This window comes from Chamaea fasciata, unplaced genomic scaffold (genome assembly GCF_029207755.1).
Source record: "Chamaea fasciata isolate MVZ Bird 193981 ecotype frontalis unplaced genomic scaffold, bChaFas1.0.hap1 SCAF_3, whole genome shotgun sequence".
Lineage (NCBI taxonomy): Eukaryota > Metazoa > Chordata > Aves > Passeriformes > Sylviidae > Chamaea > Chamaea fasciata.
Genome location: NW_027094088.1, coordinates 5,725,487 through 5,869,665, shown reverse-complemented (window position 1 = coordinate 5,869,665; position 144,179 = coordinate 5,725,487). Strand labels below are relative to the sequence as shown.

Genomic DNA, 144,179 nt, shown 5'->3' with positions numbered 1-144,179 from the left:
CTCGCCAAGCCTTAGTCAGTGACAGCTGCAGTGTAAGTTATCTCTGAGCACATGCACAGACTCGATCTCCTGTCTCCCTTCTTAATCTTCAGGGGGTCTTTAATTCATAATGTATGGGACAGCAGACTAATGAACGCTATCAGAAAAACAGGCAACTGCTTCCTTTTCAATTCGTGGAAGAGTAATATCTGTGTAGGCATCATTTTCTTACTTGGGGTTTTTTTTTCCCCCCATACTGCTGCTTCTAAATAAACACGCAGCTCACAACAGAAATGCACCATCTTTAAATTGAATCTACCGAGTAATAACCCACCTTAAGAGAGGTGATTTTTATTTGCAGAAATGAAGTTAAATGAAAGCTAAGGCCACCTGTCTGAATAGAGTACCTGAGCCCATTTTACCTGTGGACAGATTTGGTCCTGCCTTTACTACAGACCTCAAAGCTGTATTTACTAGTTTGCCTGCAAAGCGAATTCATCTTGCAGCTACACTCATTGCTATCTAATCAAAATTAATGAAAGCAAATACAATTACCTCAGGGCTCCAACAACGGAAGGGCATACTCTTCGCCCTTTTCCACTTTTTAATTTTGCACCTACTAATATTTATTAAAGATAAACAGAACTCTTGTCAGCAGAAGCAGTTTTCTTATGTGATTAGGAAAAAGGAGGGATCTAAGATAAGCAGACCTGAATCAATAAAACTGAAAGGTTACTGAAAGCATACGTGCTCCTGGTTTTGAAAACTAAGTCAAAATTTATTTTAGCCAGTCCATCTCACTTGGTGTCTCCTTTCTTTGGAGATTATTACTAAAAGGAGTCACTTCACTGTCCTATGTTCTTTTATTCTACTCAGCCATGTTCCTTATAGGAAACTGTGAACAGCTGAGGGCAGAATATGGGGGAGAATGATCAAACCGCGTGTGGTGATCAAGGGCTGGGGAAACAGTTCTTTGGCAAGGAAAAAGCAAAGCCAGAGAACGCTTTTGCAGGGCTCATCCTCTCCCTGGCTTACACAGAATTGGAACTCCAAAAGTCTGTATTATTATTGGGAAGTCGTAATAACCTGACTGAAGCCAATTTGAAGCTTTCTCTGGAGAAAAATTCCCTCCCTGCTCTAGTGAAACCTTCTGTGCTGTAAAGGCTGTCAGAGGAAGGAGCTTGGCCCTGTTGGATAAGTGATGCATCACAAACTCTGGTAATACGGAAAAGTTTACAAAGGGAAAACCAGAGTGAGAAGACTTTGAGGGCTGCTCATCTAAACAGCAAATACTTGTGCTTTGATTCCCTTTGCATCGCTTGCCTGAAAACAAGTCTAACTGAAAAATATCTAAAATAATGATCAGATGTATAAGGTTTGGGTGGTGGTTTGGTTTTTTTCCTTTTGGGGCTTTTTATTTTCTCCTGTATTTCCAGATTTTCAAGGTGCAGCAAACTTGTGGATGATGATGAATTGCGGTTTTATTTGTGTAGCTAAACTGGCAACTCTCTAGGACTAATTCCGTTCCTCTGAAATTGAGAACTTGAGCTGGGTAAAGTTGCAGTGTGATCCTACAGAGCTCTTTGACCAAAGATATTTGACCAAATTGATGAGATATTACTGGGGCATTTCCCCCATTTATGATGCTTTTATTTGGTTATTAACTAATGTCTCATTTTGAGTGATTCAATCTAACTTTTATTGGCAAGTATTATAATGCAGTTGATAGATTGGGAAGCACTTCATGGTAAAGATAATTACATTCTGTTAGAGTAGTTCTGATTCTCTTAGATATTTTGCATTTCTTGGTACAGGTATATTTTGACTCCTATCGGCATCTTCTATTTTATTGCTGTTCTGCCTCGCTTTTTTTTCATTTCATGTATTTGTTCTGCTCAACAATTTAGTTTTATGTCTGTAGTGTTGCCACTGGTTCCCAGATTTACTATTTTATCCCTTGATGTATCAGCATACTTACTTTCCTGGAAGGATTTCAGCTTCACTCCTTAGTGTATCAGGGAAAAATCACTGTGAAAGAATGACATTTTAGTGAAACTTGTCCAGTCTATCCATACCAAGTAGAATAACAAGAATTCAACCATCTATTCTGCTCCCTTTAGCTTCAAAACCAGTTCACCTTCTTTTTCTTAAATATGCTCAGCTTGCATACACAAGCTGTTGAATGATGGGATCTAGAGCACAGATTAGTCTCCCACTGTCATTAATCGCAGATTCCTGTTCCAGGTCAATTAAAAATTCCTTCTAATAGCTGCTAGATAAACACAGAGCTAGAATGAGGACAATAAATGGGATCCCTAATTGTATCTGACACTGGTCATTGCAGACCAGAGTCTATAGAAGAGGATTTTTGAACAAGTCTCTCTCCAGAGGCTGAGCTGCTCTCAGCCTGTCCACTGATCCCTTGCTGATCTCCGTATTATTCCTGCAGCTCAGTCCGTGTTTCAGCAGTTGTGAGGGGAACAATCTCTGTTGGCTCCATAAACAATCCAAACCAAGGAAGAAGCACAGAACCAAATGTAACCTTGGAAAGAGATATAAATAATGAACAACTACATTGTGGGTAAACAAGTATGGATCTTCTTCCTTTTAACGTTTGTGTTAATAATCTCTAATGGCAGCAGAGCCCATATGAATAGATTATAAACTCCAGATGAAATATAATGACTTGACATTAAGAATTAATTTTTCTTTCTGAAAAGATAGTAAGCTTCAAGATGCTTGATGAAATTCAGATAATATAAGTTATATAAGTTTGGGTCCTGTCACAACCTTAAAGTGTTGCTACCTCTATTCACATTCTTCCTTTCCTGCATTCCTCACCTGACTTTCCTCAAAAAAAAAGTTTTTGTGGAAATATACTTGTAGGTTTTAATTTAGTCACCCAGCTGAAAGCTGGAAGAAAAAAAAATTTGTTCTATCTCAAAATTCACAGTGCTTTGTGTTTTTAAGAGAACTAGAAACTTAACAGGAGAGTTTCTATCTATTTGAGGGTGACTAAAGCCAATTTATCTAAAAAACAGCCACTGAAATTTTAAATTATAAGAATTTAAATGATATATTTCAAAATATTGCAAGTCATAATACAAAAAAAATGGGGGTTTGTTACTTTTTTTAAACTTTCCTACTCATGTCAAGTAGAAATAGCAAGGTGCTTTAGATTCCCCAAAACTTTCTCCCCCTGTATTAAGAAATCCCAAACCATTATTCCCATTTTTTAAAAGATCACTTTTTTTTTTTTCCACATTCTTACTGTTATCCATTGCCACAGCTGGTTCACTGTGCTATTTGTAGGTTACAAGTAACTGAGGTTTGTGGGTTTGGGAACTTTGGCAAGTGAGATTGAGCTTGTTGGGTGTTCTTTCTCCTTTTCTTTGTTTTCAGTTGAGCATTTTTAATGGTTTATCCAAATGCAGTGCTCAGAAAAGTAATGGATCATCAGTTGATGCTGGAAAATTGAAATGAGTTGTTCCAGTATCTTTGTGTACCTCTGGTAGGGCACTCACAGGCTGACCTATGAAAACTTTTTCTTCTACCCTGACCTTTTCCAAACAGATGATGTTGGCACACTCATAAATAGCAAACTGTGCAGATGGGCTTGGTTTTTCTTGAATAGACTGAGAGCAACAAGTCTAGTGAGTGGTACCTTGAATTTTGATTTGAAACTGAATCCCCAGGAGTGGGAAAGTTATTTGACTGCTTCAAGCCCACTGAAATGCCAGCTTCCTCAAGAAGACTAATTTGATGGAGGAAAAAAAAAATCAAGAGCCTGCTATTATAGCTTGAAGATTGAACTGAGACAGGCCCTTTCATCTGTAGCTGGCTAGGTTTCTTTCACGTTTGAATTTCACTGCTTGAAAATGCTGGATTAGCCCATCTGTTCACATTTAATTTTCCCTTTCTGCTGGGACTTGAGTTGGTCTTCTTGTGTATCACTCAGGCACGTTTCCAAAGTGCCTACATGTAAAGTATTCATTGCTTTCTCCTGAAACAGTAAAAATGATGCCTGCTCTCCTTAGCTAACAACAGCCTCCCAGGATCCTCTGTAGAACAGGGAACATCTGTCCCTGGAATGTGTGCAGGCTTCATCTGTGCAATGCCTTTAGTGGTGTTAAATGATTTTCTTTTTCTTTCCCAAAGAATTTGCTGTCAACTCTTTGCTGGGCAGTGTTGCTACCCCAAATTTTCTTAGTTGCACTGAAAATATTCTCACTTTGTGTAATATTTCCTTTAAACGAAGAGCAATAAGGATAATCAACTGGAGCTTGTGTGCACCTTACATCAGGAGAAATTTTAAGCAGCTTACAGAGGATTGGATGAACCATAAAAATCCCCAAACCAACCGACCAACAACAATATAAAACCCAAACCAACCAACCAAACGAAAACAAACAAACCAACCAAAACCCCCCAAGCATTTTACAAGGATGATTTACATTATTTTAAATTCATACTTACAAGATTCAATATCTCGCTGAGTGTTTATTTGAAATTCTCTTAATCTGTTCACCCATAAGAAATTTCCCTTAATGTTTATTTTAGGACTGAGATATTTAACAGTTCAATGATCTGAGGTTGTCTCACCATGTCATGTGATTGTAGCTGTTAATTTTCCAGCAAAGTATGGTCTATATGAGGAACATGAGAACATAGTGTGAGAGTCATTTTACTTCATTTTTGCAACCCCAGAGTCAGGAGCTAGTTTAAACTGATTTACACAGAGGTAAAGACTCCTGGAGAATGATGCCCTCCACTCTGTTATAGGATAAAATCCCTTCTGGAAGTGCTCACCTCTGTAAATGTAGGAAAAAGGGTCCTTAGAAGATCAGGTTGTGCTGGACCATGAGCATAATCAAACACAATAAAACTGAATCCTTTTCTCCCTTAACACCCATAATAAGCTTTCAAGTCAAGTGTTAAAACTAAGTTTCTTCATCTAGCTGCTGTCACAGTCATTATAGAAAATGGAAGTTTTGGCCAGGATGTTTTTTTTATTGCAAGTTAAATACACCCTGATTCTCTGCACAGCAATTAGAGCAGGCACCTAGAGGTTGGCTTCAGCCTTTTTCTCAAGTTAAAGTCAACTTCTACCACCTTGCCAAGAAAAAAGTCAAGAGCTTGTCATGCATGTAAACAAAAATGAACATTTTAAATACCTGGAGTCTAAAAGTCTTACTTATATAGCACTCCTTATTTTTACAATGAATAGTTCGATATTTTGCAAAACAATACAAGAAACCAATAGAAACCCAGAAGAAATATTTCACCAAAAGAGGGGCTCTGTTAGCTTCAGCTACATGAGTTGTAACAGAGTTTAAAATGAGTATGTAAGGACTAGCTCTGCTCCTGGAACCTGTTTCAAACTGTGGGTTAAGAAGTCACTGCTGCTGGGACATAACCCTGTCAGGCATTGAACTTTTCCAGCTGCCACTTCAAAGTTTCTTCTGTGGTCATGATATTCTTCATGGTGATGGCCAAGACATTTCAGCAACAACCTGTTTTGCAGTACTTGGAAAGAGCACAGGTTTGGTGGCAGAAAGACACAGCACGAACTAAAGCACAGGCTAACACTTGATAGCATTAAAAAGGAGAAATCAAACTACCTGAATAGCTCAATTACCCATGAGATTGCTGCTGACTAAATGTTGCTCTCCACTGTTTTGATGCTTCTGCTTGACAAGAGCTGTAAGTCCCCAAAGTCACATGTGTCACAAGCAGGTGTCATGCAACAGATGACACATGCTCTGTACGGCTTAGTGCTCTCAAAGAGGTATGAGAACGTATGGATGTGAAGAATACCTGAGTGTTCAAATGTTATAGGTGTGCAAATTGGCTGATGAACCCATCAGCTCACTGCTTCCAGAGAGAGCAATCAGAATTTGTGCACACGTACACCCTGAAAACCAACAGGCAAGTACATAATTTCTTTAGCCTCATATGCTGATAACTCCTAATTTCTTTTATATTTCATATTCCATCTTCCCTGTGTTCTGCACTCCCTACAAAATTCAGCCTAATGCTTCTTCTAGCCAGAAAATGGGTATTTGGCAGAGATTGCAGAAAAGCAGTCTGGCAATTGCATAATTATTTAAATTATCAAATAGCTCCAATTCCTGTCATTATTATGGGCTCTTTCTTTCAGTGGGAGGGAACATGAACCTATCCCTTTCCTTGCAAACTCTGCCTCTCCTGGAGAGTAGCATTTATTCCACAAAGCTTATGTTTGGCTACACAGCACAGTGGAAATTCACATACCTAGAAACAAGTTATTCTTTCCACTACCTGCCTCTCTGTGCTGGTTAACGATGGTGCTGCTGGATTTATGGAAGTGGAATTTAATGGCTGTGAAGACTGTTGCTGTGTGAGGTGCAACAACAGATCCTCAGGTCCAGTGCCTCTTCCCACTTCCTGAGTGACTTGGGCTGATTCTTACGGTGACCCAGTCAAGTAGCACCAGCAGCTGTCTGGGCTGTTTTTCCTCAAAGCTGCTTCTGGCTGAACCCCTAAACCTTTCAGATCCTCAGCTGAATTCTCAGGTCCTAGCTTGGCTTAAAGGGATGCCTCAGTTGTGGAATAAGAGCTGCTCCTTCCCCGTATTTGCAGCCTATGGATTCCTCTCCTTCAGCAGGGTGTGCCTCTGGTCCTCCACCAGCTGCAGTGTGTCCAGCACAGCCTACTTGCAGGCAAGGACTCCTAACATTTTAGTTGGAATTCTGCCCCACTGCTGTCTGCCTTGCTGGACTGGCTCAGTGTCTCGTGTGGCAACTGCTGAACTGCTTTGCATCGCCACCTGGTATAGGGAGAGAGAGAAAAGCAGTGTCCGTTGCCTTGGGCAGGGAGCTGTGAGCTGCAGCACCTAAGCTCAGCAGCAGCAGAGAGCTTGGAGGAGGGAGGGGGCAGGAATGAGAACCTCAGGCTTAAGATAAGATGTCTCCACTCAAATGACACTGCTGAGGTGTCCAGGCCACATTTTGTCACAGTCTTGCCTTGTCTTCCTTGGCTGCTTCCAGCCTGCTTTCAGAACTTGGTTTGACCTGATCCCTTTGGTCTTAGAGTATTTAGCCACATGCTTCTCTAGGGATCCATAGGTTCTCTGTGGATAACTCTGTACCCTCTGTCACCTGCATGCCTTATGTCCACTCTCCCCAGGAGCAAATAGGCAGCTTCAGTAAGCCAGAACTGACACACATTTGACCAGCAGTTCTTCCACATTTCAGGACAAGCGTGGATCGAGAACTGTGTGTATGTCTACTCTGGCACAGAGTTGTCCTGCTATCACATTTGCTTCCATGACAGTGTGACAAGGCATGAATGTTGTTCACTAGGGTAACAAACAAAGCCTGGGTACTCTGTTCACTTAAATAACTGTACCTTTAACTGATCCATGAAAATTTTCACCAGCTCGTATCTTATTGCATCCTGGATATCAATATAATACCAATTCCTGTGACTGGGATTTATCTACCTCAACACTACTCTGTTCCTGGTAATTAGAATGACCCCTTGTCAGAGCAAATGCTCTTTTCCGACTGCTTTTTTTCTGTGCTCGGGCAGATTCTGGAAGCCTGGGGACTGTCATCCAGGTTTCCAGAGCTGTGCTGTCAGGAGGCTCTGTGGTGTGCAGCCTCCTGTACAGCCTGACTGCATCCTGGCACTGAACCAAGACCTTCCAGAGCTGACAGTCATAGTAGAAGATGATGTATTATACCTACTAATTTCTGGATTACTGCACAGCAGTTTACCTATTTAAATTTTCCTATAGGATTGGGAGCTGACGTGGATTTCAAACAGCTGCTCCCAACCATTGACACTTTCAGAAGATAATAAACCTAGCTGCAAATTGACCATTGAATAGCAGGAGGGGGGAAAAAAATTAAAAATAAAAATCATCTGTCATTCTTGCACAGAAGGAAGCCCAGCATCCTCTGCCTTTAGTGTGAAGTAACAGAAGTTTGGTTTCCTCCCTTTTTCTAGTGAGTTTGAATTTCTAAACTTCTCATGGGAGTCATAAATTGTAAATTGAATTTGAACTTCTTAACGCCAGATCTCCAAATTACGTGAAGCAGAGAAGAAATCTTTAGGCATAGAAAATTTCTCTTTCCCGGCACAAAGCGCTATTGAATAAGTTACGAATAGGATGTAGAAAAATTCTGCTTTTAAAACCAGACAAATACTTACTATCTGGGCTTTAGCTGCATCTTGCTTCCCAATTCCATTGCCATGGACAAAATAGGTCATTAGGTTTCTTTCTGCATTTTTTTCATCTTTCTGCTTTTTTACTCTTTTTATTTACATGACATTATACAAAGATGTTTGTGCCTTTTCTTCTCTGTAAAACACTGAGGAGAGATGGAATTTTTTTGTACCTTTTTATATATTTTGAATAGGCCTTATCCTGCTCATATAAATTGCAAAACTGTTTTGTTGTAGCTTCTGACAACCTCATTAGTTTGTTACCAGAGGCAATTCATTACAAACCTCACAAGAAAAACAGTCCAAATATCCCTGTGTTGGTGCACCACTGAGAGCCAAAGTAAATGGGAAGAAACTAATCTCCTTGGTTTTTGGGTTTGGTTGGTTTCTTGTTTTTTGTTGTTTTTTTTTTTTTTTTTTTCAGGAATTAATGAGATCATGCAAAAGGTTATATAAGAATTTGAAGAACACATGCATCTTCTGTTCATCCTAGTCCTATGTGTTAATTTTAGCTGAATCAGTCCATCCGGTCCTTGAAGACTGCAGGATCTTGTGGCCTGTGAGAACAATATTTCACTGCACTTGCAAATTTTCTTTGTGAATTCTTTTCTTTCTGAGGAAAAAAAATGAAGCAAAGGCCTGAGCTATGTCTTTTAACAGTGCTGCTGTTTTAAAAGCCCGTTCTTGAAGAGAAGCCTTGTTGGCAGGATGAATGGGAGTTTAGAAAACAAGCATGTGCTAATCAAACAGGAGTGTGAGGTGGAAAACTGCCTATTTTTACCAGAAATTGTAAGCAAAACATCGAGTTAGGATTTAGCAGAATCTTTGCTGAAGGATAAAGTCCTTACTGCTGTGCTAACGTGTTTGCATCCCAGTTCGTGGTCTGACACATTTTCTGACAATCTAGCCTAATACTTGCAGTGTGTTTGCAGGGACATGAGGGAGAAGGTTACAAAAACAAATTTTATCCTTCTAAAGGTTACGTGCCCAAGGCAGTCTCTCCATCACTGCAGAAAGATGCTCCAAATTCCCTCAGCACAGGTTCTGTACAGAAAAATGCAGGACAAGCATCTCCTTCCCTCTCTTCTCTCTCCCTTCCACCTGCCCTGGGACAATGGATGAAGCTTAAAGAGATTAACCTTCTTAGTCTAAAGCAGAGCATGGTAAACAGTTCCCAGAACATTAAAGTGACAGAATTTGGAAAAAAACCCATGAAATCTTCATAAATAATCATGAAAAAGGGGAACTGATAAGAAAGGCTTCATGCTTGTGACTCTGAAGGCTGCCTTCAGCCCTAATGGGAAAGATAATTTGCAGAAGCTAATTTTCTGGGTCTATTTCCAAAAAAACCCATAAGGGCACCGATTCATTTTGCTGGTGATCTGTCAAAGCACAGAGTGGAGTGAAATCATTACTTTATTTCATGTAGGCCATCAAATAGTTTTCTCCACATTAATTCTCAGCCACCAGTGATGCTGGTTATATCTGAATTACTGACCTGGAAAAGCTCTGAAAGTTGCTGCCAATTCCCCAGAGCCATCCAGATTCCCAGTGAGAGACAATCGTATGGGAGACCAATTAAAATAGCATCTGTGAATTAAATAAATCTATAAAAAGCATCTATTTTTTTCTCTGCAATGTGCATGGAAATTAGCAGAGTATTTTTAAATAAATGCCTGATGAACAAATAAGCCTCTCTGGGGAGGAGGGGAGTAGATAAATTTCCTCCTGTATAAGCTTGGAATAATGAAAGACTAAATTATTAATTGTTGATGGTTCCACTTGGTATAATTTGAGATATTTGTGGTTAAGATTAATTTCAACTTTTTTACCTAGTCAAAAATTAAAAATCAAAATAATCTGAATGTCTTAAGAACTAAACTGACTTTTTAAAATGCCCCTGTTAAATGCTTTTGGTATAATTTTTGCATTTTCCAGTTCAGTTTGGAGACTCCAAATTCTGTATCTTTTGAGGAACAAAAATTCCTGTTTCCCCCCACAGCACTAGAGATCTTGTCATTACTTCCAGTTAAAAGAATGATGAATGATGTCATTACTGTTTGATAGTAATTTAGGATGGACTAACCTGCAGTACTAAATCAAAATTGTCCAGACACCTTTGGATATATTGATTATTTCTTTTTCTTGTGGTGATGCCTTTTGATTGTTCCTGAGACTATGAGAAGTTTCCTATTTTTCATGTAGACTCATAAATCCATGGGTTTGATAATTTAGCGTAATTTTGCTGCTGCTGTATTTTATCGTCACTAGCCTTGGGTTTCACAGATTTGATGAACAGCTATCCAGAGGTAAGTTTTAAGTAGTTTCTGCCCAAAACTGATTGGCACAGGAAACGAGGGAGCTTTGACAGGAAGACTAAGCCTGTTTGTACTCCAATTTGTTTTCAAACTAAGCATTTCAAACTATTTGTTTTTATATATTTAAGTGATGCAATTAGACTTTATATCTTGTAGCTCATATCAGTAATAACGCAAGAGCAACAAATGCTCAAATCAAAGAATAAGCTTTGAGTGTTCTGATGCAGAACTCCAGGCATGGAAATGGACAGTTTGTAGTCATTAGCAAGGCAGTTGGTGAACACAGGTGTTTCTGAAGCTCCTGCCTCTCTGTAGTTATTTGTCTTGCAACAGGCATTTGCCAATAAATCCATTTTGATGGTGATCCTCACGGCCTCTAATTTTTTTTCCCCTGCTCTCTTGCCATTTTCCAAAGATGCTTGGCCACTGCTTGCCAAGAGAGAACAACGCCCTGCAATATGGTCATGTGTGTTGTTCACCTGGAGCTGAGGCCCAGGTAGGTCTGTAGCAGATTGTCCTGCTGCTTTTGGGGACCTCCAGAGCCTGCAGGTTTGCTAGAAGTTTGTCAGTGAACAGATTTGCCACCCACAAAAGTACAGGCTGCTTCATGCATGTCAGGTTACTTCATGTCAGATTTTTTGCTAGACAAGATGAAGGATAAATTAATAGGTTTACCTTGAAAACATAGCTTTGCAAATGTGGAGAACGTTATTTTTTAAAACAACGTGCATGTTTGTTCAGTGTTAGATTGCAGCTGCTCTAGACATTCTTGTGCTTTAAGCAGATAACTGCACTCTACAAACTTGAAAAGTTCTAAGACATGGCAAAGGCAACCTGTCCATTTTCAAGCCATTATTTAATTAACTCTTCTTCCCCCTTATTAGATACTGGCTCTTGGAGTATTGTTCATCAGAAAATACCATTCAATCTTATAGATAAGAACCATACTTAGACCATAATGTGGCCATTAATCTCCTAATGCTTATCCTTTTGGCAAAATGTAACTTTATCTCTGTTCTTTGCTGTCACATCCCAGTCTCTTTGCTTCCATCAAGCTCTTTATGGCACTCTCCAACAAGTTCTTAACTTTAACAGGCACTGAGTCTTTTTTCATGCATCAGAGCCCAAAAACTTGGCACCTGTTTAGGTAGGGAACTGCAGTCTTGGAAAGCTTTGCTCAAGTGGAGCACACTGAGCTGCTTTACAGCCTGGCACTGTTGTGGTGCTCTCCAAAGGTGTGTGTTGCACTCCTAAGGCTGGCAGTGCAGACAGGGAACTGCTGTGTTGCTCTCATGGACCTGCCTGTGCAGGCTTGTCACTTTGTGTGTGACAAATCACATCTCTCTCATTCCATCTACCTTGAACGGAATGATCCATGAAAAGCACAGAAATTTTTATGCCTTCCTGGCAGAAGGTTACAGTACTCCTGATGCAGTTGGGGTTCAACACAGAAGCAAAATTTGCTTTCTTGCCCTAATCCACTACAACACGGTGTCTGCAGTGAGTTCTGGATCAGGCTCTGTACTGTTGTCCTTGTGTTTTTGTACATAGAGAATACTAGTATCACCTTCTTGGTTATTCTTATTTTTTTCCACAAGTTGCAGAGAACTGGAAATGTTCAGTGCTTGCTACCAATCAGCAACATGTTTAACCAGTCTCTCTTCGAACAGATTGTATCTCTGGAGTTTATTTGCTTTTTGCAGACATATTCTCAATAATTGCAAGATCTTAGCTACCATTTGAGAAAGAGGAAAAAAAAGAAACACATTTTGATTACAGCTATTGATCTTATACTTTAATCTTTGCTGCACAGATACAGATATGCCTTGCATACACCTTGACAGACACTGAGGATTTATGGAGCTTGAAAGAATTGACCCTAAATTTAAGCTCTTAGTATTTTTTCCCTCCTCATTTAGGGTTTACTTTATAATCTAATGGATAGACTAAAACTACCTCCCCTCAAACTAGTTCTTAAGAGCACATGTACAGAAATGGACCTATCACCCTATTTACTTGGGGTGAAATCATATTAACAATAATACTTCATAAGCAAGAGCATATTCTGTGCATAGGTCATGTGCTAGTGCCCTGAATGAAAGGTAATTTTTTTTGTCCCAAGTCTCAGAGCAAATTAAAGCTTGTCCATGCTGACTGGTTTTTGACTGATAGGAAGCTTATGATCTGTGACTCCCCCACCAATAATTAGGTATTTTTACAGTATTTCTGAAAGAGATTTTCATAAAGGATTATATATTCTGTAGGGGTTTACAGATTATCCTGCAGTACTGCTTGTTACTCCTGACACTTGCTCCACCACATTATCTGCTTCTGCAGAGGGAAGGAGAAAACACCTTGTTTTGTGGAGAGCAGTGAGCAAGCTATGGGTGGCCAGGAAGAGGGGAAATTTCCTGAATAGACAGTCTTTGTGAATAATCAACCCTCCATCTGTCCTTCACCCTTTCTGCCAGTGGACCTGCTGCTGTTCTCAAAGATCCGTTTGTCTGGTTCTGACTGTTTGCAATAGATGTGATGTTTCACAGCTGGCCACGGAGAGCAGTGGGTTTCTGACCGGAATACTCTCTTGGCTGCTTCTTCATGGTTGCTTGGACTTAGACAAAGCAGTCTTAAAGGACACCTGATTCCCAACTGCTCCAAATCTTGACACATACTTGAACGTTTCCTAGAGGCATCTGAAGGTTTCCATGTTAAAGGGAAGTTGTCGTACATGCTCATACCTGCGTCTGTACAGCAACATTGGAAATTTTCCTTGTTCTCCTGTGCCAACCCGGCCCTGCAACAACCTTTGGATGTCATGAATGAGGTGTAAGTGGCAAGAGTAAGATAAACCCTTGGTTACCATGATAGCAAATACATTAGGAGAGCCTGAATAGAATCACCAGTTCTGTGACATCTTCCCATTCTGGCTTCCCCTTTTGAGTGCGCTTTGCACACCATCCATTGCTGTTCACTCACAGCATTATTTTCAGCTTACCCAGGTTAAGGGAAACTCTGTCCCCTCCCTCCATTCTGTGAGGCTGTAAGGACACTACGTTGCTTATGCTTTTGCACTAGATCAGTCTTGAGTGGTTTTTTTTTACAATAGGTACAGGGCTGTACAGATTTCATCTCTAAAAACCCCACTGAAACTCCTATATTCTGCAAAGGAAGGGAATAATCTGAACTAACCCCTGCCAGAAAAAATGCAAAACAGCCCAAAATGAGTGGAGGCTACGGCTAATACTTCTTTGCTGTTCCAATCATCTGACCAGCATTTCCAAATTTGCATTCTTAATCTGTGATTACCTTGGACGTGGATTTGGAGTAGACACTAATCAAGCACAAACCCATTGTATGTGACTTGCTGGGCTGGAGCTCTGTTGCTTTCCCTAATAGTCAGCACTGTGCTTCCAGTAGGCAGCACCAATTATTGTCTGATAGACAGTATAATACACTTAGCTATTGATTTTCATAAGGCAGGAAGGATACCACTTGCATTTGGATGTATTAAGAGTGCACAGACTTACAGAAATTCAGTGCCAAACAGAAGCCAGACTAAGCACAAAATGTGGCTTGGCCCCTTACTTTAAGGGACTGTTCTGAGGTGGTTTCATGGCAGCTGCTATTTATCATTGTGTTGATCAGAATTAGGTCTCTTATACTGGAGCCATTTATTTGTAAAACCATCAGCAAGACTTCGAGACACTTCTTTATTTCTTTCCTTACTTGGACCATGAAACTTTCCTTTAGAAGGACTGCTGCATGGACTAGAGTCCTCAGATGCATGTTCTGGAGTTTTAGTAAGTATTTTTGTATGTTAGTAGTTCTCTCAGGTAGTGGCCATCCTGTGTAGGAGAAAATCAAGGGTGCTCCTGATAGGAATGAGAATTGTCCCTTTGAGAAAGGGGAAGGACACTCCCTGGTATGGAGGTTCCCAAAGAGGCATGAGAACTTCTGCCCTGTGGTGTCACAGCAGGATTCAGGATTACTCCAATTCCCATTCAACTGATGAGAAATGCATGAACACAGGTACTCATTAATAAGGTGACTCCTCCAAACTGGCATTAGCATTCCAGCGCAACTCTCCTCGTGCTTGGTGTTTATTAGCTTTATCTCCTCTTGCTTGAATAGTTCTCTTGGAAATGCATTCACTCTTTTACAGCTTTCTTGGGGGAAGTGACATTATTACAGAACCTTTTGCATGTTTTAGGAATTTAAATAAATGGGACTGGTATGAATGAACTTTCCAGTTTAGCAGAAGACATCTTAGTGTGGATTTTCAGTTCTCATTAGTTGATCCAGCAAGGGAGTTTGTTTCCACATCACCTGTGTTGCACACTGTAGCCCAGCCATAGCTGGAAAAGTCCTTTTTATGTACAGAAGTAGTTAAGATGTGCATATGTTGTTAGACATCCATGGGGCTTGATTAATTAATTTCCATACTATCTGCCATCTCTCATTCCAGAAATAAATTTCACAATATCAGCTGAAGGATCCCAAAATAACAGAAGAAATGCTGGAAAATAGAGATAAGGAGAATCTTTCACTCACAAAACTTGTGCTGTGACAAGTAGACTGTTGTGAGAAATGTGTGTGCCAATTAAGTATTGGTAGAATGTTATACTGCCCAAAGAAAAATGGTTTTAATTAGCATTATTCTCCAGTATTTTTTGAAAAGGGCATATTTGAATATTCCAAAAGATCCATACAGTTAAGTGCCTAGAGCCCTGACATGTTTAGAACTGATACTACACTCACATACTATTTAATCTCTTTCATTTTAAGTTATCATTGAGGGATGTCATGCTTGTAAAGCCAGCAAAGTACATGTCAGCTGTGGCCTGCGGGGTGGAGAGAAAAAAATTTATCTATTTCATAGAAGTATGTGTGTGTATATATGTGTGTGTGCATATATATATACATTTCATATATACGTGTATGTGTTCATATAAAAATATGTGTATTTTTTATTATTGTCACTGATAGGGACACGAAAGAACCACACTCAGGTTCAGAGGTGAGCAGAGAAAGAGGAAGTTTATTATCATTTGCGATTTAAATAGGATTTGGAGTTTGGTCAAGGATTGGTAGATGAGAGGAACACCTTTCTGACCCTAGTGGTCAGTTTGCCAGTCTATCACAGACTGGAATGAAAACAATCTACTTGTTCATGTTACATTCGTGAGAGACTTCACTAGAAATATGTAAACAGTCATTAGAAGGCTAAAGAATCAGGGCGACATATTATTATGTGGAAAAAATACATAAAATATTTAGCAGGAAGAAAAGGAAGCTGACAGCCACCCTCACAGATGTGGTGAGAATAAAAGGTATTAATATTGTTTGCCAGAGGCTGGGGTTACAACAGTGGGTGCAGATATCTTAGTAGAACTTGGAAAATTCCAGATTTAATGCTATTGTTCCTGTCTAAATTGTTGGAAGATATAGGTTTGTATGCTAATTACATTTTTATCTTTGTCATTCTGTAATAGTTTGGAAAATTCCAATCAGTGATAGCTTTTCTCAATTTTTCAACATCTGTTTTTTTAATTAAATCCCTGCATGATTTATAGTTCATTCCTCATCAGCTTGTCCTCCAAACTGTTGTCAAAACCACTTAATTTGTTGTTCTGTCTAAATAACTAAAAGGGAAGGCAAAAAGACATAAAGCTTTCTTAATATTGTTTGATATGAACAGATTTTAACACAAAACATTGCTACCAAATCAACAAACACAGGCAGAATTGTCTCTTTGCTTCTGATGGCTCTACATCTCAAACCCTGTGGTTTTTCTTCTAAGCACTGTACCATGTAGGCTTAATTTCCTCGTGCAACCCGAAACATTACCCTAAAAAATATTAAAGTATTTCTTGCAAGATCATGTTTGAGTCATCCTGTTGGTCATCAGATGCCCCGACACCCAGTCTGGTTCTTTCCATTTCTTCTTCTCCAAACCTTTGTGACTGGTTTGAGTAGCAAAGGTATCTTTTCCAGGACACAGCAGAGGTAGATGTCCGTGCTCCAAAATCACAAAAGTTTTTGTAACAAAAGTGTGCAACTAGCTAGAGTTGAATATATATATGAGTTTGAATATATATATGAGTATACAGAGAAATGTCTTGCTTTGAAACACGGAGGCATTTCATCTCTTTGCCTTCTTTAATAGAAATGCCGTGTCTCAGCAAGATAATTTTTGTGTTTGTTTGTTTAGCTTCTGCCTGTTGCCAGGGATTTTTTTCAATACCCATTATGTTTGTGTTGAGATTGTATAATATTTCTTTTCGCATTAGGCTGTTCAATTATGGCAGGCACACAACGGCAGTACAGGAAAACAATAAAGAGATTTTTACAATGTGGGTAAAATATATGAAAAGAAACACTATTTTTCTTTTTAGCAGCCTTTTATTAAGCCAGAAGTTTCCTCCAGGGGACAGACAAAAGAGATCCTCACAGTCTATTGCAATGCGTATTAGCTGGTTTGGTTCATCTTTCATTTTGAACTGGCTGTGGATACAAATTGAAACCTTTCCAAACAGCCTGGAATCTTTCAAGCCTCCCAAGACCTGAGCATCCATCTGCAGCTAATTTTGCAGATGATTCATCTCTTGTCTTCAAAGATGATATGGGTGCAAATTATAATCGCACTAAGCCATCCCAAACTTTTGAGATTTCAGCTGAATACAAATATGCATCTGTTTTCTTTACAACAGACTGAACCAAAACTTTAACACTTTTAATCCCCTGAGCTCTTAGTATACTGGTGCTCTATAGTTGCGAAGAGCAGCCCAGTCATTTCCGTGTTTTCCATGACTCTTGGTGTCCGTACTGAGTGCCAAGTTCATCACAATCACAAATTGTCCACGGGTAGAGCATTTGAATTGCATGTTCTAATGCAAAAGAGCATTTCAACAGATGCCCAGATTACAGCCAGAACTGCATCACAGCCTGGCTGAATAATACTGAGCCTACTCTGTGTGCTAGATGGTAAATCTTTGTCTTGCGTTGGGGAGCAGCTGGCTGTTCCACTGGAGCCAGAGAAAGTTCCTTTCCTACGAGGAGAAGAAAAAAAGGTGTTTGCAGCTTGGTCTGCAGTACACTGCCCTTCCTGACCCCGCCTAACCCCACCTTTCTACCACCTTTCCAGTTTCCCCTTTAGTATTTAGTGTCCCTGCTGCCCCTGTCTCACCTGTGCTCTCAGACATTGGCTAGGCAGAAATATCAGAACTATGCTTATGCAGTTTTAATGCCAACTTTAGGGTCTGGGTCTGAACTTCTGAGCAGAGTGAATCTCCACTGATTTTCTTCATTGTCAACAGTACCTGATCAGACCTTTTAAAATGTTACTTTGGTTTCCATCTTAACTTATGCCACCTTCCTGGGTCAACACTATCACACACCACAGAAGGTCTGAACTCTTACCTCTTCCTTTCATTGTCGCTTCTTGCAGGTGCTTTTCTCTGCTTTGGAGCTGCTCTTCCCCACAAGCTGTGTTATCTGCTTCCTTGATGTCTGCTTTTGCATTCTATGTACTAAAGTCACAAAAAGCAGTGAGGGATCCAAGCTGGGCTGGGATGTGCAGTGTGAAACAGCTGGTGCTGAGGTTGCTCTGTCTCAAAGGATGTGTTGCACTGGAGTTAAATATTGTTTTTTCTGATGATGGCATGACTCTGAACTGTCCACTGCTGTTACCTGGAATGTATTGGACATTTTCTCAGGCATCATCTTCCAGTCCAGTACATCCCAAAGGGATGCGCTTCGTGCACTTTGAGAAAATGCTCTGTTGGGGAGGTGAATTAAAAGATGTAAGGACAATTGGGAGGTTATTTTCAAAACAGTACCCAGATCCCAACCGACAGCGTTAGAGGACTGACTCAGAAATCCCCAGAAATGAAGGTGTGTGCAGGCTGGCATGTATCTTTTAAAAACCCACAGAAATAAGAAAGTACATATCTGCTCTGCTAATTCCTGTCCTGTGATGACCTCACAGGGTGGGATTGTCTGGTCTGTGCAGGACACTTGGTCCTTTTAAATATGACAGTCTCTTTCTGCCCCAAGGCTAGAAAGTACATGAATTTCTAGGTTGTTGGAGTGGTTTTTGTTTTGTTGGGGTATTTTTCCACCCTCCTTCTGAGCTTTTCAGCTGCTGAAGATTTCCTTCACTTCAGTGCTGCAGACAGCAAGATCCCCTTTAGGAGTCATCAGAGAGTTTCTGGTCCCATTAATCAGGGATAGAGGCTCCATATCAAACTGCCCTGCTGGTTTTGTTACCGTATCAATAGCAAGATCTCGGGCCATTTAAGCAGTCAGGTTGTTGCTTTGTCGTGTTGCAGCTGTTTAACTGTTGCCTCCCATCTTGAGTCAGCCATTTTTACACCAGGTTGTTCATTTAGAGTAAATCATCAGAAAGTGGTTGGGACAGAACAGATCTGCATGGAAACTACAGGATCTGGGTTTGAAATTAACCTTTTATGTACAATCAGCCCCAAAACTGGCGTGCTGGTAATATCTCAGCTTTAGCACCTCGTTGTCAGCTTCAAATGATCCAAAGATCTTCGAGTTTCAATTGTATTTGTGTGAACTTTTGTTTTCATATATGCAGAAATATGTATGCTCTATACCTTAAGCATAAGTTAGAGTGTGGCAAAATTATTGTTTCTTTTTTTAAAATATCACACAGAAACTACAGGAAAATACTGATTTCACATATCTTTGTAGTTCTTTATAGTTTACAGCCAGAATGCACTAGCATGTAACAGCGAAATCAGAATGCAGAACAGAGACATTTTGTATTAACTTGTAGATTAAATTGGTTGCATAGCAAATGTATTGCTAAGCTCTACATCTGTTTGTGTTTCTGCAGTACAGTATAAGTTCTTAATTCACTCTGCCTCTGAGGAATGCCTTGTTCTACAGGAAAAATGGAGCACTGGCTAGTTAGTCTTGAATCTGCTGTTGAGATTATTGACTTAAGGGAGGAGACAAAGGAAAGAAGAGGGATCAAGGTGCTTTGGAAAGGAACAGAAAGGAGAAATAGGGGGCAGAAGTTACTGGTCTATTGATCACTGCAGTTTGTCCTGTATTCTCAGTTATCTCAATTTCTACAGGTCTTGCCGGGTGAGGGGCTCTGTTCTGAGTGCATCTGTGTGTGCCCGGGGGTCTCATGGCCAGCAAGTGGAGTTGGAACACAGAACAGGGGCTCATGTGCCTGCAATGCCAGCAAAAGGAGTAACTGTGTGCGCATCTGTGTGTGATTGCTAGTGAGCGTAAAACTGGCTTGCCAGTGAGTAGTTCAGGAGGCCTGTGAGCTGAGTATCGAGCTGGGTATCAAGGCAACTGAGTCTGGAACAGATACCAGTGAGACCAGGGAGTCTGCAGATTGGCTCTGGTAGGGTCCCAGAAGCCCACAACTAGGGAAATCATAAGATCCATAAGCTGGGAGTGGGGGGTCAGCTTAGGGGGATCTGTTTGCATGTTAGTGTCTCTAACATGTCTCTAAGCAAACAGAGGTGAAAGGATCCAGGGCAAAATACTGGAAAGGCTTGAGTGCCTGAGGCCAGTCACTGGAGGAATATCTAATGTGCATGGAAGAATGTTTGTGGGCCAGCAGCTGCAGTGGGGCTGCTGGGCCTGAGGTGCTGCGGCTGGGGAGAACAAGGATTGGGGGCAGGCTGGTGGATAGACTGTCTGAGGCCAGTTACTTAGTGTGTAGATACATGTGTTAATATGTGTGTGTGTATTTTCCATCAAAAGACTTTTATCCTGTTCAACCAGAGAGGAAATCAAGAGGAAGCTGTTGCTGTTTGTGTGAGTGCTTGGTGTTTCTGTCTGCAGTGAGCTGTATAGCTGGCCATGTGTCTACACATCTATTGGCCATATGCCTGTGTTTTATGGGCAACTATTAGGGATAGACACTCAGCCTCACTACTAATGGAGCCTGGGAACATGGAGTGCATCAGCCTTGCCTCTATCTGGCTACTGCATTTGACAACTCCTAACATGTTTGTCACAAACTCTATGAATGCTAAAAAGCAATAAGGTGTTCAATATACATTTTTCTATTGTGACTGCTGAGAAATAACAGTAGGTCTTCACAAAAAAAAAATAAAAAAAAAATTGCATAAATTGCTTCAGACCTCCTGCAGCAATAATTTGCTGAACTGTTTGGTGATCACTGAAAGGCTAAGCCAGAGAACAATATTCTGTTTTGTACAGACGAGAACAGACTGGATTTTTTTTCATGTGTCATAACATCCATTCTGTAACAGGCTGGAAAAATCTGCTGGAAAAAGAATTCTGATGAGGAAGAAAAGTTAGTGGGCTGAAAAAATGTTACTGAACAAACACACACTCCATTTCGAAGCAAGTTCTTGTGCAGATGATATACTGCCCTCAATTGGTACACTTAACTTCTGCTGACAGAAGTCCTGCTGCAGCTTGCTTATAAAACACAGTGACAGAAGGCTCAGAACAGTCTTCCATGTTAACCCTAGTGAGTATGTGATGAAACCCCACCAAATCAGCATGATGTCATTTGTTCTGCATTGTCTATTCATTTGTACCTTGGTTCACACAGAGCTTATTTGAGGGAAACGCTTCCAAACCTCTTACAAAAATCTAGGCAGCAGCTCTTGAAATATGGCTGTGAAAGTACTTCACAGGGCTCCATTCCATTCACTGGCTTAGTTTGTGATCTTGTTGCTTGGTTCCCTTTTGAATAAAAAGAAAAAATAATAACGTTTCCAAACCACCACAAGGTTTAGTCACTCAAAAAAATACAGCATTGCTGTTAAAAGATAAACACCTCACAGGGCTCACTTCAGGACTCATTACCTTGACATCTTCTAGACAAGCAGCTGAAACCTATGAGATGAGCTGCTGTTTATGCCAGATCTGAAGCCCCTCCTCCCTGCTGTCAGTCTGATCAAGCATAAGTAATGTTGCATCACGTGTCTTCTGCAGGGGGTGAGGGGTCAGTAAATTGGCTCTTCTTGCACTGGAATACATTTGGTTATGATCTGTTTCGAGCCTTACTCATTTTTGGGAATGGGCCAAGAGTAGCTCTAGGTTAGGGAATAATTTTCTGACAGACTGGCTGTCAGAATAATCTGTAATTTTGTTTTTCTTGGCCTGGCTCTGGTGTCTCAGCAGCTACTGTCAAGACCAGCCTTAGGTAGACAAATCACTGCTGTTGTGCCATTGAAACCATTTCAAGTAACACCACTATTACACCCACAGCCTCCAAATGATGATACTGACTGTCAGCAGGGAGGAGGGTGGCTGAGGAGGCAATTTGCATTTAGGAGCATTTGGTTGCTGCTTTATAGGAGAGTCCATTCATTCCTATACAGACCCAGGCTCCTCTGAATTCTAAATTCAATATGTTCACATGGAAATGTTCGGTTAGGAAGATTTCAATGGTCAGATAACAGCAGCTGCGTTTCTCTTCCACATTTCCAGTGTGTTCTCTCATTTGACATTTCTCATAATTTTTTTTTTTCACTCATTCAAATCAGATCTAGAACTAAGGGCAATCCCCACCTTTCACAACCTCAAATCCCAGTGTAACCTCCTTACTCCCACTGTCTCAAAGTGAGAAAATTTACTCTATGGATATAGCAGAGCGTTACTCCAGATATCCCAATCATTCCCAACATGAGAGCTTCTGGCAGATGAACCCAAGAGCTCATCATGTTGGAAACTAACTGGTTGCCTGCAATCACGCAGGAAAGAGATTTCAGCGGGAAGAGATCATGATTTAATTTGGTGGGAACAACTGAACTTCCAGAGGGGCAAGAACTGCAGTTCCCCTGGCCCATCAGCCTTGGAGGGAGATAACAAGGTTCCCCTCTTGGTAGTTTTTTTAATGCATACAGCAAGATGTACAGCAATGGAGAAAACAACTTTGAATTACTGCCTTAAGAAAGACAGATTATGCATCCACATTACACCCCTAATAATTTTACATTGTATGAAATTGGCAGGTTTATATCACTATTGTGTTTTCTTCTCTTACTGAGAAAACATCGATGTTGTGATCAGCCAGTGGTGGTTAGTTCACTGTGGAAAACTGATTCTTAACATTTCAGCAAATTGTTGTTAAAGTCTACAACTTTTTACTTTTTTCTTTCTCTTGGCTTGATATTAGCCTTTCAGGTAAAATCTTGTTCTGATCTGAGGACAGCAATCAGTAATGATGTATAAGCTGGTGTGCACGTAATCTTTCCATTTTGCAGCATAGGTCTGCTGTCTTTTCAGTTTGTTTTCTCATCTGACATTTCTTAGAAATGTCTCTTTCTCTCATCTAAATCCCGTCTGGAGCTATTATATGATAGACAGATTACAGTGTTCGTGGGTTCCCATTCTGAACCAAGCTACAGATGAAAAATAGATCTTGCCTGATCTCGAGATTTGGTGGAAATGTAACTATTTCCAACTGTCTCAAGCCACAACTTTTCCTCATTTTAAATGTCTTCCCTATCCAGTTTATACTTTCCCACACTATTTGTCTCAAAAACACAAGGAAGAAAGTGACAATAACCATGAAAATTGTATGGCATTCAGGTGGGCTGGCGCAGGTACCTGCACTGCAGGGCTGTGAATGACAACTCCCAGCTGGCCCCCTCAGCAATTTACTGCTGTGATGCTCTGCACTCATATCGTGTTACATTCCCAAATCTCTAGCTGGACCTTGCAGCTTTCATTCTCTTCTTCTGTTGTCCAGAAGCGCGTGTTGTTTTTATTTTTGCAGTAGTAGTATTTAATAATCCCCAGCAGGGTATAGAGCTGTGTTGCTTGGCACAGCACACAGAAACAATGTCTGCCCCTGAAACCCAACAGTCCAGGATTATGAGCAGCATATACCAGAGAAGAAAAGTAGTTGATCTAAATAAAAAATTTTAAGTGTCTCTTCAGTCATTATCACGGTAGAAATCAAAGGCCAATGTTTTACCTTATCACGTGACTTCTACTGATCTTTGTTAACCAATAATAGTGGCAGAAATCAGGTTATGGAACCCAGGAACAGTTTCTTAATAGTGTGACGCTGACTGTAAGGTGACCGGATCAGTCTTGGCAGCTCTTGGATGCAGCTCTCTCCCCCACGACCTGCCATGGGGAAACCTGTTGCCCACATCTCCCATTCTTTGGCTGGGCTGGAACTGCATCAGATGCAGTAATTACCACAATTAATGAAGCAGGTGGTGATCAAGACTCATAGTAAAGTTGCTTTGTGCCATGCCAGCATTAACACAGATTTAAAACCCCTTATCTGTGGGTAGAAGTCTGTAAGTGTCTGAGAAGACTACTGTTAAGAGAAATTATAAATATTATTCTTCTCAAATTGAGGAAAATGAACATACTTAAATCTAGTACTTGCTAAATAATAGCTGGTCTAATAGGATAGTTTCACCATAACACAAACACCCTGAGCAGTGTCAGCCCAGAAAAGCAGGGAAATGCATGAGCTGGGAGAAGTGCTCAGTTCCTCATTCCCAGCATGGGCTCTCCAAAAAGGCATCGGGGGGGTGTTCATGGTCAGTGCAGGAAAGTTTGCCCAGATATCACTTGAGATCCAACTGCATTGTGCCAAAGAATATTTGCTTGAGGTGTCCCTTCAGACTGTGGGGTTTTTTATTATTAATATTACTGCAACATCTGCAGGCCTGGCTGTGCTGGGAATTGTAGCAACAAGGGTGATGGCTCTTACCCTTCTAGTCTGCTGTCAGAGACAAGGTAGAGCACACAGCCAGGAGAAAACAAAAGCCTGGGGATGAGGTGGGATGGAGAAGTAAAAATTAGGCATTTGACTATGCAGTACTTGGCTGTTTATTTGCTAAGCTTTAATAGTTTTAATACATCAACATATATGTAATGTTTTGAAGGCGTAGGAAAGAAAGGAAATTCTCTCAACTGCTGTATCTCTGAACTTCTGGAAATGTTTCAGAACTGTAAAGATTTTGTAGTGATTGATCAGTTTTGCCTGATTTTTTCCACCTGTGCTCTCTGATAGGCATTTGTTGAATGATTTTTATGATGACGCTTGTATAATTCAGCTCAGCCATATTTTGAGGCTGTTATTAATCTGATCTGAAAAAAAAAAAAAAAAGAAAAGAAAAAAAGAGCAATATTGCTCACTTCCAAAATTAATTTAAAGCTTTCTGAATGCCCGGATCACAAATGTTCCATATCTAATTACCCAATGCCCTCTTTCAGCGTGTCATTGTATTACTTTTTTCCTCTTTTTAATATTATGGAAATGTAAAATAACTTGACCTTGAATAGATACCTTGTGGGGATTCCTTTAATATATGCAGTGAATTAGATGAATGCCCGTTGATAGCTAAAAGAATTTTAGCTCTTCTATTTCATAACAGGGCTTTGCTCTTCAGAAGCAGCAAAGTTTCTGGTGCTCATCCATTACATTTTTATTAATTTGTTATATGTCAAATGAATAAGTGATCTCTCTTACTTCTGCTGATTAAAAAGTTCTATTAGGAACATAGATGATAAATATATATGATGTGATATGAACTGAGCTATAAATCCAAGATGTAGACATAATGTAATAAACCCACCTTTTCTTCAACACCATACTCCATTTTTCTAATGTGTAGACACCTATTGTCAGCTTAATTATTGTAAGGTAAGATCAACCTTAATTAATCAAAGGAGAGTAAGACTGTCGTAATAGCTAATTTTTGAAAAGACAGGGAATAGATGTATCAACATCTATTAATAGATGTAGATGGGGTTAATCCTTCGTTGACACAAAGAGGGATAACTTGCTGTCTTCATCTCAGAAATAAATATTGTGTTGGCTGCCAGATGCACTGAGCAGAAAGCTGATTTAATGACTGGTGTCCTAGGGAGGAAGAGGAGAGGGATGCACCCTAAGATTTCAGAAAAAATGAGCAGATGTCGAGCTTATTGCCAATTTTTTGAGTTGTCTAATTCCTCTGTAAAATAACTCTAAAATCATAAGCCAAGCCCAGCCACCATGTTAATCAGTTCAAGTAGTCAAGCAGCATCAGGGCATTTGAAGAAATCCAAAGCTTGCTTTTAAACAGCTCAAGTTTTGTTTGAAGTGTGGTGTTTGGGTTATGGGGGTTTTTTTTCTTTAATGGATTCAGACCAAATTGATCCAGGGTCTGTTTCCTGTGAGTGAGCACTTTTAGGAAGTCATTAATTAAGCTACAAGCTGAGTTCCATTCCTCCCTATACAGGCACATTGGCTGCTGCTGTGGTTTTTGTGAGATCCACGGGGATCTGAGGTCTTGCACCCCACGCATTTGAAGCTCCTGCTTATTCCCATATGGATTCTCCACTTGAGGAGAAGCAGGATCCGGAAACTATGGCAAGCCTTGGAACAGAAGAGCAGTGGTGGGTCCTTTACCTGCTTGATTTGAGAGCCTGGACAAAGGAAAAGCCAATTCTGCAAAGGGCCCCAGCACTGACTCTGCTCACACCTCATTAGCTCCCGTCTGGGACATCAGGTAGGACTGGCAGTGTCACCTTTGTGTCCCCCCCTCACTCAAGTGTAGTGTGCTATATAAAGACTTTGGAAATGATATTCCACACCTAGAAACAAATCAGTTTAAAATCCAGGACTGGTGGAAAAGATCTAACTTTCCCTTTTTCAGAGTGTGTGTATGTATATTTGGGGGAAAGGGATAAGGAGAAGAGGTGAGTAAATTTAGACCCGAATGTGGTGGGGATTTTTGGGTTTCAGGTATTCATATGTTGGTGGTGCAGCCCCCATTTAGTGTCACCACAAATCTGGCTGATTCTCTTTTCCTCAGTGTGGAGCTTGATTTATTTTATTTATTATTTTCTCACACAGCTTTAGTGTAGTGTTTTTGTGGCAATTATGCAAATTATATGTCACACCACCACATATTTTCCACATCATTTGATTTGACCTTTAAAACTAATAAGAGAATTATCATTTTTATGGGTAATTTGTGTTTCATGGTACGAGACAGCAGGACAGGGACTGATGGGAAGAACATCAGAATGTAGGAGTCATGTTTCAGGGTAGTACTGGAGGGCCATAAGTAGGTATCCAGTATACAACTCCGGCTGCTGTGAGCTCCTAAAGAGTAAATTAGAAGATACATTGTGGAACAAACTTCCCAGAGGGGAGTTTTCTTTCCAATAACCTTCGGTGACCTCTGGGCTAGCCATTGTTCGTTTGGCTCACAATTGTTTCTAATACATGCATTGATATCTTGTATAATCTACATATGGATGTGAATGTATATTTCAGGTAATGTAATACAGGATATTATTCTTTCCGTACAAATGTTGATAGGTTATATCTCATGATACACGTGCATGTCTAATCCCACTTAATCACACCAAACCTCTTGCTTTATTTTCCTCAGTTAATCAATTCTTCTGGTTAAACATACACTGTATAATTTTTCAGTTATTTTTGATGCTGCTATAGTCAACTTTTCTATGCATCCACCTGCTAAATTACTTTGAAAGGCAAAATGCTAAAAGCAAACATAATTATCTATATATTGTCTTCCCCAAGACATACAGAACAAGCCTGGTTGCTAATAGGTTCATTAACAGCACTGTAATACTCTTCTTTCAGCCTCCTTCTCCCTCAGAAAGACCTCTGGAAAGTTCAAAGTGTCAAGAAAATTGTTGCAGAACTGTGATAAGACATGACATTCAAGCAGTGAAGACTTCCATAACTCTGGCTAAATGCCTTATTAATCTATCGTGTCAGGTAAGATTTTCTGTGTGTTTAGGATGATGCCTGGCAGGAGCGTAGGATCTTCTGTGTGGGCAGTGGTTTGGGGAAAGGGAGGCACAGTATTCTTCTTCGGGCAGAAAATTAGTATTTCAAATGCACCCAGCTGTAATGGGAAGTACCTGCATACAAAGCCTAGGGATGTGATGGCAGGGTTCCCAAATGGAATAATGTACACCAGTATTTTGACGACACTTACCACTTCCCAGCTTCCCTCATGACTAGCTTTTATATGATATTTTCTCCTCCTATTGTTGGATTAGTCATCAACAATTTTGTTGCATTCTGTTCCTTTTTTGCTCTTTCCCTGTTCTTCAGTTTCTCTCTAGATTTCTTTCTAACAGATGTTTGCTTGTACCGCCACATTTTGGGTGGGTGGTTCTGTGTCCCACCACAGCAGAGCCATGTGGGACTTCAAGTACTTCAACATGAGGTTCTGCTCTAAGCTTATCATGAAATCAGTGAAAATCAACCTTACAGTGTTAGTTATGGATCAGAAATCAAACTAAAGTAAAAAATCACATGGCATTTTTGGCATAACCTGATTAATTCTGCAGTTACATAAGACCTGTGAGTGTCCTGTAAATACTCTTCTCACCTTGAAAAGAAGATTGCACCTGTTCCTCCTCATCTTGCAATGCATTTGGTTCTTTTCCCACCTTCTGCTTCTTTCCTCATCTGAGCATGCTTCTTCCTTTTCCTTGACACAGCATATCTTCAGGCTTTTCTTCACATAAGAAATGTAACAAAAAATATGAAAACCATCTGACTTGAACATGGAGGTACCCGAAAACTTCATGCCAAATTCTAGTTTTTTCAAGACAAATTACAAAAAATGCTAAAATCTTAGTAACTATAGCAGCACAAACACCACCACTACAATATGCCGCAACAGATTGTTCATATGTCACTATTTTTCTAAAGTTCCTTGGCAAACGTTTCCATCAGTAAACAAGTCAAGGGAAAGAATTGTAAAATGGCCAGCAAAACCCCTCATATCTTCTCTAGGTAGTGAAATAAAATTCTGCTACTTATCACTATTATTCTGTTCCTCAGCCCCTCTTCTTTCACCTGTGCTGACAGACTACAGTTGTCTTCATTCCTGCCTTCCCAATGAGGCTTTTGCCTGTCATGCCACCATCCTCTTTACACTGCAAGTTTATCAAGGCAATGTCATGTCTAAATGTTGGGTCACATTCTCACCTGGGGAAAAAATGTACACAGATCCATTAACTTTGTCAGAAAAAATGACAAATTACATGAGCTGCTGAGCTAGCACTGCATGTTGTGTGCAGCATGGCAAGCATCACTGGAACTGAAAAAAACATTAATAGTGCCAGTTCACTAACACTTAGAATGATGATTCGTATTTTTTCTATTATCTATTTTTTTTTCTTGCTGCTTAATGTGCCGGTATCATCAGAATTTTTTGTGAAATGATGTGCCTGGGGCATAGGCCAATTTATGCTGCATCTTAATGATGGGCAAATGCTAAAGGTTTGGGAGTTCTTAATTGATTATTACTGGAATAATCTCATGAGGCTGAAAAATATGTATTTCTACCATTCTAGTACATATGGCATCTGTAAAACTGGAATTGGAATAATGGTGAGTTGACGGAAAAAGTAATCTGATTTACCAACATTTGAAAATGTCCTCCTGGGTTAGAAATGGAGGGAGTTTTGCCTGACTTTTACAGCTACCTGTAATTTGAATGTTCCTTAAAGTTATATAAAATCACGGCAAATTGCACTGTAACATTGTCTCTTCGTGTATTGAAATAACCTGGAAAACTTATATTCACTGAAACCAGTAGAAGCTTTGTCATGAGCTTTGAAAAGAATGAATTTAACTTCCAAGTCTTAATGGTTTCACTTAGCACATGAAAAGATGTTCTGGCTGTGCTTTGACTTTGGCATTGGCTGGAGTCCCAAGTGGCAGGGATGGGTAAAAAAAGTAGTATAAGAAAAAGAAATATTTCATCAAACACCCAATCTGATTTTAAAAACCCCAAGGATAAATGTCTAAATCTATCTTTCACTAATGAAAGGAAAAGGAGATATAACTGGCCACAGGTGTAAAATATTGTGAATATATCAATAACATGTATCTTTAATAGTGGAAAAAATATAATTTTTTAAAATATCAAGAGTTTGAGGGTCATACAGAACAAAGGAAGGAGGGATTTTTTTTTTCTGTGCATCTGAGAAAATGAGAAAAGTCCAAGATACTTAGCTATGTTTAATCAAAATGTAAAAGCAAGACTTTGGACAGGGACTGGAGCACAACAGCCTCTTTCTGGCCTCCTCAGTCCTGAATTCTCCTTTCATGCACCTTCTTGGCATGGGGCAGTGAGTGCCTGTGGAGCTGACTGCCAGGTGAGGAAAGCTTTTAAGTTTAGGAGGGTTGCATCCCTTTCCCTCCCCATCCCAAAGTGGGAATGATTTAGCGTTCCATTTCTCAGGAGGTGGTGTGATGGATACACTGCAGTGTTAAAGAAATGGGCAGTTGTTGAGAAACAGATCTTCCTGTAAAGCTCAGCTTTAGTTTGTAAAGGGAGCGGGGAACTGGACATTCTCATAAGCCATGATGTCTATCAAGTTGCGTGCTAAAACAACATGTATTTATTTCCCTTCTCTAAAAGAAATGCTCTTTACTCCAGAGTTCACTTCAGCAGGATTAAAAGAATGAGGAGGTTCTGTTGTTCCCACTTGGCTGGCCACAGTGTTTTATCATAGCAGTAGCATAAGCAAAAGAAATCATTAAGTCCAAGTCCTCCGATCCCTTTTTAGCAATTTAACACATTCATCATTTGCTTTTGTGCCACCCATCCTTGACTTAGCAAGCATGATGGACTGCACAGCCAGGCCTTTTTATCAGAGCTTTTGGAAAGCTGCATCCATACATCACCTTCCGTGTTTTATTTCTCCAAGTGCCCTTTCCCAGTGCTCTTTCCTCTCCATGCAGCATCTCAGAAGCTGTGGTAGGTGAGCTGAACTGTGGGTTGCTTAACTGCTGTCATGACCTGAGACTCCTGCCCTCACTACCCTGAGTTAATTATGGCAACAGGACTTTAATCCTAACTTTTCTTCAAGAAGCCTACACACTCGCACATAATTCACATAAGGAAATAGTGTTGAATAGCCTGGATTGCCCTCTTTTCAACATTTATTCCTGAATAACAAAGCAGTGAGTTCCCAACAGGCTTAAAAAGGCAAGAGTACAATACCAGCTCATGTGTGACCTTCCTGTTGATTTATTCTTATGAGCCAACAGGTGCCTCATGCAGAGTTCAAACTAATAAATGTTGAAAGACAAAACTAACAACCTTACAGTGAAACGTTGTCAGGGACACTTCTAATCCTCTCTGTTTTTATAGCAGTGAAAAGATGAGAGGGGGAAAGAATAGAAAAAAGGGGGGGACAGGAGACAAAGAAGAAAAGCCTGAAAGAGTTAGTGCCCCAGAGAGCTGCATAATGATTAACAATTCTTTTTTCAAATGGTAAGTGATTCCTTCTCAGTCCTGGATGACAATAGAATCATAACTTCGTCAAAATTACTTTGAATAGCCTCATTAATGGCACACAGTCTTGGTTTGTCCCCACCTCAATGTCTGATAATATTTTCATACCTGCTATTGAATGTGTGTTTAGTTTTGTACTTCTCATTTGTACAGTGCATTCATACATATCAGATCATCTTCTTTTGTTCTTGGATGTTCAACAATTCAGTAAGATGTTAGCAATAAAAGGGGGGCAAAAAGGGAGGAGGATAAGATGAAAGTTTCTTTTCAGTTAAGGCTAACTAAATAATGGAAAGGTAAAGTGTATTATATCACCTGTAGAAAGCAGCCCAGTTCATCCAGTTCTAGCTGCAGAGAATGTTTAGAAAGCACAGGTCTTAAATATGATTTATTGAAGTACAGTACTGTTTTCATTTCATAGACTAGAGGCATTTTCTTCTAAAATAGCTGATTAACAGAAGAAGCTCCCTTAAGAACAGCTGCACAGAGTATTCCTGTCAAGCCTCTACCTTGTATAAATATTTTTAATTAATAGATGCCTTCATCAAATACAAGAAAAAATTAAGCACTAATGCTCACCAGAGGCCCTGCTATTAGAGTGATTATTTTAGATTTAGTTTCATTTGCAGATGTCATGAATTTATTTTAATAGATCGCTAATTTAGTTTTATCTATTTCTTGTTCAGTTTTTGTAGATATTAGCAGGCTGTGCTTCCTTCAAAGCACACCAGCTTTCCCCTCCCTCTTCCTCCAGGCTCTGTGCTCTCCACAGTGCATCTGTGTTTAAATTAGCTGGACCACTGCAGGCTGAGATAGCGATTAATCTGCACATCTGCCACAAGAGAGAAGTTAACAGCCTAGCTGAGGGACTCAAAGCAAAAACCAGCATTACCACTGCAAAGTCATCTGTTCTGTTTGGCAAAGCAGTAGTTGTGTCACACAGGAGCAGGCTGCCCTTGAAGTATCTTCTGTTGGAGTGAGTGGCAGTGGCATTGTTGTGCAGTACATAAACCTCCTTTTGTCAGCTCACAGTAACCACAGAATTGACTTGTAAGACATTTGTGCTTGGGGAGAGGGAGATGAGCAATGTCCTGCCTGTAACAAAGAAAACATCAGTGCCCGGCAGAGAGCAGAGATACCAGAGCTGGTTTCTTGGAAAACTACAGCAGCGTGTGCAAAGTTCTCTGCTGTCACAGCTCAGCTGCTTCTGCTTCATAGGTGTTTAAATTGGGGGTGTCTGTGCAAATGGACAGGATGAGGTGGCTCCCATGTGCAACAGCCGCCCTGTTCCCAGGAGCTCAAACAAACCCTTTGCTTGGTGTCAGTCTCAGCAGTGTTAGGCTTGTGTGCTCTTGCACACAAGAGCACTTCATTGCTATGAACAGGCTAAGAAAGTTGTGTGAAGACCTCAGAGCAGCCTTTGAGTATCTGAAGGGGATCTCCAAATAAGCCAGAGAGGGATTCCACAGGAACTGTAGTGATGGGATGAGGAGAAATGGGTCCAGACTGAAAAGGGAGCTATAGATTAGCTTTGCAGGAGGAATTCTTTACTGTAAGGGTGTTGAGACACTGGGACAGTTTTTCAGTCTCAAAGGTTAGGTTGGAGGGAGCTCTGAGCCAGCTGGTCTAGTGGAAAGTGTCTCTGCTCTCATGGCAAGGGATTGGAACTAGATGACCTTTAAGGTCCCTTCCAACTTAAACCACTCTGTGATTCTATGTTTCTACAAATATGGTGTTCAGGATAGTAAGAGATGGAGATAAATCTTCTTTACCCCTTTTAGACTAAGACAAGAAGTGAAGGAATAGGAAGTTTCTCTGCCTTGGTTTTGATCTGACAACTCAGATACAGAGGGATGGCATGGCCTTTGGGGTTTTTCCACTCACACAGGAACTTCAAGAAAGAGCTATGAGATGAATCTAGACCATCTTTATCCTAATTCTTTGTTGTTTTCTTACATACAAGTGGTATTTCCTAAAGGGCAGTGCCAATGTCTGGTCAGCTGTGCTCCATGGTAGTCAATATATACTTTATCACTGACTTTAGAACCAGCAGAGCACACAGTCAACTATAACAAGACAAGAAACTGCTGATTTATATTGATTGAGTGAATAAGCTTCTCCAGCAGTGTGTCTCAGTTTCTAGCTGTGGATATCTCTGGATTTAATTTTAATCAGATCTCTTCTAAAAGGGATTAAAGGATTAATGTGGTGGGTACCATGGAGCTTCTTGTTTCTTCTGGAAACATTTTTGTTTTACTTCTGTGAGGATAATTTTGAGTCTTACCACTCTTAGACTGAATGTGCACCAGCACCTGTTAGATTTGTTTTTCTTTGTCAGTTTGCTGTCTCAGTCAGGAAACTGAGAATGTCCATTCATAAACTTTTCCAGTAAGTGGCTGCATGGAGACAGGTATTCATAATTGTTTTTAAAGACATGCTATTACTAAGCACATTATATTAAAAGAAGACAAATATTAATGAAAAAGAATAAGGAAACTATTGTCTCCAACCTCAAGATGATGCTGGAATTTTTTCCTGTCATGTGTGCATTTTTTTTTTCCCTCCATACATTTTTCTCACTTTTTTTTTTTAGTGTATGAAAGGTCTTGGGTTTTTTTTAATAACAGTATCATCTCATGAAGTATGACTTGCTTAAGGATCTTTTTATGAACATACTCCATTTAGAAAAACAGGATGTTTTTTCCAGCTGTGTTGTTACTTCTCCAGGTGGTTCCTCTAGAATAAGTATTTTCCTCTCCTGAAGAGTATGAAAGCAGAGACCCAGAATGGTTCCCCTGTTTAAAGCAGGCTAAGTGTTTTATGAGATGAACCTAACTTGGTGTAGATAAGTGTGATCTTCCTGCACCTCTAAATTACTTCTTTCCTATGACAGCTGTAATTATCTCTTTCACACAGCCTCTCTTATACACAGTTTCTCTAACAGCCTATGCAGTCTTCATCCATTTAGGTATTGCTGAAGACCTACTGGATTGTGGGCACCATGAGAATCTTCCAAGACCATTTTTTATCTAAGAACAAGATTCCTGTGTTTTGCCAGTTAATCTCAAATATCCAGGCATAAGCACATGTGGAGAAAAATCTATTCGTAGCAATCTGATCTTAACACTCCTAAAATGAGCATAGGGATAAGTGTGCAGACATGAAGTCAAAGCATAGTCACCCCTTTTGTGTCTTTTAAGTCAGCTCCAGTGACATTAGGATGTCGATGCAGCTAAATCACGATGATCAAGGAATGCAGTCTGTGCATCCCCTACATCAGAAACTGTGAACAATTTCCTAATAGGAAACCTTATTCCTGGGCAGGGCTGTGAGTGACTGCAGAAACTCAAGAGCTCTGGGTGTGAAGAGCACTGTCTTAAAGACTCTGCCATAGGGTGAGATGTTCAGTCCATATCTAGAAATGCAGTGCTAGTCTGCTCACTTGCAGGCCAGCAGGTCTCACTAGCTTTGACTCAGAAACATAAAAGTTACAATATTTTGAAGCAGTAGGGAATTTGCTAAAAGGGATGGGGACTCCAGGGAAGAATCTCAAATTCTAGTTAAAGTGATGTGAAAGCGAACTGAAGTAAACAAGAAAAGGTTTGACAGCTCCATTATGAATGCATTATCTGTAAATATGAAATACAGCCTGCTTAGTAGAAGCTGTGGATAATGTCCATGAAGGCTGGAATGAAAAGGTATTAATATTGATAGGGGTCTTGGTAACATTCCACAGTGCCCTATCCAATACACATACAGCGAAGACCTGCACGATGTTCCTTTACTGCCAATGCCACGAGCTATTTTTGGCTGCTAAGGATTTGAAGTTTCATCTAGATGCCAAGGCAACCTTGAAGTATGTTAAGGAGACCTGGCTGTGGTTGTTCCTCTGTGGGTGATAACTCAGCTGCTGAGGAGACACTGTCAATCTCTCTGTCAGCCACACACAGAGATGAGTGTCCATGAAGCAGTTGTGCAGCTTCAGCAGAACCCAGCAATCTGGCCAATTCCCAGCATCCTGGCTACGGAAAACTCTTCTGTTTAAATAAATAACATCCTACGAAAAAGAGCACATTGTATGCAAGATAATCTGTCTGCTGTATGCCAGATAATGAGACCATGGATTCTAAGGGTTGCTGAGAGTCTGATAAGAACTTGGTTCTCTGCAGAGATGATGTTGGTGTTTGTTTGGTGAGTCCCCACTGTGTAAACCATAAAATTTGCCTTAGACTGCGAGCTGTGTCAAGTACTAGGCCAGGAACAATTTACCTGTGGTTGTTCACTTCACAGATATACTGCTTTTTAATACATTCTGCTGTCATATAAATATGGTCTACATATTTTTCCAGAAAAAACAAACAAACAAACAAACAAATAAATCCTGGTCATTGTTTTCATTTTAATGCCACACAAAAATACTTGCCCTTTGATTACTGCAGTTTATAAACCTGCTGTGCAGTATATACTTTCAAAAAATACACCAGAGTAAAGACAAGATTGTGTTCATTTGCCGAAGAAATGTGAGCTTCTTATTCACTCTCCTGTGTCCAGGCGTTGTTGTGGGATGAAGTGTCCAGGTGAATGGAACCAAAAAGACCCCAGGAGTATGGTGACTGTAATCAGTGTCACATCCCTGATTTTCTGCCTGTTCTTGTTCACCAGCATGTGCTTGTATTCATCATCCTCACCGGTTTTGGCACCTTTGGGAAGTTGGACTCAGGTGAGACTCCACACAAAGGCATTCTACAAAGTCATCGTCTGTCTCTTCCTCTGATCCTGATCTCATGCTCATCTTTGACCTCTGCCATGTCAAAAAAGAACCCTTCCCAAGACTGAGGGGAAAGGAAGATGAGGATTTGATACCATGTGAGCTCTCCTCAGGGTAAGTAACTGTCGAATTTGTTTTTTTCTGTCAAGACAGAAAATAAACCTTTTTGCTTTACTGTCATTGCTGTCTTTCCCCTGGAAGTCCAGTTTTGTAAGCCTAGCAACTGCATACTGAGAAATGGTGTGTTAAGGGAAGTAAGGAACAGCAGAAAATGTATTTGATAAGATGAACTTTTCCTTTCTCTTTTGACATTAGCAGTGGTGTTTTGCCAAGCGTATTTGTTTAGAATGATTACCTGGGCAACTTTGAGCTATAAATTCCTTTCAACACCTGTTCAGAGGAGTTAATAATTTATTTGATGTGTTGGTTGTACGACAGCATTTCTGTTCTCTTAATGGCTGAGCCATAAACATTTTTATCAGGATTCTAGATTTTATCCTAGAATGGTGAATTTGAGACTATTTTTCTATGCAGATTGGGAATTTCATTCTGAAAGCAGTGATTTAGTGTAAATCTTTAAGTCCATTATAGACCAGAAGTGTTCAAAGTTATTCTTGATGAACTACAGAACTTTTTTTTTCATTTTCTTCTGCTCCTGAACTGATCAGGTTTTCTATGAACGTGTTAATTGCTAAAAAATTCTAATTTTGTCCACTTAAGAAAAAAAGGAATTGTTAAAAAGGCTTTTTATGAATCCCCCGCTTCTAGTTCTTTAAGAATCTGGAGATGTTTTTCAGGCATTTGATTTGTCTGCTTAGTCAAGTCTTCTGTTTCTACACTATGATTAGATAATTTAGTCTTAAAATGGGAAAATCACCAGAAAGATCTAACCCATAATGACTTGCAATATTACTTTTCAACATGAATAATTATTCACTGACTATTTGCCAAGTATTTAGGATTCACAAACATCTTCAGGGCAAAAAAAACATTTGTCATGCAGATACGCATATGCAGTTGTTAATAAGAAGCCACAAATAAAACTGAAAGAGCTGACAGTGCTTATGACAAAATTATTCACTAGTTTGTGTGCTATTCAGCCAGACCTGCCTAGGCTTTATAAATAACTGCTGCCTTAGAGATTCTGAAGGCCAGGCAGAACTGCTGGGTCATTTTTCTGATTTCCTAGGTACTATTGATCAGGGATTCTTCCCCAGTTGTGCTGGATGATGATTATATCCATGCGCATTTATTGGTTTAATTCTGCTGAATACAGATAGACTGAAAAGGTTTAAATAAAATTAAGAAAAATAATCTGGCATAGTAATTGATGAGGCCTGAATACAAATAGACGGAAAAGGTTTAAATGAAATTTAGAAAAAAATCCTGGCATAGTAACTGATGAGGCCTAATAAGAAAAAGGAAATGTTTAGTACAGCAGTCACATATTTAAACAGTGCAGCACTCAAGTCACAGTTAACATTTTCTCCATGCACAAGGTAGAATGGTTTACAGACTTCCTTATTCCTTCTTCTTGCAAAATGGTGTGGAATCCTGACGGGAAAGAGATTCCAGAGAACAGTGACAGTTGTTTCTCTGCAGCAGAAGTGGTTGTTCATGGAAAGAAATGCAAGACAGCCATCTGTCGGCTTGTGCAGAAACCTGTTTGGTTCCCAGCCCCAGGGCAGGCTGCCTGCAGCCCCGGCAGGAGCGAGCACAGGGCTCCCTGCCAGGCCAGGTGGGGTTTGTGCACAGGTTAAACTCAGGCTGGGCACCAGCCCACTCAGAGGGAAATGTGTGCCTGTGAAAAGGGCTCCCGGCAGTGCTGCCGACACCTGGGACACAGGCAGGGCTCAGCCACCAGCACCTTCCTGCTTGGACACAGCATTTCTGCATCTTTTCCCGAGGAGCAGCTCTGTGCTGCAGGACTGTGGGGCCAGGTGCTGTCAGAGGTGATGGATTCAGCACCGATGCACTGCCCGGGGAGGGCAAATCCACAGCTGATCAGTCTCTTCGTGTGTGCCAGTGGAGTACAGGAGACTGGCTCGTCCCTGGGCGTGTGTGACACCTTCAGGGCCACACTGTAAAGAACGTACAAGTGATGATAATCATTTCTCTTTAAATACTTGGGGTTAGGGTAAAGTTTGAATCGGGTATCTTGGATCTTGATGTTTTGTAGGCTGTTGGCTTTCATTAAAAAGCTTTTCCATCATACAGATCAGGAAAAGAAGGAGGCAATAATTGAGTCTTTGATTGTCCCAGATCTCCTGACACAGATTTATGATTTGATAAACGAGACTGATCATGTGTCATTGCCATTTGTGCTGAGGGAATGACCAGCACATCTTCTTTCCCATCGGAGATACTCTCCCGGGCTTCTACTTTGAACTGGGACTATTTTGAACTAGTCCAGGATCTGGGACCGTTAAGGTAGGTTCAATTCCCAAGAAAAAAGAGGTAACTTCACTCTGCTGTCTGTCTCCAGATTTTTTATTAGAGAAAAACAAAACAGTGGATACACTGGCTCTCCCTCTTACCACAGTGTAATGATTGAGCAGGTTCTCTCTCTCTCAAGGAACAGTAACACCAAGGAGAGCTCTTGACATGGGGCTGTGTGTTTGGGCAGGGATTTTGTGAGCCTCTCACATATTGTTGCTGTCACTGGCCAATACAGCTGCATGCTGGTACTCAGGATGAAGCTCCAAAGCACAGCAATTTCAGTGGAAATGTTATCAGTGTTCTCATCTGGCACAAACTGAAATTTTCTCCCTGGCTTGGACGGTTTTTTTTGGTTTTTTTTTTTTAAATTATGAATTCTCCAGTCCCTAGCAGAGGTTTAAAATTATTCTTTGATGTGACAACACGCCCTTAATGCACAGAAATGTTAGAAATGTTCTCAATATGTACAGGAGGTAAATCTTGTGGTCTGAGTCCAGACTCAGTGGACAATTCACTTGGAAAAGCATTGCAGTCTATGTGTATGCAACTATTGCAATAGGAATATTCCTCATCCCACTTGCTAATAGAGTCCTCTGACCTGAGCACAAGGCCCCTGAAAGAATGGAAGAAAAAGCTTCTACACTTTCAGGGGAGACGCCTGACGGATTGTCTGCTGGATTGGAGAAGCTGGCCTTTCTGCTAGGTAAGGTTTTACTCTTGCTTCATCAGAAAATTGTGACCAAAAAAAAAAAAAAAAAAAAAAAAAAAAAGGCCTAGACTGCTTCTGGTTTGGTTATATTTAATAGGAAGTTCATGGCTTTGCCTCAATTTTCATCTATAAAATCTGGATTTTTCCCTTTAACTTAACAGACCTGCTTTTGAAATTGCTGACTGCAGCTCGCTGGGGGTATTCCCTTCCAGAAGCTTCTGGGGAAGGACTGACCCTGAATGCCAGAGGAAGGCAAAACTTTTATCCTGCATAAATCACTTCATTCTCAGTGCAGTCTGGAGTGGGATGTGGGAGCTGATATATTGGTTTGTGTTGATGGCAAGGGAAAGGTAAGACAGCTTTGACAGACATGGTCATGGGGGCTTTATGTTCACCGAAAGCTGAAGAAAAACTCTTAGAAATTTTGGAACAAAACCAATCCAGTTTCATTAATGGAATGGAAAGGTTTTCTAGGAATTCTGAATATGTTTGATTCTGTTAAGAGCCTTCTCCAGGCTTTGCTTTTGACTCCAAGACCAAGAGAAGAAGGTGGTTTTACCTTTGTTGCTCAAGACAGATGAGCTTGTTAGAGCAAGCTAACAAGTGTGGGTTATGTCACTACAAATACAGAAGGGGAAGGTGACACTTCAGGTGCTTGCCTCTGGCCAGGTATGTGAGGCCAGTGCTGTATTCCTATCCAGGCACAGCCTTTCTGCTCATCTTACAATAAATTAAACTGACTACTAGTCACTAGGGCTGAAGCAGCTTTTTTTTTTTTTGCCTTTCTTTTACCTCAGGGTAACTAATACACCTTTGTTTCCCTGTGGTAAAGCAGAGTGAAAGCAAGACACTTCAGTGTAGAAGATCAGTGCTCTGCATCTGCCTCAAGTTGACATAGCTCTCAGTGAAACTGAACTGTACTGACATTGCTGCTTTTTTGTTGGTTTTGTTTTTAAAAAGAAACAAACAAGCAACAAAAAGAAGCCCCCTACAAGCTTGCGTGTGCTAATTACCCCGGCTAAACACAGCAATGAATGCATTGTTTTAGCTGCAGAATTCCTAATTTATGCTGGTATGGAGGTCCCAAGGCTGATAGTAGAATTTCTGTCTTGGAAGTAATCAATCTCCTCCCATAGGCAAACAGTGTTTCTTCATTTCCTGGGAGTTACTCACATTTCAGTTTGATTCACTCATCTGCCATTCTGCTCTTCTCCTTCCCAGATGTACCTGCTCAGATTTAGTCACTTTTCAAGTGCATGCCCAGCTGTCAGCTTCATTTCACTGTCACCTGCTCTGCTCTGAAGCAGATGGGATTAACTTAGGACCAGCATTTGGTAGCTCTGCACAATTCATCCTTCCACCTCACAGTGGCAGCCTGAGATTTGCTGGTTTCCTGCACTTAAATAGACAAACTCCATTTCCCATCATTCTGATTTGTTTCTCTTCTCTGAATTAATAGGTGAGGATTTTAATCCTATTCCTCTGCCACTCAGCTTCTTCATTTCACTGCACAAAGGAAAAACAGCTGTAGGTCAATGTAAAAAAATTATTTCTTCATTCCCACAGAATTTCCTGATTATACTCCTAAAGAAGTGATACTGGGTTATTTTAGATACTTTCTAGCACACAGTCTCACTCTTGAAAGTTGCTTCCCATAAGGCTCCTTAAAAGGAGGAGCACAGGGTAAAGCTCTAGAAATCCTCAGAGTTTGCCTCAGGGACAAACACAAGGGAAAAATCTTGTCAGAATAAAGTTCCTTCTCCCTTGCCCCCCAGCCTTTTTGGTGGCCCAGGTGGGTCCATGCCAATAATCACAAGGTAGGTTCTACCATGCTGGGAGGGATTTAAGTACAAATGTTTCTCCTGACATAGCAACGGAATCTTCTCTAGTGTGTTGTGAACCCAGCAGCCATGGAAATTGGGACAGTAATTTTTTTCATGCTCATGTGTTTTTGTTTTCTGCCTTATGAAAGAAGAAATATTTATAAAGCAGAAATATTTATATTATTTCTAAATAATATTTATTTTTTTATAATATTTCTTCTGTTGTGTTTGTCTACTGTGATCTGAAAATGTTGGGCTTTTTTAATTTTTTTTTAATTGGTGCATTGCAAGAAGCTGCATTTCTAGCTAAGAAATCAACTGGGATAACACTGCTGTTCCTAGTGGGAGAGGGAAGCAGGTGAAAAACAGCAGGCAGCTTGGGACAGGCACGTGTGTGCCTTCTGCATCCCTGCAGAGCTCCAGCTGGAGGGAAAAGTACCAGGGCCAGGTGTCTGTTGTGGATCTACTCTATGTCTATCCACCTTTTTTAGGAAATTGGAGGGCTTTTGCGGTGATGACAGGTCCTAAGCACAACCTGTACATATTCAAGCAGCAGGATCTGTGGGGAATTGAGAGCACAAGTTCCTCCTGGCTGCCCCTGGCTGCCTGCTTCCATCCTGGCACTGAAGTGTCCCCTGGGAAGGGCCTTGCTGCTGCCCTGATCTGGGCTTGCTTTGGGAAACCAGACCATCCCCATCCCACCATGGATAGCTTACTGAATTAATCGAAGAGTGCAGGATCTTTGCCAAATTGATTCCTCTTTGCAGCTGATAATGGCTGTCAGCAGAATAGCAAGGAAATTGGAGTGGTCAGGTAGTTTTAGGAATGTTAGGAAGGACAGCACCCTGCTTTCCCAGAGTGGCTCAACACCTGCCTGCCCAAGGGAAGGTTGGGAATGAGTTCCTCACTGTGCCTGTGCATGGCTTTTGCTTTGGTTTTATTCAACTGTCTGGATGTCAACGTGGGACTTTCCTCACGTGCCAGCCTTCTCCCTCCTCCCAGGACCAGGTCATGGAGGTGGGATTGAGGAGAGAGTGGAGCCAGCTGGGGCTGATCCATCCCAGCAGAGCTGTACCGGCCATTCTCTGCACGGGGATCTTGTTCTTGGCATTCCTGCCACCTTCTTTACAGGAAGGGTGTGTGTTGGGGTGAAACTCCTACAAACAATTCCTGGGTAATTTTTTAAAAAATCCAACTGTTCTCCAACGTCCCTCCCTCCACTCATCCTTCCTCAGGCTGAAGGTTGTAGGTCAGACTGGTGCTGGAGGCAGTGTTCACTGGTTTCACTGGGAAAGGTGACAGCCCAGTCCTGTCACTCAGGGCACTTGCTCTTTGAGTAGCGTGGCTGCAGCAATGCTCAGCACTGCAATGGAGCACGGCCAAAGGGAGGAAAGGAGAGTGCAGTGTTGCAGCATGTGCTGGAGCAGCCCAGTCCCCAGAGCAGCAGTCGGGCTGGAAGTTTCCAAAAGTGGGGCTTTGTTCCAGCTGTGCAGGCTGGCAGCAGGACTATCCCACAGCAGAACGCGTCAGCAATTAGCAATGGCATCTGGCCAAGAATTCATTTGAATGCACTCCAGCAGTCCCATCTTAGCTGCTTTACTTCTTCCCACTGCAGCAAGGGCTGCAACGGCCTCTCTTGCAGGGAAATGTCCACACTGGCCTGCAGTTTTACCCTGTCACTGCTGGGACAGCTAGAGGAATTGGAAAAGAAAGGCCTCATCAAATCACGCTCTAGTAAATTAAGAGCTAGCCTGGCATCTCTTCCAAGTAGTTCAGCAATTTGTAAGTTCCCATGCAAAAACAAGCTTGGCATGAAAGGTAGCTTAACACAACCTGTTCTTGGGTTTTAAAAGAAGTGCATCTGTGGAAACAAGATCTGTTCCAGAAGAAGCCCTAAAGGAAGAATGTAAACAACCTGAATCTTAGCAGCACACCCAGATCACATTCTGAGCAAAAAATGGACTAAGAAAACTCCCAGTCAATGGGTGCTGCACACGAGGTCTGTGAAAACTGTCGAAAAGAAGTGATGTGAATAAAGAATGGGCTTTTCCCGCATGAAGAAAACGGAGTCTCCGCTCCCTTATTCCAACATCTGATGAGCCGAGGCGCCGGCCGAGCCTGCGGCAGAAAAGGAGGCCGAGCCGAGCCGGGACCGGGAGACTGAACACACGAAGCCGAGAACGAACGAAGAGCCCGCAGCGAAAGGAAATTCAAGCAGCGAATCCACAAAGCAGCGAAATGCTCCGGCTTTGGGACGGCCCCAAAGACACAAAGACAAAGAAGCGGCGGCGGAGCGGGAGCCGAGCGGGGAGAGCCCGGGGCCGCGGGCGGCACGGAACAAAGCACAGAAACAAAGACAGAAACAGAGATACAAACAGGCACAGAAACAAACGGAGCTCCCGAGGGTCGGGGCACGGACCGGAAAATGCGCTGCGGCCACTGAGCGGGGGGAGACCCCCAAAGTGCCGCCCACAGAACATAAAGATCCGCGCCGCGCAGTAGGAATTTCCTCTCCGCGCCGCGTAGTATGCAAATTAGGCAATGCGTAGTATGCAAATCACGCGGCGCGTAGTATGCAAATTAGGCAATGCGTAGTATGCAAATCACGTGGCGCGTAGTATGCAAATTAGGCAATGCGTAGTATGCAAATCACGCGGCGCGTAGTATGCAAATTACTAAATGCGTGCTATGCAAATTAAACGCCCCGCCGCATGGAAATTACGCGCCGCGTGGTATGCAGATGTGGAGGGGCCGGTCCCGCCGCGCGGGTGGCCGCGGCAGCTCCGCGGGGATGAGTTTTATCCTGCAGAAAGCCCCGAGCCCCCGGCACCGCTCGGTTCGCAGCTCAGTGCGGGACGTGCCAGCTCTGCAGGCGGCGGGACCACAGCTGACGCTTCCAATGCCGTTCCCTCCGGGCTCTGCGCGGGCTTTCCAACAGCCCCGGCGGCTCTCCGGGGCCGGAGGGGAAAGCCACAAGCGTTTTGTGCCTTTTTAACATTTTCTGGATTGGTTTTCGGTGTTTCTCCTCATTTTGCTACAGGCGGCCTTTAGCGGTTTTTTTTTTTGTGTCGCTTTTTCCTCTCCGCTTTCCTCCCGCGGGTGTTCGGGGCAGGCGGGGATGCAGCAGCCCCGGCCGGGCCGGCTCCGCTCGGCTCCCACCGCCCCCGCTGCCCGGGCAGTGCTGAGTGAAGGATCTCATCCCTGCGGCTGTGAGCACAACACGGCGGCGTTTGTTGTTCCCTTTCCCCCGCAGGGGCCGGAGTTTTCTTTCTCTTTCCCTGTCCATCTCCTTTCTCCCTGCGGGCAGCACAGCCCCGCTGCTCCGGCGCGGAGTGGTTTCTAACTACCTCTTTTTAATAAAGCTTTACGTACTGTGCTTGTATGCCTTGACAACGTGTTGATATAGGTTTTTTAAGTTAATTTTGTTTTCTGACTGAACTCTAATTCTATTACAGTTTTACGGTTGCCGGAGAGATAAAGGCTGTGAATGCAGTCCCTTATTGCCTGTCAAAGATTTCAACATTGTCCGATTTCTCTAACAAGAATGTTAACAGATGAAATTACACAAAATACAATCGTGAGGAGCTACACAGCCGTCTGCCAAATTACGGGCTGTTAAGTCAGGAGAAACAGTTGTACTTAAATCCCTCCCAGCATGGTAGAACCTACCTTGTGATTATTGGCATGGACCCACCTGGGCCACAAAAAAGGTTGGGGGGCAAGGGAGAAGCAACTTTATTCTGACAAGATTGTTCCCTTGAGGCAAACTCTGAGGATTTCTAGAACTTTACCCTGTGCTCCTCCTTTTAAGGAGCCTTATGGGAAGCAACTTTCAAGAGTGAGACTGTGTGCTAGAAAGTATCTAAAATAACCCAGTATCACTTCTTTAGGAGTATAATCCGGAAATTCTGGTTGCAGTGGGAATGGAGAAAATAATTATTTTTTTTACATTGCTCTACAGCTGTTTTTCCTTTGTGCAGTGAAATGAAGAAGCTGAGTGGCAGAGGAATAGGGTTAAAATCCTCACCTATTAATTCAGAGAAGAGAAACAAATTAGAATGATGGGAAATGGAATTTGTCTATTTAAGTGCAGGAAACCAGCAAATCTCAGGCTGCCACTGTGAGGTGGAAGGATGAATTGTGCAGAGCTACCAAATGCTGGTCCTAAGTTAATCCCATCTGCTTCAGAGCAGAGCAGGTGACAGTGAAATGAAGCTGACAGCTGGGCAAGCTCTTGAAAAGTGACTAAACCTGAGCAGGTACATCTGGGAAGGAGAAGAGCAGAATGGCAGATGAGTGAATCAAACTGAAATGTGAGTAACTCCCAGGAAATGAAGCAACACTGCTTGCCTATGGGAGGAGATTGATTACTTCCAAGACAGAAATTCTACTATCAGCCTTGGGACCTCCATACCAGCATAAATTAGGAATTCTGCAGCTAAAACAATGCATTCATTGCTGTGTTTAGCCGGGGTAATTAGCACACACAAGCTTGTAGGGGGCTTCTTTTTGTTGCTTGTTTGTTTCTTTTTAAAAACAAAACCAACAAAAAAGCAGCAATGTCAGTACAGTTCAGTTTCACTGAGAGCTATGTCAACTTTAGGCAGATGCAGAGCACTGATCTTCTACACTGAAGTGTCTTGCTTTCACTCTGCTTTACCACAGGGAAACAAAGGTGTATTAGTTACCCTGAGGTAAAAGAAAGGCAAAAAAAAAAAAAGCTGCTTCAGCCCTAGTGACTAGTAGTCAGTTTAATTTATTGTAAGATGAGCAGAAAGGCTGTGCCTGGATAGGAACACAGCACTGGCCTCACATACCTGGCCAGAGGCAAGCACCTGAAGTGTCACCTTCCCCTTCTGTATTTGTAGTGACATAACCCACACTTGTTAGCTTGCTCTAACAAGCTCATCTGTCTTGAGCAACAAAGGTAAAACCACCTTCTTCTCTTGGTCTTGGAGTCAAAAGCAAAGCCTGGAGAAGGCTCTTAACAGAATCAAACATATTCAGAATTCCTAGAAAACCATTCCATTCCATTAATGAAACTGGATTGGTTTTGTTCCAAAATTTCTAAGAGTTTTTCTTCAGCTTTCGGTGAACATAAAGCCCCCATGACCATGTCTGTCAAAGCTGTCTTACCTTTCCCTTGCCATCAACACAAACCAATATATCAGCTCCCACATCCCACTCCAGACTGCACTGAGAATGAAGTGATTTATGCAGGATAAAAGTTTTGCCTTCCTCTGGCATTCAGGGTCAGTCCTTCCCCAGAAGCTTCTGGAAGGGAATACCCCCAGAGGGCTGCAGTCAGCAATTTCAAAAGCAGGTCTGTTAAGTTAAAGGGAAAAATCCAGATTTTATAGATGAAAATGGAGGCAAAGCCATGAACTTCCTATTAAATATAACCAAACCAGAAGCAGTCTAGGCCTTTTTTTTTTTTTTTTTTGGTTCACAATTTTCTGATGAAGCAAGAGTAAAACCTTACCTAGCAGAAAGGCCAGCTTCTCCAATCCAGCAGACAATCCGTCAGGCGTCTCCCCTGAAAGTGTAAAAGCTTTTTCTTCCATTCTTTCAGGGGCCTTGTGCTCAGGTCAGAGGACTCTATTAGCAAGTGGGATGAGGAATATTCCTATTGCAATAGTTGCATACACATAGACTGCAATGCTTTTCCAAGTGAATTGTCCACTGAGTCTGGACTCAGACCACAAGATTTACCTCCTGTACATATTGAGAACATTTCTAACATTTCTGTGCATTAAGGGCATGTTGTCACATCAAAGAATAATTTTAAACCTCTGCTAGGGACTGGAGAATTCATAATTTAAAAAAAAAAAAAAACAAAAAAGGTCCAAGCCAGGGAGAAAATTTCAGTTTGTGCCAGATGAGAACACTGATAACATTTCCATTGAAATTGCTGTGCTTTGGAGCTTCATCCTGAGTACCAGCATGCAGCTGTATTGGCCAATGACAGCAACAATATGTGAGAGGCTCACAAAATCCCTGCCCAAACACACAGCCCCATGTCAAGAGCTCTCCTTGGTGTTACTGTTCCTTGAGAGAGAGAGAACCTGCTCAATCATTACACTGTGGTAAGAGGGAGAGCCAGTGTATCCACTGTTTTGTTTTTCTCTAATAAAAAATCTGGAGACAGACAGCAGAGTGAAGTTACCTCTTTTTTCTTGGGAATTGAACCTACCTTAACGGTCCCAGATCCTGGACTAGTTCAAAATAGTCCCAGTTCAAAGTAGAAGCCCGGGAGAGTATCTCCGATGGGAAAGAAGATGTGCTGGTCATTCCCTCAGCACAAATGGCAATGACACATGATCAGTCTCGTTTATCAAATCATAAATCTGTGTCAGGAGATCTGGGACAATCAAAGACTCAATTATTGCCTCCTTCTTTTCCTGATCTGTATGATGGAAAAGCTTTTTAATGAAAGCCAACAGCCTACAAAACATCAAGATCCAAGATACCCGATTCAAACTTTACCCTAACCCCAAGTATTTAAAGAGAAATGATTATCATCACTTGTACGTTCTTTACAGTGTGGCCCTGAAGGTGTCACACAAGCCCAGGGACGAGCCAGTCTCCTGTACTCCACTGGCACACACGAAGAGACTGATCAGCTGTGGATTTGCCCTCCCCGGGCAGTGCATCGGTGCTGAATCCATCACCTCTGACAGCACCTGGCCCCACAGTCCTGCAGCACAGAGCTGCTCCTCGGGAAAAGATGCAGAAATGCTGTGTCCAAGCAGGAAGGTGCTGGTGGCTGAGCCCTGCCTGTGTCCCAGGTGTCGGCAGCACTGCCGGGAGCCCTTTTCACAGGCACACATTTCCCTCTGAGTGGGCTGGTGCCCAGCCTGAGTTTAACCTGTGCACAAACCCCACCTGGCCTGGCAGGGAGCCCTGTGCTCGCTCCTGCCGGGGCTGCAGGCAGCCTGCCCTGGGGCTGGGAACCAAACAGGTTTCTGCACAAGCCGACAGATGGCTGTCTTGCATTTCTTTCCATGAACAACCACTTCTGCTGCAGAGAAACAACTGTCGCTGTTCTCTGGAATCTCTTTCCCGTCAGGATTCCACACCATTTTGCAAGAAGAAGGAATAAGAAAGTCTGTAAACCATTCTACCTTGTGCATGGAGAAAATGTTAACTGTGACTTGAGTGCTGCACTGTTTAAATATGTGACTGCTGTACTAAACATTCCCTTTTTCTTATTAGGCCTCATCAGTTACCTTGCCAGGATTTTTTTCTAAATTTCATTTAAACCTTTTCCGTCTATTTGTATTCAGGTCTCATCAATTACTATGCCAGATTATTTTTCTTAATTTTATTTAAACCTTTTCAATCTATCTGTATTCAGCAGAATTAAACCAATAAATGCGCATGGATATAATCATCATCCAGCACAACTGGGGAAGAATCCCTGATCAATAGTACCTAGGAAATCAGAAAAATGACCCAGCAGTTCTGCCTGGCCTTCAGAATCTCTAAGGCAGCAGTTATTTATAAAGCCTAGGCAGGTTTGGCTGAATAGCACACAAACTAGTGAATAATTTTGTCATAAGCACTGTCAGCTCTTTCAGTTTTATTTGTGGCTTCTTATTAACAACTGCATATGCGTATCTGCATGACAAATGTTTTTTTGCCCTGAAGATGTTTGTGAATCCTAAATACTTGGCAAATAGTCAGTGAAGAATTATTCATGTTGAAAAGTAATATTGCAAGTCATTATGGGTTAGATCTTTCTGGTGATTTTCCCATTTTAAGACTAAATTATCTAATCATAGTGTAGAAACAGAAGACTTGATTGAGCAGACAAATCAAATGCCTGATAAAAATTACCAGATTCTTAAAGACCTAGTAGCAGGGGATTCATTTAAAGCAGTCTCTTAAACCTTTCCCCAGCCTGCTGGGGGTGATGCTCACCTGTCCTGCACAGACTTGCAGCAGTACCACAGCCAGGCCCCAGGGGAAAAGGGATGAGCTGAATCTCTGCACCATCACCCAGGTGCAGACCCTGCAGCAGCACTGCTTTGGCCACGGTGAATGGAGGGCCTGTGTAGAGGCTGGGCTGGGGGATCCAGCCAGGACCCCAGGGTTGTGGCCTGGTCCAAGGGGCTGAGGTGGTACCAGGAGTATCCCGTGGGTGAGCATAAGCAAGGAACCAGCTCAGGCAGTGGAAAGCCCAGCAGAGCCTTTACTGCTCAGGATTTTGTTTTTGCCTATCTCAGTCCTGACTCATGAGTCACCTCTGTTCCATTTTTAGCAGATCAAAAGAAGAGAAGGAAACCTTATGCAAAGAAACTGTAATGATGCAGTAACTCCATGGCATCAGCTGTTGCTTGCCAGCACAGTGCATAGCAGGTGAGGAGAGGAGCTGCTCTAGGTAAGAGACTGTTTCCCATGTCTGTTAGCTGCAGTGAGAGTGCTGGAGCTGAAGGACATGCCCTGCTCTCAGAGCAAGTTGTAGCTGATCACTTGATGGCTTGAAATCCTAGCAGCATTGAAAAAGCTGGACAGGACCTCTATCCTGTGTGGAAAAGGTTGCTTTGAACTCCACTGCAAGCTGCTACATGGAGCTGCAGTAGCTGCAATAGCTGCCTCCCCAGCTAAGAGATGAAGGGCTGGATAGTGGACTGACACCTGTCTAAAAGTACTCTAAGGCTCAACTTGCCCAAATGTTCTCCAATTATATTAAATATGCTTTGTTTGAATAGGGGTTTGTTTCAAAGAGAGCTGTAGAGACTGGGAAATAGTAACATTTGTTTCCAATTCTTTACTGAGGTCTGACAAGCTTACCGTGCATAATATTAGAGATTACATGGAATATAAAAACAAACAAATATCACAGGAAAGAAACTTTAGTTTTCTGATATCTTGCCAGGAGAGTTGGAAGACTCCAATCCTAAACTTGAGGGGGTTTAATGAAAATCTTTTGTGACTGAAACTGTGTTGAATAGGACCTGCTGCTCTGGGAAACCTCCAATTGATTTTATTTTCTGGTCTATGTACCAGCTTTGAACTGAACTCTTGGAGTTAGTTGTAGCTCCTGAAACATGGCAGTGTTTCTGGAACACCAGGCTGTGTTCCTAAAGCTTCTGTAACAAATGCAGGGTGTTTCAGACGTATGCACTGAACCTTTAATACAAATAACTTCAAGTAAGAAATAACATTTTGTCTTGTTGTCAAAATGATAAATAAAAATATAAGCTTCAAAAAACACCTCTCTCAGAACTCATGGATTTCAAAAAATTTTCAGGATAATTTTATAAAGTTGCCCTACCTGCATTTGGCAACAATTTCCAGAGTGAATTTCTCAATTCTCATTCCCCTTTTCAGTCTCTTATCTGACACTTGGTGCCTCTTCAGACCTCCATTGATTTCAGTGAGGCATGAAATTGAGAAAGAATTGAAGTTCAGTCTGCTTAAAACAGAATTCCAACTATTTGTGCCAAGCTGTGGTGAGAGCAAAACTCTCAACAGTCAAAAGAAATTCTCCACAAGTGAAAACAGGAAAAAACTGACAGAAATCTGAAAAAATCCGACAAAGCTTTTGAAAGTTTGAATGTTTACACTTAAGTAGGTAAAGTGAACAATATTTTGGTTTCTTCCATCTGTTTGATAGTGTAGGGTAAAAATAACTAATGTCAATCATGGTAAAGTATCATGAGACAACTGAATGAAAAATATGAAGTTTTTATAAGGCAACCCAGCTACCACCTCTTGACCTTAACTGGCAACACACAGGTTTTGGAGTTTTGTTTGGGATTTTTTCTCTCTCAGCCTGTACTTCTCTAAGAGGTAGGATGAACAAAACTGAAATGGTGAATAACAAAACTAGGCAGTGACAAGACGAAAGAAGTCTCCAGAGCGCCCATGCATGGAGTCACATTTAACACAAAAAACTAATTCTGTGGCATGTCTTGAAACGATTTGTTCACTGGCAATGGGGAAGGCAAATAATTTATTGTATCATGTCACTAAGTTTAGTAACGCTAATAAAAAGGTTTTGAAGCATAACTACTACTTGCATGAGCAGGGCTATTGACCTCACTGGGTCTAATTCAATGAAGTGCTTCATTGAATGAGTAAGAATTGCAAAACAGAGCCACTTGTTAGATTAAAAAATTGGGTATTTTGCAATGCTACTATTTTTTCTTTCCCAACTGAGTACATTACAAGTTCTCATCTGGGCCTGCATAAATCTCATGCTTCTGGAATCACTGAAAAATTACATTACAAGAGCAATAAGCAATAATTTTTATCGTTTGTGTGAAATCACTTCATAATTTCCTGCTCAGAGACTGACATTTACATCATCATTAAACGCAGGTTAAAACTGTTTTGTTCAGTTTTATTAGTAATAATAATGATAATAATAATGAGATTTGGCTGCCTGGTTAAGTATCAGTTGTTTTAATGTTCCAGATGTTTTTAGTGGAGAATGACTGGTCTGAATCGACGTGGTCATGACACAGGGGAGGAACAGATGGCACAGAGCTGCCCCTGCTCCATTCATCATGTCCAGTGGAAACAGGGAAAATACCACACTGGTTCTCAGCAAATTACAGAGCTCAGCAAACAAATCAGCCTGACTGGCAGAGGTCTTGGAAAAGTAAACTGAAATGTGCCTTGCACGGCTCTGGAGGTTGCATGGTTCTGGATCACATCACTGCTGAAAAGAGGTCAGTAGAGAAACGTCCCAGGAAAGAGATTCTGCCTCTGCCTTTCGCTTGTAAAATGTTTTTTTTAGACTTTGGCTTGGCTGTGTAGTCCTGTTGGCATCACTGGGTCTAGCTATCTAAGCTTTTTTATTTAAGGAGTAAGAATTGCAGATTCAACTTTCTGAGAAATTTCCAGATAAGAGTGTAGTAATGGCATCAGCCTTGGAATAGCAAGAAGATAGAGCAGAAGGCACACTGGGCTCTCTCGTGCTTGCTGCTGGACTTTTGCAGCAGCCTCTTGGTTGCTATATGGTTATTCTTTTTGTCTCAGTGAGATTTTTTTGAATTAATGTTGGCTTTGTCTGATTATGACATTCTAGTCCGATTTATTTTATTTTTGTATCAGAGGATAAGGACAGAACTGTATCAATTGTGCAATTTATGAAGCCTTAATCCTTTCAAGGAGAAAGAAGTCGCAGGTGCTACAAATGTCCCCAGGTTAGGTACAGATCCCTAACTGGATTTGTGTATCATATGTCAATGAGATATTTGTATCAGACAGAAAATCCTTGCAATTTCTTGATGCTATAAGTACTCAAAGCTTATTGACATCCAGATGCAGTCAGAAAACTGGTTCTGGTAATATTGCCTAAGAAACCAGGCTTGACAGCACCTTTAAATGCTTAAGGCTTTCAAGCATTGTCTTGTCATCTTACTGTGCCCCGTGAAGAACAAGGAGGTGCAGAGGTGTCAAATGGGAACTGTGCCAGCCCCAGGGCTCTGCAGAGGCTGTGTGGACCTGCCAGGCACGGAGCAGCCCTGCCTGTTGTACCATGCCCTGCCCTGTTGCAACACTGGTTGCATGTGTCCACCTGTGCCGTGGCTCTGAGTTGCTCTAGATTATTCCCTGATCAATATCAAACCCTTTTGTGGATCCTTCAAGTTGTGCAAGGGCAGTTGAGGGGATCTTTCAGTGTTGGTGTGCACTTTTATTCCCAGGTGCAGTGGCAAAACCCTTACCCCCACGTATGTGTTGCTGGGTAGGGTGTAAAGAAGCAAACACAGGCATGGGGTTCTTCCATGTAAGGATTTAGGAAATTTAGTCTACAGCTGGTGCTGGGGAAATGTGGATGACTCAAAAGGCACCCTGGGGGCGACTGACCAGCTGATGGCTGGTACTTGCTCTTGCTTTGTTGTTATGGTGTCTCCCTATCTGTTCATGAAGTCATCTCCATATCCAAGGCAGGAATTGCCTCCAACATCCAGGTGTCCACACACATCAAATATAAATTTAAGTCATCTATGGTGCGCAGATTTTATGAGATGGATTTCTGTTGTAAGGGAAATGATTGTGAGAACGAAAAAGGTGTTTTTACTGTGTACTCCATTACTAGCATGCTCTGCTGCCAATTTAAACACTATTAGACTCTTGGATTTTAACAGAGGAATAGACTTGGGTTCCCAGGTTTTTTCAGCTCTTATTTGACATCGGTGTTTGTCCACTCAAAACAAGCATAAAGCTACCTGGTGTCTTTGTTTAGACCCCTATTGTTTCATGTAGTATGTAAATGCGAATCTGTCATGAACTGAAATTGTCAAGGACTTGCAATTAGATTGCAAGACCATTTCACAACTCTGCTGTAAGTAACTGTACCCTGGGATGAGCAGGAATCCTACGAAATCCTTCTGGCTTAGGACATGACAGTTTTCTGGGATGAGCTCTCATGCTTTCTTGCAACATTTTTTTTTGTTGTTTTGTTTTATTGGTTGGTAATCCAGTACTGCTATTATAAATGGGGACACTGTGAGTCCAGTATTGTTATTTTAAATGGGGACATTGGGAGCACTACAATGACACTACATGTCTGACTGGGCCAAAGGTCTAATGGAAGGTTAGAGTGTTTTGTCCTCATTTCTTGGGTGTATCAGCAGAGTTCAGCCTTTTAACCTGTCCTATGTAACAACGGAATTTTTTACCAGAAAAGTGATTATCTTCAAACACTGAGAGACTACTGAGACAGAGCCCTACCCCTCTCTGTTCTGTCTGCTCTGTTGTTAAACCTTGGCTAATTAACTGTGTATATTTTACTTCAGTTTTGCACCATACTCCTCAGCAATTTGTCTCAGAACATTTAAAAAGGACTTAAACACTTTTATCCTGATTTCGATGTGAGTTAGCAAAACCCCAATGGTGTTAACAGGATGATGACAAACAAGGAATAAAACCTAGAATCTGGGGATCCATAACCTAGAACATGGGAATTCGTTGATGGTTTTCCTCCAGATTTATAGTAATTGTAGTCATGTCTTGCAAACTTTACTACAATTTTTGTAGAACATGGTGTGTGGTCTGCTGGTGATCTTAGAAATTCACCATCTTTGTGCCAAAGTATGAAGCGTGACCAGTACCCAAACCACTAAAGAGAAGTGCACCTACAATCTTAGTAGGATTGGTGTTCCCTGCAGTTAAATACACACAGTTCTTGTACAGTCAGCACAGCAAATGTTTTCCTCCCACTTCCCAGAATGATAAAAATAGGGTATTGCTAGTGGTGGTTTTGGTGTTGCAAAGCAGACAATTCCTCCAGTCCTCCCTCCAGTGTCCAGGCAGCACAGATCCTCGTACCTCTGAGTAACAGATTTAGGTGCAGATAATAGGTAACATGATTGATATGTATACAGAAGCCTGAGTAATAGGTGAGATGGCTTTGAGTAAGACAGAGTTCTGAAGGGCACAATTATTTTTGGGTTGGTTTTTTTTTCTGGTTTGATTTGTTTTTTTGTTGTTGTTGGGATTTTGCCTTTTTTTTTTGTTGCCTTTTTTTGTTGTTTGGTTTGGGGTTTTGTGGGGTTTTTATTTGTTTGTTTAGGTTTTGGGGGGAGTTTCTTGGGGGCTTGTCATTGGAGGGGGGGGGGGTTTGTTGTTTTTTGGGGTTTTTTTACTACAGGAAAAATACCACGTTCTGTTTACAGATAATTTTTGTGTATTTGGCTGGACTCATCCCTTCTATAAATCTTTTGCTCTGAACAGGATCAAGGCAGGAATTTTAGCCAGCTTCTAGTGGAATTGTTTTTGTTAGCACTGGCTTTTAGGTCATAGTTAACAGGTATCTCAATGGGCAGCTCTTCTCTGAGTTCTTTTCTTTAATTGCTCATTTAAACTCATATTTAAATGTGGTATTTTTAAAAATTCTATTTGCTTGTTATCTTAAATATTGTAGATATTGAAAATTAAAATTACCATAACGCATTTGCTGTTTTATTCATGTAAGAGCACTGGTATTTCATGGGTCTTGAAATAGATAAGTATAGACCTAGAGCCTGGAACTAGCAACAGAATTTGCATTATCTGAACTGTTGTCTTAACTGGAGATTCCTCTTCCCTCGTGAACTTAACTGGGGGGGGAGAAAAAGACACAGATGATATGTTAATTTTATTGCTTTATGCCTTGAAAGGTGCTGAGCCTGTCGGGAAGAGCACCTGGCAGAGGTGCTAGCTGGGACACGCCGCTGCTGAGGGGAACAGCTCTGCTCTGGTAAGTGCCCTTGTCTTTATCACAACAGGGGGAAGATGGTCAGTAACCAACGGAGCAGGTGGCACGTTTTACAGGTGTTTGATTTGCTGTGACAATCAAGGACACAATTCCCAAAGGAAGAAAGCTCCTTGATGAGAGGGGGCTACCAGGTGAGAACAGAATTCTTGCATCACCTTGTTCCATTTATCAGCAGCCCTTAGGGGGTAGGTGGGCAGGGGCTATTATCAACCATTCTTCCTGCAGGCTTATCTTCATCTCAATCTCCTTTTCTCATTGCAAATATGAACTCTTAGCCACTTAAGACCAACAATTTTTTTTTGCCACTATAACTGACATTATGTTGTTCTCAGTTCATTTGTTACTGAGCTATACTTACAGCTGCCTTAATAAAACCTAAACTAGACTGATTCAAACAGAAATGGGGTATTCTTGCCTAGGAAAAGCACCAAAAAGATAAAAACTTAAAAATTCTGATTTCTGATGGTGAGTCTTGTGAAACTGTGAAACAAAACATTTTGGTGTTTTACTGCTTCTGTGTCATTTCAGTCAGTTAAGGGGTTATTTTCTTCACTCAAAATACTAGTGTCTTATTAATTCAAGCTTAGATCACTCTTAAGCAGGACCCAAAAGTTTTCTACTACACTGAAGATAGCTCACTTTGTAAATTACTTCAAAGAAGAAAATACATTTTAGCAATTTAATATGTGTCTAAGATGAGTTCTCAAAACAAACACAGTATGTCCCCCTGTGTATTTTCACAGTGGTTTATTTATCATTTCATCTGCTATATTCCACATACTCAAGTTTTAGGCTGCGCTTTCTGTATATAACTTACACTTCATTGCCGGGATGGCATAGCAGTTTTTTTCTAATTAAAAAACTTCAATTTTTTTTACTCTCCCAGCCTTTCATCCTAACTGTTTTTCAAAAGTGAAATTATAATACAGCTTTCCTTTAATCTGTCTCCACACTAATTTCAATTATTTGGGGAGGAAGGGAATCTATTTAATGCTACCAAGAGATGCTTCTGCTTTTACATTTTGTCATTAAAATCTGAAGCACGAGAATTTGATTCAGCAATGACCATATATGCATTTTCACAATTAAAAACGTTTTTTCTTAGAAGAAAGGATGTATATTAGCTGTCCTTAGTAGTTTCACATGTGATTAAGGCCTGGCCTGTTTTAAACCTAAATTAATCAGCTTTAGAAAACTCCATTTCTCATTCATTGTAGCAGCATGCCATTTATCCTACTACTGGCCAAACCGAGTTTAAAGGGACAGTTCACTCTAGTGAATATTTGTGCACATGTCCGTAGGACCCAGCTCTAGATAATTTGCCATTTTATTGAACACTAAAATGTTTTCCATTTCTTTGCAGGTATAATGTTGTCTGTCATGCTACTCACATAAGAAGAGATTAAAAGAAATTTTTAAAGGTGTTTCTGCTTTACTCAGGGCAATACTACTTGTTTTCAGCTAATATACTCTTAGCAAAATGAGCCATGTAATTATACAGATTACTCTGTTAAAATTTACAAAACATTTTGGCAGTTTATATGGAGTGACATCACTCCACATTGAGGGTAATTCGCAGAAAAGAGGCAAGGTTTCTCCCTGGGAGGTATTTAAGAGGTAATATATCTTTAAGTGTCTCCGCCTCTGAGTCCACCCACTTCTTGATAGCTGCAGCAGTCTTGTTGACTCACAGAAGCCGTGTTCATGCAAGAGACAGCAATGAGCAGTATTTTCCAGAGATTTTAAGAGCACACCTCCTGCTATGTATTTCGCATTCTAGCTTGCTGGGGCTGAAGCTGTATGAAAGAAAGTTTTACGTTTTGAAGATATTGCAAAAGATAGTTCCTCCTCTCATCCTGGAAAATCCTGACAGACCAGTTGGATACCTTTCAGGCCTTAACCAAGAACTTTATCTTCTCATCCCACTGTCTTTTTTACAGTAGAAAGACCTGAGACACCCTTAAGAACTGAGAATCTGACTATTTTAAACAGATGGCTAATCCCAGTGCTGTCTGCAATGGACATCTACATCACCAGCATCATCATCATCAGAAACAGAATAACCTCTTAAAAAGTGGACTATCTAAGAAAAATGGAATCACTAAAGGAATGAAGGTAAGGTTTAATTGTTTACCCTAATTGCCTCAATATTGAAAACAGATAGATAGTTGCAGCATTACTTATTAAGCTATTTTTATGGTCGTCTTAGTGTCCATTGAACAGCTTATATGGATTAGGCTTGTGTGTTAAGTTTTGTAGTCATGGGACCTAACGCTGCTTTTGTCTCTCCTAAACTGCAGAGAGAGTTGGGAATGCTCATGCTAATGCTGTTGATCCCACGGACTGACTTTGCCTCTAGTTCATATGAAACACAACAAACACATGTAGTAACTTCCTTCCAAAGCTTAACTGGTGGTGGAGTTGACTTTGCAATGTATTAATCACTAGTGGAAAGCTGTTTTGTCAGCTTCAAGTGTGTCCGGAGTAATTTTTGAAGTGTGATTTGTTGCTGTACAAGTGTAACAACAAAAATACGTAGGCAGGGAAAGCTGCCTTTTCTTGATGTTTACATTTCTGCAGGGTTGGCTTAGCTGATCCCAGGGCTTTCCTGATGCCTGCTCTCCCGCCTTGTGCTGCTTAAAATCCAAGTCAGTTTACTTCCTATTTTCTCAGGCTGTTCTCTTTGAAGCAGCGCTTCTCACATTGGTGACTATTTTGTAGAACTGTTGGCATGTAACATCCTGAAGAATCAATAACAAATCTAAAAGTATACTTTGACCAAAAAAGCCCAAATCTTACAGGTTGTCTCTCCGTGATACCTGTTCTGACTGGGAGGTCACTGTCTGTCTCACAGTGTCCTGATTCTGGATCTTGATGTGATCATTAGGAGAAAGTCTTGTAGTGACTAAAAGAGGGCTGGCTTTACAGCACGGTGTGGTGGTGGCAGGGGGGATGGAAAAGGTGCTTGTGGAGCCTGTGCCCTCACCTGACCACCCCTGCTGAAAGCCGTAGACAAGGGCTGGTGTGAGGGCTCCGCTGTTGTTTTACAGATAAACTGCTATCTTTTATCTTTCTCTAAATGGGGCGCTCACACGCCTTAGCGCTCTAATGAGGGCACGCCCAGTGTCATGCTTAATGGTTGTCTGGCTTTAGGTGTCTCCCCTGGTATGAGAGTTTCCCAATCCCTGGCTTGTGTTGGATGAGGAAAGCAAAAAATCTTGTGCAATGATTGAAAAAAGGCCTTTCTTGGATTCGCTTCCAGAAACCTAATTCAGTGTCCTGTTATATATCACATACACCTCCTCGTCATTTTGTACGTTAGCTATTTGCCACAATGGTGTCCTAAATATTTGCTTTCCACTTGTGACAGATTTCAAGGACTAAGCTTTGCCATTCAGTTACTGTTAACCTGCTGCAAATGCATGATTTTGAAATCTCAGGAGGGCATTAATTAGGATTTCTTCCTTAATCAAAAAGGGTAGTAAACAGCTAGAGAAGCAATTATTAATATTACTGAGGATGAGAAAAAAAAATTGGCCTGAAAGGGGTGGCAAAGAAATAAAGGAAATATTAGTGGATGCATCTTGAAGTCTTACAAGCACAAGGAGAGGGTGTTTTACCCTGCTGTGTGACACCTGACAGTAGCACTGAGCCATTTGTAAATACCATCCATGGCTGAGGGAAGTGGTGAGGAAGTGAAGACTTAGAAAGTTCAGGAGGCTTATCAAAGGCAGATTTGGTAAGTCCGGGTCGAGCACTGTGCTCCGAATTACATTCCATTTCCCCTTTCTTCCTGCTCCGAACACAGATTGGGAAAGAAGGAAACAATAACAGACAAGAGTCCTGAATGAACCAGGAATCTCATTCCTGGTAGGAATCTCCCCATTCCTGTCTGGTCTGTTTCCCCGCCCCAGCTGCCTCACCCTGTTCAGTGCTTATGCTTGATGCTATTTTACAGGAGCAGATCCTGTGCCTTCCTCCCCGCGCTGTTTACGAGCCTCTCTGCTGGAGGTGTGCGGCTCCACACGGTCCTCCGTGCTCTTGTGCCACTCCTAGCCGGGGTGCGCTTCCCACTTCCCGGCCTGGAGTCTGAGAAGCAGGGAATATGGCAGCTTGGGGCACAAGGAAGCCTCTACAAGACTCCCAGGTGTCTCTAAATTCCGGTCATTCTTCCTCTTTTGCTCTTTAGCCACCTTGCCCCTAACACTCTGACACACACAATTGCGTACTTCACTGCCCATGCAGTAAATTAATTGACCATTAAACACCTTATGTAGCAGAAATATAGTGCTGATATATTCAGGGGATGTGACTGGTGATGGTGGTTTTAGACTTGGGATAGTTCCAAAACTTTTGGGCTTAGTTACAGCTGTGCTACTTTGAAAGGAGGGGAAGGAGGGAGAGATGCTGTGGTTTGAGAGAGGCAGCTAGGGCAGAGACTTCAGCGGGAGAGTGGCACAGTGAAGGCTTCTAAGCCTATAGCAATAGTTTTGCACAACTGATTGACTGGAACATCAGGCTTTGCAGAAATCAGCTCCATAAACCCATTTGTTCCAAGGGAGCCCCCAGGAAGCACTGTCTTCAGGAAGTGATGGCTTTGGAAACATTGCTTTTGTAAACACTTGCTCAAGAACAGTGTGTTTTGCATCTTAATGATGTAAGAACATTTTGTGTGTCTGTGCGTGCTTGACAGAAATAGAGAAGCAATTCTGATACCACAAAACCCCCCGGGTTTCTAAAGAAAGGATTTTGTTTAATGGGTTGGGAAAGGTAATTAGGGATGATCAAATGAGGGGGAGCAAGGAGACTCTCTTTGCTTCTAGCAATCTGTGGCATACCAAGGACAGAAAGGAGGTAGCTGTGTGATAAAGAAGAGAAGTTGTTGATTTTGGGAGAGTACTGGAGTACTTTGGGGTGGGACTGCTTGTTCTGATAGCTTCTGTGATTATTTTAAGTCTGATTCACTCAGTTCTAGCTGATAGCACAGACTCTCCATGTATTAATGGGCATCAGGCTTAACCATGTCCCCACAGCCATGCCGCATCCTGGTATTCTTTGGAAGCTGGGCCACAGTAAAACCTTAACTTTGGGAGGTAGGTGGTGGACCATATCTTCCACTTTGTTAGGGCTTTTAACAGAGGCAGATGCCTCTGTGTTCTCACAGAATCCATAGTCTGGACTTGCCTTTACCCAAAACACAATTCAGTAGCTAACCTATTTATTTATGTAACTGTATCGGCCAGGAGAAGGTATTTCCTAGTGATGGGTTTTTTGCTGTTATATTGCTGTTGATTGGATACCAATAATTGGGGACATTGGATTTTTAAAACAAATCGTCTTTGTCTAGTGGAAACATTTTTTGCCTATAAAACACATGCCACAGTTCCATTTCTTCGATGGATTCTTTCCTTGGATGCCTTAGCCTCCAAGACATTATAAAGCTATTTGCAAACTCATTATTTTTGTGTTCTGCACGAAGAATGACAGGGCTTGGAAGAAACGTGTAGTCAACAAGACAATAGGCTTTTCCAGGGATTTCAAGCTCCTGTGTGAAAGTGAAAAAGAGCCTGGGATTAGATTCAGCACAGTAACTTGTGCTTCACTTACCTAATGGCTCAAAAACGTGATAGTCTCTAACATTTGGGGCCTCTACAATTCAGAAGCTGTTCATGTTTAACCTCTGCCCTGTGACATCTGAACCTCCTCCTAGCTGTTCTACTTAGCTATTTAGTTCGGTATTCCAGCGTCCATGCTCTTGGCACCCTAGATTTTTCCCTCTCTTTTCTGCTCTACAATGTCATTTATTGCCTAATGAGGATCTTAAAGAAAACATTGATTGTTCAGAAAGAGAATCATGAAAGGAATATGCCATGCAACTGTTCTCATGGCAGTAACTTGTATGTTGTAAAGGCCTCTTGTAATTTCCTTGCTCTCTCGTCACAAATACAGACAGCACTTCAAGTGTTTTTGCAAACCTGGTATAAATGGGGCATTTTAGATGCATGCCGAATATATGTGTTAAAGAGTCTGGTAGGAAAAATGTAAACTAATTCCCACAATCAGAGTTAAGCAGTAAGGGTTGTTACTAGCAAGGGAAGACCAAGGAGAGAGGGTTAAGGCTGATCAGGCCTTTCCAGCTGTTTGCAGCATCAGTTGTGCAGCCGTAATGGTCTACCAACATAATAGGGTTTTTTCTGAAATATCTTCATATTTTGATATTGGTTTGGGTATAAAAAAAATTTTGAAAGGGAAGTCCATTGTGTCCAGCCTGTTTCACTTGCGGCAGCTCAGGATTTTGGACATTTTCCATTGTGTGTGTGTTCATGGAACGTGCAATTGCAATTTGCCTTCTGGATTTCGTAGCTGTAGTGAAAACAGGAAAAAAATTGAGATTTGGTTTTCAGTCAGCTTCTCTGCCAGTTAGTGTACCTGTTGCTTCAGCTGCACCACAGATACGACCTCTTCATCCTCAGCTCCTGCCTTCTTTTCTCCTTGGTTTCAAGCCTGAGAAATGTGTTGCTTTGCACCTGCCCTCTCAGATAATAATCACAGGTCTCGGATCCACGCCCTTGTTTCTGTCATCTGCCCTGCTATGTGATGAGCTCAATGCATTGGAAGCAGGAAACACTGTGGACATCTTTCTGCAGCCGAGGTGTCACCACTGTGTGGGCACATGTAACAGTCTCTGACTCCTGTAGCAATGCTTTGAGCGTGTTGCATGAGACTTTAAATGCAAGGCTGAGATTTTTCACATAGCTCAATATATAAGGTTGGTCTAAAGTCATTACCCTCAACACCTGGAAATCTCTAAATTCAGGTAATTAAATTTTGGAAGGTGAAGCCCTGACAGAAGTAGCAGATAGTAATTTACCTTGGCTTGAAAGATTCGGCATGTCAGGTCTTTAAGGTCAGCCTCCTCTTAGCACAGTAACAGCTCATCCTCCTACTCATGAAAGCAAGTAAATGTATTGGGAGACTGACTTAGCTACACGCACATAACCCATGGCTGAGCTCCAGTGCAAAAATACGTAGTATACAAGAGACAGAAATAGGAATGGCCTTTGAAAGAGGAATTTTGAAACATTCTGGTGGCATTAGGAAAGCCAAAGATCTCCTAGAGGGAACATTTGCTAGGAATATCAAGGGAAGCAAGAACACCTTTTACTGCTACGTTAGTAGTAGATGAATAAACAAGGAAAACGTGCCCCATCAACAAATGGATGACTTAGTGACCACAGATGCAGGTAAGGTATTCTGTGTGCTTTCTTTGCCTCACTTTTCACCATCAGAGTCATCCAAGCCTCTGTGTTGTCTAACTACCAGCAGTGAAAGAAGGTTGAGTCACAGATCTCTTGAGCAATGGCAACCCAGACAGGAGCACGAGATCAGGAGGGAAGCACTCGTGTGCTGGGTGACATCACAGTGATAGCACACACTATCAGCTTTGGAAGCTCACAGGTGTCAAAGATCCCTGGTCACTTAAGACAAATGTCCCACCTGTCTTCAAAAGGCAGATCATTTCTAGCAGAAGTTGCTTCTGGGAGCATAGAGAAGAAAGTGATTTGGGACAGCAAGCATAGATGTACCAGAGATAAATAATAATTGACTGACTGTCTTCTATGCTGAGGTGACTATATTTGTGGATGAGAGGTAAGTGATAGATGTCACCTACTTCGACATTGGCCACACCACCCTCACGTGCTACTGGGGACAGTATGGTCTCGATGGGCAGACTACTACATGGGTAATAACTGGCTGGACCATCAGGCTCAAAGGGTGGTGGTTGACGCTCATACTTTGCCTGCAGGCTGGAGGGGTTTCAGGTGTGTGGGAATCAAGATATGGGTAGCAGCAGTGGGACATATGGAGCCTTTCAGGGCTCAGCTGGGCCAAACCATGCTGGGAATTTGGTGTTGACCTGCCTTTAAATATGCAGGTGAAACAGAGACAGTCCACTCGAAGTGAGTCTGTGACCTTTCAGTGCAAGGAGGCAGCATTTCTGTGGTGAGTCAGCAGTGGTGATCCAAAAATGGATGGAATTGATGCGGAACCTCAGTCGGGCTTCTATGAATATTTATCTGGCAAGCAGTTTATTCGTGCTCAATAGAGGTAATTAGTAGTAGAAAGCCATGACGTGGCTAGGGCCATTGCCTGCCTGTTTACATCCCTTCAGCGTGAGAATTAATTACCTTTGCAAGCTTTAACTGGCGGTCTGGCTTTCAGAAACGAGAACGGTGAAATGCATCTTCTACCTGCCATGTCTGTGAGGGATGTGGCTGGATGTGTTCTACTGCAGATGCTAATTCATGAATAATAATGAGCAGAATGATAAGATAATGGCTGCTTAGGGCCTGTTTGGTGTGAGCTGGCATATACAGGACCCAGGCACGGCCACAAAACACTGAAAGAAATTAAAAGAGGGAATTTATTTCCATTTTCTTGTCAAACTGGGGATTCCCAAAGCAGACACCTGGGACACCAGGGAACTCAGTTCTTGCTTGGTCCTTGCTAGAGGATCTCTGAACCTGCTGTTTTCACCTGTATTTCAGGGGCTGTCACAGGTATAGTTTGCCTCCTTGCAGGGGAGGAACCTCAAGCATGTTCAAGTGAGTGCCTTTAAGTCTATCTCAGGCCTGTTTTACTGAAACACAGACATTGAGCTTACACAACACACAAAGCTAGGCAGCAATTGGTATATGTGCTTTTGTGCACCTCAGCTGCAGATCTCTTCAGCATGTTCATCATTCTCCTCAGCAATCTTCCGTTATGTTCCCGCAGTTTCTATAAAATCTGACTTTTCACCAGAAAAATGTTTAGCGTCATGCTGCCTCTCTCACAGCTTGCTCTTCGCATGTGTGCAGTGGTGTTTCAAATCCTGGTTTATAGGGTACAAGACAACCATAAAGTTCCTAATTCATCATGATATGCAGGTCTGTTTCTTCTGCCAATAGACATATGAACTCTCTCCCGGTTTTTTGGTTTTTTACTTTCTTTTTTAAGAAAAGTAACTTTTGTTGTAGCTAGGACTGTGGCATTAGCCATCAAACCAGGAAATTAAATTTCCCTACAGTGACCAGTGGCTCAGCCAGAGATTTCCTGGCAGCTAATTTTTCCGCAGAAAATACTTTGAGAAAGCAACCCATCCAGGAATTTTGCGAGGCTGTTGTCTGACAGAGTTGTCATTGTGGGATGGATATGGAATTGGGAAGGAAAACGCCACTTAAGGAGAAGAGCAGGGAGCAGGACCAGCAGTGTTTTGTCCAGATTGAAGAGGAACTGTCTGTGTTTTGCACTTAAAGATACATGAATTCAGTCAGATGTCCAGAATGTTCTGTGAGATACCTTTAGTCTAAAACTGTGGGGTGAAGAGCTGAATTTTCAGGGTAGATGCCATCTATGGACAGCCATGTCTTCAGAACAAAGTAACATGTAACCTGTTTTGCCCGTGTGTCTTTGTCCCACCTGAAGTATTTTGAATTTCTAGAACGTCCAGTGTAGATGTAACACAGCAATGCCTTATCTGTTCTACTGATCATCTCAGGGTTTTGTTTTGTTTTGTTTTTTAACTCATTCAGCTGTATCCTTGCCTTCATTCATTTGATCAAGCACAGACGTGCTCTGTCATTTCCCTTATCTTCAAAAAACTTTGGTCTTCTCCATCAGCCTACTGAGACGTGAGGATTTATTCAGCTAAAAGAAGAAATATTAAAAGAAAAATTTGAGATGCAGAGCTAAGACTTGTAGCCATTTCAGCTGACATAATGCTGCATTCTGCTTCCTCCAGGGATTTCCATTTGAGTTTCTGCTTCCCTGTCGCTGCTGCTGATTCATACAGCCTCAAGAGCTGCCATGCATCTCTCCCTGTGACTCACATGTAGCTATCTGAGACTTCAGCCTGGCTAATCTCACGGCCCAAAGCTGCCAGCCTACACCTGGAATCACAGCAGCCAGTTTGTATGTTCTTGAGCTTCCCGGGGCTGTTCTGCAGGAGAATGCTTCAATCTAGCTTGGAATTTCCATTTCCTACCCATCTGTTGTGCTTCCACAAAACTTTGATTGTCTTCTGAAAGGAACATTCCCCTGTTGTCACCAGGTTGCACTTCCTGCAGGTAAAGGTGAGCTGCAGTCAGGATCTTATGCACACTGTTGTGAGGGGGATCTGTGAATATCAGCCACACTGCTGTCCTGGAGGACAGGACACAGATGTTTCCACCCAGTCCTAGCAGCCTTGTGTCAGTGACTGTAGTGTTTTACAGGGAACCTTGGAGGTCAGGAAATGTAACCTGTGGAATAAATGTGAGACCACCTATGGCTGTCATATTGTACGTCACTGTCAGGCGTTCCCTGAAAGAATCCCAGCCCCATGATCCGATCAAATGTGTTTCCTGCCGCCAACCTCAAAACTTCAGGTGCTGCGCTGATCCCAGCACCCAGCTACAAAACAATTCAAAGGGAACAAGATCTTCTGAAGGCATTTCATGGTCCAAGAAGGCACTTGAGAAACTCAGGTTTTCTCTGCTTTTTGAGATCCTATTCATGCAAGTTTGAGCTTTTGAACTTCCAACAATCCCTTGACATCAGTCATGCTCAGAGGGAATGTTTTACTTCGTCTCTGGCACAGAATACCTGTCTGCAAGTCTCTTGAAGCCATCTCTTCTTTCTAAAAGGGTCTTTATAAATTGCTCCCCTGTGCAATATTTTCCTTGCATCACTGTTATATAAACAGCTTGTTTGTTTGCATATGTGGGTGGTAGAAGTGTCTGGGAGGTTCTGGCAGATATAAGGGTGCGTTAATCTTGAAGGGAGAATCTTCTTGGCTTTTGGTCGTTGTATTTTGAACAGAAACAAAACAAAACTCTGTTCAAACTGTTTTGATGCAATCTACACCCCTTTTCCTCTGTTCTAATCACAATCACCTTCCCCTGCAGGGTTTATCCTTTGTTTCTTTCCACTTGCTTTAGGTTACAAAAAAACTCTTGGGGAAAATAAGCCTTTAAGTACTGGATTGGCACATCTGTGGGTAAATAAGCAGTAAGGGGTGTTACAAAGCAGGTTCTCATTTCTCTCTGTGTACAGCCCAGTTTTATCCCACATAAGAAATAACTTTATCAAATGATCTGAGAAGAATCCCATGTGGGCAGAACTTGTGTATTGTTACTTTTGGCTCTCAATACATATTTTAACAGTGTCTTTTCAGGTTGAACTCAGAACCTTTGCTTCTTAAATCTATTACTTACCCATAACCAAGCAAGGAGTACAGATTCCCAAAGAAAAATGTGTATTGGCCAAAATCTACACTTAAAGAAAAAAGTTAGTATTTTTGTTTTTCATTCTGAGATAAGTATGCTGTTGATACATGCCAAGTCTAGTTGCTTTTTCTTAAAATCTGTTCTCAAGGGTTAGAAAATGTATCAATTCCATAATTTGTCTATTTTCAAATGTGTATTAATGGAACTGATATGTCGACGTGCATAGTGTGAAATGTTGAATATGCTATAAGCACTAGCAAGTTAGCAAAATAATTGAGGTTGTGTCCTGAGACAGGAGACTTGTGCTCTGGGAATGGAGGAGCAGCTTTAATAAAATCTGGTTTCACCTTGGGTTGAACCTTTTGTCCAAGAAGAGGTGTAATTTATTACCTCCCTGAAGAGGAATTAATTGACCTCCTTGCATCTCTTACCAATGAAAGGTAAAGAAATAAATTTGTGCACACAGTGACTGTCTTGGGCCAGATATTCAGAGTCAAGAAGGGCTTGAGGGAAGCTGGGTTTTGTCCATATGTCTGTTGCAAGAGACAGTGGAGAGCTGAGCAGACTGGCCCCTTGGTCCTCTAGCAAGGATTTGTTGTTACAGCAGCAGTTTTCAGGATAAAGTAATGTCTTCAAGATCATTCCACCTCCCTGCATGTACAGTGTCTTCCGAAGCACAAAAGGTCACCTGTCTCTTTCCAACAAGGACACTTCGTTAGCTTCCTACCTTTTACTAAATTTCTGTTGAGATGAGAGAAATCTCTGCCTTTGTCTGTCTTCCTCCACAAATGCAGCCCTGTCATCACCTCTTTGATTTGGTAAAGAGTTCTGCGCCAGAGATATATCTCTGGAGATTATGCAAGAATGAAAGTCAACAGACACTCTACTACTAATAAACAAGTCAGCATTACCGAGCGTGACAGATCAAAAATGGAGCTCTGTTAGCTTCCATCTCATCCTCAACCCAAAGGATCCGTTCATTTACACTTTTAAAAATCTTATATCAACTTCCTTATGCTTACACTGCAGCATAATTAAATCAAGCAAGTCAGAAGGTAAAAATTAGCTTTACCTATCAATAGGTAGAAAATATTTTAAAATTTGCAGAGATAAGGTAACATTGGCAGGTTTTTATATCTGTGATTCAGTATAACCAAAGACCTTTAGAATTTAGAATTGCATGTGGGCTGAGAATCACATGGGTTTATTTAAGTAAATTGAAGCATGATTTCAGTCTGGTTTTTTGGGATCATTATCAGAGACTTGGGCTTTTTTTTGACTGTTTCAAGGTGTACCTGCTGTGAAACAGCTTGTGATTTTGTTACAAAGATGTTAACATCTGCAGGAAACAAAATTTCAATCAATGGCCAGTTGTGCAGATTCTTAAAACCTCAGGTAGGCATGTTTGTTTTTATTCCCCACTGAACATTTTATAGATGTCCAAAATACGTGACTGGGGAGAGAGGAGGGTTATATGAGGGGGAAAACCCCACCTACATAGTTTGAGTTTTCAGCATGGTAGCATTATAAAATCTTGGCTGGTTTCCTAAATAGACTAAACTTATTTAGTGATGCTATCTGTCTGTCAACTTAACAGCTTGTGAACTCATGAGCCATTTTTGTATCATCCACTCTTTGCTTTAAGTAGGCTTTTGGACATGAAATAATAGAAGCTGCAATGTGAACTCTTTCCTCCAGTGACCTGGGCAATGTGCAGCAGGAAGGAGATTTGACCTATGTTCCAAATAAGAAAGAAGCTTCTGTCGGAGTGTTCCTTTATTTTACACCAAAGCCAACATGAGACACACATTTAAAAAAAACAGAATTTATTATTCCCAGAGCTCACACTGCTCTGTTTACTTCTCCTCCGGCTCATTTCTGCACGGTGTGTATCTTACCATTGCATTTCTCTGGAATTTGTTTAGTCCATAAACTTTCTGAGATAAAGACATTTTATTTTGTTCTCTGCTTGTAAAATACTTGGTACACATGGGATCAGTGTCTGTTTGGGTACCTTTATTCACAGGGATTTTTATCCAAGCCTGCTGCTTCTTCAAATATCAGTGATTTCTCATCAGTATTGTGTAAAGCAGTTGCACTGTCTCATGTTCTAGTTGATGCTGCTAAGTCAGGATGAGGTGTGTTTTGGTGTCATTTCTCATGGGACATTCCTGTTCTACCAGTCTACCCACAGATGAAACTTGAGTTCATGTTAAATGTTACTGATTTTCCATAATTCACTTTTAACGCAGTCAGGCATCAGTTCTTCATCTTTAGAGCAGTCTCATCCAAAGGGGAGCAGTTCCAAAGTCATTGTTGTGGTCTGGCTGGTGTTTCTCCTGTTCACAAGGGCTCTGTGATTTCAGTTCACCTCCTGTTGATCAGGTATCTCACCTGCTCAGCAGCAGCATTCTCGTTGGAGCTGTATTTCAGGACATCAGCTTAAAGACAGAAATGCAAACCTCTCACTCTGTGACAGGTAATTTGTGTGAGCTCAGGCTGGAGGTTGATGGGCAGGCATTTTAGAGGGCTTTGAGTACTTCTGCCTTGAAATTAACATGAACATGATGAGAATGTTTTATTTTTCAGGACTGCACACAGAATTACTTGAGTAGTGTGGAAAGACTTTAGGCAGCTTTTAATCAGATATCCAAGAAGGGTTGTGCCTCTAAAATATAGCCTAAGAAGACTGACAGAGGGTTTGAAGGTGCTTTAGTTTTCCTTTGTTATTGAGTGATTTTTTGCTGGAGAAGCTCATCAAAACATCTCTGCACTCTGACACTTCTCAATAAGCAACCACCGTGGTTGACAGACAGTAATTTGTTTGCAGACTCCACTGTTTGCTGATTATTCCTATATTTCTTTTTTACAGCCCTGTACATCTTCCTGGTTTATGGCCACATTTAATCACTACTGCACAGTGTGTGGCATTCTTGACTGTGCTACATCCCCACTTATATGTGTGGCCAAAAAAAAAGAGACCTTTTCCACAGGATTCGTGCAGGGTTTGCAATGTAGTATTTCAGCAGAGGTAACAGAGATGGGCATCGATGATCTGTAACAAATCATATTTGCCAACAGCACCTTCTTGGAATAGGAAACAGCTTTATCTATGAGATTATGGTGATAAAAAGTTTTACCAAGTCTGATGATAAATCTTCTCACACAATTTCTTGAAACTTGTGGTAGAGGCAAATGAACCATTGTTACTTTCTATGCTATTGGACAAAGGAATATTTTTCATAACTTGAAGCAGATGCTGGAGTCTTGTTTCTTTATTAGCCTCATTTAGCCATGGTTAAAACAAGCTGACACACCTGTGCTTTATCTGTTCACATCTTCTGACAGATCATTGCAAAACTGAACAGGAGTTTGTGATTTTGGAGGGGTTTTTTCAGTCCATATTGTACAACAGGTAAGGTTTAGCAGAACTCATAAACAACAGTGTTTTGACAGTTGAGTAGGTGAGAACATTAGCAGTGCATTGAAACACTCTGAGTTTTGAAAAGAATTCAATTCAGTGGGGGAGATGGGAGGAATAAAAAAATGCATGCACATGCAAGGCTTTGAAAGGGAAAGGTGTCTCAAAAGCTGCCAGAAATAGGTCTTCATGTATGGATACTGGTCACTTTTGCATTAGTAAATTTAATTCTCAAACTACCTGATATCTGATTTACCTAATGCTGGTTGGTTGCATATTAAGGGCGATCATCAGCTGGATATAAACCCGCTTACGTCATAAGCAAACTATAAACAAACACTTTGGTTTAGGTCCCACTTTCACACCCGAGGACGACTTAGTTGGAAATGAGACACTCATGTCCGCTGCAATTTGTAGGTATTCAGGTGCCAATATTTGTAATGTCTGCAGCAATTTGTAATTATTCAGGTGTCAGTATCGGGGACAAGGAATCACAGCTGAGCTGTTGTAACTTCTCCTGGCTCTCAAGGCCAGGTCAGCGCAATCCGTGCTAGCGATGGGACAAAGCGCTCTCTCCCAGTGACAGTGGGCCAGGCCGGCTGGAAATGAGGCAGGCAGATAAAGCAGTGGTCGGACCGGAGAGTCTGGCTGGCTGGGTTATCCCGAGCTGCTGTCAGCAGTGTTGGGCTGGAGGGGAGGTGGAGCTGCCCGAGGGAGCGGAATGCGCTGTGAGAACTGGGTCTGGGGCGGGCCGGCTGCGCTCCCGGGGCCCGCGTAGCCCCGGGCGGCCGAGCGGGGAAAGGCAAGAGCAGGTGAAAGGTGGATGGGTTGAGTCTGTGGCAGGTGATCTCAGCCAGGATGACAGGGACGAATGGTTCCAGGAGGGGAAGATGGAGATCTGAGAGCAACTGCAGTCTTGAAGGGAGTTGATTTTCTTCTTTTTTCTTCTTTTTTTTTTTTTTTTCATAAGTAGCAAAGAAATAAGCCTGGAACGTGGGTAGCCGCAGAATCACAAATAATTTTACAGCTAGCATGTGTATTGACCAGCGTGTAGTACTCAAAATACTTCAGTGTTGGCTGAACGTTTAGTTAAAACAGAAGCAGCAGTGGCTGCTACTGCCAGCTCTATGCTCCCATTCCATACTCCCTTTCTATACTCCCATTAGGAAAATTCTATCACAACCTCTTCTGTAACTGCTTGCAATACTTTTCTTCAGTTTGTCTGAGTCCCTAAGAGTGCTTTAATCCATTTTGTCATGCATTCTTCAAAGGTATGTTGAACTCTTTAAAAATTTTCTTCCTGGCTCCAAAATTGCAGCGTTTCTGGGGAAATGTGGCGTCCTCTGCAGCATGTCTGGTAAGATACCAAAAGCAGACTTGAGGGCTGTGTAGGACTGAGATGGGTCTTAGGAACTGAGGATAGAATTGTAGGGGTTTGTGTAGGAATGCAAGACTTCCACATTATTCTCCTGAGATGTGTAACACAGGAAAAAGGTTGTTAGCACTTAACTCAAGTTCGCTGCAGAGACAAAGGGACATATATAGAATTTCAAAATAATTCCACTCGGCTTTGCAAACTAAGTGGTCAGGTTTTTGGAAGGGCTCCCACAGAAAATAAAAATATTTCAAAATTCTGTGGTCTGTGATCTTTTCTCCTGACAGTGCAGGAATGCCTGTGTCAAATATTTTCCATTCCTGGCAGGGATTTATTTCCCCAGAGGTTATGTTCTGTTTTAATGTAAATAATCTATATGGTGTGATGCACCTGAGTGAAGATACTTGAAAGATCTTACATTCCATTCCATTCAAGACCTATGAGATAATCTGTACCTCAAGCATGATTATCTTTCCTTCCTGTGTATCTTTACTGCACTGTCTGTTGCATTTTCAGTTTTCTTCATGTGGGAGCCAACCTTACTCCTTGGCTGACGGAATCCCAATTTGGATACTACTCCATTGGTCAGGGCTTTTTAAATGAAATTCTGATCTGTTTTGTTCATTAACAAATAACAGAGGATACTGGATTTTACCCCATGCTTTGGCTTCTAGTGATTCTGTGAAATAAAGCAGAAATGCATTGGTCAAGGCAGACCTTTAAGTAAACTACTCATACAGAATCTATGCTTTAGAATATTTGATAGGAAGTGAAATCATCTCTCTGCGTGCTTTTCTCTGGCTCTTCCCAATTTAGCGTGACTTTATGCTGGTACCTTTCAAGGTCTCTCGGGGAAGCCATTGCCTTTCACTGGACATTTCTGTATCATTTTCACACCACAGCTCCAGTGGACATGGCTGTACTGAGCACTGGCTTCATCTAAAAGGGGAAACCTCTCATTCCCTTCTCTCTCGACTTAAAGCTAGAGCTCATGGAGCACTTCAGGGATTAGGCTGTGGAACTGTTTTTCTGGAACCAAAATTGGTCGTTTTTCAGAGTTTCTCTAGGGTCTTGTGCTGGTGCCCACAGCTGTGCTTCCCAAGCAACGAGTCCTGTTTTCTTTGGAGCTCACAGTGGGGTAAAATCCTTAGCTGCGTTCCCCGCTGAGACACCCTGGATTTGCCTCATCAGACCCTGCTGGGGGGCAGCTCTGCCTGAGTTTTGTTCAAGGGTTCCCACTGACTTCCTCCTAAGCACAATGCAATGAAAAAAATCAGGGCATAGGAAGCGCAAACAGTATTTTATTGTGCTTACTATCTTACAGCATCTTTAAGAGATTAGCATTGATCCGTGAAAAGAAAAAAGAGGGGTGGAAAAAGAGACAATAATACTGTCTAGTATGTGTTTGGTCCTTAGAGGGGCATATTCTTGAATTATGATGGCTGTTCTGCCTGTCCTGCTTGCCATTCTTGGTTTTGTGTCAACTGATGGTTTTTGGGGTTTTTTGCACAGGCTGATGTTATTCCATTAGTCCGTAAGGGAGCTGCCAGGATGGGCACATAACATTTCTTAATTATGATTAATTTAATACTGAGTATGAGGGGAGCGCCCAGCTTTCCCTGTGGACTGGGAAAGAACGTAAAATAGGGAGTTACGAGAGCATACTAATGTTGTTTCAGAATTCACTGTAAAGCATTAGGTCTGAAATCTCTAAACACTTGCCTACAGGAGCGTCTCCTTCAACAGATTTTGCTAGGAGTTTCTGTTATGGGACCTCAGGTAGTTTGTTGGGCTATTTTTTCCCTTTTGTAGCTGAACTTTATTCATTCTTTATTAACTGATTTCTACCATGGAAGATGGTACTGGGGTAATTTTGCATATGTGGACATTTTTCACAAGTAAATTATATTTTTCTCTGCTGGATGGTAGGCTGTAAGTATGTAATTCATCGTCTCAGTGGAGTTCCTGGACAAACTAAAGTTGTCAGAACAAATTTGAGACCTCTCTCCACTGCAGCTGAGAGAAAACTGGGACCTTTTGTCATTGCTCATTATTTGCCTCTTTGCAGAAATACATTTGTAGCAGTCGTTATAGAAGTCATTACAGAGAAGTCACTCTGTCTTCTCATATAGAAGAACTGAAACATGAGGTCTTCTGAAAAAGGTTTCTTTTTCTTCTGTGTGAAGTTTTGCTGTTATTTGCTTATCGTGTATAAGTTTAATCAGTAACTTCTTTCAGAAATAGGAGACTACTTTACTAGTATTTTAAAATCTTTGTATTTTAATGGGCTTTAAAACTACGTTCCTTTACGTGAGCCTTCCTTTTGGATTATGTTGACAAGAAATCAGATTGGTGTCTAGGCATCTTCTGTTGCTCTTGAAACATATCAGGCAGCTCAGGAGAGTGTGTTCTTGATCAGAGCTTCTAGATCCTTCTAGATGATCCTGCCAGGCTTTGCTTTGCCAGCTATTGTTGCCCTATCTCTGTACTTGCCAAATTTAGGAGCACATGCACAGATGTGTGTACCCAAAGTGTTATCCTAAGGAAAAGTCATTAAACATTAAAAGAAACATCATATCTTTCAGAGGATTGATCTACTAGAATGGTGATAAGTAAAGATGTTAATGAGGTAAAAATAAAAGGGGGGTTTTGTTTGCCCATAAAAGAGGGAGAAAATGTCTGTGGGGACTTTTTGTTGCACAGATTTGTGAAATGTGCTGAACAGCAGATTTAAGTTCCCCAAGGATCAACAGTTGCCTCGACCCAGAGTAATATTAATTGTATTTTATTTTAATTTTAAGCAGAAAGTCTGCATTTCCTTCTTCCAGCATCTGTGATTCAGAGGTTCTTTCTGTCTGCTTACATTTCATCCTCTGAAAATATGTACCAGCTGTTTTTTCAGCTCTCAGTCATTTCTGTTCCCCATTTCATGTCATTGTGTACTTTATGAATGTCAGGTAAGTAGGAAAATAGGACATGAGGCTTAAAAGTAGTTTAAGATGTTTCCATTTCTGCAAATCAGTTTTATCCAGGGCTGGTTTTCTGCTGGAATATCTTGAAGGCTGTTCTGGAGCCTCTTAGCTCATAAGATGTGCCACTGGATTTTGGCGTTTTGTTAAGACTGACAGCACTGCTTTCTGCTGTCTTCTGCTAGACAAGATTAGCTTTGACTTAACATAAAATAGATAATGTCCCTACCAGAGGTTTATGTCCATCTTAACACCTCTACTGCTCTAGATTCACATTTAACTGATTTTATCAGTGCAAACTTCTTTCTAATAGCTGATTTAGCTCACTTTGGCTGTAATTTAAGTCTATTGATGCTTAACAGAGCACAGATTGCTGTCTTTCTTTTGCAGTTATCTTTTACATGTTTGAAGACTCTTGGGCTGCCAGTCATTAGGGTTTTCTCTTCTCATTAAACTAGACAATTCAAATTTGTTCATTCTTTCCTCATCACTTCCTTGACCAGACTTTATGCTTCTTTTCTCAGTTCTCTCCATCTGCTTCATCTCTTCTTTCTCAAAAAGCAGAATCTGAAGCTGGATGGACAATGCAGCTGAGACCTGCATTAGTCCTGCTTAGTAGCTGTAGAATGGTTGGTCCTTTTGCCCTTAACATGATTTTTTTAAGAGGTGGCTGTTTTTTCTCTAACTCCTTTTACTTTTAATATTGCTTCCTATAGCAATACCTGCTGCTTCTGGATACAATCGTGTTCTCCTGAAATCTGTGCTTCTGCTGTTCCATTTTCTGCTTTTCCCAAGTCCCTTAATTTCTATCATTTTATGACCAGTATAAATGAAAACATTGAGTTAATACACCATAATGTCTCCTGAAATTACTTCCAGAGTGCAGCAATGTTTTGAGTATTGTCTTCCAATTTGCCCCTTGGCAATATGGGAAGAAATAATAATGGAGGTGAGGGAAAGACCTGTGAAATACCTGTAAGCATTTTTTTCCACGAGCAGTGATTTCATGTTGTTACATATCCAGCATCTTCCACCGCCATGGAACATCCCAGCTTGCCTACCACATCCTTTCTTTCCAGAGGGGTAAGAGGCAGAATGTGCTGAACCTTTTTCAAACCTAAACAGCTGCTGGTTAATGGTTTATTATAATTGTGCTTGTGTAATTCCCTCTGAGAATGGCTAAAGAGCCAAGTTATTGCTGTCTGTCCTTCAGTTCAGGGGTTTGGATCCCTTTGCTACCTATCAAGGTCACTTTTTCCTGAAGCTTTTAGAAGAGTTGTGTCATGAAGGCCTCATCAGATTTTGGTAGAAATTGCTCTGTGAGCTCAAAAGCTTTAGTAGCCAGGTCCTTGCTGACAGAGGGGTAACGTGAGGGAGTAGGCCATTGCTTTCTTTAAGAAAAAAAAAAAAGGTTAACATTGTTCAAATGCAAAGGCTAATTCAACTCGCTTTTTGCTATGCATTTGAAAATGTTTGTTGCTGAAACAACAAAACATTTCAGTCTCCTCTTTACCTCGGTATTCTTGCACCTGATTTTTTGTCTCTGGAATTTCTCATGCGCGTCTTTTTCGTAACCCTTGTCTTTTCAGCCAAGAACCACAGGCTCCACGTGTTTACTGCTAGGTAGACATTGATCCACTGGTGAAGATCAACACCTGGTGTAGTGAGGACTTCCCTTTTTGTCTGTAAAATCTGAGGAGAACATTTATTTAAGAGTGTTTCTGCAAACCTGGATACTTACGGAAGGTTCAGATGAGAGAAAGCCATCAGTTGTCATATTCAGTGTTATGACTTAGAAAATTACTGGAACAACTTATAAATAGCATTTCAAAGTATAATGCACTTTTTAAAAAAGCATCAGTTTATTTCTAGATTATTTTTTAATGATCTTCGAGCAATTGAAATAAAATAATTTTTTGAGCTCTGATTGAATTAGTCAATTTAATAATAATATCATAACAGTTAAATAGCCATTAAGAAGTCGTATAGGCCAAGGTCATCTTTTTATTCCAGTAGTACAAGGCAGAAATTGAAATTGGTGAGAAGAGGAAAGAGCCGAGCCTCTTGCAGAACTGTTGTACCTGGAGGGATCCAGTTGTGAGTTTCTCACAGGTGTAGGTGTGGGCACTGCTTAAACGTAACAGACTGAAACTGCCTTTTCCTGATAGTTTTCAAATGAAAAAAATAGCTAGAGCAGGATGTTACTGCCTCTGTAGATTTTTAGGCGAAAAATAAAAAGGTACTTGGTTGTCACAGGTTAAACCATGTAGCTTTTCTGCATTAGGGCACAAGTTGGTGAAGCTGGGTTACTCTAGACTGGGGTTCTCTGAGGACACTGATGATAGGTGGGTTGGCAGCCCTCGTCACGTTGTTAAATTAAATGGTGCAGTGATTTGATCACATGGCCTACTCTGGTGTAGGGCAACTGACTTTAATTCGCCATGGTCACTGCTACCAAGCTGCCTAACAATTGGCTAAGTGACTTTTTGTCTTCTTGCTTGAAACATCATCTGTTGTGTTTGAAGGTGTCAAGCTGTTCGTTTTCTTGACATGTTCATAAGGATGGGTATTGCCTTCACCTTCCTCAATCTTCTGTCCTGCAAACCTAATTGCTGTGCCTTAACTGAATTTATTCTGATTCTTTTTTCACCCTAGGGCTCTCTTTTGATGCTGAATTCCTATCCTAACTCAAAGGTGGTCCTTGTCTACCCAGATGGTCATCTTCCTGCTGAGTTTTTAATCCCCCTATCTGTCAAGCTAGCAGCACAAATTTGATTGCCTCTTTCTCAGCTGTTCTGAGAAACGAGAAATTCTGTTCTCCCCATTGTGGTTTTTTGTCATGGAATTTCTTCTCTCTCCTCTCCATCTGTGGTATGTCAAGGTATTTGTATTTAAATATCATTTTAAAGTAGTTAATTGCCTTGGAGGAGGTAGCTTAAATCCAGCTAAAGTGATTGCATTAACAAAATTGGCATTGACTTTCTCTTTCGTCACATTTTTGAAATACGATAAGCTACTCCTTGCGATCATAGGAATGTCTTGGAAGGCACGCAGTTTTAGCTTGTGCTCCACTCTCAGAATCAGTAAAATAATGTGCAAATTATCCTAACGATATGCAGCTTTCTGGTAGGAAGTGTGAATACATTTGTCCTCCTTTAACAAGAGATGTATTGTAACTTCCAGAAGTCTTTATCCAGACTGCTGCTGTAATCTTAGGCATGAAGAATGGCCTGAGACTGCTTCTGAGTGTTTGACACCTTAAGATTTAGGCTTGCACTGTATTTGGCATGATCCAGCATCCATGGCCACGTCCATTTTGACAGGGAATGTTTGTCTCATTATTAAACTCGTTATTAAAGCTATGCAAAGTCCTGGCCCTGTTTGAAGCTGTTCTGAGATATAATGGGGAAAGGTCTGGCATCCAATGAGGATTCACTATGCTGGTTAGTGCAGAAGATGAAGCATTTTCTTGACAAGGGAATTTTGCATGAAGAGGAATCTGATAGCTAATTAAAACATTTTCTGGTGCAAAGTCACTGTGTAGGAAATGTGTAGGAGTTGGTGGATTGCATCATGTTTATATTAACTCAGAATCCACACTGGGCAAAATCACTAGCAATCGAATTAGCACATCTTGAGAATCTTTACACTGTTAGAGTCTTCATCCCAATAAAAGTGTATGTGACATCCATAGGATTAATTTCTAAATGCTAGATCACTTCTGGAAGTAGCTTCCCATATTAGCAGATCATCACCAGTGATGTGCAGAAACTGGCAGCCTTTGAAGTGATACCACTTCATCATCATCTTGTTTGTTTATTTTTAAAGCCAAAGCCATAGGATTTGGATGATCAGGAGATATTCTGATGTGGCCAAGCAGTGTGAATCCTGTAACTTATCCCGAGCTTTGGAAATCGTAGCAAACACTTGCTGCAACTTGACGCCACCACACAACCGTGCAGGGATTGCTGTAACCCAGGTGTTTCACCCGCTTCTCTCTGATCCCACATGCCTGCCTTTCTGCTCTGTAATTGCCGTAAGGTTAGGAAATACCTTTTAGTGTTTGTAAGTATCTCTCTGGGTAGTGAACTTAATTGTTTTGTCTCTAATAGCTTAAAATTATTAAGTTCCATCTTTGCCCTCATGCCATCCTATTTGTGTTGAGTCACTTTGAAGTTTCTGGGTGTAATAGCAGAATAGCAGCTGTATAAGACAATCAAGTTACTTTTTCTTTCTAGTGTTTCTTACTATTGCTGGAAATGTACAGATGTCAAGCCATTGGGAAAAGAGTTTGCTATGCAATTTTTTTTTTTTTAATCCCCCATGTACTGTTTGATGTGCCTTGGTCGTTCAGGATTGGGTAGTCGCTATTATGGTTTACATTGTAATTTCTGAACCTTGATGTTCAGAATAGTGTTTTCTGTGATTTTTTTTCCCCTTCATCAGATTGCATTTTCATGGTTTCCTCCTGAGTTTTGTCCTGACTCTGTGTGCATTAGTCTAAACTTCTGTGCTATAAAAAGTTACATATGACTTTTCTTTTGACAAACACAGTGGTGTGACCGTTCTGCAGTGTGCAGTTCTACCTGCTGCACTAAATTCATGCAAGATGAAAACAGGTGCTGATGTTTTCTGTGGGTTTTGCAAAAATTGCACACAGTAGGCAGTTTCTTAATAGTTGCAATTAAACACTCATTCATGCTGGAGTGCAAGTGGCTTGTAGCATGTGCAGGGATAGAATTTCTGATATATCAGATAAGACACTTACTAAATTAATATAAGTATTTTAATAAGCCCTTGCAAAACTAAGATAAAATGTGTACTTTCTGAGTTCATATTTCTTCTTGTGTGGAACCCTTGCCACTGCTGAACGTTCTTCTTGAATGTTATTTATGAGAGACGCTTCTGTATCCTCCCAACCTCCTGTATTGCAATCAAAAGTATCATTTTAGCATCAGAGTAAAGTGTTAGTCTGAAAATTATACAGTGTGAGTATTGTTTTCCTCATTACATAACAGCGTTTCACAGTATATTTCTAATGTGTCTGTCATTCACGTCTGTATTTTCATGGTATTAATATCATAGTCAGGATTGCAGGACTTATTTGATGCTGAAAGGATTGCTGCAAGATGAGTATGTTGGAGCTTAACTTGTGTGCAACTGAAGAGATTATGCAAGTCTGGAAGGTGAAGATCCTGTCTTCATGCCTTTGTGGTGTTTGCCTGCAGTGTGCTTGTCTTGAAGAGAGGCTGCAAGTTTTTAGTCAGCAATTAGATGACAGTTCATTAACAAATGGAAAGCCATTTCCTGGTGCTTGTGAAAAGTGTGGTAAAGACCCAACCTTCAAACAAACGTCAAGCAGCCGAACGAGCAGCATTTAGTACTGTTTACAGGGAGTGAACTTTCTAGAGTTTCTGAATTATTAAATCCTAAATCTCTGCAAATTCAAGAGTACATGATTTCTTAAGTTATTTTAAGGGTGTCCTATATTTCCTGAACTCTCTGGACTGTCTTGGAGATTTTTCTCTTAGCCCTTATTGATTGTATTACTACCAGGTGTGTGTTTTTTCTTAAAACTTCAGTAGGAATCAATAATCAGTCTAAACAGGGATTCTGGAGGCCCACTAATAAAAACCAAATCTTTTTTGGCTTGGTTGCTACTAGTAGCTTGTTTTGTAGCCACTTGCTTGTGGCTTTGTCACGTTGTGAGAGGCGGTGACCTTCATTTTAGCACCTTCTAGACTTACACGTTTCACAACTATTTTTAATGTAAGTCTTGTCTTTAGTTTGTCACAGTAACCTATGAATTCCCTGTGTAGCCATTTTTGGCTTATGGTTTAGAAACTTGAGCCTATAAGATCTGAAATGTGTTGTTACAGAAAAGAAATCACTGGTTTCAAGTGAAGCATTTCATTGCCAGTCAGCGGGCAGATGTATGAAGTAATCTAAATTCGTGTCAATAGTGTATTCATTTCAGGGAACTTCTGCTTTCATAATTTCAATTTCCTTTTCTTTCTCCTGGGAATTGCATACCCGGATTCTTCCAGTGTCTCATGGGTTCCTAAGTGATTTTGGGAAAACACAGTAATTGTGACAGTAGCCTGGTGGGTTTGAACAGAACCTGACAGTTTTATTCTTTGGGACTCAGCCCTCTGGTGACACCAGACACTTCAAGTTGTGACTATCCAGTGGCAAGTGCTGAGTGGGGTTCAGCTGGACCATACCCTTCTTTTGGCTGAAGTGGAATCCTGTAGTACCCCATCTTCAGCTTCTGCTCCACAACACTGCAGGCTTCTGATTTTGTCACTCATTTATGTCATTATTTATATAGATATTTATATTCTTCCCTGTGTGGCTGTTTCACAGACCCCAGGACATCTAAAATCATCTACATTTAGGGTCCTGTACCAGATGCTCTTCAAATGCTGGGGGGGAAACACCTATTTAGAACCAAACTGTCTGCAAACAATCAGATGTTGCATTACCTATTATGTCTGTTCTCCCATCAGTTTTTTTGCTGTAGGAGCGCACTGTCGTAATTTGCTTAAGATTTCACTGTCATCTTGTAGGTCTGTCAGATGTTGAGCAAACATGGCTGTCACTTGGTTCACAGTTTTCAACACCTCTCTCTTCATATACATATCTTTATGGGAAACATTGTGGAGATCAGTCAGCTTGCATTGTTTTTTAATAGGTTATTCACAACAACTTGATAAAATCTGATCCAGAGACATACATAAAGTTTCGTCCACCTCTGGATCAGATTTTATTCCTGGCAGGGAACTTTTGTTTAAGGACTTCATTGTTCGCCCAATAGTTTTTCTTCAAGGACAGACCTGTCTGCACCTAGTGCTGCTATATGGGAAATGGCCATAATAACAGGAGAATATTTAATTAAAGTTTGTTGTCTCTGTAGAACAGACTTGCATGAAAACAAGGATTCTTGGGGCTCAGTTTCTTTGGTACAGCTCCACTCATCCAGTGGTTTATCTCCTCGCTGGGGAGTTACTCAGGGCCAGCACGCAGGTTTGGTACTGTGGCACTCTGTGCTGTTCAATTCTTCACTCTCCTCTTGATGCAAATCTGGCTCATGCCAATTAGCACAATTCCAAGGGCTGCAGGACCTAAATGCAATGAAAAATCATCTCCTAATTTTAACATCAGTGTGAAAAATATTTAAGTGTTATTCATGCTATTGCATAGCTATAATTTTTTTTTCTTTGCTAGTGCAAATATATTTTGTAACTATTGCTTGTAAAGGTGTTGCCAGAAGTGTGTTTAATAAATTTCAAAATGAGCTTACACTATTATTAGAGCAAGCTATTTCAGTTAAAATTTTGAGTCACTTACATTCAATATTTTATGCTGATGTCCATTCTAATAACATTCTGAGATTTGTTCTCAGAGATTATTTCTCCATTTAAAAAACTGAAGGCATTTTGGAAGGGGCTCTTCATTAGAGGAGACTTTTGAAATACTGTGGTTAGTTATAGAAAATGGGAATATAAGAGGTATTGAATCTAAGAGGTATTGTACTTAAAGCTGTCTTTGCTTCATTGCCATCGCTCCTGATGACTTCCTTGGCATCAAAATCTTGCTGCAAGCAATTCTCTTGCTGCAGTGTCTTACTGGAAACCAGCTAAGCAGAGGATCAATGCGCAAAAGTTGCATACCCTGATTGTGGCTTTTGGTTTCCAAGAACTTGATGAAATCCTAGAGTTGTAAAAGTCCTTGGTAAAACATCCATTCTCTTGGAATTTCACCTATAGCCTTTCTGTGTTGCATGTCTTTATGTTGCAGCAGTAGATTCCCTGCATTTGTAGATTCTCTGTAAACTTACTGTGTGGCAGGCCACTGAGAAGCTATTTTGATTTGAGATGCCAGCAGGATTTTTAAAACAAGCCAGTAAATTGTGGATTAACAAAGCACAAGGGGTATTTACTCAAGATTTTTAAAGGAAGCAAAGGATAAAGTTGCTGAGTAACTCTGGGCAGCTGCTTAACTTGCCCCTTTTTGCCAGAGAAATTAGGGGTTACAAATAAACAATTTTTGGAAAGGTAATGATGGAAATGCAGGGAACGGAGTTCCTGAGGGATCACTCTTTGGATGTGTGCTCTCATGTTTCATCGGTGTGGAAATAGGGGTGAGGGCAAATAGGTCACAATTTGTGTTGACAATACAGAATTCTTCAGGTTGCTGAAAAATTAGGTCTGAACAAGAAAGACTGCAGAAGTTTCTTGTTGGTTGTGTGTGTAATGTTGACAAAAGATCAGGAAAAAAAAAATGCAATTTGCTAAATTAAAACCAAAGAATTAGTTGGAAGGGAAAATTATCCCAAGAATGCACAAACAGCAGTGTGCTCTAAATTTGGTATTTTTGCAGCTGAGGAAGGATATATGTAATCATAAGAGGTGAAACTGAACTGTGGCAAGAAGGCAAATAGAATGTTAACAGTCTTTAAAAAGCAACTGAAAAGGTGACAAAGCATCATTTGCAGATGTATAAATCCCTACTGTGCCCTCAAGAGGGGTATGCAGTTTTAATTTGCATTCTCTGCATGTCAAAAAGGTTTTATTGACCTTTGACGAGTGAAGAAAAAGTTGAGCATGAAAATATAGAATTTTTAAAGTTAATTTTTGGAGTTCAAATCCGTAAGGACAAGAAGGCTGGACTAGAATGACATAGACTAAGATTCTTCTAGGTTGGGAAGAGACAAATGGAGAGGCAGAATTTATTTAAGTATAGAAAATTATGAGTTGCATAATTGGCCGAGTAGGAAAGCACAGCAGACAAGAACAGTCAAAGTAAACTGTCATGACACTGTCAGGTAGTTTCATTATAAAAAAGGAAACCCATTTTTACAGATGAAATGAATTATCAAAACTCACAATTTATTTCCCCAACATTTTTAGGTTCAAAAATGATGAACACATAGTTATCCCCTGATGACTGTTAAAGGTGATAAGACAACCTTAGAGTCATAAAATCTCAAGGCCACCAATTGCTAAAGCTGGAAGAATATAAATATATTTTAGAAACTTTGCCCAACCAATTGCTACAGTGGAAGGTATGGAGTAGAAAATGTACTGTCTACTGCAGGTGTTATTACAGGTAATAAGACACAATTCAGCAGAGCACCCTCTGTGTAATGGTGTAACTTATGATCTCTGAATCACTTCAGGCATTTGTAGGAAATCTGTTGTATTTGATTTCAGTGCCAGCAGCAGTTGAATTACATCTCCCTTCACTGTATAGCTGCTGTTCCAAATGCACAGTCTCCAAATCCACCTCCTCCTTCTGAGATAAAACTTTGTGATAACACAGAAAAAGTCAGCAGTAATGTAGTGCAGAATGACAGCCTCTTCTTCGCTGACCAATCCAGCCAATTTAGACTGCTTGAAAGTGAACATGCTCATGATGTTCAGTCAGTCACTCACATACCCCAGACTTGGATCAGAAATGCTGCTCAAAAACATCCCTGCTACGACTCTCCCACTCTCCAGAAGCAGCAAATCCACTTGTTTTGGTTATTCTTTCTTGAGACTCTCTCTTTACGTTTTTGTGGGACTCTCAGGATGGATTAAAGCTCTTTGTTTTCCTCACTTTATTTTTTAGACCAGGTGGCACTGTGTTTTTTGAATTTGTTCTCCCAACCTTGTGCCAGCTGTTGGAAGGCTCTTGGGTTTTGTCCTTCATCACCTGGAGAATGTGGATCACATCTGGCTCCACATTCCTCATACTTCACCACCATCTGTGCTCATTTAAGGACAGTGACAATGGTTACCTGGTTAAATACACATGCCATCCTGACTGCATCAAATGGCACCTGCTGAAGTGAGAGCTCCACAACAGCAGAGATTTATTGTGGAAGAAGGATGTTACAGTGCAGAAGCCTGATAGGAGCTTTCCTGTTCCTTCACCAACCGGGTTTACAGCAATAAAGTTTCTTAATAAAATCCCTTAACACAAACATCATAACTCTCTCCTCTGGGCTCAGGTGCATTATCACATCATCACAGCTTGATGCCAGTTGATTCGAGAGCAGCATCAAGCTAAATGCCACTTGAATTTCCATAGATGGCCATAAATGTGTTCTTAGCCCGTGGCAAATGTAAGGTAATAGGACTGAGCTTAATTCTTTCCAAAATATTTGCTTTATCTCATCACTGTGTGCACACAGCTGTTGTGATTTGTGTGAAATTTGACTTGACCATGTATTTAACTCATCCTCATAAAATGTCACGAATAGGCTGCCCTAAAAAAGCAATTAGCTTGAGGTAGGAGTGCATGTGTACCATTTCTTCAAAGGTGTCCCCTCACATGATGAGAGCCAGCCCTGCATTCCTTCTCCTTTGCAGGGCAGTGTTTCCAAAGTCTAAATGTGTTTCTGTTCACCCTAACCAGCATTTTTTTTTTTCGGGTTTCCTTAACAGCCTTTTTATTTTCTCTTGTGCCCAACAACGTTTTTCTTTTTTCTTTTCTTTTTTTTTTTTTTAATTTCTTTTTCTCCCAAAAGACTATTGGGGAATCCAGGATAGGACCAGCAAGTTACAACAGAAATCTAGATCCTCTGAAGATGAAGACATTTTAATGCAATATGAAGATCAATAATACTCTGTCCTTACAAATGACAGTTGAGAATTGGCAGTTGTTCTTAATATGAATATTCTATTTCAGCTTGCTGCATTACATAACTAGGTTATCTACATTTTTAGTTCATCCTTCCCACAGGCAGAAATGGTATTTCTTCATAGGCTGGCAGTTTTGCCTTATAATATGTCAAAATATACGTGTTGGGTATTTGTTTGTTTGGTTTTGGTTTTTTTTAACAGGGCACTATTTTTTTTCTGGATTGCGGTTTGTTGATTTGAATTAGAAGGTTGGCTGTTACTAGACAGTAACTGTAAAGGCATTATGTTTTGCAGAAATAAGGGAGTTACCACTCTTCCAAAGGATAATCTGATGAGCCTATTGAATGTGGCAACTGGGAAACTTTGCTTCTTTAATTTGAAAGTGGAAATCTTAATATATTTTCATGACAAAATATTTTCTCCACACGCTGTTGTAAATTTCTAGAATTTGCTCACAACGGGATAACTAATTCCAACAAGCAAAGCAGTCTGTTTGTGTTCTTCCTTTTTTTTACTTTTGCTTTTCTCTACTTTGTTTTTAAGTACCCTTAGAATTAGGGGAGACATCACTGAAAATAGGATTCAAAGCATTTGTGAAATCAGAACAGAAATAGACAGCAGGGATCATAACTGTTTTGGGTACTTCCTCAGGTCTGGAGAACATCACAGTCAAGCTGCCCTGTTTTAGGTAGGATTCATTTTATATAGGTTAGTTGCTGCAATGGGTTACACAAGACTTCCAGAAGCAGTCAGGCACAGTGTAGGTGAGCTTTTAATGCTGCCCTTCCCTTTTTATAGCTCTGTCTTGCGAGACAGAGTATTGTGGTTTCCATTTAATCACCTTTGAAATAATTGTCCAATTGCACAATAATACATTGCCAATCTTTCCTGAGTTTCACATGTTTCAAAATAGACAAGGGAGTGGTGTTGAAGTGGCACAGCTGCAACTGAGGACATGAGAGGAGAGAAGGTGGAATATATTTGTAGTGGTCAGTAGCAACTGCGGTGTTAAAGGTCCTCTTCTTCAGCTGATTCAGTGTGAGGTCTAAATATCTCCTAATCAGAGAAGAAGATTTTCCCCAATGTCAAAGGGCCTATGCTTTGATGAGATTAAATGTATTAATCACAAGTTTCCGTTCTCTTTTTTCAGAAGAATGGAGTATCAAATGGAACTCTCTACAAAAAAACATTTATTGAGCACTTTGAACAGGCACCAATGTATGTTGCAGTTTTTACTTTCGTGGGGTTTGCAGTGGGAACAATATTTGGCTACCTGCGAGATTTCATGAGAGCCTGGGGACTAGAAAAACGTAACATTGCTGCGGAGAGAGAACAACAAAAAGTATGTATGAAAAAGTCATTATGTATCTACAGCTGAGTTTTCCTCTGCTTGCAAATGATTTACAACAACTTGTGGAAGTAACAAGGCAGACAACTTTCATTTTACAGAGCGTTGCACAGGAGTAAGAGGAGTGACACACCCTGCAGTGGAGTTGTATGCACCTGTATGATTATATACCTACATTTATGTAAAATCATCATTTTTACCCAGGGACATGTTCACCTCGTTCTAAGAGTGCTGTAATACTCTCAGCAAAACAGAATCTCCGTATCTTAGGTCAATTCGCAGAAAAAAAAAAAATCATAAATGCCTTATTGTTAAATACATCTTCTTTCCAAATCTCTTCAACCCCGATTTCCCTTTGTCCCATCTGGCTGTCTTATGCTGTCTTTCACAGTGAGGCAGTTCTAATTTTGTTATAATTGAATTCTTGTAACTCCCAAAATTTTTTCATCCCACATAGTTCCTAGTGCAACTTGCACCTTAGCAAGATCAACCGCCTTCCAACTTTGTTTAAAATTTTTGGTTGCTCCTCCTTCTCTGTGCAGTTTGAGTCATCATTTATGGTAACACCTGGCGTAATGTAGGAAAAACGTGAACAGTTTTACTGTTTCTCTTGCAAACAAAATTCCTGAAATTGTTTCCTGGTTTAGATTTTCAAAGATGCATGGATAACGTAATGAATATCACTTTCAATTCACTTCATGATTTGGCCGTTTGTTGATTCCAGTTGTGCCAGTTAAATTTTTTGTCCTTCACTATGGATTCCGTATTTATTTAATTCTCCCACCTATGTTAACTGCACGCCATGTTATTTTATCAGTTTATTGTATGCAGTGCCCAACATGGATATATTGCTGTTTCATATAAAGCTTTGTTTAAATTTAATTTCCAAGTAAAATCCATAGGTAGACATTAATTCTCAACCAAAAAAATTGTCTTAACTGGATGTCTGCATCTCCATGTTAGGCCAGTAATGCCCGAATCTCATATATTGGACCAGCTTTTGTCTAATGTATCCAGCATTTCATGAAGTGTAGTGAGTTGTTTGTCCTCATTTTCTGCAATCTACTCCACACATAGGAAAATGCTCTGTTTGAAGCAACTGGTTTCTTCAAGTGAAAGAATCTTGTTTTTTTTTTTTCCATTTCCAACTTTCAGGATAAATAGAGACAGTTAGACCAACTTGTTGACCATTTAAAGAAAACAAACAAACAAACAAAAAAACCCCAACAAAGCCTGAGCAACCAAAAAAGAAATCCAGTCTTAAAGAACACCCAATCTTAAAACAGAAACAAAGAAAATACTCTACCCTCTAAGTTTTAAAAGAATTCCAGTAAGAGATTTGCTGTTTGGAGTTGTAAGTGACATAGGAGCATGTGGCTGCTGTGGCTCTCTGTTTACTGATAAATCAGTTTTCCCTTGTTAATAGGAATGACTTGGGTACAGAAGCAGATATTTTCCCAGCAACATAACCCTGTGCATGTTTTCAAACCAGGATTTTGTGCCACTTTATCAAGATTTTGAGAACTTTTACACCAGAAACCTCTATTTGAGAATACGGGATAACTGGAATCGTCCAATTTGCAGTGTCCCTGGGCCACAGTTTGACCTCATGGAGCGTGTCACAGATGATTACAACTGGACATTTAGGTGAGTCACCTTCCACTCTGCTGCTCTCAGCTTCGTGAGCAGATGCCTGACACCTCTGCAAATCACAGAAAGTTGTGTTGAGATCCTTGTCTGATATCCATCAGGGCATTTCTTTTTGCAATCCGTGCCGTGCTGACAATCTGACCCTTCTCTTCTGAGTATTTGTTTGGAAATGCAGAATAGATTTCCAACTCGATTCCAAATGGGTTTGGCTGTGTCAGCACAAGACTGCTCACACACCGTTTATAACAAAATTTGGTTTATCCCTTGGTTAGGTTTTCAATCATAATTTCCTGCATTGCATGAATGTGGCCGTCATAGTGAGTCTTTGGCACTGGGTTTTACGCAGATTGCATCTTGAAGGTTTTGGTGTATTTCAGCTGAATTATGCAGCTGTGGGAATTTGCAGTATAGACAATGTGTAGGTTGGCTATACTTGAGCTTATTGAGGATGTATCATAGCGTTTCCCATGTTTTCATCAAGTTTAAGTTTTGTGTGTGTGAGAGAGCACTGATGACTTAATGGAAGCAGCTGACAATTTGTATGAAAATGAATATCTGTACGTTGTTCCTTAAATAAAGTCGTAGGTTGGTTAGTTTATTTAAATCCATAAAAGCAGCCATTCACCCCATACCAGCATATTGCCATCTAGAGCATGCCTTCTAGAAAGCACTCTGACCATGAAGCAATACTTAGTTAGGAAAACAGAAAGGCTAGAAAAACTTCTGGGCTGTTGGAGTACAAGGATTGTAAATTCCCAAATAGGAATTTGACGCTGGGACAAAATTTGGTGGGAAAATTTCGGGATTTTTTTCTTTTCATTTGGGATTGGAGGGAAAATTGCACTGCTGTTCAAAATTTGCTTTAATTGTAGGTTTACAGGAAGGACTATCAAGAATGTAATCAATATGGGTTCTTATAACTACCTCGGCTTTGCAGAAACAGATGTTAATGCCTTGAAAACTGTGACCATAGAGTTACAAAAATACGGGACAGGAATCTGCAGTACCAGGCAAGAAATGGGTGAGTAACCAGCGAGACAGCCACCAAAGGTTCTGTAACTATACTCTTTTTCTCACAGATATCTTGAAAGAATTGGATACTTAAAGAACTTTAATCACGTCAGCAATTACTTGTTTCACAAGTAAAAGGAATGCTGTGTTTTATTTGTTCTCACATGAGGGTTTGTTGGGTTTTTTTTTTCAAAAGGAAAACTAATACTGATTTTTGGAAAAGCAAAACCAAATGTGTCGTATACTGGCCTGGGATTTTTAATGATGGAAGTAACAGGCTTGTTCTCAAGGAGAATTTAAAAGCACATTGAGATTCCAACAATTCTTCTGGGGCAAATTCAGCTGCATCACAGATATATATCAGTTACCACACACAGAGGTTTCAGATTAGTAAAATGATCTTTTACATAATGTTTTTAATCCTGTGTTCTAAGAGTGTGTTGGAATGTATTATGAGATACTACTGGCACAAAACAGAAATTTCTAGTTTGCCTTTAGCAAACAAATTCAGGAAGGCTCCATCTGACATTTTTGGTTTATATGTCCTTTATGCTTTGTCTGCTTTGTTAGTTTGTAGGCTGCATGCAGTGTTACCTTCAACTTTCTGTTTTTACACAAAGCCCTGTATTCCCTATGGTACAATCATCTTACATTTCAGAAATAAACAGTTTCAAGCCATAGAAATGCAAGGGGAGGTTTCTCTTCAGGCTTTATCTTTCTTGGGAGCTATTAAAAAAAATAAAAATGCAGACTTCTTTTTTCTAATCCAGCAACCTAAAAAAAATTACATTTTTATCTTCAATGTAAACTCTGTTCTTCCGCAAATCTTACAGAAAAAAATTTGTATTTAATTCATTTTTTATTTGAAGTGTCCATTTCAGACATACAAAGTAATGTAGACCTTGTCACCTGCTTCTTATCTTGTCATTGTGGTTTGATTTGCCAATAATAATTATGTCAGTGACACCACTCAGAGACGGTTTACACACTGACCCTACTTTCCTTTTGTAGATGACCCATCTGGTGACTGCAATATATTACTTAACCTGAACTGCATGCTTGAAAGTGGTCACCATTGCTAGTCCTTTAAGGTATTGCAGGAAGCTTTCTCTCTTTTTCTCCCAAATTCTATTTTGTCTTAAGAACATTTCACGTTCAAGACATCTAAGATTATGGCTGGTGTTCCTTATTCTGTAGCTTTTGCTGAACTTTTTTTACTGGAAGATTTATTAAAAAGAAAAAGAAAAAAAAACCAGCACCAACCCAACTTATTAAAAGATTGCTTCTGTGTTTAAATATTAAAAATCTTACTAGGTAACTTCATCTAGTCTATTTGAGAGCCAATGGGTAGAGATTTCTAGGATTTTCTCTTCATCTGAACTCCTGTGCTCTACTCAAAGTTGTCTTGACTGACTGAGCAAGGTTTTAGATTCATTCTAATTGCCTTCCCAACAAACAGTCCCATGAAGTGTATCAAGACTATTCACAATGGAAGAATGTGAAGTGGATTTTGAAAGTGGATTTTGGAGAGCAGTTTGGACATCAACCTCTTAAGAAAGGAAAGCAGAGTGTTTAGGCCTGACTTATCTGGTGTAAATGAGCAGTCACAGCAATTTATCCTGGGCAGATAACAGAGGGCCTGTGTTTGTGTGCTCCATGGAAAGAGGTGGCTCCACAGGGCAGGGCTGAGCAGTGGCTCCTTCCTTGGTGCTGGCTCTTTGGAGCTTGTCTGTCACCAAGATCTGTATGAACAACCTAAGGAAAACAGTCTCCTATTCATGTTCAGCCTGTCTTTCCTTGTTCCTTTATGTTCTTGTACTCCATTCTTATCACAGTCAAACAGAAAAATTCTGAGTTAAATCAAAGAGAGAGACAGGGAAGGGTCTGAATGAAACCTCTTAACTTTTTAAATTGTCGTTTCTCATCTTCATCTTAGATGAACAGGATGAGTTTGTTTCTGGGCAGATCACATTTCAGAACTTCTGTTGTTATTGTGTATGGAGCTAAAGTGTTTTGAAGTAAAAGTGCAGTGAGTTGCAAGAGCCAAGGCTGTAAATTCCCTGTAGGGTTCTAATGCAAGAGAGCACTTGAACATGTTTATATTTTTAACCTATTTGATTTTGAAAGTGCTGCTCTGCTTGTGTGCATTTCAGTGTCCGGCATGTTTGATTTTCACCAAGATCTCTCTCTCTAAGCAGTGGTAGCTCTCTTTTTGAGAAGGATCATTCCACTATTTTCAGAGGATTTCAGAGAGAGGGTTAAACAAAGAAGACACAAGTAAAAGTAATGTGAGTGATGTTTGAAAGAATGCATGATGGTAAAACCATCCTTGATGGTCTTCTGCCTACACTCCTCCTCTTAGAACTGGGGAGAGGGTATACAATACTGTCCTATCAGAATGCTGTTGCAGGTAGTTTCCTCTTAGAACAGGGTTAAAACTGATGAAAATAGTGGCTGACCTTCCTAGACTCATTCCCCATAAAAAGATTTAAGGCTTTTCCCTCCATTTTTCATTCCATGCTCTTTTTAATTATAATAATAATAAATTACTTTCTTACTACAACAGTGTCGTTTAAGACACTTTTCTGAGGGTTTTGTGGGACTTTTAATGTGAAATAAAAATACTTTCCTTTTTAAGACAAATCTAGCTATTATCCCTTAGGAGCAAGATCTTAAAGTTTTAAGTGGTACATCCATGGAATAATGAACTTGTTGTTCCATGATCAGAAAGCAAATCAAACACTAGAAATTACTGGAAAGTAAACAGAAAGCCAACCATGGATCCTCGGTATGCTACTGCATAAAGCTGCTGTTTGTTGTTGTCTTGAGCACTCTGTGCAGGTCTGATCAAAAATGTTTAGCACAACTGGAGAGTGTAAGAGAAGGGCCAGAGGGATCATCAAAGGCCTAAGACAGCTTCTGGGTGAAGAGCTACTGAGCTTGCTGTCTTCAGCTGTCACAAATGCCTGTCATCTGTCTCAAAAAGGAGCCTGAGGGGAGAAATTACAGAAACTGTCAACATAATGGGCGTGTAGAAGAGTGGTCAGTGTTCACTGTCCATTGCTTTTCCCAGTACCAAATGTTCAGGGCATTGTATGAAGCTGGTGGAAGGTTTTCACCTCAATGCTGGAGGCTGCCAGACCCGAGGAGCTCACTGCTGCAGGTGCCAGACCTTCACACTCCCCTGTGTTCTAAGGGACACTGGCCATGTGTGCAGAGCAGAGCTCACTGATGGTTACTAGAAATACCCAAACTGTTCCTGATTCAGGGTGTCCTTATTAACTCTGAGAGATGCCAAGAGAGGATACAGGGAGATCTGCACCTACCATATCTGACAAAATTGACCATGGGTGTTATTTACATTAAAACAGCTTTTGTCAGCACTAGTCTCTCCCGTAGGTGCGGGGAAAGGTCTTTTTTTTCTTTATTTCTTTGCCTTGTGCATTATTCGTCAAGAAACCAAAAACCAACTGGGTCATAAAAAGAAGTAGGAAGTTTTGATTTTTTTGGAATAAAGGTTGAGTCTGAGAAAATAATTCTTGAATGTTGAAGGATTTAAGTAGCCGTCCAGTACCTCAAGGTGGCTACAAGAGAGTTTGAGAGGGATTTTTTACAAGGGTGTGGAGTGACAGGATAAGAGGGAATGGCTTCAAACTGACAGAGGGCAGGGTCAGATTAGATTTCAGGAAGAAATTCTTCCTGTGAGGGTGGTGAGGCCCTGGAACAGGCTGTCCAGAGAAGCTGTGGATGCCCATTCCTGGAAGTGTTCAAGGACAGGCTGGGTGGGGCTTGGAGCAACCTGATCCAGTGAAAGGTGTCCATGTCCCTCCCTGTGCAAGGTGGGGACAATGGAATGAGATGGTCTTTAAAGTTCCTTCCAGCACAAACTACTCTGTGATTAATTCTACGATTCCATGAGTAGCTGGAAACCAGCTGTTCAGCTAACTGGAGTGTTGGGAATATTAGGACATTCCATGTAAACTGCCCTCCAAAAATATCTCGACTGTTTTATGTATTTTATTTTTTCTCTCAAAAGTGTTATTTTTTAGCTTAATAAAGCTGCCAGCAAATAGGAACCTAAATAAATATGAAATAGCAAGTGTTCCATCCATATAGTGAAAAATACGAAAGAATGACAACTTGAACGTAAAGTCCTTTTTTCCCTTGCGAATCAATGTATTTGAATGGCTGGAGTGGGAGTTGGCTACTGTTAAAGGCAGATTCAAAAGCCTTTTGTCTGAGCTTGTCCTGCTGTTCAGTATTTATAGTCAGCCTTTTCTAAGCAATGTGACTGAGAATTACTGAGAAACATGCAAATTAATTTCCTGCTCGCTGCTTGCAGAGGATAACAAAATCAGCAAAGCTACACCTTTTTTTTTTAAAGATAAGGTAGATGATCGTGCTCTGAGTGCTCTTAGGGCCAGGCTGGTGACAGGACTGTCACAGGGACAGCCAGCACTCCCAATGCTCTGTTTATCTAACTCCCCAGTATTCCTCATGGAGACGACATGCGTGAGTAACCCGAGCAAACGTGTCATTAGTGCTGGTTAAGCAGCCAGGCAGGATTCCTGCCTTTTGAAATCCTTCGCCTGTGATTATGCCTTGGACCAAAAGGCAAGCTGGAGCCTGCACAGAGCACTTGCAGGGTGATTCACTCTGGAGGGCATGTTAGGAGCTTACCCTTTAACACCTAACTTGCACTCGGATTTAGGGCTTTTCCTTGAGGATTTTTTTACACTTGACTGTGATCTCACTTCAGAAAAGCAGATCTAAAAATCTGTGCCAACATTTAATATACAAAAGTCGCTCAGTCCCATTCACCTCCTTCCACTGGGTTTTGAGGCTTCGTGGGAATTTCTGGCAGCATTTCAAGAAGATAAAAATAGGTATTTGGCCATTCTTTCTTTTATACTACTTCAAAGCTTTAATTAGGGCCAGGGCTCATTTTAAGCATAATACTGTACAAACATGAATAAATTTTCAATTTTCAGTTTGAAGAAAGAGATAAAAAACTGTATGTCTCATCATTTACAGTTTCCAAGTGGGATCTTAAGGAGAAATAGACACAAAAAATGAGAATTTGTGTGCATGTATATATATATATGTATATATACACGTATTTCATAATCTTATCTATTTTCTGATAGGGTATGTATAAATTAGGAAACAATGCCTACCTTCTCATAAGTAACTAATCCAACTTATGATCAATTTCATATAATCATTGGGTCACGTTTGCTCTTTGTATTTCACCATTGCAAAAGTATGCTTTGCAATGCAAGATTAATAGTCTGGATAGTTCATCTTCTAGCAGGTGGAATTGAAGGTATCCGTAGGAATTAAGGGTTGTGTGACTTGTTTAATACCTAAAATATCTCTTAAATATGATGTTATCTGCATGCAGATATTTAGATACTCAAAATGCTGCCATATAGGCTTTGAAGAGGCTGGACTTAAACTGGAAATTTTAACACTGTGTTTTTCTAAAGGCAAAAAAACAAAGGAAACAAAACCAGAAGATCTAAATTCAACTGGAAGTTTTGTTAAAACTCATCTATTTTTTTCCTGAGAATCGCTAAATCACACAGGCACATTATTAGATCTGTGACACCCACAGCATCTTTGTGCTATGAAAGTCTTGTCAATTGGTAGCAGTGTTGAGAAAACTTGAGCGTTTCCTTTCTATCAAGTGATTCATCAAAAGCCCCTTATTTTGGGACTCTTTTCTGCACACACAGTGTTAAATGAGGCAACTGCATAAGGTTACTGCGTGCTTCTCTCCCCCTCTCTTTCCAACATGTCTCATTCTATGAGTTGAAGCTTTCCTCTGCTAGTGGCTCTGTGGGACAGTGACACCATCTGCATCATCTAGTCTGGTAACACAGTGTAAAGAAAAAAAAAATAATTTCCACAGCTTCTGTTTCTTAATCTTGCTAATAATAACTCATCAGATCTTGCTTTTCTAAAAGTGTGTATGTCTTTCAGTAATACAGGTTTTTTTCATCTCTGACAAGCATCTTACCAGAGTGAGTTTGTGACCTTAAGTTTCAAGTGTGACAAGGAAGTTCAGATGTTTTGTTCTGCTCCCCACCCTCCCAGGGATGCTGCTGACAAACCCTCATTTTCATAGTGTAATGGTTCTCAGTCACCTTGGTGAGTCATGTCAGGGATGCATAGGGTTCCCAGCTGTTCTTTTCTTCTTTCAAGGGCTTGTTGCTCATATCAGTGTACTCTTCCAGCTTTGGTTTAACTTGAGGCGGGCAGGTGTTTCCCTGTCTTCTTCCGGGCCTTGGAATTCCAAACAGAAAATTCTATTACAGGATACTGTTGCCAGTGTTGGCAGCTCAACCAGTCTGTGTCATTAGTGTGTGAGAACCTGACAGACTGTATTGGGCAGACCAACCAGTGGCATAAACCACCTTGTCCAAGCTGAAAATTTCAAACTAAATAATGACTCTATGGATTATTGGGAGTCCATTTTTCCAGCTTTTTCTGTCTAGTAGTCTGGCAGTGACTTTCAACCCAATAGCATGGGTAAGTCTATGAAAAACCCTGTCAAAGCACATTTCGTGTTCCCTGTCACCAGAGTGCAGTGGCAAGTTAATGGAGTGAACTGGGTCATCAGATTTTGGAAAGGAGGGGATTTGCTTTGAGAAGTGTGGGAGTCTGTGGAGGTGGTTCCCATTGTGAAAGTCCACTTTTGATATCATCTTTTATCTTAATACCTGCATAGTTGTGGACCACAGTGACTCCTGCTGTATTGTGTTACATGCAGCTGTTCAGCAGGGAAGTATAAGGATTTCAAAAGGATTTAATTTTGTGTCTTAAAGATGCAGAGGTGCAGGTACCTTTTTTTTTTTTTTTGTCTTAAATCTACTGGTGATTTGGTGTACATTGTCCAGTTGTATCCTCATTTGTTGGGTCAAGCCAAGCTGTAATCAGTCAGTGGGGAAATTCTAATGTCTGTTTCTGGGGCAAGTGTAGAAAGTATCTGTGTATACAGTGTATTAAAAAGATAGATCTAGTCTATCATTTTTCATTCATCAGATCGTGATACTGGTCTTGAATCCAGCACAATACAAAACATTTTAAGGGCCGGGATAACCTCACTTGACAGCTCTAAGGTTGTATTTAATGAAGACCTGTGTAATTACTGCCTTTGTTATGTAGCTTGAGATGCTGAGATGTTTCAGCTTGTGCCGGTTCCTTTGGATCAAATTTGCATCTGTCTGGTAGTGCTGTTTATGCTTGTCGTGGTGGTGGCTGTGACCAGCTGGGAATGCTAGTGGACAAGCCTCATCCCGTGTCTGACCCCTTGTTTCTTCCAGTGGAGAGAGGTGATAGAATTGGTGCCATTTATACAATGTCCAAGGACAGCCTGTGTAGAGATATCTCCTGATATGATTAAATAATTGCATAATTATATGCTTTTTCAACTCTGTTCAGTGTATGCAGCTGTCAGGAACCTCCCACTGACAGTATTGTATTGCTTCTGCAACACCTTACCTATCATCAGCAGCATTGCCACAATAATTAACATGATTCAAAACCAGGCCTCATTTTGCAAATCCTTGTCATTCAGGATTTTGTTCTGCTAACCAGTTTCAGTTTGTATTCCAGTTTGTAGGCAGTAGTGATGTACAATCTCATCTGCATTCACTCTTAGGATTAGTAAATAATAAGTAGGAATCAGTCACTCTTAGGATGAGTCGTTCTTCTCCATGACAAAAATCAATAAAAATGGGTGCAAAATGTGCTGTTCCTTTGTGGGTCATCTAATAGGAGCTTTAACAGAACAGCCTGTATTGAGTCAGGCTTTTCCTGTTTGTAAAAACAGAAAGCATGTGATGCAACCCCAAAAAGCAATTTAACCCCACCCCAGTGGTGTCAGACTTACCCCTGGAAGAGTCAGGGACAATTGTGTCATGCCTTAAAATGCCTGCCTTGCAAAGCACACACTGCTTGTGTTCTCATGCTTTCACAAACCTCCACATTCAAACTGTGACCATAGCGTGCTTGGCTTCAAGCTTCCATTTCAGACTTCATCTTCTTTTTGTGTGCTGATGGCCCTCGAGTGACAAAATAACATCTGCAGGGAACACTTAAGGCAGCTGATCCTGCTGGAACTCTTAGTTGTACATGAGTGCTGTAACCAGGTTGAAGACTAGCTGGGCCCAATTTGCAAAAAATACAGAACTAACCACAGAAATACATGCTGAGCCCTGCTGGGCTTACACCTTACGACAGATTCTCAGCCACATTTCCAGTGAGCAGCTCAGCTCTGAAACAATGTTTTGTGTTTCATGAAACCTGGGTACTAAACAGTGACTGTGTGCAGAGCCAGCTCACACCCTCATGTGTCTTGGGATGTGCAAATTCAAAAAACAGCCGTCCTCAGAGAGCTTCACACAGACTTAGCTCACACACAGTGGAGTTTCTGCAGAGCCACATTTTCTGTGTCACATTACGTAATTCTCAGAGCACAGAGACAACCAAGCTCCAGGTACATGCAGTGTGATACAAGGAGTGCAGAGACACTCTTGAAGCTCTGCTGGAGTAGGCTCAGGTCTAGCACAACACAGGAAAGCTCTGGCCAAATCTCAGCAATACTGCTGTTCTTTACTGTCCTTGTAATCCAGGTTTTTCAAGAAGCCATGTGATCCTTGCTCCTTATCTCCCTGACTGTTGGAGGGTTACCTGCCTGCGTGATAGATACTTGTCACATTATATTTCCAAATGGATGTCATTCTTACTTTAGGTATTTAATGAGAAAAAATAACAAAAACCTACTTCACTGTAACCAGCTGACATACTGCTGTTGCTGAAACTGTTCTCCTGACATTTACATTTGATTTTTTTTTAATGAGCTCTGCTTCATGATGAAGGTAAGATCATCTTCCTGACTCATCCTTCTTGTTGAGACACTCTAGCCAAGTTTCTGTGTTCCTCCATGCATCTGCCCTTTGTCCATCACAGTGAACACAGCTTTCTTGTTCCATCCATTGTAATTCACTTTGTGTTATTGTGCCATCAGCTTGTGCAGTGCAAGTGAGGCAACATATTCACTTGCCTAATTTTTTTCTTCTGTTCTCTGATTACAGCCTTATTCATAGGCGAAATGCTCTGTCAGAATCCACAGGCCACTCTCTTTTCTTCCCCACAGATCATCCTGTAAGAGTTCCTTCTGCCTTGGTCCCTGCAATGCACAGCCAGGCAACCAAAGACTAGAGAGCTGGCAAGTTGAGATGATTCCTTTCTGTTCAAAGCTATCTGTTATCTCAGTCTCTTAACACCACTCTTTTGCTTGTTTGCCTTTCGTATTTTGTCATCCTCCACTGTGAGTTGGGCAGGAAGGATACTGCTTTTGTTGGATAGTTGGAGCACCTGACTTGGTTGGAGACTTCAAGCACTAATATTAGATAATTAACATGCAATAAAGAAGGGTCTCTAGTGTTGTGTTATCATTCATGTTTGCTGTTGAGAGGAAAGAAAGAGCAGAGTTATCATCAGTTATGGGGAGTGGAATAGCTTTTACTTTCCAAAGCAGCAAAATATGGAGAATGCTTTTTTTTTTTTTTCTGTCTATCCATATAAGATCCTAATTAAGAACTTTGTACACTTATATAGGCAGGCAATAAAAAAAGAAAAAATTTTGTTGCCACCCATTTTCGTTTTCACATCTGCAGAGCACTCAAGAATGCCTTAAATGTTCGCCCCACATTTCCTGCAAAAGGGAAGTATTTTTGTCATCACTGGAGGGAGAGAAAAAGACAAAAAATTAGTCTTCAGAATAAACTATGTCAAAAGTTAATGTGGGGAAAGGAAGCTTTTTCCCATAGCAACTGCTTTGCTGCCCTAACAGCAGCAGTAATTGTTAGCATCAGTCACAGCTGGTTTGCACCTCTTGCATTAGCCCACATGCACAGGATACCAATGGAAAACCCTCATTAGAGCTTACTGTCACATAGCTTAATGATGCACTTCTGGGCTGTCCTTTTGTGTGTTTCGTGTCATCATAACTGTCACAGTTTAATGAGATTTAATATTCCCTGTGCTCATTTTTGCAGGCACCCTAGACAAACATGTAGAACTAGAGAAACTTGTGGCCACGTTCCTTGGTGTGGAAGATGCTATGGTGTTTGGCATGGGCTTTGCAACTAACTCCATGAATATTCCAGCTCTTGTTGGAAAGGTGAGTACTTCCTTTCCTTCAGGAACATGCAGAACAATCTTTTATTAGTTGTTTTCAGTACTGTTGCAGTATTTTGGGCTTTCGGTGAGTGGAAAGGCTTGATCGAGGAACAAAGCTCGGTATCAGGAATGTGTGAGTCATGAAGCTGATGACTTTGTGACTTTAAATATGCCCCTTAATCATCTGAGTGTTGCTATCACACATGCCTAACATCTGCCTAAGGATCAGTGATACGGCTCTCTCTCGCTCCTCTTAATGAAATAGTTTCTCCCTAAAAAGTAACCAAGTGTTGAATCCCGTGTCCAGGTGTTATGGGATAAAGTGTTTAGGCTACTTGCCGTCATTTTTGCCAAGCTGCCTGTGATAAAAGATGATGATTAGGATAGTTTTTGCAACACTTTGAGAAAAGGAAAAGCAAAGTGCTTAGCATTCCTGGTGAACAGGAGCTCCAGCCAGCCCTGTGAACAAAGCTGGCAGCAAATGCAAGCCTAAAGCTGTGAGCACGTTACAAAAGTTGGGTTCTTACTTGCTGCTGAAGGGATCTCCTCTCCAGAGGTGGGATATTTAGAAAAAAAGTGGCAGGAATAAAGATACTACTGTGTGTATTTTTAATATATATGTGTATATACATATTTGAAATTTTGGTGTATATTATTGTACATTATTATTATGTATTATATATATCACAAATATTATTCAACTACCCTGTGTTTGAGAGGTTTAATCCTATGTTATCCTCTACTATTAAGCCTAGCAGCTACATTTTCTTGTCAAGCTGCATCTACCCTTACTGTTAGTTCTGCAAACCAGTCTCTAGAGAGATTGTGTGGGTATCTCTCAACCTAGGCCTGATCTGTGATTCCAGAATATGTTTTTACTTAATTATGTGTTGCTCATCAGGTAATTAAACACAACAAAACATGTTTAATAGAAAGCAGAGCTAAACAAGGGTTCAAGCTTGAATTTCAACTGTGAGTCCTGCCCCTTGTCAATGTAATAGACAAATTTACTTCTCCTGCATTTCTGTTTTCATGTCTAAAAACAAAATGAGTTTTCAGCTGAGTTAATTAATAACAAGTATGCTACAGGTCAACTCTATATGTATTTACCAGAAAAAGACTCTGGTTCCTAAACTTCACTCACATCTTAATGGAGGTGGCACTTAGAAGGCATCAGTGTCTCCTGATGTCATTTCTGCAGTCCCAAGTGCTGATGTCAGTCCAGCCTCAGCATTACTCCTCCTTACACTATTGTCATACAGCCTTTATATGTGGGGTGGTGGCTGCATTTTCCTTACAACCCAAAATGGGCTGTAACTTCCAGTTACAGGAAATATTGGACCCCCATGCACCACCTGGGAATGCCTGAGAATCTTATCTCAGTATTTCAGCCTGCCTTTGCAGTGCACCCCTGCACGTTCAGGAAAGTGCCAGAAAAATTAAATTCATGTTTAACCCTTACAGCTTGATTAGTGAAATGCTGTTTTAGACAAGTTTGTATGCTGGCACACACAGGCACATGAGCCAGCAGCCTCCCAGTTCCTGCAGATGCTCACTGTACTCCTTCTCCACAGGGCTGCCTCATCTTAAGTGATGAATTGAACCACACTTCTCTCGTTCTCGGTGCGAGGCTTTCAGGTGCCACTATTAGAATCTTCAAGCATAATAGTGAGTATTGAAGCTGGAAAAATTTAGAGACAGACCTATACACATCTCAAAGGCAAGAATGATTTCTTTCAGTGCTTACTTTGCTGTCAGTTCTCAGATGATGCTTTTGTCTGGGCAGGAGGATCAACTGTTTAATATTATGAGCGGTTTCTGATGGGAAAAATTAATAGTGCAATACTATAATTGCTGTTGTGTCTTTTTGACTTGCTGAATGACTGTCTGCTGCCACAAAAGTTTTGTTGTTATTGTCATTGTAGCCCGAACAGTAGAAACACACTTAAAAAAAAACATGCCTCTGTTTCCAGCAAGTTCAGTGAAACCAGAGTTACCTTAACATATGGCATTCTTTGAAGTGGTTACTCTGAATTCCCAGGGATCCAGTAGCAGAGATGCAGATGGTTATATCAACAGCATCATCCCAAATATTCTTTAAAATAGAATTTTAGTACAGAAGTCACACATTAACTTTGCAATTGTACAGTTATCTTCTAAAATGCTCATGGTCTTTAACTTTGACTTAGTTAATGCTGCTGTCGTTACTGTCAGAGATATTGGGACTGCCTTTGATGACAGGAGCTTGTTCTTTTCCCTTGTACCCCATTGCAGTTCCCTTTTCCATCCTCACTGCTGCCACCAGGCAGTGATTGCAGGAAAGGTTTAGAAGTTAGTGAAGTGGTGAGAAATCAGAAGAGTGGTCTGATTAACTTTCTTAATGGCTAATACAATCCCTTCTCTTTACTAGGTGTTGTGTTCAGCCCCAAGGGGAGCAAAAATGAATTATGCATATGCTGTAAAAGGCCTAAGGATGAGTTGGAATGAAAAGCACACTACAGTTATAATATAAGATGTTGTTATAATTAATATCAATTCATAATTTGGGCCAGAAGCAATTTCTGAAGATCATTCAAGGATTAAAAACCATCTGAACCACAAATATTTTTGCAGAATTAATTATTCATAGATTAACCTGTAGTATACTCCAGCTTGGTCCACTTCCACAAATCTGGATATGCTAAGCATGGTTGCCACACCAGTCTTTTATCAGCTTTTCCTTGGTTGTTCGAATCCTTATCCCATTCAATCAGGTTACATCACATCTTGCAGGTTGACCTCTTACTACCCAAATCGAGACGTTCTCAGCCTCTCCACCCACCTATGCTGCATGCAGTCCAGCTGGCTTGTGTCACTTCCCACATCATTTCAGAAAACATTCCAGTGTGAGGAGTGTATTCAGCTCTGAAGATGTGACCTGGAGCTGTCATGCTGGCTTTAAGGAATTCAGTCTCTAACCATCTCTCAGTATCTCATTCCCCTCCCCAGAACCTGATGCCTAACCAGCTTCTGTTGAACTGACAGTAAATTAAAGCTGATGCTCTTCTGAATACTGGGTGAACCTAAAAATAATAGTGAGCTAACCAAACAGCACTAATCTAGCCCTGGAAAATGCAGACACATCCTTCAAGGATCTTGGCAAACCTCAGTGGAAGCCCATCTAACTTGCTTTGGAAAAACTCATTGGTTTCTAGATTACAGATCTTATTTTTCAAAGTCAGTCTTGTATGCCATTGCTGAGACATCACCTTAACTTAGTTCCAGAATGAAACTGTGAAAACTTTTACAAATACTGTTTGGAATTGAGTGACAGCTTTTGTTGTCACAATTTTGTAGTCTTGATCTTAAGCTGCATTTAGAGAGCACTTCATGTGAAGAAGCTTCACGTGCTCATGCTTTCTTTCAGCTTGGTTAGGAAGTTGTGTCTTTTAATATTTCCTTAATCATACCCATGAGTTGCACATCACTAACAGCTAAAATCATGTGTGCGGAGATGTATGTATGTGCCTTTTGCTTTGGGGGAAATAGGATGTGTTTTGGGGGAGGTAGGAGTGGAAAGCAGAACCCAGCAGGACTAGGTTTTGTAGTCCTCTCACCCAAAATGGAGCAGACAGCCTTGTGCCCTCAGTCTGTCAGGGAGTAGCATAACACAAGTCAGTACAGGAAAAAAAATTAAGTACCAAAAATGTATTAATTAAGTAACCAAAAATTCCAGCTTGGGAATTTTCAGTTAGACAGATGTTTGTTTTGTTAGACAAGAGCAGTGTTGCTTATGCTCCCGGATTCATTCTAGCTAATGTGTGAGTATGTGGCATACACAGGCATGCCCAAATTGTCAGAGTGTGCTCGTGCTGTCATTGTCATGCTCAGGAATAGAGGAATGGAGCTGTGCTCTGTGTCACACTGTGTGGTGTGAATGCAAAGTTCCTTCTGCTGTGGTGGCCTTGTGCATGAATAGAAAACTTTGCACTTTAAGCTATTGCTTTAAGATCTTTAATAAGCATTGATTTCCCCATCAGGTTCTAACAAGCGCATGAATCTCTCTCCTTTCCTTTCCCTGCTCTGTTATGGAAAAACTCTTTATCAAAAGAAAAATGATACAAAACTTTGCCCTATGATAAAAATATTTCAAAGAGAAGAGAGTAAAATCTACCATTTTAAACTTGCTGTGTAGTACCTTCGTCTTTCAAAGGCTGTACTGTAGGTAATTCTGTAAAACTGTTACTTTATTTCAAAGCATGAAATCTGTAATAGAGGATTGATTTGTCATTTTTCAAAAGTAAATATTATTTTGTTACTAATAGAGAATTATTTCCTTTGTAAGACAAGAAAGAGTCTCTATGTATTACCTTAATTATGTATAATGTGGTTTTTATTCTTACAAAGGGTAATGAAGTTCTATTTCAATAAGTGGGTAGCTCTCTTAGACCTTACACTATCCATAAAATATCTGAGTAGTTTTTCTAGAACAGACAAAATCCTCAGACCTCTGTGTTTTCCTGGGTGAAATAAAAGGCATTTGGATGTCTTTCCTTTTTGACAAAAACATTGCATGGGTGTATAAGAAGGTTTTCAAGACTTAAAATAAATAATGGAAAAAAAATGTGCTGTGGACCTGTAAGTCTGCTTTTATTTGGACATAGGAATGTGCCCTCCATCCTGCCTGCCATTGAACAATCCCTTCCTTGTAAACAGACAGGAATTTACAGACCTGGGCTGAGAGAAATGCACAGGCACACACACCTAGAGGTCATCTGTATGAGAGAAATGTAAGAGAATATTCCATCTTAGCCCAACAAATAAAAACTACTGAACAAAGCCTTCCCTTCCTGTGGGTTTTCATTAACACTGTCTCTAGTCCTCACCCTGCTAAGGGCATGGCAGTATTGGCACATGGGTTTTGGCCTTTAAGGGAGTTTTTCTGTGTCAGGCATTTGTGGTGTTTTGTGAGCACAAGCAGCAAAGTTCAGCTCCCTGGTGCCCCTGCTCTGAATCGCAGGTCTAGGGGATTTTATTTTTTTTTTTTTCCATTTTATTTTAGGGTCTAAGCAGTCCTAAATGTATGCAGTAGTGTTTCAATGGACTGAAACCATTCTGACCTGCCCATAAAGCACCTGCCTTTTGTCTCCCCTGCTGTTGGTGTGGACACCACTCAGGTTACCATTTCCCAGGCAGTGATTTGTTTAGGAAGACAGGGAAGAGCTGCATTGCTGCACTGGAATGCAGCCAACAGCCAGTGTGCACTGGGAGAAGGTGGGAGGCTAAAACATCTCCCCTTGGGCTCCAGGGAGCCTCTCCCACCTTCCCCAAGTGACAGGCTTGGGAGTCCTTCATCTAAATGGGGAGTAAACTCAGATTTTTTTACTTCCTGGCTCAGGGAGAGATTGACCTATCTATCACCCGTAAGTTTTGGGGGTTTTTTGTTGGCTTGTTTTTCTTTTGTTTTGTTTTGTTTTTAAATTTCTAAGGCAATCTTTTAAGAAAACCATACATTTAAAAGCCCTCTTTCAGGATCTCTGACCTTCATCTGGTTAAGTATTAGCCAAAATCCTTGACCCTTCCCAATAAAACCTGAAAAGCAAAACCAAATATTTAACCATTAAGCAGCCTGTGATTTTATCAAAGCTTCTCTCACGGCACCCTTTCTCTCACCCCTTTTATAAGGGGTCTTATACTGGTGTCAGGTGTTCCTTCAGTGAACAGATGAGGGTGTTATGGACTAACTACATCCAAATGAGTTCTGTTCTTAGCAGCCTGTAAAAGAATGCACCGTACAAGGCTTAGGATTTGTTTACTCTTTCTAATTCTACTACGTTTTTTCCATGTAGCATCAAGCAACTCAACTGCAGTCCCGTTTTCAGGTTTAGGTTTGCAATTGCATGAGCAGTCTGTGGGAATGTTGTGACAAGGTACAGAACTCAGGCCATGGGGGAATAAATATTTCCAGTTCTCTTCATTTCAAGGGCATTTCATTGAGCAGTCAGAACAAGTGATCCTGTAAGGAAGACGGCGTCGCAAGGCATAACCAAGCACATTGGTCAGGGGAAAATCCAGCCTGTAATCTGGTGTTTGAATCCACATCTAAAATGGGAATCAGGGCAATACATTCCTAGCTCCTCCTTATGCACCTTTTCAATGCTGTGAAAGTAGTAAGGAATTTTTTAATTTATCACAGATCAAGTGGTTGATGGCAAGTGTGTGATGCAGGTGTGAGCTGTCCAGGTGTCCATACAAAATACAGTTCCCAGCTTGGACAACAGTTGTGAATTTATGTTAATCCAACTCTGGCATTTCTCAGTCTACTCAGTCAAATTACTGCTGTGGAGTTCAGATACAAGAGCCATGAGGACACCTTAATGAGAATGCACAGCTACCTGGAGGAGTTGTAGTTAATACTGAAGGAACTTCTAGATGGCAGAAGGCCTTCACCTTTCAGTGCAAATATATTCTCTAGCTAAAAAGAAGGAAAGAAAAGGGAAGAAAAGAAAAAGAAAAAAAGAGAAAAGCCAGAAACTAAGTGCAACTAATTAAGCAAGCAAATGAAATGGGGGGGGGGGGGGGGGGAATAGAAGAAATAAACAAACAGGTAAAAATTAGAAAGAGATCCCTTTGGTTGCAAAACCCAAAGAGTTTGTGGTGGTTTGGTACAGGCTGGTTCCTTAATTTTTTTTCCAAGTGTGTAGGTACCCTTGAATTTCAGGAGGGAGGGCAGCGTTACAGCCATTACAGAGCAGCATGATAGGCACATTACCCACTAAGATTTTGTGCTCCTTGAAGCCTCTGGCCCCTATCAGAGACAAGATTGTTGCCCGGATCGGTGAACTGTAGCCTAATCCAGCTGCGTGTAATTCCCTGTGACACATGCAGACGCCACCAGGGCAAGGAGACTGGTCTGTCCTGCTCCCTGCACGCTGTGTCTGTGCCTGCCCTCTCTGCTTTGAGAAAGCCACATCTGACTTCCCAAATGCGGACAGGGAGCTTTCTGAGCCAGTGCCCTTTACTTTCAGAGAGATTGGTATTTATTGAGGGGCAGGGAGGGGAGTCTCAGGCTGTTACTGTGGCTGCAGTGATCGCCACTCCCACGGTCCAAAGAAAGATACCACAGGGTCTGTGCCAGCTTGCATGAGAGTGCAAAAGGGGAGAACCTGAAAATCAGAGTTACAAGCCCAAAGCAAAAGGGAGAACGTGACGAGAGCAGTAGCAGCCTGTTTATTTTAATTAAACAGGATTCAGCTGACACACAGGAGGTTTGCAGCCCACGCAGAGGGATGGTGATGACATCCCCAGCATTACAGTGTAAGGATGAGGGGTGGAGACGCCGTGTCTGTGCTCCCTCCAGGAGCCTGCTGTCCCACCTGCACTGGAGGCAGCATGACACGCTGCCTGCCCAGGTCCAGACTCGCTCCAGCCCACTGGCAGTTTGTGCTCTTGCTATTAGTCTTGAAGTAGCTGTGAGAGATCCCAAACAAGGATTATTATGCAAGTCCACCAACCCACTGATAGATCCACTGTCCCCTCTTAGGACACATGATTCTCCATATCTGGGCAGTATGCTATAGGAGAAGGTGGAAAGTGAAACATGGATAGATCTGGGTGTGCTTTGACTGATGAATCAAGTCGAATTCTTACCACCACCCTCTGGGCTGGTGAGTGGTTGTTGGCCATTGGTGCTGAAAACCGTGGGCTGGCGATGGTCAAACAAGGAAGGACTGTTATTTTCTCTATAACTGGTTGTTCAAGATGGACTCGTGCAGCTCATCATCTTAATGTCCTAATGTCTCTCAATCTAACTATATTTAATGGGTAAATAATTTGATATCTGAAAGTCACCTGGGTTTGCACAGTTGTTTTTTCTTGCCATTCAGTATATCCCACTTCCTGAAAAGTTTAGGCACAAGCACATGGAGCACTTTGTTTTCACCCTGAAAAACAGAAGCAGCCTTTTGTGGGGAATGCTAAAGGTCACAGATTTTTTTTCTTTCTGCCTGTTTCCCTTTCCAAACGAGGCACGGAGTCAAAAGTCAGTAAAATTCATTTGCACCTGAAAAAATTATGTGTTGACTATTACAGACTTCGGAAAGGGTCACACACACGTGTTTTTCAGAATGAGACATCAAAAAGAAAGTGAGATAGCACTTGCACATGATCCTGCAAAGTGACATGTTCTTAGCCCGTACTCCAGCAGGACAGTATTATGTGTGAATAGGGAAAAAAAGAGAAACTCATCCCTTGGAGAGGTTCTTCTCTGCAGTCTGTGGTCTCTTGTTCCAGAGCAGTTGGGACAGAGGACCTATTCACGGCCATGTATTTTCTAAAACAGAATTATATGCATTTCATCTCCTCTTTCCTTTTTTTTCTTTTCATGTGAATGTGCTAAAACAACTGAATCTTCAAGCCATGCTTCTAGCTCAGAGGCAGAATGAGTTTTCTGAAGTCAAGAGCCAATCTGGACTGACACATAGAACACTGAATTGAAAAGCCCTGTATGATTCAAAAGACGGTTTCAAATGTCCCAAGAGGATTTAGATGACAGTGACATCAGTAGAGAATAATTTGGTGGAGAAAAGGAGGTATCCAGATTTTACTGTGAGCCCTCTGTCATCCTGAGGGGAGCCTTTTAAGAGGAGTTCTAAATATTATCTACTAGAAACAAAAGAGAACGTGAGCAGCTGCAAATGCTCTGCTTGGTTGTAACTTTCCCTTATAAAGCACCAAAGAACTTTTACTGCCTAGATTGCCATCTGGTGGAAAGTGTGCTGTCTGCATTGCATCATTCCTAGCAGCATTTCCATCTCGGCGCTCACTGTGCTGTGCAGCCCATTGCACCACTGAGACAAGGGGCAGCTGATACTGTCCATGCCTGTTTCGTGCTTTGTAGAGTACAGCAGGGAGTTGCTTGGTCAGGTGCCGAGTGGGCGTTTCGTTGCTGGCACCTTTACCTTCCACCAAGATCACTGAATGTTGCTAGGAAGAGGTGAGGCATCAGGATGTGGAAGGGTTCAGGTCATAACCTGGCCATGTCTCAGGGCACAGGTTACTCACAGTGGACAACTAATGTGCAAATGGACCCATTCCCCTCAGGTAGAAACCAAGCTATGGGTCAATACTAATATTTCTAAGGTGTATTTTTTTTTTTCTGGGGACAATTCATTTTAGAGGTTCACTTTGTGCTATTGTAGAAAGTTGTATCAACTGTGTTAAGATGTGTTGCTGAAGCAAATGAGGTTATATTGTGGAAAAATGCCATTGATTTTCTCAGCTTGAGCTTTATCAGTTTGAGCTGATATTTAGTGTTTCTTGGGTATTATGAGACTCTGTAGTATGTTCTTGGAAAACATTTTGGAATGCCGATACGGGTTCCTGAAAAGTACCAGAATAAGTCATTTTGAAGAGTATCCATTCATTGGGGACCCCATAATGCTGGTGCATTGAGATTCACATTTGGCCTGACCCTGATTTCTGTGGTATTTTTTTCTTGCTTCTTCCATCTTTTTCAAAATTTCAATGGCTTTCCTTCAAGAATTTTTTTTAGATGACCCACACTCAGCCCTTAAGGAAGCAGCTAAGGATCATAACCTTGTTCCAAGCCTCCTTATAATGAAGTCGCACCGGTGCCAAGCATTTAAGCACTAAATTAGTGTATCCATACAATGTGCATGTATCCGCCTGTCTCTTCCTCTCTCCTCAGCAGCCTTCCACTTGCTTTCCTTCTTGAGAAGGACAAGACTTCTCTTGCTGCCGTCCTGATGTGCTTCACGCAGCCTTGTCAAAACCTTTGCTGAAGAAATGCTTGTTGTTCATGACCTTCTGATTGGAAAGCAACCAAAACTCACTGTTGAAGCAGTGATAAATTATGAGCATCAGCAGCTCCTACCCAGAACTGCTGGCAGTTAGCCTCAGTGCTGAAGCAAAGTGATTCCCTTTTGCTTTTAAATATAAATGTATGCCGAGTATTTCGAGAAGTTTCCCAGATCAGGTGCATAACTGGAAGCTTTTTATAACTCTTCTTGTCACCAAATTCACACCTATGAAAGAAATTGTTGGGTCTTGCCTACTTAATAAAGGAAGTTTGTCTTTAGGACACTTTTTTTTTTTAAATGTTGTCTTTTGCTGCATAGGAAAAAATAGCACCCAAGAGAAAATTGAAAGTTCTTGTGAAAAATCTTTGTTAATGTTTTTCCTTCCTCCTTTTTCTTGTTTTTAAATAAAGATATGCAGAGCCTCGAGAAGTTGCTGAGAGATGCAATAATATATGGACAGCCTCGCACCCACAGAGCATGGAGAAAAATTATCATCCTCGTGGAGGGCATTTACAGGTATGTTTGTGTTGTAGAAAGATGAGTATTCTATCATTTCTGAGGACAGAATGATGAATTGAGTGGGGCAAACTCTGACTCTGGGTATCTGAGGGAAATCTTAATGAGAGTGGAAGTTCCAATAACATGCTGTGATCTCATGAATAGGTTGGTTTCCATTATGACAGCCTGAACCTTTTATCCTGCAGCTCCAGTTAGATCCTGTACATTGTTCTGAATGTTGATTTTAGCAAATCACAGTTGAGTGGGAGATGTACTGAGAGCAAGACAGGGCTACTAGCCCTAGTCCCTGGAAGAATTCAAATGACAGAAGTGCCTTTGAGAATCCATCTGGTAATAGCAGCATCAAAAATACAGTGTAATTATAGAGCACCTCAATCAGACAGCTACGGTTCACTCACGTGGTGCAGCTTGCACCCAGCTAGAAAGGCAAACAGTCACTGGAGCAGCAAAGCAATGGCACCAGCGATGCTCACCATCCTGGGCTTCATCCTGAAAACTGCTCCAGTGTGGATAAGTCATTGGGAAGGCAGCCAGGGAGCTCATGGAGAAGGGAAAGGCAGGAAGGGCTGAAGCAGCAGAGGTTTGGACAGTAAGAGAGTTTGCAGGGTTCTAGGCAAGGTTACTGCCATGATGACAGGAGAAGGGAGAGCATGACAAGGGTGGTCTGGGGAGTAGCAACACCTGCCCCAGAGAGAAGGAAATCAGAACCACTCATTCACAGGACATGACAGGGTTTATAAAAGTGGCATTGGAACTTTATATGTAGGGATTGTATCATGTGTTGCTGAAATACAGCCAGTCTGCATGGGCAGCCTCTTATGCCATTTTACTGCAAAATGCTGGCACAGCTTAGCCAATTAGCTTTTTTTTGAAGAAATCTTTTATGATTTCATGTCATCACAACTTCATAGTTGTCAGTGCTTTCTTTTTGCCTAACATTTTCCATCTGCAAAGGGACCAAGTCAGTCCTTATCTAAACACCTGTCACTCAGAGGTGAAACTGGTCAGCAGCAGATCAGCTGATCCAAAGCAGGCTGAACATGTCCTTTCAACCAGAATAAACAGAGCAAAACTACAAATAAACACTGCTTGGCACTACTAAAAGAAAGCTCAGATTTAAGGACTTTGATCAAGCAGAAATTAAGTGGACCACCAACATTTTATTGACAAATGTTCCCATTGGTCACATGGCTGGCAGAAAAGGTTCCAGCTGCTGAGCTTTGTTCACTTTTAAATCCTTTATCCTGGATATTGACCACGAGGGAACAAGAAGGTAGACTGGTAACACAGGGGCGTGGATCAGTCCAAGCAGTGGGACAAACCCATTGACGGCTATTTAAATATACTAACTTATAACTGTATTTCCAGATTTACATTTGGTGTAGAGTTTTCTTTTCCTGTAGTTTTGCAGTTCATTCTCAAACCAGATTTAATTTTCCCAAGTTCAAAAAACCTTCTGTTGGAATACAAAATAAAAGCATGTTAAACCTCAGAGTACCTACTAAAAGGAACCATAAAGTTCCTTCAGCTCCATAAAGGCTAAATAATGTTGAGACCACTCATGCCCTAAGTGTTTATGCTTCTGAAAGGCATAAAGTAAAAGAAAAACAAAGCTCAGCTCTCTAATAGTCTCTTGTTGGAAGCCATCCCTAGCAGTAGCTAGGTTGGTTGGTTAGTTAGTTGTTTCCACAGTCTAAGCAGATCAGAAACTGTAGAGCCAGTTGGTAGCTAAGAACATTTCATATATATATTAAAAAAAAAAAAAAACCAAACCTGGAAAAGGACAGAGTAGAAATACTCTTACTCTTTTTCTTGTGTATGTTCTTTCCTTTCTTGGCCCAGGGTTCTTGAAAGACTAAAATTTTCCAGCCCCGTATTGGCTAATGATAGTTTTCTTGAAGGTTTGCCAAATTAACATTCATCAAGAAGGTTTAAGAGGAGTTAGAGTGTATTTAATGTATTCTTCTTTCAATAGTAATACTTTTTTTTTTTTTTCCTTAAGTTATGCTTCAGGGACAGCAAATACAGAATTTAAATAACTTGGTCAGAGCCATTCTCCAAGTTATAATATCTTGATTTGCAAGTTTGGCTTGGCAAATTTTTACAGAAATGGTTTTTCCAGAGATCTAAAAGAAAACACTGAGCTTTCCTTCTTTAAAATATATTGTTATATGGGACACCATAGTCTTAGTATGGTGAAGTTTATGGTATGGAAAGAAATTTGCCTTCTGTTTCCATTAGGAGTATCTTAAAGTGTTTACACTGTGCATAAGCCTAGACTTAGCAACTGGCAAAATTTGAAAAGGGTCATTGTTAGCCAACATGAGCATTTCTGGAAATCAGACTTGTGTTTGAAACCAAAAACCACAGCTTTTGCTTGGTTACAACTGAAGGCATAAATGGCCCCTCGACTTGGGAAGCACTCAAGCTACATGTCAAATAAATAGCACTAAGTATATGTTTGTTTGCTTTTTAATGTCTCTATTATCTTCAAAAGGGAAAAAAAAAAAAAAAAAGTCATCAAAAGTAAATGTAACTCCTAGTGAAAGCTGGTTCTTAACTTGGACCAGCCTAGGAGCAAATGTATTCCATTTGTGTTCCAAACTGAGGGAGACCATCTAGCCATCAATCTTGACTCCAAAAAGCATGAACAAGTTTTGGCAGCGACCAGGGCACAAGTTAAACGGACTTGCTAAATCGTATTTTTATTATTTGAACTCCAGCTAATGTTTTCCTTGGCTTTTACCATTTCCAGTTCAGGATTAATCAGTTACTGTGTTCTTACATGGTTTGTGGTGGGCTTCTGCTCTCTTCCATGCTTATTTACTTAAGAGTCAGATAGGGCAAGGCCCAGGGCAGAAGTTATGGGGAGTTATCAGAAATTGATCGAAACAGATTGGTTTTCATTTGTTTTTTCCTTACTTTTAATTTAATTTGTGTATTTTCCCTTCCAGCTAAGAAAATAGCTCTGATCAGTTAGATTTTGTCCAATGCCTTTTCACGTGCATTAGAAGTTCCTTGGGATTCAATGCCAATAGTGTAGGAAATTTAGCAGGGTTACTTTTTATTTCCAGGGATTAAGTGACTGGACTTCCAGAAAGGAATGAGGTAACATTTAATGTCTTTGGCCAAAGACCAGCATTAAAGGTTAACATTTCTATCATTTTAGTGTTGAAATGGAGTTGTAGTTGAGGGCAGAGTTGAAAGATTACCTTGAAATTATTGCTCTAAACTATGAAACAGAGATTGTTGTACGAATGTACAAGGTTTATGTAAGAAAACAGTACCTAAAGTAACTATTAAAGTGGAATGTATATGTCTTGTGAGTAGCAGGCCAGGAAAGGACGGATTTTTCCCAATTACAAACTAGCCTGAAAGGGGAACAGATAAACTCTTCGAATGTTGAAAAGATAGTGGTACTCCAGGGCATGTTTAGAGATAAAGTAGAGAAGAGGTGGTATATTTGTAAATTAGTTTTCCTGAGAGAAAAATAAAAAAGGAAACTGTGGTACCATAGTAGAATGTAGAAACCTCTTTTCCCAAGAAGTTTCAAGATAAACTGGACAAAAACCATCAGTATCGTGTCAAGGGCAAGCCTGTGTTCCAAGTGAAGTGACCATGACAAGCACACACCTCCCATCTCTCAAAGCACCTGGGTCCACAGTTCGTCAGCTGCATCAGGAAGAACATCAGTGGTTTGACCCATCAAACTTGATTGAATCAAGTTTCAGACTGGAGTGTTTTAAAAATTTGGGATTACCTCCTCACATCTGGAAGGGCATTCAAACTGAGCGTGTACTAACACAAGTTTTTGTGCCTGTCCACCACACAAGGGAGATGAGGATCAGCTGCAATCTGGAAGCTTTCCATCCCTGCCACCAAGCTAGGAGTTGGTGCTACAGGACAGGATGTCATACCACATGATGAGAACGCCTGGCCTGGGCAGAGCTAGCTTTAGCTCATCTGCCTCTGGGGGGGTTTTTGTATGCCCTGTGTGCTTGAGCAGATCTGGAAACAGATCAATACATTTGTACACAAAGCTAAATGGCCCAGCCAGAGTGAGACAGAACCAGTACAGTTCACTTCTGGCTCTTTGGTTTAAGCCCACTTGACATCAGCATTTACTGAACGATTCAGTAAACTTTTCATTTGGACTACCCAAGGGATTGTGTGAAGTGATCATTATCTTGAAGCAATTCTAGACAGAGTGGCGTGCATATCACTAACCATCTCTCAGGGTCCAAAGAGAGACCAAGACCAGAGCAAGCAGCAAAACAGTTCTCATCTCAGCCATCACGAGGGCTGAACCCTGTTGCAATGGCAGCACAGAACATGTACACAACCAGCAGCACTTTATCTGTTCCATGGACACCTTAGGACACTTCAAGGCCACTTTAGGAACTCTGTCAACTATTGCATTTATGGCAGCCAGCATCTTCCAAGAGCAGTAGATCAAAACTGAAACTGAATACAAGTGCCTTGTTTTGCTAAGCAGCTTAGAGTTCCAAGAGAAATCTCCTATGCATATGAGAAAGAAAAGTTTTCATTAAATCTTCTAAAGGGTTAAATCTTGCATCAGCCATGTACCAGCTCCATGTATTCTGAGATTCAGCACAACTTTCCTTCCCTTACACAAATACACAGCATTTTTAATTTACCATTTTTTTACTCTTTTTGAAGTTCAATGCTGTCTCTCCTGCCTGAATCTCCATGAGCCACTGAGCCTAATGAAGACTGTATAAATGTGGAAAAACTATAATTGTCCTTCTCTGCCTGGCTTGTGTGCCCAAGCATTGCTGGAAGGTGGAGGGTGATATTGCAGTTTGCAGAGGTGCTCCTTGGCTCTCCCTGCAGACCAGCCAGACACAGCTGGAAGCTGCCAGGCCCAGCACATAGGATGGTGCATGTCCAAGCACACCCAGTGGCTCATTTTAGCTGACTAATGCTTTGACTCTGGGCTGTGTGAGGACTGTGGGCTCTGCCCTTGTATTCACTAGGAAAATAGCTGTGGTAGTTGAAATTGCTTCTCCCCCAGTGCCAAGTGCCATTTGGGAAAAGTGAGAAAGTCCAGTCCCCAGTGCAGTACAAGCCCACCCTTCTTTGCTGCAAGGGACCATGGTGCCAACACACAGTCCCACAGCTGCTTCTTTTATGGTTGGGCAAGACAGACGGACAAGATTTGCCAGCAGTCACCAACAGCCAAAAATATGCCTCCAGGCACACACAGCCAGGCTCTCTGAACCTCCCAGTGTGAACAGCACAGGCAACCCTTGTCCATGGCTGCTCCCCCATGCTGTTACACTAATGGAGACTTGCCTTTTGCCTTTGGGCAGATCTCCTTCAAAACTAGAGACCAGTTTCCAAGCTTACTCAGGAGACCAAAGGATGGACAAGGACTAAAATTGTCAGAAATTTCCCAAGTGCTAAAAAGCACATGGTGCTCCTTTTGTGGTGCCAAATTTCCAGCTGCACAGTACAAGTAAAGTGGCAACAAAGCAGCCTGTGAAAGCCATTGGTGCAGTATCCAAAAACTTCCAAGATGCTATTGATTGCACTTCTCTTTTGAACTTGCTATTTGGAACCAAACTCCATGTTTCTGGTGATCTGAAACTTGTTGCATTTGCAAGTGGATTCACCTTAGCCTTAGCCACAGAGCCCTGGTTTTCCTGGCACATGGCACACTGACTTTGTGTTTGATAGGATATTTTTAGCTTTTAAAGACCTGCTTACTACAGCTAGTGGAAGAGAACACGATTAACTTGTTATGAAATGAGCACTGAGTGGATCTGAGCATATCCAAGCATAGCTGTAGTCATCTCACAAAGGTTTTCAAGACACAAGTCTTCACAGCAACATTCTGCGCGTGTCGTCTTTATGGGATCAGAGAGCATTTCTTATTTATCTCCCTGTGCTTTCATTTTGCTGGACACCTCCTCCATGCCTTCTCATTTACTGACATGACTGCCAGCAGTGCAAAAAATTTATAATCTCATTTCTATAAATCTCAGTACACCATTAATCACAGAATCATGGAATGGTTTGGGTTGGAAGGGACCTGAAGGCTCATCTTGTTCCAGCCCCCCCTGCCATGGACAGGAACATCTTCCACTAAACCAGGTTTAGTGCACCTAGTTCAGAGCACCATCCAGCCTGGCTTAGAACATTGCCAGGTATGGGGCATCCACAGCTTCTCTGGACAACCTGTGCCAGTTCCAGATACTTGGTTTTTCTGCATGGCTGTAAGAAAGTAAAAAGAAAAGGAATGGAAACTTTTCCTTTTGATTACTAGGTAGCAGGCTACATTTCCTAAAAAGTACATATCGAAGCAAAAATTGGCAAGACTGGATTTCAGCTGCCTGTTTTAATCCCTGATTCTGTGAAGACTGGGAATGCTTAGAGTTTATGGCACCAGCTCTGGGTTTCACATGGCCCATCTCCAGTGTATGTTGGACCCAACTCCTCTGCACCAGATGAATTTGCTCTGGAGCTGTTATGCCCAAATATTGCCACAGTAGCTGACAATGAAGTAAGCAAGGACCAGACTGAATTATAGAAGTTTTTTATAATATTTGTTCTGTAGAGATGAACTGTAATGTGCTGCTTAGGGTAAGTATCACCACCTTGCTTTACACCTTTCCTTTTCTCCTCTGACACACTGACAATTTACAAACATTCAAAGACTTTTTGACTGGTTTTGAACATTTTAAATCTAAAACCGTTTAACTGTTTTGTACTCACCTGCAAGCGGGAACGGGTTGCGAGTTTTCTTTGGCTTGTAAGTAAAAAAATTGAGATTCCAGAAGAACTTTGGTGGAATGAGGCGATTAATGACTATATTTTCTGCCAGTATGGGAAGGAGCCCAGGGTTTGTTGTTCACCCCTGATTCTCTCCATGAGCAGCATGGAAGGGTCCATCGTGCGCCTGCCAGAGATCGTCTCCTTGAAGAACAAATACAAAGCCTACCTCTACTTGGATGAAGCTCACAGCATTGGAGCAGTGGGAGCAACGGGCCGAGGAGTCGTGGAGTACTTTGGGATGAGTCCCGATGACGTTGACGTGCTAATGGGAACGTTCACAAAGAGCTTCGGCGCAGCTGGAGGATACATAGCTGGCAAAAAGGTAGAAGGAAGTCATGAACAATTTCACATCAAGGGTGTGGGGACTGCTTTTGGATGGTGTGTGATATATTTCAGTATCTTTTTGAACAGACTGCTTAACACGAGCACTGTTCTAAAGTTAGCATCATTTTTGCCCGACTCCCAAATGCACATCAGACAGTCAGACTTTCTTATTTTTGTCTCATGTTCGTATTATGTAATTTGCTTGAGTTGGGTTATTCTGTGCCACCCTGATGATTGTTGTTTGTCTTGGAAATGTTTGGACGGGTTGTGGTTGGCTAATACACTTCCCTACATTAATTTGCATGCAGATTGCTCATTACTTTGTTTCACATTTGTAAACAGTGTGTGGAGCAATATTGAGAGATTAAAACCACAGTTTCATCCACTGATAATACAATTCCTAGAGTTGTGGATTGACATAGTTGCATTTTTTAGGAGAATGGAGAAAGAGGTTACTGGGGGCCTTTTGCAATAGTAAACTCCGTGTCCTCAGTTGCTCCATGTACATTAACAAAACAATCTCTGGCCAACAACAGATGTCAACAAAAAGTAGAGCTGAGCTTGCTTTAACTGGGGGTGTAGAAGAGAAAGCATAATCAGCACCATTGTGAAATGTCATTGGTTTTGTTGCTTGACAGGGAGATCAAATGGTTGCTGATTATTTTCTCTTTTCATACCCAGCTGAATGTACTTTTTAAGCAGTCTGCTGAATGAGTGGGAAGCCTGTTTAGACAGCCCATATGGTTGTTGTCAGGATAACATTAATAAGGGCAGCCCTACAGTAGAATAAAAGGGCTATAAGAAAGTATAAACTGTGCATTTCTTACTGTCTTTTTGGGGTTTGCCCCTGGAGGTCTTAAAACCAAGTAAGTCATAATATATCAAGAATCAATTTTCTTTGTTTCCTTGGCTTCCTGAATTCGTGTCTGTATGTTTGTTTCTTACCAAAGACAATGTGGGTAATGTAGCTAGAAAGTATAGAAAGATTAGACCTGTGAAAAGTAGTCCTATGTAATTTATACTCTAATCCTTGGAAGCCTTTTTAAGTGAAAACAGGTCACTCTTTTCATGCCTGTGTGTATCACTAAGCTTAGCCTCAGGCTTCTCAGCCTTGGAAGGCTGCTCACCCATTCACCCACTTACGTTCCTGTCTGCAGCCAAAAACTCACAGTGGCGCTGTTTATTCTGCATCAGCTGGAGCCCAGAAGCCTTCTTAGCTTTTTACCAAACCCTCAGGAATACAATTGCAAAATGGCCATGCACACAACCTGTGTAAGGTTAGGTAAATCTTTGTCCTCGCCACTGGAGTTACTGTGTGGACTCATACAGTGTTTTGGTAGTGTTTTGTGTTACTCTCACTGGATTGTATTTTCTGATGGTATTTTTTTATCGAAGTCGATCTTTAAGCCTGTCTCACTAGCATGCACTCAGCTTTTAGTGTGGTAACTGTTACTCTGGTATTTTGCCCTGGGACATATTCGTTGTTTTAACAATTATGATCTTAGTAAGATTTGAATTTCTGCTGCATGCCTGGATTCAGGAGAGTTACTGGTGTTTTAGACATGCCTACAGTGTATCAATGGTTTTTCTAAGAGGGCAGATTGTATTCTTAGTTAATTTGTTCTTAGGAAATGTTAAAGCAATTACACCAACTCTGACATGACTGTCCCTGCCATACTGATTGAAAGTTTTGATTGGAAATTTATGTGCTTATAGACAAAGATGCCAGTAAGGTTGCTTTTCCTGGGCTAGATCATATGGCAGAGGACCTTTACTGATGTCATATAGCCTTTGTTTCATTACCAGAGCGTTGTTTTAAGTGCAGCTGTTCACCGGTCTTGAAATTATTTTGGCTCCTTTATAATAAGCCTTAGCACAGAAGTAAACATTATTCTATTCCAGACTTTTATTTCAGCTGTAATTGCCCCGCTTATATGGTAAAGCATTTGCACCTGCCTGATATTTCTTCAGGCCATGTATTAGCAGTGGCAGCCAAGAATGCAATCCAGTAGCTGGTGAAACGTCCTCTTCCTTTTGCACATTCCCACTCCTGCAGTAGTTAAGAGGGAGATCTGCTGTTTGGCCAGCTCAAAGCTCATTCATGCTTTGTTTTGCTTGTGTAAGGGCCTTGTGGACTTTTTACGAACTCATTCTCACAGTGCTGTGTACGCCACATCCATGTGTCCCCCCGTAGCAGAGCAAATCATCAGGGCAATGAAATGTCTCATGGGACTGGACGGGACAACACAAGGTAAGCCAGCCTGCCTGCCTGCCTTCCTTCCTTCCTTCCTTCCTTCCTTCCTTCCTTCCTTCCTTCCTTCCTTCCTTCCTTCCTTCCTTCCATCCTCCCTCCCTCCCTCCCTCCCTCCCTCCCTCCCTCCCTCCCTCCCTCCCTCCCTCCCTCCCTCCCTCCTTTCAGCTGCTACCAGAGCATCTCTCTGGGTACAGGAACAAGCAAAACGTCATGCAGCAGCAAAGAAGTGTTGCGATGACAGTGCGAAAGAAATCCTCCTTATTGTAAAATTGATACCAAAATCACCATACTTCTAAGTGCTGTCAACCCTGGGGGTTTTTTCCATGCTCATCCACATGCAGCAGGGAGGGAAAGATTTTGGGGTTCTACCTGTGTAGTTGCCAGGCCGTCCTGCTTTGCAGCAACAAATAGAAATGCATGGATTTCCCTATTGTCTGACTTTGTAGTAGGGTTCATGAGGACATGCCTTCATTTATGGGCTAGCCACTGTCAGTTTAGCTTCTTTTTAAGTGTGGACCTTCAAAATGGCAAGCAACTCAAGCATGGTGCAGCATTGCAGAACAGGTATTGTATGTTAAATAATAGCATGAAAAAAAATGATTATTATAATTCCTGCCTCGCTCAGACATCAATTATGGTGTCCTGACCCTAGTTTTGTACTACATTTTGTCCCAAAAGAGTTGAGTACTTGGTGTCCTTATGAAAAATTAGGTGTATTTCTGTTGATCTTCGGAAGTTGCAAAGGCAGCTACTGTCCGGTCCTCTGTGTGACATGCTTTATCCTCTGTGTGACATGCTTTATCCTCTTTGTAATACAGTTTTCTATACAACAAGCCACAAAACAACTGTGACATACCTATCTGTTACTGTTTCAAAGCAATGCTGGTATGCGTGTGGTGTTCTAGGACTTAAATCTCAATATGGAGAAAAAGTGATTGAATTTGTGTAGGTTTTTTTTTTCAGGAATGCCTGAGAGTCATGATATTCTTTAATGTGCAGCTGTAATGAGGATACAGATTCTGGTCTGAATTGCAATCTCTTTTATACTGTTCCAGCAGTGCAATTCTCTCTTACTTTGTCTGAGACTAACAGAATTAATTCTGTATTTGTCCTCCCTGATAGATATGATTGGGATAAGGTGGGAATGGAAGAGATGAAGGGTAGGTGAGAGGAGGTAAGATACTGCCCCGCACTATCCTGTTGCAGTGCCCTAGAGGGCTGTTTCAAACCATAATACAAGGCTATTAAGGCAGAGATCGCAGTGCTTTGGTGAGGCCAGAATTTACAGACCCAGAGTGCAGAAGGAGGGATAGATAATCCAGTCCCAGCGCCAAATTCTGCTGAGTGCAAGGACAAAAAGGCAGCGAAACTCTGGTGCGATGCACAGACGGCCAGGAAGCTTTTGTCATTTTGGCGGAGAAGCCAGAGCATAAAGACCTGCTTCCAGCTTGAAATTTGGAAGGTGCCGGTTGCATGTGCTGATGCCTACGTATGTTGGGTGTAAGGGACCATCCCTGACATCCCTGTCGTGTCCCGGGGCCGGGCGGCGCTCCTGCCCCGGCGCTTGCCGTGAGAGGGCGGTCTGACACCGAGCCTGCCCGCGGCTCGCCGGCTCCGGCGCTCGCAGATGCCGCGTGTGAAACACGAAACACGCAGAGAGCATTTTCCAGCCCTTCAAAGCCTGTTAAAAAACGCTCTTCGGCTAGCGTGATCCTGCGTGCAGTTCAGCTGCAGGATAAGAGGAGAACTGGGTTCAAGATGGAGTCTTTTAAGATGTGCGTGTCTGTCTTAGGGCTAAGAGTTTGAAGCATTTTCTCTTCGACAGGCAGGGTTGTTTAATGACACAGTGTTTGGATTTCTGCACTAAATAAGAGCTTATTAAGTCTTCTGAAAATCTGTTATGAAATAAATTACTGCTCTTGTCAGTTTTTTTTAAAAAAAACTGTCTTATAATATGAAATTCAAATGAGTAGGAAAACAAATGAATAAATCATATATCACAACTTAGACCATTGCACAAAGGCTGGCAAGCTGGCTGTGATGTGTAAAAATGTTTCTTGTCCTTGTGAGCCAGACTCATTATTTTAGTCTTTTGAGTTTTCTTTCATGTGGGCCTCCCTTCATTAGGCTGTCTTGTGGACTACAAAAAAACCCCACAACCCAAAATGCAGGAAAAAAATGCTGTGCTGGACCACACTAGAATGTGTCGCTTTGGCATCAGAGAGAGGAAGGTGGTGGCTTAGAAAGGAGCAAGGAACAGAAAGGAGGAAGCACTGTCTCTCCTTAGATATTTTTGATTCTAAGGACAACTCTTGGCAGAGTTGTTGGGTCCACTGTCATAGAAGGTGGTGAATCCTGCGTATGAATGTGTTCTTGTGAGAGCATGAGCTGTGGAGCAGAGAAGCTTCAAGTAAACTGAAGTTGTTGCAGGGTAGTATCGACCATGTGTTCTCTGGAGGCCTCTCAGATCCATAGGAGGTTATTTTGCCATTAATTTCAAATGGTATTCTCTTCCCTCTTACAAAGGATTTGGGGAATCCTTCATAAGGAGATATCCCCCAATGGCTTGTCCTCCAGAGGTCATTTTTCTGGGAGAGTGAGCCTTGCAAAAATCACTGGGAATGTTTTAGACAATAATGGAATTAGAGTTTGCTGAAAGGTTCCGTGTGTATTGGAGGGTGCTTGTTGAAAACAGGGTGAAATAAGGGGACAACAAATGTGTTAACCCAGCATGTTCTTACATCTGAACTTTGTGACTCCTTGGTAGATTAACAGACGACTAAGAGAAGGAAGACTGATTTGGTCATTTAAGTTGCCGCTCAGAAAAACCCATATTTTTTAGTCTGCTTTATTTTCCCAGATATAAGACTGTTACAGTCCCTTGAATTTCTTGCTAGTTATTCTCCACTAATTTGTTAAGCAGCTCATTTAGAAAAGACTAGCACAGATGCAGTTATATGTAGGTCATGCCAGATACTGCTTGTGTGTCCTGATGTGTGTCCAGTTGATTATCTTCCATATTTTCTTCCTTTATTTTCAATTAGTAAGAATGTGGTTGTTTGGAAAAGGAATCAGGATATGCATTTCCCAGATAGGATCAGCATAGGGGAAGCATGGCTGCAGGATATGAACAGATGTTTATGGGCCCAGGGGGTACTGCTTCATCCTGAGGAATGAACAGGTTAGCACCTTCAGAGTAATTCTGTGAAATCTAAACTGTTCAGCTGGAAATTACCCACAGCCCGTGTTTGTTCCACGCTGAAAATCGTGAACATGTGGGTATGTCCCACATCAATATTTGTGATAGTTGTGAGACATTAATGTCACGATAATGTGGCTGGGAGGATACTGCAGAGCCCACAGCCAGCTATTACAGTTTCATTTATTTTGCCGTGTTTTCTGTGGTGACTCGAGAAAATGAGGGGCCAGAAATGCCAAATTAGGAGAAGGTAGTAGCTCCCTCAAAATTGATATACAGCATTGTTCCTGCCCGGGAAAGAGGAACAGGTTGAGGTCAATATTACCAGTATTTCTTGAGCAACTGTATGCAAAGGATCAGAAACTGACTACAAAAGATGAAAATGTAAAATCAAATTTTTAGTGGAGTAAAAGTCCTGTTTTTCTCTGTGCCATGTTTTACAGAACTCTGAAAATTGACGTCTTGTAGAACAAAACACATATGTTCTTAGTACCATGGCATCGTAGATACTTTCATAGTTCCTAGAATAGAGTTGTTCAAAAGTGTATGAACTTCTGGCAGCTGTATTTCCTCTAGTAATGTCATAAGGCAGCAAGTTCCACAGTTCAGCTCATGTAGTCTATTAAAAAGAAAAAAAAAAAAATCATTTTATCCCTCTTAAGCCTTTGTGGCCTTTTCATCTCAAATGTGTCTCTGCTCATTTATTAGGAAATATGGGAAGCAGAAGTTCCCATGGCATTTACTCTTTATAATTCATAATATAGATATTCTTTATGTGTTTTCCTCGTGGCTTTCTCATTACACCACTGGAGATACCTCAGGAAACTCGGCAGCTGCTTTAGTGGTTTTATCCCATGATGAGGCTGGAGTTGACTCAGAGTGTGTGGACCCCGCACAAATTTACAAGTACACTTACTTGCATGCAACACAGCCCCTCCAGCTGTGACCTCAGACCTTTTCTTCCTCCCTCCTTTCTGCATGAGGATACCAAAAGCATATTTTTACACTTAAATTTGATAGGTATAAAATAGAACCACTAGGCAGACAGAGTTAAGACTGCTGGGAAGTCCAAAGCAATTTTTTTGATGACTAATAATAGATTGTACTGGTGTAAAAAGCAAATTGCAGCATTTGAAAGGAAGCGTGTTTTTTTCTGTTTAATGCATGGCAAACAATAATTCACCAACAGCAGTGGGCATTTTTCATGTTTTTATGGGATGCTGTAACATTTAAAAGCTTGTCCTCTGGAATCTACTGGTAAAAGATATTTTGTTAAAAGATGATTCCTGAAGTTGTTTAGATTGTGTTTCTTTAAAATGAACATGTACTTTGCCATTTGTGCTGATTGGTTTATCTTTTTGCAACTACTAGTTTTCATTTGTGTTTTTAGCACACTCTCGAATTCTTGCACTTGAGTTCATTCAGATTGTGAGAAATGGCAGAATGCTGCTTTCTCTTTCGGTTTGGCATTAAAGAAATTTTTTTTAAAAGGTTCCCTTTTAAGTTATTTCCATCAGCCTCAGATTTTTTTGTATAACTGGAGGACCAGCTCCTTAAAATCATTTTCCATCATTTTCCTCTGCTATCTGTCCTCAGCAGCCTTTTCAAAACATTTGTTTTGCATTGTCAGGATCCTCTGTAAATTTAGAAGCCTTAGTTCCACATCACTATGACCTGACATAAACCAACACTGGTGCAAGGAAGTGCAGTCTTGCCCTCAGTTTCTCCTCCCCCTGCCTCTTCCCTTTCTTGTGCCCCTTCTCCCTACACCGGTGTGTGTGCAGCCCTGCAATGAACTGAATCAGAGCGCTGATGGAGGTGAAAAGTAACCAACCCTCCCACAAATGGTTAGCCTATACCCAAACTGGTTCCAATCTGCCATATGGCTCCATGAGCCCCACTGTCAGGACTTGAGCAGCTGGAGCCGAGAGGAACAATCCGTTTTGCAGCAAAATAAATCTGTGCCAGACTGGACTGGTCATGAAACTATCACTGCGAGCTTTAAATCTGCAAGTGACTTAGCAATGGACCCCTTGGATCTGCTCTAAACAGCTTGCAGAATCAGTCATGCTAAAGCCTGTCTTTTTCAAATGCTCATTTTGCTGCTTCATTCTGAGGGGATTGCTTCTCTTAGGTCCTTAGCAAGCAGAATGCTTGATCCCTGGCTTAATTTTAGGTTAATATTCTCAGTATGTGGTTACATTTCAAGCCCTTAAGCACATTTATTCCCTGTTTGCACAGCACTAGGGCTCCCAGTCAGGGCAACAGCAAAGACGTTAGTGATGATAATATGCTGCCACAAATATTATTTGTCTAAGCTGAAAGTCACAGATGTTCTCCCAGCAGTGGATGATGAAACAGAGCTAAATTCTGACATCTCTGCTCAAAATGAGTGAGATATGCTGTTCTAGTGGAGACACCTGCCATGTGATCCACCTGCCACAGGACATCAAATGCATCCATGGAGGGTCAGCTGAGCTGAGGAAGCAGGGGCTTTGGACTGATAGTGTTTGCAGTGATTTGCAAGATCTCTGAGGATTCATCGAATACGACCTCATTTGCAGTCACTTTTTTCATATTCAAAGTTAAACCGCTCCTGTAGTCCTCTTGCAGACCCTGCCCATGGGATAGATGTTCCCTGTATCCTGAGATAAGCATCAGCTGCAGGCAGAGGAGGGATGTCAGACTCGGCTGTGACCTGTAGCCTGTCCCCCAGCGGTGAAATGCTTTCCCCAGGGACAGCAGCAGGCAGCTCCATGGCACAGCCCCCTTTCCCGGCTGTTTTTCCTGCCAGGAGGGAGTGAGGATCCCTCCTCTGCCGCAGATGCTGCTGGCGCTGCGGTGCCCGAGGAATGCAGCGCAGCTCTCAGCCCGCCGAGCACAAAGCAGGGAAAGCGCCGTTCCAGCGGCGTTGGGACCCCTGGCACCTCAGGAACACCTAATGGGATGCAGATGGAGTGCTCTGGCTGGCTTCCAGCGGCGGGACGGACGCGCTCTGTGATTAATCACCTGTGCTGGGAGGGAGCAGGGCTCAGCCAAGGCTGGCTGCTCTGTCCCTGCCTTGTGTATCTGAATATAGATAAGAGGCTGGGTAGGCACATCTGACTGACTCGAGAAATAAAGTCAGAATGACCGAATCTTTGTCGTTTTTCTCCCTTCTGCTTCAACTGAAGTTGCCATTTTTCTTCCCTTTATCTTCTCTGAAAAGTGTTTTGCAGCAGTTCACAGTTAAAAGAAGTCCTTAAGGGGTTGTTCAGCAGCTGAATTAAGTAGAAATTGCTAGATTTCTAGTTAACGTTAGATTGTAGAAGTAAACGTCTTCACTTCTCCCCAGTTCACAGCAAAGTTATTTTTTATGAAGATTGTTTTATCTGAGAACATATTTCCTTTAGACACCCCGGTTTTATAGCATTCTATTTGTGATTTAATGCACGTGGAGGTACATGTGTGTTACTCTTATAATGGAACCAGAGGAAAGAAATAAAAATCTGTCCATCTGCAATAGTTTAGTGGGAAAGAGCTATTGTTTTCCAGGTTTTTTTCAGCCTATGGAAGATTGCTTTTTCCTATCTAGTCGTTAGCAGAGGAAGGCAGGGAGTTGAATGCTCCATCCAAGGAACACTGACACTGGTATGTAAAAGCTCAATTGTGTAACTAATTATCCAGAAAGACCCTGTGAAACAACAGCTGGAGAGGATTAAAGCAGGTGGATTTGTGTCTGGAAGAGTCCACCGCATGCCAAAAACCAGTACGGTGTGGGATTATCCTTCCTGGCATGGGCTCAGAAAAAAGAGCTTTCTCCTTCACCTCCTACACCTGAGGTCTTGATATGAAAGGCTGCAGGTTGCTTATTCCTCTTTTCAATAGACTGAGTCACGACTTCCAAGGGCAGGAGCCTACAGGAAGAGTTCAAAGGTGGAGTGTTTGTGCAGGAATTGAAGGCAGGCAGCTTCTCTGCTTTTTGAGCATTTTGCGGCAGGCAAAAGCAGACATCTCCGGAAGAGGAAAACAAAGTTTCGTTTTAGAGAGCTGATAGTTTTGTCACCTCTTTTGCTGCCAGGATAAGGTCCACAGCTCATAAACAGCAAAGTTCTAGTGAAGTGTACAGAGCTGTGCCAGGTGAAGCCAGCCTAAGATCAGGCCCTTGGACATGTAGTCAGGTTGCCTTCCTGATATCAGGTGGCCTTAAAGTGTGTCACAAAGCCTCTGTCAAGTCTGTTGCTCCAAGTGGCTCTCTTAAAAAGCTTGTTCCTTAAAAGAAATTATTAGCAGGCTACTACATTTTATTATTTCTCTCTCTCTCTCTCTCTCTCTCTCTCTTGCCTTCTTTTTATGTTTTTTTTTTCCTTTAACTAAACCATATTAATTTTGAGCTATAAAGCTTTCTAAAAGCTTGCATAAATTAATGAGCTAAAGCCAGCAGTATGCAATGATGCGTGTCACATAAAAATACAAGCAGCATTTTTCCCAGAATTGCCAACACCTTAGAGCTTTGCAGTAAACCAAATATTTTTAAAGTGGTGCAACCAAATGAAAACTCTAAATTTGCCAGCAGAAGGTAGATTGCTGATGCAGTAAATCTGCTTTTCTTGCGCCATCCAGGCAATTAATCCTTTATTTCAGAAAAATCCCCATAAACCAGCTGTGTGTGTTCCCAGCAACGTGAAGATAACTTGTGAAATTTGGGAATTGTTTATCATTCACTTTTCTCTCTTTCTTTCCCTTCTTAATTCAATAAGAAGATATAGAACACTTAATAAAGTTGTTCTCAGCTTTAGCTGAATACTCTGGAGCATTTAATGTGCTTAGTTTTAAATAGAGAAGAGTTGGTTTTCCCTGTCCAGGCTGTTTTTTCCAAACATATGCTCTGTTGTGGTTCACATATTTCATGGAATATAACTCTCTGGATATGCTGCATGCTGTGCTTTAAGCTTTTTGCATAGACTGTAAATCCTCAAGGATTCTGCAAAGTAAGAATTTTGTAACACATATATTTACTGTCAAGGGACCTGATCCTCTAATTAGTCCCATACAGGTAAATTCTTACACTTACATAGATGCAGCGATATTCATTTAGCTCGAGGGTCTGCTCGGCAGATTTTCACTCCATAAATATTAAAGGATGCAAGACCCCAGCCTCGGGAATCAAAGAAAATGCTTTCTAAACATGGTGCTTTTAGTTAAACATCCCACAGTGAATTTGGACTAGGTCCTGATTCCAAACTGAATTCATCACCCTTAACCTGCAGCGTGGGGGGAAAATCAGGCCAATGAGACAAAAAATAAACGTTTTGCTCAGATCTGCCTCTTTATCTGACATTGGAAGGTCCCATAAAAGAATGAAAAAGAGTGTTGAAATACAGCTACAAATTTTAATGGTTTTATTGCTCTTATAGGGGCAGTATATAAGAAGTCTGTGTATATGATGTGTGTCTGTGGTCTTTGACCACAAAACTTAACATGAGAAAGGAAAGTGTTGACATTTGGTAAAGAAATAGGTTCCTCCCAGCCACCCACCCACAAATGCAGTGTGTGTAGCAATCGTCTCCTAATGCGCTTCTTTTCCCTCCAGATATATGTGAGTACTCTGATCTTTTATTTGGCTCTTTAATGCATCCCTGCAAATGAAATTAGTATTCTGGGACATCGCTAAAACATTCAAGTGGCTCTTTTGCATCAGCACTGGCTGGCTTGAAATGAGCTCCGTAGGGAGTCTTGAAAGGGGGGATCTCACACCACAAACTGGTTGAGGGTGTAGAATCAGGAAAGGAAGATTAGAAAAGGAAGAGGTGTTTGACTTTTGGGGGAGGTTGCCTGAACCTCCTCTTTCAGCTTTGAAGTTCCATTAGCTGGAGTCTAAATTTCCAGCACCAAAAATAAGTAGAGACAAAAACCATTCAACTCCAGGCCCTGCGCATATGGTTTGATAAATAGTGAACAGCACAGCCTGGAATCCTGCGTGGCTCACACTGTGTTTCCAGCTCTGTGGTAAACACATGAATAGAAAGGAGAAGGCAGCAAGTCTTAAACTGCACTCGCCAAGAACATCTGCATTTATGAAAAACTTTCCCTAATTGAAAATCTAGTAGTTTCAAATGCTTTCCAACTGAGAGTTTGGAAACTAGCTCAGGGGCTGCTAAGATAGCAAGAAACAGCAGTGGCTTGGAGCCCCCAGTTCAGGTTACTCCCCCACCCTCCTCCTCAGAACTTGGACATTGAGGAGGTGCTAATAACATCTTTACAATTTCTAACGAGGGAAAACGTCTCTCTTTAGACTTCAACCACATTATTCTGTAGTTTTTTAACTCCCTGTCCTTACCATCATCTCGCCTTCTCTCCTCCTCCTCCTTCTCAATACTTCCTCCTGTTTCTTTGAGATCTACTACACCAAAAATATTTTTGGAAATACCACAGACTATTGTTTTTGTTAGTGACTGGAAAGCTTTGTAGTAGGATGCTTGTGTGTTTCATTTGTTTTCCTTGCTCTGGCACAGCTGTTTTTGCTTTAGGAGCATTAGAGGGATGGTTAAACTATTTGTGGCCTTTTCTAACCCAGCAGATCTCTTCCACTGTGTGCTTTAAACTGAATGACTGAGACTGTAAGTAACAGGTTGTCTGAGTGGGCAATTTTGTGCATAAAGTTACAAATGCACTGTTTTTATGAGATCTTTTAATTTGTTCAAGCAAAACGCCGATCACTGTGAAGCAAGTCCCAGTTTCCCTATAAATTTCCCAGCCAGAGCACTGACAGAACCTTGACTCAGGAGCACACAGAACAAATGAAGCAGTAGATCTTGTTCAAACCTGCACATGTTCAGAAATATTAATGGAAAAGAGGTTCATGTAGGTGTGGTGATCCCCACTTCAGCCAAGAGGGAAAAGGAAGAAAAGCCAGAGCGGATGGTGGGGGCAGAATGTGGTCTGAGAACAAATCTGCCAAAGGTGGCGTGGAGCTGCTGCAAATGCCTGACCGGCCACTGTGGTTACACAGAGCAAGATGGGGAATTAGGAAACAGGCATCCAGTCAGAGAATGGTGACAGCACAAAGTGGTAAATGAAGAATGGAACGAATGAAACGTAAAGTAAAATGAAAACGTAAACGGAGAGTGAAAACATAACACATCTGTGCAAAGGCAAAGGGAAAAGCAAAGGGAAAAGAGGAAATGAGTTGCACTGAAGGTTTCAGTGTTCATGTCTGGTGACATAATGTAAGTGATATTGAAAGTATGGGCTGATGAGCAGCAGGAAAATGAAAGTTAAGAGTGTAACTGTGTCCTGCTGAATCCCGGCCTTACCACACATTCTCACCACCTCTGCTGGGCAGACACAAGCTGCTGAACAGCGATTAGGTTGAGAGACTCGATCTGCTTAACCGTGGCTTGGCAGTTTTGTTTCTGGCGAGGTCAGGCACAAGACAGACCTGGCTGGATTTGGCTGTGTGAACTTGGGCTGGCACTGGGCAGGCGTGTGGGTGTGGAGGAGGTGGCACCATCCCTGTCAGCACCTCACAGCAGTGGAAAAGCAGCACATAGGTCAGCTCACTGATCTGATATAATGCAGGTGGAGTGGTGAAAGGATGTGTTACATCTCCTGCTACAGTAATGTAGAGCGTGTTTCTTGCCTTTTTATGCAGTGGGTTGGGAAGCAATTGCACTTGTCAGAAACCGCCTCCTTTGTGGCACTGCAAAAGAAATGGCTGAAATGTCTTTTCAAAGACATTTTTCTCTGTTTTGTTTTGTTCTGTTTTGTTTTGTTTTTTGGGGGGATTTTTTTGGTTTTTTTTGTCTTTTTCCTTCATTAAAAGTAATTGTTTTCAACTCTCCTGTCAGTTTTGCTGGGGGTCCCATCTGTGGATCTATGACTAAATGAGGCCAGGAACAATGCAGAGATAATAGTCAGTTACGTTGAGAAAGAGCATACTCGATTTACATGTCCTGTCTGCACTACTTCTCTGTAGGTGTGTGTCACCTGGGAGGTTTTATTTAGCACAACAAAGTCCAGGGAATTGTCCACATGTCTATCCACAGACAGGGACTGTTTCTGCCCACGGGAAGGCACCTCACAAGTACAGGAGTATCAGCCATCTATCCTACAATGCCATAATAATCAGTGTAGTTGCATTGAGCTCATTCCATGTTTTTTTCTCAATCAAATGGCAACATTTAGGTTTCAGCCAAACTGTTACCCCCCCCCAGCCCTGATTCTTGACTGTTTCTAGACTCCAGTTGTGAGTCTTTGCACTGACTGTTCTCCCGACTGGCTCGTTTCAGGGCTCCAAAGAGTGCGACAGCTGGAGAAAAACACAAGGTACTTCAGACGAAAACTGCACGAAATGGGCTTCATCATTTATGGCAATGATGATTCTCCTGTCGTTCCCTTGCTCCTTTATATGCCTGGTAAGATAGGGTAAGTACTGAAAAAAACTTGCTGCCAAAACAAGCACTGTTCAAGTTTGCGGGTTGTTTGGTGCACACTGCAGAAGATGATGTCCTCTGTGGTAGGTGCTTCTCAGGAGAAACATACATTGTTATTTGAATTCATCATTTAGTTCTGTTTTCTTTTAGATTTTTCCCCTAGGTGTAATTTGGAGATGTTCCAGATGTCAGAATTTTGAAATTTTTCTCCTTTCCTTTTTTAACACGGTCGGGAATAACACTTTTGATAACATTTTGAATTTGAATGTCTTGGTTTTGAATTTGTAATTATTAAAGGAGACACATTGCCTCTGATGTATGAACTGGTTTAGATGGATGATTTTTTTTTTTCCCCCATCTGATCTTTGAATGCTTTTCACATGTTTTACCATTCAGTTCCTCTCAAGCAGCACTTGTGCACTGCCTTGGAAGCACAGATCAGGAGTCAGTAGTAGCATAATGTAAGTGTTGAGCTGTAGGGAATATTTGCAGGTAGCCTAATTAGGGTGGCTGTGGGCCCTAGATCTCGTACATGCCACACAAGCCTTCCTAAGTGACAGGGCAATTGTGAGACCAAATAAACCATCACACAGATTGGTTTGTTCTTATTGATGTTCAGGAACCAAGCATTCATACCTTCCACGAGCCCAACTTCTTCCATCCTTTGGGGCTGTGAATGCCCACATGGTTTGATTTGCACTCAGAGATTTTAATTGACATAAATCAATCATGTCTACCCTGCAGAGCCCTCTCTGCCATCACATTTGTAGCATTTGACACCCACTTGGCTTCATGAGCCTTTAAGCTGCAAAGAATCTCAGTCCTGCTGGTAAAGTTCTGGTTTTTATGGAAATCAGTGGGAATATCCAATCAATTGAAAACAGGATTTTACCTATTGTTGCATTAAATGTGAGTGTTTTCTGTCTGTGTTCAGTTTATTGGGGATAATGTATTTCTGCTTTTTCTCCTTCTACTTTTTCTCTCCTTAGGGCTTTTGCAAGACGCATGTTAGAGAAAAACATCGGGGTGGTCGTGGTTGGGTTTCCAGCTACTCCTATCACAGAATCCAGGGCTCGGTTTTGCGTGTCAGCTGCACATACACGGGAGATGTTAGACACGGTAAGAGCAGCAGATGTCCTGCCCAAATTAACTTCAGGTGCAAAGGAGGCCAGGAGAAGCTGTGCCTCCGTTGCTTTGAATCTCAATAATTCATTTTTACATTTGTTTTTCTGGCCTCGTCACTTGATCTTTAAAGGCATTTGAGGCTTACACGTTTTATTTTCTAAAATAAATTATGGGGCATTTAACTTCTTATGTTCTTCTATTTCTAATAGTGACCAAACCTGTCATCACTAATAAAAACCTACATGAAGAGCACAGCAAGACAAAAGTTAAATGCTACATTAAAACTATCAGAGTAGGAAACCTGAAACTATATGGAAATAGCTGAAAATCAAGTTTTTCTTACCCATATTTCCATTCCATATTTCCATGTGTTTCTTGAATTGCAGAAGTATATGGGACAGCCTTGGGGGTACAGGTGGAAATTGCAAACAGTATTTGGAACTGTTTGAACCTAATCAAGTTTAATTGGTGCTGTCTGGCCAGTCTCAGTTCTGTATCTTTCTCTGATATCAGAAATACCATTAAGAGTATGTTGAGACTTCCATCATAAACCTCCATTCCAACACAGAAATGTGTTTAAAATAAACTCTTTGAAATTTTCCATTTCCTTTTTTTGCCGAAGGTGTTTTTGGCCTGGCTTGAGATACGTTCTTTCATTCTCAGACTAAGCCAACTTAGAGGCATGAAACAAAGAGGCTTAACAATAAATTTCAGGCTTTGCTTTTCCTCTCTTCGCATGAGTGTTGATGGTCAAAAGGAAAAATCCTTGAACATGGAAAGGCATTTGAGTTAAATGTACCACTGGTTCATGCAAACAAGCTCTTGGGCCTGCAGAGAGCTCTTGACTCTCCTTCTGCACCCTGAGATGTACATGGATGGGGAGGCTGGAGCCCTGCCCTGCTGACCAGCTTCCATACCAGTGTAGATAGCTTTAAAACAACATGGAAAACCTGCCTTGCATGTGTGCAGTGTAAAATTCCTGCAGCTTTTGAAGGTGCAGTAGCTATTAACAAGGTACAGTACCATCAAGGTGGTATTTCATAGGCACAGCTACATTCTTGTGTTGGTCCTTACCAGCTTTTGCTGTTGAATTGTGAGGATTTTGGCTGATGTAACTGGCAACAGGCAACAAGGTTGATCATCTCTTGAGGTTGCTGCTTTGATTTTCTTCCTTTCCCCTCACCCCCAAATGTCAAGCCCACTTGACATTTTTGGGCCATTTTTGGGCCATCACTGTGCATTCACTCCCTGCTCCCTGCACCTCGCTGCTTCCAGGGAAAGTCTGACACTCCCCAGTCATCTCTGAAGGTGCTTTTGCCACAGTGCTCGTGGCACTCATGCAGCTTGGGGGAATGGAAATGCCCCTAATTACTTTCAGGAAGAAAGCTTTTAGGAGAAAATACTTTGTGACTGTGCCTAAACCCAGGGTAACAACAGGTAACAGGCACAATTAAAATGTTTCCCTTTGGCAAAATTTGGTTTGTATCTCAGCCTGGAACTAAAGAGGAAAGATCCATGAAAGGGCAAGCTCCCAAGAATAACTTCCTTAATGACCTGGAAGCTATCTTTCTGCATAAACCATTACTAAATTACTTCTTTTTTGTTCTAAATTACTTCTATTTGTTCATGAGCTTGGTCTAGTGGCTTTACAGAAACAGGCTCAAAATCAAAATTGCCGTTTCCTTCTTTCATGCCAAAAATTTGGCTGCTCTTGAACAGGGGTCAGGTGCTGCCAAACACTGAGCTGCTTCCCTATGGTACAGAGTTCCTTGGCTACTTTTTGAATCCACTGAGAGCTGGGGAAACAGCCCAGCAAATTGCATTGCAGCACTAATGAACAAAAATTATTTGTCCCTGTGATATATAAAATAATGGCATTCACTGAGATGATCTTAAACTCTTCAGACTATTTATGCTGACTCTGCTCAGCACTGTAAGCTGAGTACTACTTAAGAAAATGCATTGGCAACTCCAGTCTTCGGGGAGCTATGGAGGAATGCTGAAGTATAGCCTCACACGTTTCTTTTGCACAAGCAAAGATAACTTTTTATCTTGGTTGTTACCTCTCTGTGCTTTTGGAAAAAAGTAATCTTTTTTACCTGTGCTCAATTAATGTACTTACTAATGAACTATAACCTCCTGAAGGAGTAAGTTCCTTTCTCATAGATGCTTCTGTACATCTTCAGCTGCACTGATGTTCACTGTTATAGAATGAAAGCAAAGTTTTCCCATTTGTCCTTTAAACTTTCTTTAATTGATTTTTTTAAATAATCTTCTTGTTCTGCAGTAAAGTAGAAGTTACTAGAACTTCATTTCTTTTCCAGTAGAATTGACAAAGTATCATGGTCTTACAGGTTTTGAATGCTCTGGATGAATTGGGTGACTTTCTACATCTGAAATATTCCCGATATTCCAAGTCAGCTCATCCTGAACTGTATGAAGAATCTAGGCTTGAACTTGAAGATTAAGTTTTCCACCCATGAAGAGAACATTATGATGCTATGAAAGGGCGGAAAACCTGAAAACTAAACTATACAAGTGCATTTCTTCCCTTCTAAGGACAATTTTTATTTCTCAGTTAATTGAAAGGAGGGGAAGCTCGGGTGTTGCATCATGTTGTATCAGATTTCTGTGTTCAAGAGACTGAAATATTGATACAGATTTGCCTCCCCAGGAGATCTGTCCTTCTTAAGGTATTTTTGATGCAGAACGAATGCATCCATTGATCCAGTTGCTAACGTACAGCTTTTGATATGGCCCTTTTTTATGAAGAGTCTTCAGATAGTCTTAATTGTGACTGAAATAATAAAGTTTAAAAAAAGATAATAGATTCCAGTGTAATATAGCTGAGCTTCATCAGTGAGACTGACTTTGATCTGTTAAAGAGCATAAATCGAGACACCGGTGTGGACTGCTACAAAGGAATGATCAGAAAGTGACCTCTTTAACTAAGTTGCACTATCATGCATTTCTCCAAGGACAGAAGGTGTTAGAAAAAGGCTGATGCTGAGAACAGGAAAAGTAGCCTGATGAGATCGTGTGTTTCTGACAGCAGGTTATGGGAAAGGGAAAATTCCTCCTCTCCACAGACCTTTTCTCGGTCACCTAAAGGCACTCTAAACTTTGAATTGTACAAAAATTTGGGCTTAGACATAAACAGAAATGCTCTTCTGCCAACTCATTTGACCTACAACCTCATACATCTTATCACTAAGTTCTTCAGCAGGCTTGCTCCCTTTTTGTGGAGCAGTAGTAAATAATTTTAATAAACATTTAACTTTCCCGTAAAAACCTTGATCAAAACAGTCAGATACTTGCAGTTCACAAACTGCAGATGACATTTATGGGCCCATTCCTAAGTTTCTTGAACTACTTACGGGCCTCATAAATTCACTAACAAGTACATAATGCTGAAGCTGTTACTTATGCAGAATGTGAAGTTCAAGATGCCATAAGTAGTTCTGCCACCTGTTAAATAGAAAACGCCACCATTTCTATACATGCTACAGTCATCCATGAAATAACATTTCTTGAAATATTCTTGTCTGTTTTGTGCATGTCAGGTGTTGTTCTGTCCAGGGGATTTTGTGAGTTGTTTGTTTTTCAAATAATTCTTGTATCTCCTAAAGAGGAAGATGCCCTTGTCCCCTTGTCCACTGACCGAGTGACAAATGCTCAGAGCTACCTGAAGGAATTGTTCCAGCCAGCAGTTTCCCTGCAATGCCAGCAGCCACAAGCATCAGGGTTGTGTGGGCTGAGTTGCTGGAAGGAGATTGGAGCATTTTTTCCTTTTTTTCCTTTTTTTTTTTTTCCAGTGTTGAAAAGCAGTTCTGCAGCTTTAAGAATGAACTCCAAACAATTCCACGCTCTCAAATGTCATTGTAAACACATCAGAGGAGAGATGTTTAGCTTTCTGTTGCACAGATGTACCACACTTTCATGTTCTCTTGAAAGCTGTGGTGTAAACTTAACCCACAGCTGCAATATTAGATTTAAGAACAGAACAATTAAATTGTGGAGTACCAATTACACTATATTACTCCATGCTTGTTAAAGCAGCTTTCAGGATATAACAAGGCTGACTGATTATGAGGGCCCGTTTTTTGTTGGATTTTTGTTGTTGTTGTTGTTGTGCAAGTTAATAAAAATCCAGTGGTGCTATAACTTTAAGAATTGATTACAACACATTCCGTAATATCAAATGTCTGCTTTAGGAAATGCTTATCAGGGGCTGGGGGAGGACTAAGTGGTGTGTCATGTGATTCCTCACTGTGGTAGAAGGACTTGAAAAGCACTGCAGAGGTTCAGGGGAGCTGTGTTTGTGGATAAGAGCAAACTCACTGTATAAATATTTAAATACTCGAGCACGGGAGGAGGAGAAATTAGGAAACATGAACTTCATCTTGGAGCAACCTGGCAGTTTGTGGTGCACAGCTTTGTTCCGTGCAGCGTGAGTGCACTCACTGTGAAAGGAGATGGGTTGAGAAATTCCTGCAACCTGTTCCTTGAGGAAAAGTACTGGATTTGATATATTGCTTTTTGATCTCTATTGCTGAACATCTGCGGCCAGATCCTCAGTTGACTTCTGACCTTCCATCTTGGGGTATACAGCCATAGTTTATATTTCAGCAAACATTATTACACGTGCTGTTGCAGGCAACACGCTATTTCTCTCAAAGAGAGGCCTGAGACTGATTAAACTACAGAGTGATCACTTTCTGTACCCCAATAGGGGAATGTTTTCAGTCTAAAGCTGAATTCTTCCTGCCCTCAGAACATTACTCTCACTCATATTAAGGAGACAGGACAGCTATTTTTTCGAGACTGTCAGTTGATTTATTATGTGCTCTCTTCTGATTTCTTCCATCCCTTACACACTAGAGAAAGTACAGACTGACTGCCCCTGGGCTTGAGGAACAGTTAGGGAGAAATCTCTGCTCCACTCGAGTAATAATAAAACTCCCAGGGAACTTCAGTCTTTTAGATTTTCCCTATGAGGTTTATTATAGTCTGGCACTTACTTTTCTAACAGTGTGGAGTTTTTCCTGGTTGACTTCAATTTTAATAGATTTAGAGTTGATCAGCGTTTGAAGGTTCTATTTTCGCTCATGTCTGAAAAAATCTGATGGAATACCCATCAGGGAATTTGCACCTCTAGCACAGGATCATGTATTTCCTAGAATGTGCTGTCTCTTCAGACACACATGTTCTTGGAAAACATAGTTCTCTGTAGTTGCTTTAGACGATAATGCCTTCTATAAATTAAAAGAGCTAGAAGAGCTCTTTTAATTAGAAGAGTTGCCTTCCATAAATTAAAAAAAAATGCTCAAGTTGTCATATTTTAATCCAGTGGAAACGTAAGTAAAACTGCACTAACTTTTTGTGGGCAAGCTGCATCCTGTTGTCTTACGTAAAATCTTGACTGACCTTTATGATATGGGAAAAGTCTACAGTTTCTGTTTGACAGAGAAACTAAATTGTTTGCCCTTTCCTGCACCTTTATCCATCCTCATCTCTTAGAAAGTCTTTTCTCCTGAGCTTACCAAACTTGTTGAGGTAGATCCCCCCTCCACTTCTTTTTCTGTTGTTATTTCTGTTCTGCTGTTTTCTGTTGGGGGAAAGCACACAGGCAGCTGCAGTGGAGCTGAGTGCAACAGTTGGGTATTCTGGGCATTGCCTCACTGCCTGCTTTTCCTGGTGTTCCCATCAGCTCTTGCAGACTTCAATCTTTCCTTTTCAAGTAAAAAGTTTCCTGCGGATAGTACTAAATTTTTGTGCTGAACCGAACCTGAACTGCCCAAGCTGTGGAACCAAGAATGGGCTTGTTCTGTCATTTATGCAAGCGTAGATCAGGTCAGGTCTTGCTTTTAAGTCAATACTGTTGGTTTGGAACTAGTACAGTTTTGAAAGGGACCTGTCAGTTCCTCTGAGGTGAGCTGCCTGCATTTGTTTCAGAGGGGTTTGAACACTGGTGTCTCTGGACTGTTTCACAGCCACTGCTCTTCACAGGGGACCAAGATGTGGAGTGGATCTATTTAAGGTAGGATTTCAGCTGGGTTTTGTTTTATTTTTTTTTTTCCAAAATGTGTTTGGTTGAAAGTGTGTTGCATATTTCCCTGTCCTGCCGAGACAGGGAATAAAGCAGTGTTGTAAGAAAAGCAGTCCGTACTAAAGGTGTTTATGTACTTTCTAGCCTGCTTCGAAATCCAATAGAGATTCTCTAATGTATGTTCTGCTTTTTATTTGTGCATGAAGTTTAATTGTTCTTCAATTTAAAACACAGATCAGGACCAAATTTTAAAGAAAACCACACCACCAGCTGAGAAATGGCAGATGCCATGCCATTATTGGCAGCTGAACATTCAAGCCTCCAAATGCCTTCACAAACAGCATCTAGGTGTTTCCCTCATTTACTCCCACATCCAGGGTGGTTTGTGCTCCCTGCAGATCAGTCCACAAGGTAATGAGAACTCACTTTACCCATCTGGGAGGCAGAACTTCAGGCTTGTCAAGATGGTCCCAAAACCACCATCCACCGGACCACACGAAATAAGTTCAGCACCATGGGAACAGGAGTGCAGGCTCTGAGTCAGGCTGGTTGCTCAGCACTTACTGAAGAGGGGAGTGTGTTTCCACATATGAGGCATGTCACTGACAAGTGGCATAAGGAAGCAAAGATAAATCTGTTTATGTCACGTGCTAACCAAATGAAAAGTGTAAGTGTAGTGCTTACACAGCATCTGGAGAGATGTGGTAGACCTGGAGACTTGGACAAGATCCGGTTGTGTACAGAGACCTTTTGTGCAAGCATTACGGGAGCTGTTGAATCTTTTTAACCAGCTAGGTGGAAGGGTGGAGAACATGCTCTTTAGTATCAAAATAGTGACTTTGAAGGAGGCAAAAAGAGACATCCCACCACCTGCATTGCTCCGGTTTGTTTATGAAGAGAAGGAAGGGTAGATAGGCTGCCACAGCAGGTGACCCTGATACTTGGTTCTCTATTCACAGAACCTTTTTGGAGAGTCACTTCTGCCAAATGCTGTGCTAAGGCCCAAAACTGTTAATTGTTATCAATCTACCCGAATTCCCACAGCTTGGGCTGCAGGGCTGGCCAGGGTTGCTTGAGCCACCAGCTGTAGCAAGCTGTGCTGATGCTGGAATTTACTTGGAGAGTGTTTTAGTGACAAGAGTGCACAGAATCATTGATGGTTGGGATGTCCTCATTGGGCACCACTGCTGGGACTGCCTGTGTTGAGGTGACAACTGCCTGTGCTGCTCTGCCAGGCATACCTGTTGTTGCTCCGGGACAGGCATGACAGTCTGTCCTCATCTTTGCAGATGTGGAACTTGGGCTGTAGGTCACTTCAGCAGATGAGCTTCTTTCTGGCAATTCAGCTGAACCAGAAGATTTAGCCAGGAAGCAGGACTCTGTAGGAAGTCTAGAAGATCAGTTGTCACAAGTGCTTGTATAACAGAGAAAGGCTGATGCGTGTGATGGGGCAATGGTGCTTTGCTTTTACTTCCATTGAAATTGTCTGAAGGAATTTGCTATGGATGTAAGCTGACTCTGCTATCCTGTGGACCAGAGTATTTGTATCTTCCAGTTCCTGGAGCGCAGAACTGCTCTCTCATGCCATGATGTGCCATCGAGCTTGTTGCCCTGATCTTTGGTGTGTCTGTCTCCCCAGACAGACTGAGAGCACAGCCTGCTGAGCCTGTGGGGTTCTGACATGACCCCTCGTGGTCCGTGACACAGCAGTGAGTAAATGTTCCTTGGCTCAGGCTGGCTTTGGTGTGCCGAGATAGCCTCGTCTGAAGTGGGTTCCTCATCTGTTCACCTCTCAAGCAGCTGTTCTGGAGTTCATGGAAGTGATGAAATCAGTGGGGACATTTCAAAGCACAGCTTCTCCTGAGTGTTTCCTGGAGCCTGCTCTGACACAAGGATTGTGTCCTCTCGTGTCCTGCTCTTGCCTTGTTGTTACCACACAAACCTCGTGATGTTGGCTCCCTGCTCTGTGCAGAAACTGTTCCATGCATTGCTGGGGTTCCTACTTTCATGTGGGAGCTGCTTTTCCAGCAACCCTCACACCAAGGACACAGCTACTCTCAGCTAGAGTGGCCAGAAGAGGCATGATATTTTTTATAGTTCCAGGACCATCTATTTACACTTTTGGCATTTCCTGATGTGCTGAACATCCTGATACAAACTCTCTGACTCCCACTGCACACTCCAATATTTTAAAACCTGCTCAGTGAACCACTGTAACCTAAGCATTAGAGCTCTGAACTGGATACAAGAGAACCAGTTCTGATCTGTCTCTGTTCGGCTAAGCAGTTGCAGATGAGACACATTAGTGTTCCTTGCCTCATTTCTATCCCTCTGTAGAACTCTGATAGCAATCCTAATTAGTTTGTAAAACAATAAGTTGAACTGATGAAAAGAACTACAAGAGCGAAGTGTTGCTATTATCTGAGTGATCTTTTAATTTCCACATTTTAATTTCCACATCTCCATTAATCCTGTAAAAGTCATGAGTACTCTGTTTACCAGACCTAGTGTATGAAACAGTACAATGATGAAGACTAATTATAAATCACAGAAAAAAAAATTCTGGTAAACAGATTCCTGTAACATTTCCATTCTGTGCAGGCTTTGTCAGTGTCATACGACAATGATGCCAGTTGGATTAGAAAGCTTTCTAAAATGTGAATCTGTCTTTTCAAAGATTTGTAGCCAAGCCTTTCCAGTTTGTTAAAATGTAATTAGTGTCTGCTTCTTAATATAATGTTCATTGATTTTTAAAGTACACACACTTTAAAGCTAGAAATAAATAAATAAAAAGAGAGATAATTCAAACCAGAGTGGAACAGCTCGGACAGTTTTACTCCTTTGCCAGGATCCCAAAGCTGTTGTGTTCAAACAATACCACAGTTTGAGTGGAAATGTGAAGATTAAGTCCAAACCCTGCATGTCAGCTTTTTTTCTTTTTTTTTTTTTTTTTCTTTTTTTTTTTTTTTTTTTTTTGCAAATGACTATCCAGGATTTCAATAAAATGTCCAACCACAACAAGATTATGTTGCAGGGATTTTTATTGCCTAACAGCTTGTGATAGTCTCCTGTTTCTCTAATATGTATTATAAACCTATGCTCCTAGCAAGGATCCATGGAATGTTGGTACCTAATTCAGTTAGGCTCTTCTGAAGAATAATTTGAAAGGAACAAAAGAGGGGAAAGTTCACAGAGTGATGGATGGTTGCAGAATCTCCCAGCTGCACATCAGGGTGGTGTGGCACAAGATGGAAAGTACATGAATATGGAACGTAATTCGGCCACACTTATGGACAAAATGATGCCAGTGCCAAGAAGACAAGTGGATGTAACTTGAAATTCAGACAGGAATTCAAAGATGTGACTGAGGAATACCCTGAGGAGAGAGCAGAAGCAACACTAGCACACATCTCCTCAATAAGAAGGTGGCCTTGAGACTAAAAAGATGGAAAGGGATATCCATGGGACAACTCTAGCCACAGGCAGGAGAGAGGATGATATTAGCTGGTGTGGGAGAGAAGCTGAGCATGAAGATGAGCAACAAATTTATTCAATTGGAGAAGGAAGACAATTCAGAGGCAAAGAAGAAAGGAAGGGAAACTACCCCCCAAAGACCAAATGACAAGACAGTGGAGGCAGCCAGGATTGAGACTCCACAGGAGAGAATGAAGGGGAAAATAAAAGACAGATCTTCTTAAAGAGGGAGAGGAGATCCCACCACACCAGTGGTGTCCATGGACAGCAGACAGGTTCCTTGGTGGTTTGGAACATGGGAGGAACAATGTGGAGCCGTAAAAGCAGAGAGATGCCTTGTTCTTCCATGAGTAGGAATGTTAGATGTGAACCAAGGGCAAAGAAAGTGAGGAAAAGTGGTGGAATTGAGGATTGTCTTCTATTCAGGACAAGTGATACTGTGGAAACAGGTGAAGAACAACCCCAACAGAGAGAGGACAGTGCTTTAAGTTACGGATGCTCTGGGTTTGTTTGGTTGGGTTTGTTTGGGTTTTTTTTCCACACAACTCTTCCAGTCCCAATGGGGAATGATAAGCTAATAAAAAAAAAGTTATATTTCCTCAGAACTAGCCCTGTGAAGGAAGCTGCTGAGAGGAAAGCAGCTAAAAGGGATTCCTCTGAGCGCAGGCTCCGTTTGGCTACTTGTGATACTTGCCTTCCAGGACTGAAAATTGCGGTGAGTAAAGCCAGCTTTCAAGTGTGAAATAGTGAGGAAAAGGGCACAAGAGCCCCGTCTGATTTTCATGCATGGTTTTAGCAGATGGGTAAAGGAATATTTTGGTGGTGAATATAGGGACAATGGACCACAAGAGAAGAGAGGAATACTGGCAACGAAGTATTCATTCTGTGCTGGTCCCAATACATGAAGATGGGGGTTTTTTTCTAAAGGTTTTGGAACTGCCATTCACTTTATAATTGCAGATTTGCTGTGTCATGCCACTGATGGTGAGCACAGAAGGAGTTCAGCTGTGTGATAACATCTAAGCTTTGTGTACAATCTAAGTGTTCTGGTCTCTATCTGTTCTTTAAAAATTAAGAGGCCACCTAAGTATTGAAACAGTCATGCCAGACAGTACTGGCAGGAGATGTAGTCAGTGAAAACACTTTACCAAGTGGTAAAAAAGAAAGTACAAAAGGGCAAAGGGGAATCATTGAGTTCAAAATTTCCCAGTTGCTTTAGAAACTCTTTGTAACAATCTCCTGGCCTGAGTCTTGTCGAGTCATCCCACCAGGCTGCAGACATGGCTTGGCTTAAGCCATTTCAATAATGAATCTCCATTACCTTGGCTTGCTTTGACTTAACCAAGCTACAGATAAAAGCACCTCAGTAGGCAGACAGAAGATCGTGAATTGCTTCAAAGTTTAGGTGACGGTAACTTCCAAAACAGGGATGGTGCTGATGACCACGAGGGAGCAGCAACTGCTTTCTTTGATACTTCTGAAGCCAGCAGGAATATTTGTCCGTGGAGTTGCCCATGGATGCAGCACACTGAGTTTGTTTCTCATCTACCCAAGATTAAATCACCAGCAGCCAAAACAACAGTCACTGAAGAGTGGAGAGCTCAGAAGTTTTGCATGTGGAGTCAGGGTCTTCTCTAAGTCAAATTTTATCTTCATGATCATCCTAAGGATTTGAATCTCAGTGATGTCACTGGGGGGAGTTCTGGGGAAGAAGAGTGGGCAGGGAAAATCTTCTTGACCTCACAACTTGCATACTCCTCTCAGTCTGCCATAAGAAGTAAGCTCAGATCTTGTAGGCACAGGACAAGTAGCAAGGAAAAGCAGTGCTGGGGCAAGAGAGCACCAAGTGGGAGCTCTGAAACGTCAACCTGAGAGAAATGGTGCAAATGAAATGAAAGCAAATCGTAATGGGTCTGCTAGCCATAAAAAGAGAAGCAAAAAATTGAGTCATGATTAATGAAGTTTACTGGTCATTGCAGCAACAAAATACAATCAGAGGTTTGACTGTGAATGTGCCCTGAGGAGCCCAGCATGGTGGCAGAGGTGTGATGAAACAGAGCCTACAGCACTGAGATGTACACAGCAAATGGGTGAGAAACCAGGAAAAATAAAAGGCAATTTTAGGAAGACTTAAAATAATTGAGGAGAGGGGAGGTATCCTGGATCCAAACACCCTAAAACTCATTGACACAGGGGAACTGAAGACCTAGAGGAGCAATGAAGAGCTTGCTTAGGCAACACACAATGGAAATTTGGCCATGGAAGAGAAGTTGTAGGGTGGGTCACAATCAGTCAGCAAAGGATTAGATAACACACTCAGGGGAACAAGGCAGGGATAAAGTGATGCTAGGTGTGCAGGGCTGGATTTGGGGTCCCACAAGGCCCTGTCCAGCTTAATCATCTACGATTCCATGGAGACAGCAATGAAAGACCTGCATTGTCTCCCTGAGAACTAATTTCGCTAGGTATGGGCTTAGGTCACGTATTACAAATAAGTCTCTTTTATGTAGGATTCTAGTTTGGAGTTTGCAGTGATTGATGGGTTCATTAAAACGTCATCACTGCAAGGGACAAGAATTTTCTGTTTAAAAATAAATAAATGACGACAGAAACAGCAAAAGAGCCTTCTGCTTTTTTTTCCTGATCCTCCCTGCAGCTTAACATGCTTCAGGAGACCACTTGGTGGGAGAGAGAGGAGACAGGATAAGAAAGGATTAGCAAGGGATATCAGCATTTCACTTAGATCTTTGGCTACCTGGTCGTTCTTGAATTCTACCTCCCAGTATCTTTCTCTTTTGTTTCTTTGAATGTCACACAAGTATCATTTTGGTGCCTAATAATACTTATACTCTGATCTCCCATTCGGTCTGGAAAAGGCACTTGGCCAAATTCTCACGTGGTTATAACTGAACTTTAACTGTACAGATGTGAGCAGAGTTGCACTTGAAGATCCAGCCCACTGGATTACTGCTTGTACAGCTGTGCTGTCTTTTTAAAGCCAAATTAGTCTGTACAGAAAGATTTTGTCCACAGAATCTGGCTGTCATCCTTGTGAAAGTATGTTATATATTCAAGTAGATCCCATGGGCCAAATGAATTGTACTGCTCTACTGATGTCAGTCATGTTACCCCAAGTGTGAATTTGGCCCCATTGTTCTAAGGCTAATAGAGATTTTTATTTTGGGGTTTTTTTGGTTTGATTTTTTTTTTTTTTAATGAAAGTGGATCATAAAATATTCTCAGATTTTCATCTGGTTTTGCTTATGATAATTATCCTTTCCCGGAGCTGAGTAGTAAAGAAAATATTCATATTCTCCAATGTCTGGTATAAATTGCAGAGCTTGTTTGCTGCAGCCCAAGACGTGGGCTAAGGACAGAAATTGATGCATTTGCCCATGTCTCTACAGACATGGCAAAGCCTCCTAAAGCTCTCTGGCCTATGTCAATGAAACACATTGATTTCCAGTGGCTTTTTGTACCTTAGAAAAAACTCTTCTGGCAGCAAATGCATCAAGATAACATTAAATTCCACCCCTTGTTATTAATGGAGACTAAAGACATGTTCTTTTTAACCGGTTTCCATCTTTTTGAAATAGTATCTGTACGGCTGACAAAATTAATACTGAGGGAG

The 144,179-nt window shown here is 41.3% G+C and overlaps 1 protein-coding gene across 1 annotated transcript; it reads left to right on the top strand.

Annotated features, from left to right (window-relative positions):
• Positions 1 to 56,692: 56,692 nt before the first annotated feature.
• Positions 56,693 to 135,178, top strand: SPTLC3 (serine palmitoyltransferase long chain base subunit 3). Its single transcript, XM_066180360.1, has 12 exons — positions 56,693 to 56,862; positions 85,543 to 85,734; positions 87,233 to 87,387; positions 88,263 to 88,411; positions 98,469 to 98,593; positions 100,167 to 100,260; positions 108,803 to 108,908; positions 115,812 to 116,031; positions 118,158 to 118,284; positions 129,757 to 129,892; positions 130,890 to 131,019; positions 133,380 to 135,178. The coding sequence occupies exons 1-12, from the start codon at positions 56,740 to 56,742 to the stop codon at positions 133,491 to 133,493; spliced, it is 1,671 nt and encodes a 556-aa protein (XP_066036457.1). The 5' UTR covers positions 56,693 to 56,739; the 3' UTR covers positions 133,494 to 135,178.
• Positions 135,179 to 144,179: the final 9,001 nt, after the last annotated feature.

Bases quoted from the DNA above. Each gene is read 5' to 3' on its own strand.
- SPTLC3 (XM_066180360.1), top strand. From the start codon at position 56,740: ATGGCTAATCCCAGTGCTGTCTGCAATGGACATCTACATCACCAGCAT. The intron at 87,388-88,262 runs GTGAGTCACCTT...CTTTAATTGTAG, and splicing joins GATTACAACTGGACATTTAG to GTTTACAGGAAGGACTATCA. The intron at 116,032-118,157 runs GTAGAAGGAAGT...TGCTTGTGTAAG, and splicing joins GATACATAGCTGGCAAAAAG to GGCCTTGTGGACTTTTTACG.